The 144179-nt window shown below is 41.1% G+C and overlaps 3 protein-coding genes across 3 annotated transcripts; 1 reads left to right on the forward strand and 2 right to left on the reverse strand.

The window, feature by feature from the left end:
- Nucleotides 1-1569: 1569 nt before the first annotated feature.
- On the reverse strand, nucleotides 1570-63414 carry rspo2 (R-spondin 2). Its single transcript, XM_072394784.1, has 5 exons — nucleotides 62412-63414; nucleotides 33472-33660; nucleotides 24190-24333; nucleotides 23725-23913; nucleotides 1570-2665 (listed from the first exon to the last, which is right to left on the reverse strand). The coding sequence occupies exons 1-5, from the start codon at nucleotides 62509-62511 to the stop codon at nucleotides 2550-2552; spliced, it is 738 nt and encodes a 245-aa protein (XP_072250885.1). The 5' UTR covers nucleotides 62512-63414; the 3' UTR covers nucleotides 1570-2549.
- A 4687-nt stretch (nucleotides 63415-68101) lies between these two features.
- eif3ea (eukaryotic translation initiation factor 3, subunit E, a) lies at nucleotides 68102-92740 on the reverse strand. Its single transcript, XM_072394802.1, has 13 exons — nucleotides 92632-92740; nucleotides 91310-91427; nucleotides 90947-91064; nucleotides 89186-89228; nucleotides 88120-88224; nucleotides 83260-83385; nucleotides 82828-82952; nucleotides 80698-80824; nucleotides 80003-80104; nucleotides 75627-75736; nucleotides 69991-70093; nucleotides 69456-69590; nucleotides 68102-68264 (listed from the first exon to the last, which is right to left on the reverse strand). Exons 1-13 carry the CDS (start codon nucleotides 92719-92721, stop codon nucleotides 68229-68231), a joined length of 1338 nt encoding a protein of 445 aa, XP_072250903.1. The 5' UTR covers nucleotides 92722-92740; the 3' UTR covers nucleotides 68102-68228.
- An 8275-nt stretch (nucleotides 92741-101015) lies between these two features.
- On the forward strand, nucleotides 101016-121533 carry emc2 (ER membrane protein complex subunit 2). The gene is made up of 11 exons (XM_072394804.1): nucleotides 101016-101088; nucleotides 101766-101879; nucleotides 103689-103753; nucleotides 104799-104884; nucleotides 106411-106468; nucleotides 110649-110734; nucleotides 110970-111029; nucleotides 114172-114253; nucleotides 114481-114591; nucleotides 116248-116352; nucleotides 121334-121533. Exons 1-11 carry the CDS (start codon nucleotides 101049-101051, stop codon nucleotides 121418-121420), a joined length of 894 nt encoding a protein of 297 aa, XP_072250905.1. The 5' UTR covers nucleotides 101016-101048; the 3' UTR covers nucleotides 121421-121533.
- The last annotated feature ends 22646 nt before the right edge of the window (nucleotides 121534-144179 follow it).

Consider the following 144179-nt stretch of genomic DNA (forward strand, 5'->3'; position numbering starts at 1 on the left):
TCTTTCCATTTTTGTGTTTTAATAGGAGAGTTATTTTATATAGTTTTATCAGTTCATTGATTTCTGGCTTTATGGAATGTTTCATTGCTCTTGATTTATCAAACTTTTACTGTTCAGTAATTTGTCTCAACTTGTGTTTGTGCAAAATGTGCTTAGAAATGATGCTGACATTGACATACTGACATTAAATGTAATGCTTTGTCCAGTTTAATGACAGAACTTAGCTTCAGCTGTATGATTATATATAAAAAAGAAATGTTTTCTACTTGTTTTGCAGCCTTTCACCACTCAGTTTTGTGGCTTGAATGAAATGGGACTCAGTGGAAAGTGTTTAGTTGTGAAAAGGAACATGCTGCCACAGGGAACACCTGTGAAAGGTGTTCAGGCACTTCAAACCGCTACAATATTAGTACTCAAGAAAGACTCAGGGCACATAGAGAGTAGAATATTTCCACACTGACATCGGCCCGATGGAATTATGCAGTTTGGGGAGGGGGTGCTAACCAGAGCAGGAAGACTGCGGTCTGTTTCTCCCAGGATGATATGTGACACAATGTGATTCATCTGCTACTGTGCATCTATAAGCTGTCTGGCAGATTTAGATTTTCTTCCTCTTTTGGGTGGGTGATTATACAGTGTGGATCTTGGGCTAAATTAGGCATGACTTGCATTAAAGCATTTTTCTTCTTGCCCCCATACCAGACATAAGTAGTATACAGAGAACTTTTATGTGTTTATTTGATGCTTTGAGGATCATAAAAGTAGATACATGTGCTTATCCTAACGAGAAGGGTGATCGATTAGGTGATGCATGATGAAAGACAATTGCCAAAGCTAAATACAAGTCATTAGGGAATTACACTATGATGTAGGACATGGATGAGCCACCGACGACACATGCTGGTTTTACAGCATTCACAAGGATACGTCACTGTGAATTACAAACCGTTACCAGTACCGTCATGCTGTTAAAGCCCAATCGACCATATCCAATCCTTTGGCTGGAGGTTGAAGTTGTGTCATGCAGCGCGACATAATGGATTTCCCAAATGCTTTTGAAATCACTTAATCGTACTCAGAAGTGAGACAAGGATCCAGCAGTTTCAGAGTTTAGCCACATATATTATAGCCACAGACAATAATGAGAGGCTTTATCATACAGTCACATGAAATGTAGTTTTAATAAAACACAATGTACACATATGCAGTCCAATGACCATACATTAGCTGGAGCCTAATTAATAAACCTAGAATATGTGAAAGCATAGTTTCATTAGTCTTTTTTTTCTTCTTCTTCTTTAAAGCATCAAAATCAGTAGATGAGGTCAAATGAATGTAACAGGCTACAACACTTCTAATACAGATGAAAACCTTTTCTGCATGTTACAGATATGAAATGTTATAAGGGAGTCAAAGAATATCTCAGCATATAGGAGTAACAGTATGAGGCAAAAGTTCTCACTAAACAAAAAAAAGTACAAAACTGAATTAATAAATAAATCAAATATATATATATACATATATATATATATATATATATATATATATATATATATACATATATATATATATATATAAATATATATACCATATAAATGAAATAGCTATGAGGTGGCTAAGTTTATTAATTGTTTTTAATCATTTTATTCTGTAGCTTGTATTACAACATTTTTTTTATATTTCTAAAACATTTAGAACGGTGAACGAGTCAATACTGAAAATACAGTAATAAGCTTTTATAATTAGATCAACTATGTACACAAGTCTGTTGCCATGCTAGTCGAACAACTAAATCTCATCTTTTTTTTTCTTTTATTCGACACTATACAGTTACAGCATTAAGCGGTCTGAACGTAAACGGTTTGTGCTGAGAATAGAATATTTTGCAACTACGCATGGTAATTTCTTTAATATTACTCTCAAAAATGTACATAACATAAAGGCCACACATGGGAACACTCTGTCTCCATTCCAGGGGAAGGTGAGGGTAGGTTCTGACATAAATATAGGAACAAAAAACAGTCTCTCTTAGTTCAAGATGCCATTTTCTAGTCCATCAGCATCATTTGCTTCAACTGAACCTCCTCTGCTTCTTCATCCCACAGCACATTCTCATCCTTCCCCAAGCTGTTTAGTTTGCAAACCCCCTCTCTACCTCACCTATCTGCCACCCTCTGACGAGCTCTCCCGCCTCCACGTTACCTCTGGTTGCCCCTCCATCTTTTGTCACCCTGGACGGTTAATGGCATGGATAATGACAGGAAATGAGTTCAGTTATGTCAACTATAAAGGTCCAGAAGGCAAGGGGTGGGGCAGGGGGTGGAGAGCATGTGTTTATGGTACTGAATTTGCTCATTATACAGCACATATTTTTGGAGTGATGGATTTGTGAGGCGTGGCTGCGTCCTGGTGGGCAGAGCGGAGGTGGGGGAGGGCTGGGAGGCTGGTGGGGAGGTGGTGGGGATCGTGATAGTTGTCAGTCAGAATATGGGTGCAGCAGCGGCTAGCAGCTTCGCGTTGGTTCTTTGTTCACTGGATGGTTCCAGTCCTCACTGGCTGGAGCGCACAGAGGCCAAGTGGTCGCTGTGCTGGTTCTGAGCCCGAAACCGCAGCCTCTGCTTGTTCTTCTTTTTTGGCTCTTTGGTTCGGTGCTTCCCTGAACCACCTGGGAAAATATAAAGGAAGATAGTTTTAATAATCTCTTACTGTGACTCCTCCTTCTGCTTTACAATGAAATGTGGTCTGTATTGTTAGCCTCTTGTGTCTTTGCACACTCTTTAAGGAGTCTGATGAGATGCTCTGTGGCCTTCACTAGTGGAGCAATTATTGTGTATTTCCTTTGCTTCGAAAAACAATCTGTGCAGAAAACTGAGAAAAACTCTTTCACGGTATTTGCTAAATAACCAAGCTAAATTATCAAGAAACTGTTGGCAACTACTTTATGCTGTGCTAAGCTCATTTGCTTTTAGTGCACAGTGAATACGAGTGTATAGTGAGTATAATGATTATATTTACACAGTCAGACTCAGAACCTGGATAGTTTCTCATATTTACCAACCAATGTGATGATCTAGCAAACTGTTGGGTGCAATGGACTGCTTTTTAAGCAATTGTCTGTTGACCAACAATCTTTTTTCCTCTAAAACAGTGGTATGGAAAAACACAGCCACAGCTTGTAGTCTACTTATTTTGGTCGAAGAAGTCACAATATAGGAACTGAGCCTGTATTTTACTGCACTAACCAGGAGTTTGGCAAAATTCACAAGGAAATATAAAAGTGAAATTGTATCGTAACTACAGGCTTCCTTAAATAATGTTGTACAAAACTTGAATCATTGCAACGGTCTTCTTTAGATTAAAAAAAATAACTTGAAAAGACAGAATACCGCATATCAGGTCTTAGCTCACTTTACCGTTAAGGACCAAACCTCAGTTTTAAACAAATGTCTTCTTAGCCAACACTTTTCACTGTCACAGCAATAGATGGGGGAGATAAGTGTGGGAAGTTGCGTAACTCTCTTTCCAAGTTGGAAAGGTCCGCCTGCCCAAGGTTAATCCATCCCAGGTTTCACTGGGATGGGCAAAGCATGCTGGGAACTGACTTCCTGCTCTCGTGGAAGTTTGTGTGGTGGAAGTTCTGCACCCACGGCTCTCTGTGACAGAGAAAACTTTGGCTACTGAACCACAAAGCAACAATCCAGCTGCCAAGGCCACAAATGAGATAACGAGGTGTGTGTGTGAGGTGCTCGTGTGTGAGGGGGGAATGATTGTGAGGGAATTTAAGGGAAAAGAAAATCTAATGGGGGGAAAAGTGGAGTAAAGCTTCGATGATGAGACAATATCTGGACCCTGATCTAGAACACAGAGAAACAGCCCATGCTATGGTTTGCCGAGGAGGGAGGCACAGGAGAAAAACAAAGTTTCAAATGTAGGCTTTTGCCGCCTCATTCTGGATCTTATTATTGCACTTGTTCAAGCTTTTTCTCTCACAAGAAATAGGTAACTGTGTGTGAAATGTGGCATTAGCTCTAATTGCCTTCTCAGATGTGCTAGCATTGCGGTGGCCCTTTAACCACCCCTACAAATAACCCATTTCCCATTCTCAGGACTTCACTGAGGTAAATTTGAAAAAAAAAATCAGTCTTTAAGCTGACATGCATGAGAAAGAAAGATATTGCTTTGCTAATAAGGTCTCCCAATGAATAATGCAGATGCATGCAAACCATCTTGTAGTCATTTCCTGCAATTAATCTAATCTTGGTTTTTTTGCGTTGCCAATCTGATCTATTGCAATAAAGTTTCTCGCACACAGCTCCTTGAATCACCCTTTGGGGGAAAAAAAAACAAGACTTTCACATCTCTTCCATCAAACTCTCACGCTCTTCACCCGAAAAAGATTGTCAGAGAACTTTGTACACTTGCCTAGCTGATTCCACTTTAGATTTTTTTTGCTTGACTTACTGTACAATAATGTTTGTTAAATCAAATTTGAAGCTCAAAGGCATTTGGCCTATAGATTCATTTTCCTAATTGCTCTTAAAAGAGGTAATTTTCATGTTGTTGTGTTGCTAGGTGCCTGATAAACACGGCTTTCAGTGCAATCACCTCAACCTGAATTACATTTGATGGCAATAAAGTACACGGTACAGCATTAAACTCTCTCTGTAACAGGCAAAGCCCTCGTGGGCCATTCCATGGACACAAGGCTGCATTTAAACTGAAAAGGCCTGCATTTACAGCAATTGCTTGAAACACAAATAAATATGTGGGAGTTAAGTTAAAAAGTAGTTTTCCTGGATTGCTCAAAACTGGGCAGGAGATCTTTAATCCAGAACTAACCAAACACACATACAGTACAGAAACAAATACGCATGCAGAGCAGTATGAGGGAAAAACAGACCGACTTCATAGCAACACTGGCCAGACATTTAGTCATAGTGATTTGACAACTTTTAAAGATGTGTCATTGAACAGGATAAATTATGCAGTAACTGAACGCCCTCTGTATTGCACTAACACGAGAAAAAAAAAAAAAGTTTTTCGTAATCGCCCGGGGTTTCCAGTTGAATATTTGTGGCTCTCAGTGTGAGCTACAGCTCTTACTTTTTCTTCAAATTTCAAACATCCGTTGGAACATTCAGAAACTATGAATGTCATGCAATGCTCCTGCAAATTAAAACATGTCAGTCTGTATGTGCTTTGGAACATAGGTTGTATAGACCGATGTAACAGACCATTAGAAATAGTTGTGCACTCTAGTATCAGCTTGACGTAATGCGTGCCCTGGTGACCTCTGGTTAAATGTAAACTGTTTGCTACATTGCCACAAAGATGAACGAAACTAACGAGCAAAGCCGCAAGGGAACAAACACAACATAAAATAAGCTAAGAAGCTGAATTTGGAAGTATTTTAGACTTCACACAAATTCTACAGAAGCAATGATAAACAAGGTGGTCTGTTCTGCCTCCTACTACTGCCTGTGGACTCACCTGCTAGCTTGCCATCCAAGTGAAGCAATGGAGCCACCACATAAAAACAAGTCAAAGTTGGGTGTTCAACGTTATCTGAAAGTCTGAAATTAGGCACAACTGGCCACAGCTAACCTTTTGCCAGGTGCTTGTAAAAATCACAGACAAGGTAGTGCGAGTCATGATATAAAATCCCAAGTTGTGCTACAACCCTATCATAAGTCTTACAGCTGTATGACCCAACACGGGGAAATATCAAGACGATACATACTAAAGGATACAACACGTTTTCTAACCTTAGATGGATGGAAATCGCTGGCCACACATGATTATGTGACTGTCACATAATAATCGCTGAATTTCATACACATAAGTACTTGACACATATGTCTTTTTCCAAAGAAGCTGAATGAAGCCACATTTCTGTGCATGTTGCAGAAAGCATCGACAACAATCTGGATTGTTAGGTGTGCATGGTTGTCTCTTTCTGTGTGTGCACTGTGATATATTAGCAAAATGCCCAGAGTGTAATCTGTGTTCTACCTTATGTCACCTCGGATAGGCTTCCATCATTTAAGTATACTGTACGTAATAAGAGCAGAGACATGTGGACAGGCAGAAATTTACTGAATCTAATGTTCTGAAGTCATTCTTCTATGCAACATCTGTTTATATCCATCGAGTCTTTCCTCACAACTTATAATCTTTTTGCCTTTTTATCTGATTCAATCAGACCAGGTCGTCATTCTTTGATTATTAATAGAATTCTTTGAGTATCTTTCATGCAGCCATCCACCTCAACTGAGTTCTTAAAGGTATCTTAACCATCTCGTCTCGGTCATCAACAGCGTCTAGATTCCTAAGTTCCTGTTCCTATCCCATGTGGTCATCCAAGTCTTCTTTGCTTACATGTTGTCGCTGTTCATCAGAGTCTAACCTCCTCAAATTCTTAATTATGCATGCCTACATTTTGCAATGAAAACATATTTGCTTCAACTGATCCTTCTTTAATTGAAATGACGTTTTCAGACATTTTATGTTGCAGCGTATTATCTGTATGTAACATAGACATTCATTCAGATGAAAGAATCAAGTGAGCCACGAAATTCCCTTTTTGGAAAAAAACAAACAAACAAAAAATGCTTCCTTTGTAGGGCAGCGATGATTCAGAGGCTTTTTTCCTATTCCTTGTTTTGCCTGTGGGTTGATGGCAGCTGTCAAGACAGAGTACAAGTAAAATCATCACCCCACACATGGTTTATTCTGTGCAACACAGAAAACATTATGTGAGCCTTTACAGCAGACACCAAATACACTTTGTAAGCTGATGCTTGACATCCAGTCTGTTCCAGTTTTCTTAAAAACAATCTCACTTTTTCCAAAACTTTGAAGATGACTGACTTTTATAAGCCACCACACTCTCAGGAGAGACTAATTTCTTGTTATTACACTCTTCCACAGCTGCATGATAAATAAATACCAAAGCTTAGATTGAAAGCCCTCAAACCTAACTGATGGCACTTCAGAAACTCACCTCAACAGCAATTTAGGATAATATTTACTAACCAAGTCTCAATGCTGACAGCTAGAGGGCAACCAATCCCCACATAAGCCCCTTCCCCTTGCATCAGATACAGTTGTGGTGAGATGGTCCATCATATCTACTCCCATTTAGCCTTTCCTCAGGGCACCAAACATTGTGAGAACTGAGCTTTCATCATCTCATATTTACAACCGATGTAATCACTTAAGCTGATTTCCAGGGTTCACCGAGGAAACAGTTTAATTTGCTCAATTGCCTCAAAACCAAGAGCAAATTCATAAATCTTGAGCATGTAGGGATAATTCTATGTTGGAAGACTTATGGGTTTCAAATAATATTCTGTCTTTGTTTTGTGTCGTAACTGGCGCTGAATGGATGGAATCAAAGGAGGATGGCTTTTGTAAGTAAATTCCAATCCTTCTTCATAGACTTCTTTCCGTTATGCCTGCATTTACTATCACTGCAGCAAACCACACTTTCACCAATGTTTGGTTTCCCTTCATAGATTTGGGCGGCTTGACGTTTGTGTTTGACTTACAAATGAGAAGGTAAATGAAACAAATATGTCAAGACAAACAAAGATCTTAAGAGCAAATCAAAATGTTTTGTGTGGTAGAGGCTGAGCATGTGGTGCGATGGCTGTTTACCGCTGTCAGAACTGACCTTTGTAAAAATTCTTTACAGTATGAATCTGCTTGTTTACCGGTGAGTGGACATGAGATTGAGATGTATGGCCTTTATACCTGCATGTCCATGACTGTTTCCATGGCTTCCATGTCCATGGCTTCAATATCACCTATGTGAGCTGGAGAAATACTTAGTGTCATTTCCAATCTTTTCAGGGGCCAAAACTAGAGTGCAAAGAAATATAACTCCTCTGCTCCCACTGTGGTGGACGTTCCTCAATAACTTCTCAAAGCTCGTCCTCTACTTTTTCCTTTTTCTTCCCAATCCTTTCCCTCTTCCCTCCCATGTCACAGCGATGCTGGTTGAAGCTCTCTTCAATAATTGAGATGACTGCATGGTAAAGACCCAGCTAAGATTTTAGCATTATAAGGTGTATCATATTATTAGGCTTGCACTATAGAGTGTCTCCTTGTGAAATGACATTAAGACTGCTTGCCCAACTGATGCACTGAAAGATAATCAGTCAAATCCATATCCAGGGGGAAGGAAGCCAAAACCAAAGCTCCCTTCATCTGTGTCAGAACTAATATCTTTGTTTTGGAAAAAGGGACTATATTCAAGAATATGCTTCAGTGTTGCATTCCCCTGAAATACAGTGCTATGTTTACCGTACTTTGTCACCCTACAGTTTGTGAAATTTCTCCACTCAGTAGAAGGAAAAGTATTTTTTCTTTGCTCCCCTACAGGTTACTGTACGAGCATCCTCATATTACCATATAGTAAGACAGGCAATGACCAAGTAGAAAAGAATAAAGCACAGACCGTCAGCACAGTACCTTCATCCAGTAACGCTCCGGTGGCAGCGCAGCAGTCGAAGGCCTAATCTTATCTCCACTGCTTTGCGGTTTGAGGGAAATCGATGGCTGACCTCGAGAAGGCATTAGGACATACGGTAAATGGGATTCTATGTTGCTGAAAATGCACCCTTGCTCTCCTGTTACCCCCCTCCCTCCACTGGACTCAGACTGTCAATTAATAATTTTCATGTGACATGGAGAAGATGTGTGGGGGTGGTGGGGAAAGAGCAACAACAACAAAAAAAAGCATCTAAACATTGTTGAAAAAGATTCTAGTGGGCTTAAAGAAGTAAAAGCTGGAAATTTTGGCGGCTTGTCTTTCATAAACAGGCCAAAGCGGAGGCCATTATTTGTGAGTGAAGGAGAAAACTACTGGCGCCAGTGAGATTTGATTTCAGTGGCAGAAATTGGATTAGCAGCCATTAAGGGCCTCCTCACACATACATTTATAATGCTGTGAAGGGGAAAGGATCTGCAGCCAGCCAGTGCTCCCTTTACTCACACACTGACAACTCCTCTGTCTGGGAAAAGGTTACGAACGCTGACACTGCCCTATATTACCACCGAACTTAGTTTGCAGTTGATTTATAGTTGCGACACAGCAATATGACCTCAAGTGACCCACGGTTCATTAAGACGTAGGCCAGAGGTAAGACTAAACTTATAATGGAGCTTTGTACTGCTGTCTGTCTCCAAGGAAATACTGGAGAAGGTTGATTTGACATTTGTAGCAGAGGAGAACTTGATACTTATGAATATACGTGTAAAACGACAGAAATTTCTAACAAATATGAGACTGTATGGAGAAAAATTGCCAGTATTTAAAAAGGAAACTAATGTGGCAGAGACAGACGTCAGAAGTAGGAAAAAAGAAATCAGGCTCTTGACAGAGAAGACAATCATTTACAAGAAGCTCATCTTGCCAGCCAACTGACAAGAGGCTCTCTGCACAGCGTCACTTAGCCCTAACAAGGTTATTCTGGATGACACTCTTTCATTCAGTCTTTCTTCCAGTTCCCCCGAGCTCTGCTTACTATCACTGCACCACTGGGCGAAAATGATTTAAAACATACACATTCCGATTTAAAGAGCTAATGTTGGGATTAGGTCGCTCATTATTTTCTCATTTATGACCCAGTGTAGATCTGCCCGGGGATTTAAAAAAAGCAGGTTAGCTCACGGCTCACTTCTTTGATACCTCATTTTACTGACAGTAAATCAAAGCGAAAAGCCATCTCGGAGATTAACTTCTCTGAGAGGAGAAGTCCCAGCAAAACATGCATGACTGACACAGTGATTAATACTCTCAATGGCGAGTGCAGACAGAACTTTTTTTTCCCCCCTCTGGAAATGGTCCATCACACCAGCAAGAAGCAGCCACAACCTGCTAAGGAAGGCTACAGAACAGATGATGACCCTGAGCATTAAACTGCTTCTCCATCAGTCCACACAGAGTTCAAAGTCACGCTCTGCTGCTTTTCACAATATGGTAACTGTTCCCTTGTGCTGTTTGGGTTACCACTACTGGCTCATGCTCTCATAGGGAGGTTATCAAGAAGAAACCCTCCATGGCAGATGTTAAATTAGACCAATTTCAAAAAGACTCAAGAGGGAGCTTTTGCTTTCCAATGCTATTTCCTTTACTGCACCTACACGCAAACACTCATGCTATGCTTCAGAAATGCTAGAAAGTTAGGAATTTCTTGAAATAAGGCAATTTAACAATTTCTTCGGTCAGATTTCAAAGTTGGAAACTTTGTGTGTGATTTGACACTGGCATGCCTGTATGTCACTGATATCCCTAAGGTTTAGCAGAGATCCATATAAACTCCAGGTATATAGTGAGTCTCCTTAAAGATACGTAGCACACAGTGTGCAAGTTTTACATGGACGTGAAACTGAAAAATAAGAATTAGCATCCCATTAATTCAAATAATTTTAGAGTACTTCATTAAACATAGATGCTTCTTTTGAAGTGCACTAAGTAGATGGCTCAGCCGAAGTGAACACAACAACAGAAAGATAGATTTCCCCATCCCTAGTGGTGAAACAATTCAGTCATTATTCCTAATTGTTTGGTGGGGGTACCAGACAAAGAAAAAAAAAAGGAAAGAAACTAGGTCAGCAGTGTTAGATCACATGACGTAATATGGTTTCTGGTTTATGACATCCTGCCAACTGCTACAATTTTCCCACTTCCACTTGGTTCTGCCAAAGAGGCTTGTAGTTTAGCTTTAGAGCAGAAATGCGTAAACACACTGGCGCCCCCTGCAGCAGTAAAAGGTCACCTGAATGGAGGCCTCCTGTTTATGTGACTCACTCTGTGCAAAACTTGAAAAATATGTCAGTTTGGCGGAGAACCTAACTCACCCTTTATTTGTCAGTTTCGAATTAAGACGTCATAATCATTGACTTGTTTCCAGGAAACTGAGCCTCAATGTATGCAGAGGCTTTAACATGGCCCGCTTTGTCATGAGTTTAATGTCAGCAGCCAGGCAGAGAACAGGCCTTACGACCGGCCTGCTGAGTCTGATGCGCCTTGAAACCACAGGACTCAAAGAGAAGTGAGCAACCCCCTCTGCGGTCTGCTATCTCCAAACTGACTCATCGACACATCTGGGCCTAAGTATATGGGGGCTCTCTTGCCCCACAGGGCACTTGGGAAAATTAGGGATAATTAGCTTTAGTTGACTTTAATGAATGGCTTAATGTTGTGTTTGATTTCTGATGAGAAAAATATAAAGTTAGGCACTTATCAAAATGAGTTCTCCGCGCTGATGTTCCTGAGAGCTTGCTGCTGGCGTGGGTCTGTAATGTTTTTCTATTTGTTGTGTGCAAAGGGGCAAGGCACTGCAGGGAGTGGTTTGACATGTGACCACAGAACCAAAGATCAGGAAGCATGCTGAGATATACAGTAGCAAATTTATCATTCAAGCTGGTAAGTTACAACAGATGTGAACTCTGTTTGTCTTTACTCAGAGAAGAGCCATAGAGCTCCACTTTCATTTCCATGTATTCTATGGTGAGATGAGATCTCCTCCAAGCCTTTGATCCATACTATAATCCCCACATGCTGTGATATAAAGCAGGAAGTGTCTTGCAGAGTTATGATAGTCATCCATCTCAGTTTCCGATAAGTGCACTGCGTTGAACTTATGAAATGAATCATTTTCAAAGAGACATAAGATTCAGCAAGGATTTATTTGCTCTGTTTAGTCCTTGATAACAAGATACTCTTAAGCTTGTGAGGTATGACTGTCATATACATCTCCATGGCTTCACACTAACATTCCGTACTATCACTCTACGCCATTCATTATCTTTGCTGTGCTATTATGGATAGAGATAATAAGAAGGGGACTTGGCAGTTCAGTTTGGTATAATTTTTGCAACATCTACCATCTTACTTTTTACAACAAATCAGGCTTGGCATCATCTGACTAATAGAACCAATAGGATATGTTCTCCTTAGAAGACCTCATCAACCTTCTCATCTGCAAAAAACAGCACCTCACCTGGATTAACCGTGCAATTTTTTTGGAAAATTCATTATTTCTCTGTGGAGGGGAATTTGAAATTCCAGGCTCTGTGGCATATACTGTATTTCAATTAACAGAGAGGGGGGGGGGGGGGGGTCATCTCCCCCTATGGACAGCTTTTAGATTTACCTGGATCACCTCCCATGTGCTTGTAAGTCTTGACCAAGAGACAGCACCTGAGCTCTCAAGTTTTAAAAGGAATAAAATGGTCATTAAGGAAATCGGGGTTATAAGGTGAGAGACTGGGTGACAGTTTCTACAAACTGTCTGCAGTGTAAACCATGTGCAAGCAGTGTTTCTTCCAAGCATTTGAACATAATCTGCAATCAGTGTCATTACCAGCTAATCAACACATGCCACAGCATTGCTTCTAAGACTAAGAACAGGAGGTTAATCAATACTTGTAAGGTTACTTTGTTTCATTAAAAAAAATAAAGAAATAGAGAAAGCTCTCTTCATGACTAGTATATTAAAAGCACTATTCCTCCACTGTGTGTAAACTGCTCCTAGATGCTGGGTTGGCATGTTTGCCTGGCTTTATTTTGGATGAGTGATCCCATCCATACATGTTATCCGAGACAATATTTGTCCACATCAAAAAAGCCTTTTGTGGTGTAACATAAAAATAACTACTGGAAAATATCCACAAGTATGTACACATAGCTGCCAAAAACTAATTTTGAAATGCAATAAAGTAGTGATCTGTTCTTCCCTTACGATTCTTAAAACACTGGGAATAACCACCTATGAAAACAATTTCACATAATGGGCAATATCATTACCATGCCTTCTATATTGATTGTCTTCTCTTGAGCCAGAGACATTATAAAGTAAAGACATGCCACCTAAATAATCTTGAATAAGAATCCAATGGGGGATTCTGTAATACCAAAGAGTGCACTGGTATGAAAAGCCTAAAAACACCATTCGTCTTCGATATCTAGAAACATATCTGTTGCACTGATTCAGTTTAGGTTCACAATTGTTTCAACAGCATAGTGGCAGGGACAAGAAAGACTTGTTTGCTTAAAATAAGGATGGGGGATAAGGTTAGTTGCCTACGTTAGCTGCCTGGAAGCTGTTTCAATTGGGCAGCTGAGTGGCCAGGAGGAATTTGGTTAAAATAACAGATAATATTCTCTCAGTCAGGCAGCAATCAAGAGTTGCACAACTGACTGACAGGTGTTAGGTGTTGACTACATCTTTGGCTCCAGTAAACCTTCATTAAAACAAAGTAAACTTTTCTCATGAAATGCCAAGTCAGTAAATTTTCTACAGTTTCCGACAGTCATTTTGGTCATGTTAGCTGGATTAAATTCTGCTGATAAGTGTGCTGGTGGCCCTGAAAATGATTCAATTGACCTCAAAGAAATGCTTTTTTTTTGTCCAATCAGCTTTCAATGATTAGTGTCCAACTCCACCTTCTCCAGCCTCAAAAAGGTCCAAGGTTAGAAAACTGCAGCTCACAAACATGTGGATGACATCATGGCTGCAAAGTCTACTTATAGTCTTGGTACACAAACAAAAACCATGATCGTGTGTGATTTATGCGGTTGGTATCTACAACATGAATGCTTACATCTATGTCCTACATCAGTGTTTTTGAGTATGTCTTTTCATGTGTGTGCATGCACTCTTCATTCTTTAAATCTAAGTCTGAATCTCCCTGGTCTCAGTGTGTCTGTAAGGGAAGGACGGAGGATATAAAAGAGGAAATTGTCCAGCTTGATTCCCTTTTTAAATCCTATTTCTGCATGGTTCCTTTCATGCCACTTTACCCTTACAGTGAAACTCAGGAGGAAATCCCTAAAATGCTTGGACATGGACATGGAGCACAACTGTCCCAAAGTAAGACCAGCCTCTAACCAGTGAGAAGCCAAGCTACGTCAGACAGGCTTAGACACGAAAATAGAGACAGGGGCCATCAGGATCATGCTGGAATCCCCATGCAATGGCCAATGATGAAGGAATCAAGCAGGGCAGATGCTGTTTGTTTGCTTTGAGTGTTGAACCAACTCTCAAAGGTAGCTTTTGCTAAGTCTCCCGTGATGACCGATAGTACTGCACATACTTTTTGATAAAAATAGTTGATTAGTTCACAGCAGTGGAGAAGGGAGTAGATGCGTTTGATGTGTTCGCAGAACGCCTGTTGCACAGGGACAGAGGCAAAGCCAATTCAGGAAGGGCTTGATCCTCTTTAAGGCCTGTGCTGCATCAAACACTTGTCAAACACCAGGCAGACAGACAGCTGAGTGGCTCTGACAGATATGATCACAGACAGGGGCAATAAGAGTCACCGCCTGCTCAGCTCCTCTATCAAGGCACCAGTCATACTCTTGTCAATAATCCCCTTCTATTGACCAGAACACAAACACAGGGCTTTAAAGCATATGGCACACATTTTCTTGTTGTTTTTAGCTGTGTATGATTACAGTGCAATTTCAACGGCCATTTCAGGGTCTCACCTCACCAAGGAGAGGTTTGTGTACTCCAGATGGCAGCTGCATGTCTAAGCGATGCAGTGTAGGAAGGAGAGGGGAATCAAATCAAAGGGAGACTCAAGCTCCCAATAATTCAAAAGAACTGTCTCAAGGCCTGTCGGGATCATGGTCCTGAACTATGCCACCCAGCGGGAAGGTGCATTTATGTTTGAAGGGATTTGATACAGTACTTGGAATGGGTTGGGTTTCATGACACTGACCAGTTAATCATGTCTTGAGATTTTCCTTGGAGAGCCATCATACTCTGAGTTCTCACCAGGGTTTTCTGCCATGATGGAGCGTTCAAAATCTTAAAACGCATGTTAAAAATGGTGTATATGAAAATCACAAAATAGGTAATGCTTGCCAATGTATCAGCCAATGCAACTTCAGTGACATAGCAATGTTCAGTGTTGTGTTTTTTCCCAGTAGGTTTGAAGAAGCTACTTGTGACAAAACATGTTAGGGCCACTAACATTGCAAACCTATGACATCACTTTGTGTTGTGCTTTTTTGAGTGTGTTGATGAGAGTGCTGTGCTCCATGGTGAGTTAGCCCTAGTCTCTACTTACCACTGTAATGGCAGTGCTTTTAATCTACACCTCCTGTATTTGTCACTGTTAGTGCACCAAAAACACCCAGGCAGACAAGGGCCAGCAGGCCTATACTTGCATCTTTGTTGTGTCAGTATGTCTACATGCTGGGTCCACGCTCATTGCTATGAGTAGGTCAGAAGCCACAGCTTCTCTTTGAATCACTTGCTGTAATTAAAATTCAATTCAGTGCCTTTATTGTCAACACTGTACAAAGAAACTACATTTCTCCAGTGGATCATACAAAGAGAAGATTAGAATAAGTATAAAACTAAATAAGTAAGTATAGAACTGAATACATAAGTATCAAATTACTCAGCACTATTACTCAAACCCTTTTGAATACTTATGGTTGAGAGCTAAGAGTAAACCCGTGATGTCTCTATAAAGACACAAACCAGAGATGGAGAAGTATAGGGAAGACTGGTGGAAAGTGGAGTGGAGAGGAGCTCCTGATGTCTGAACCAGTGCAACTGTTCACCAGATGTTTTCAGGCTCCCCTGTTTGACTCCACGCCTTCCTTCCTTTCTCCTCCAGCCAGACCACTGGAGAGGGAAGACTTCAGTGCCGGCAGTGCTGCTTCGAATGATGCGCGCCACGCGTACTCATCCTCCACTGTGGCACGCACATTGTTCTCCCTGCCATGCACAGTGATATGTGATACGCGAGAAAGAACGTGTCATTCGAGTGCAAGACAGGAAAAGAGAATGGAAATAGGGCTGAGGAAAAGAGTAGATGATGTGGTGACTTCTTCTGCCTGTGAGGTCTGTTTAACTATTTGTCGGTGTCTATTACACGTTTCTCACACTCAGTTTGTGTGGATGTCTGTGTGCACGTGCATCCTCATCCGTCTGGTGTGTTGTTGATGTGGAGATGAAAGAGTCTGCAGGCCCACAGGAGAGCTGGCAGCAGAAACCGACTGGAGGTCTGGCAGACAGAAAAAGGAGGTGGTGGGATTCAGCACAATCAGACAGATCCCATTTGAACCACCTCGTGTTATCTAAAGATGAGGTGAAAACCTCAGATACAAGGGCCTTCTTGAAAGTGAGGTTAGTCCAATATGGGCAATTGACAATCTAACACTGAAAAGAAATGGAGAACAGATGATACTGTATGCCTGTATTTGCTGTTGTTAAATTGATAAAATTTTCTGCCCTAAACAAACAATGAAGTACACAGCCTCATGTTTGCTGCAAATTTCAGGGTGGGAAAGTCTTGAAAAACTGCCTTCGCATCGTAAATGTACACTCCACATCTAACCTAATGACATTTGCTTTAAAAAGGTGAATAGGTTTCATTAGCAGCTTTACAGATTGCCACCCCAGAAGCGGTTCTTTTAAAACCAATCAGCCATTGAATGTAAAGATATATATATCTATATATAATATAGATATATATACATAAATAAATAAATAAATGATCAACAAATATAGTCAGAGGCAAACATCTATCATTATCAAACTTATCATTGGACATCTGGAGTCACATATTTCATAAAAACTAGAGCTCTACTTCAAAGATGTCATAACAAGCTGCTGCCATCCGTACTTGTAAAGACAGAGTGTGCAGCAACTGCTATAAAGAAATCACAGGGAGTAACTGCTTCATCTATCCGTGAAGGGTGCATTCACTGAAGGTTCGCTTTACAGCCCTGACCGTGTCAGAGGCAGTATCAGCCCACATACTGCACAGTGGGGGGAAATAGCTCCCGTTTGCGGGCATGAAAACAAGAAAACATTCCACTTCAGTGTAGTGTCTTGTGTTTGGTCTTCTTTTCTCCTTTTTGTGCCCCTTTGTTTGTTTTTGTGTACTGTCCGTTTATTTATGGTCTGCATGTATTTCCAAGACTTTAAACTTTGCAACGATTGCTTTAAGTAATCAGTGCTCAGTAGTCATCACAGATAACTACAAACATTCACACAATTCTGGTTGTCAGACAACTACTCAGCAACAAAATGTACTCGAGTTGGATTTGAGACCTGCAAAGAATAGCAATAATATCAACGTCTGTATCTAATTTGCGTACATGAGCCCTACAAACGGCAGTTCAGCGAAACTACCACACAGCCAGGCCAAAGAGTGTGAAAAAAAACATTCGCTCACACCCCTCCTCTTTCTTCCTGCTTGGAAAAGACCAGATGACAATAACGTGGAGTATGGAGCCCTGGTGAGTGCCGCTGACCCCTCCTCTTCCACCTCCCTCCACCCCATGGTCTTTGAAAGGCCTCCATATGTTTATGGCTCATGCCTGTGGTATGACGATGGATTCTCCATATAAAAGCCAGCAGGATCATGGGGTGTTTCAAATATTGCTCTCTGAAGACAGTTGCTGACAAAATGACAGCAGTCATATTTATTTTGGTCAGAGAGCAGGGGTACTTTGTGGGAAGCTAATCAGAGAACTCCCCCTTACCCCCTCCGCCCACACTCTACCCCACCTTCCAATGGCTTCCAGCATCACAAACTCCCCCCTTGCTCCCCCAAATAAGGAATGTTCCCGGGTAAGAGAAGTCTCAGAGACTACTGCTAATGACTTTCTCTTGAAATGGAAGATTGAACACTGGCAGATCACACGCGAGGCAGAAAAGCCAACCCAAAAGTTTTGTTTGAGACCATAAACAGAAAATTCAGATAAGAGAATAGATAGTCAGAGTTATGAATATTTTCAAATACTGGATAGCTGAATCAGAACTTGGGTTCATTTGTGAGTGTGGCAGCAGTGGTGGGCAGGACTGAAATTTGCAGTGAGTTGCTGAAAACTTGGCCAAGTCAATGACAGGTTGATGGGTCTATCCTTTAAATAAATACGCTTACTTTCTACAACACAGTGCAAAGCTTTCAAAATACTCTCAGTTTCACAGTCTAGTGTAGAGGACAAGGAGTTTTTTCTTTCAGATCTTCACCACCAGATTTGGGCTGGATTTAATTAAATTAATGAATAATGAAAGTTGACATTGTGGGTGATGGTAGCAGGTGGGCGTCGCCCTGTCAGACACCTACCCAGACCTTGTGCCCGGAGCCAAACCATCAATGCTGTCCAAAGGAGGCAGAGTGCTTCTGAGGCCTTCTTACCAGCTACTGTGGCAGCCCCTATGGAGCAGCCTTATTAAATGAAGATTAAGCCGTGGCTCCATCAGTCACAATAGGCTAGAGTGAGGGGCGCAAATAATCACTATGACAGGATGACTGCCAATTAGTGCTCTCCTTCTGTCCTGGGAAAGCGCTTCTTGCTCCACTCCCGCTGGCGGGAAGAACTGATCCGGATTGTCTGTGATATTAGCCAGGCCAGAGATCACCATTAATCACCACCTGCCATTCCACTGTGGCAGAAATCAGAGCAGGACTTGTTGTCTGTACACCAGCCCTCGCGTCCAAAACCCCTGAGTTCCTGTAAAGCACACTCAGCAAATTTTAATTATAATAATTCAAGGAGAACAGAACAGGAAACTCGGTTTGCAAATACACTGAGCAGGGTTTCGAGTGGTGGCTTGAGCAGAGCACTCTGAAGATGATTTCAGACAAAATAACAGCAGCCATATTCATTTTGTTCAGAGAGTAGGGATCTCCCTCTGTCACATCTGACTCATGAACAAACTGCTTCATGCTGAGATGTGAGGAACACGCTCCATCCATTAGGCTCAAATTGAAATCTTGCATCTGTTTAAAGAAGAAAGAAAAAAAGTCGACCCGACAGTAAGAGGCTACATCTGACAATGAACCATCCAGAAATGTGTTTGGATGCAGACTTTCCAACCCATACACAGGCCAGACTCTGACGTGAACATGCTGAGTGCGTAACTAAAAAGCTCAGAAACGAATGGCAGTTTTCGCCAGAGCTTAAAACCTCCTGGCTCAGTTGTAATAAACAGCTAAATTGTCTGCCACACGGTCAAACACATGCATGAGCATAAACCACATGCTCATATGCAAGGACTGCCAGAGACCAGAATTGTTTGGGGTTGCAAATGGCGTGCACCACAGACAAAGCAGTTGAGCCTCCTCCAGAGCGGATTCAGAGGCAATCACTGTTGCTCTGTGCATCGCTTTACAGGAGCAGGGACTTCAGAGCAGATGGTTTGCAGACGGTGAGGACTTGGAGGTCCACAGCACTGTGGATTCACCGCAAAAGCAGACTGGCTTCAGACAGAACCTGGCAAAAACCCCACCAGTCTACCAAATCCTCCTGGGATTTTATCTGGGTATTATTTTGGTCCCCTGCACAACACAGTAGGTGTTTGTGCAGTAATAGAAACAAACTGCCTACTTCTATGATGTCAAACAGAGTTGAATGCATACAAATTAGTTGCAGGTTTTTAGATGTCACGGAGCAGAGGAGTGATGAGGTGGCGCACTGAGTCTAGGTGTATTTTTTTTTGTCTGTTACAGCCCTGCTGCAGTGGGAATGGAACAGAGGCAAGAATCACAGTTACAGTACAAACTGCCCAGACAAGTTATGGCAAAGAGGATCAGTGGTGGCTGGATACTTGCAGTCAGATGACTGATGGGATGGAGGGCTTGGCCTCCGCTGAGCCCTACAGCAGAAAGGGTTTCTCTGGTTACACACATGAGATCAATACTTCCTCAAAGGCCTGCTAGCTCTCCCAAGCTCAGGTACATACAGTGATCCAACGGCCACGATAACCACTACATGTTTCTTCTCTTTTAGCCTTCATGTCTTCACTTCTTTCTGCTTTCCCTCTCTCTTTCCATGAGGTCAGCACATTGTCTCTGAGTCTTCCTATGTTCAGCCAAAAAGTCTTTGAGGCAATTTGAGCATAAATTGCACCACACCGCACTGGAAACCCTAATCTTCTATGAGTTTTGATTATTTTTACTGATTCGTAACTTCATATTGTAAAATTGGGTTAACTCTGGGATTGAACTCCTGCTGCACCACAAACACCTCTGAAACAAATCCACTTTTACCTACAAATCTCACAAGCAGAGTTACTCAAATGTCACTCCTGCCTGCTGCCATTAAGACCGTCGGAGAATCTGAAATCCGATTTGTAGAAACAGTTGGAAATTAAACTGTGTTGTAATGGTGCACTTGTATTTGACTTTACATCCTCTTAAATGCCAAATAGGGGATTACATTGAGAGTGGGAGTTTTCGGCACTTTAACGCTTCATGTTGTTTACACCACACCAAATATGACTGACATGGTGAAAGCAGCCTTTGCTCATAGAATATTGGTAGCAAGAGAAAAAATTAGGGAAACACGCAGCTAGAGAAGAAGTGCGAAACAGCACCACAAAGGAACATCGAACTTGTCACATACATCGTTTTGCAAACCAGTGAATCTGATGAAGGGGTTGTTGGGAAATCTCTGTAGGACGTTCCTTGAAGACATCAGTACTGAGTAGCTGGTTGCTGCAGTGTTATCGCTTTCCCCGCCTCTCCTCTCCTCCCTTCAGCTCGAGGGACAGAGAAGGGAGGAACCCAGTCTATCAATGCTGATAGTGCCGGAGCAGCTATTAATAAAGTCTCTTTATTGTTTCTAGCCTCTTCAGATAAGCACTTCAGGGATCCAGAAGATAGAAATGTGTTTAAATATCTCAGGGGTACAATGCGTATGGCTAGCACATAAACAAGTCATACAGCAACAAAGTCAGAGTGATTTTTATGGTTTTCATCTAGTACTGCTGCCTCTGCTTTGATAATTAAATGCTGTTTTCGAGTCATTTTATGTGATAAATAGCATATTTTTCTTGTAAAAGATTTACAAGAACTATCTGAGATGCTGAGATATATATGGTAGGGCTCATGCAGCCATCATATTTGCTGAGAAAAAGCCTCCCTTTTCGACATAATCTATGCTTTACTTTGAAATTTTTAAAAAAATTTTATAGCAGGACTAAATTGTTGTGGACAGAGGTAATGCATATCTCTTTGTGCCTCTTTGATGACGCTGGGAGACCGAGTTCTATTGGTGATGTTCAATATAATCTCAGTTTGTTAATGTATGAATTGAAAGCCCGGGTGATCAAATTAGCATTGCCATAAATAGTCCATAAATACTTTCAGCTTTCTCTTATTTCCTGTCTCCATTTAATCCACAGCTTCTTTACAGACTTTGTTATGCAAGCCAACAATATGCTAATCCTAAACATTTGTGTCCGGTGTCTAGAAAGATTAAAGAGATGTTAATCTTATAAACACTTTTGTTTGAAATTACTATTCAAAACCCTTTGGACAATTGCGTATTTTCATATCAATAGAGAACCCATTCAGTGAAGTTACAGTTCTCTTAAGGCAGTTTATGTCAAACTAGAAAACTCTTTATTCTGTATTGCACTGGCTCTTTTTAAAGCACCACTCCTGACAGAGCTTGCAAAGTGCTCTACGAGGCACATAATGACCAGTATGGCAGACCCTTCTATAAAGCAGGGATTCTTAGCCTGGAGGCCGTGATGCCCAGAGAGTCATGAGGTATCATTTGTAGATGGTTATGGAGAAAATAAAATTACAAAATAAAAAAACTGCAGAAAAATAGCCCATTTTAGACAAAGAAATGGTTGAAATCAGCGTTCCCCACCCACAGCGGACTGGTTGTCATAGTGACATTACTTTTTTTGCGTGAGCTGGGGTATAGCAGTCTATTAGTCTGTATAGTGTATTTAGCACATGGATAATTAGTTAATCGATACAAACACATTACTAAAACTATTTCCAACCGCTGTCATTTAAATGTCATCACACTAAATTAATAATGTTTGACAATCAACACACATCACTTTCTCTTGTAGTTGTAATTACAACTCACTAATGGCACTGAAAAAGCAGGAGCTATCAGCGTGTTGCCCTGCACCTAAGGGGTCTTATGGAGGGATCATGATAGTGTTCCAGTGAGGCTATCGTGCATTCACTGTCATTACAGCATAAAAGGCTGTGTTCAGTGTAATTCAGGAACAAGTTTAGTCTCAGGTTAGGGAGGGCGGTGTGTCACCAGCGACCTAATTATCCAGGGAGTCGTGACCCGATATGGTTCAGGACCATGCCTCCAAGTACTTGCTCCACCTCTACAGGTTTAGACCGCTTTCAATCTCCTACATTTCAGAGATTGCTTTTTGCCTCTTTTTGGACGACCCTTTGTCATCACTCACGAAGTGATTATTTTACAACTCAAGTCGGTTAGACTTCAATGTGACACGCATGCATCTACGGAGTGTTCCTTCTCCCGTTTAGCTTCAGTGGCTCACATTTTTCCCTGTATTTATTTGAACTGTAGAGTGTTGCATTTCACTGACTTGTGCCAAGTGGGGATTTTTCACTAGCAGTGGGGAATTAACAACACATGCCTGAGTCTGAAATTTGCCTTTATTAAACTGGCCACCACAGCACTTCACAAGCCCAGAGAGTCCTACGATGCGTATACATTGACACTTTTACACACAGTTTGCAGCCACCAGAGATATAACTCAGTCACTGGATAAGGAACTGTACTGAGAACTTTACAATGACCACATGACTAGGGAACAGTAGTTTTGAGTAAGACGGACATTGAGGGTCATGTGGTTGGTTTCTACAGAACTGAATATTTTTCTATGTAATTATAAATTATCCAAAACAGCATCTTCCTATCAGTGACTGACGCCTGGGAGAACTGTCGACTGTATCCATGTGCAACAATGCCAAGTTTTAATTAAAGAGGGTCATAAAGTTTCTAGGAAAAGGTCAAACAGACATGTCAAAGTCATGCAGAGGTGGGTGGGGGGATGGGGAGAATTTCCCTGACATGACTGGGCTTTAGGAACTTAATGGGCCATGGGTTCACAGTTTCCAACCAAGAGAGCAGCGACTGCCCTGGTAGTGCTGAAATATGAGAAACTATCAGGGTTTATTTCAAGTTTATTTACTCTTTCAACACTTCACTAAGTGACCCTCCCATTCAGCACACCAGGCCAAAAATGGAGAGAAATCCTCGAGGTTAGAATATTTTCCTCTATCTGTTAAACAGTGTTTTTCTTTTTTACAGACAGAATGATATCTGCCACTGTAATTGCTTCCTTATTTGGTGAATTAAATATTTACACTTGGACTATCCTAATCCAAAGTTTATGAGAGATGTAAAAGTACATTAAAGGAGAAGACATTTATTTTAAAAGCACTAACTGAGGCCCTCACCTCAAATGGTGTGTTTGGACCATCTGAGGGAAATGGTTTACTCTTTGAAAAAAATATTTCCTTTAGCTGTATTTGCGCACAGAGAAATTCCATCGACTTTTCATTTAATGGGCTGACATACATGCTATGTGCACCACAAAAATCTCTCAAGCTGACAGGAGGAAACAGAGACGGCCATTGAGGAAACCTGGAGTTCGTACTTTGAAGAATTCCACTGAGGAGATGAAGGGAGATGGAAGAGAGTGGTGGGAAATATACCTCTGGAAAAGAACTGTCTAGAACAAGGCTGCCATGGAAAAATACTGATATTTCATGCAGGGAAATGCCACTGTCAACCTTAACAACACAGACGGTGAAAAAACAAGACTGAGTGTGAGGAGCATGGGTTACACGACACAGGTGAAACTCTGAGAACGGATCTCTGTTGGGAAAAGTGGGCTGTTTTCCTTCATATCCACTTCAGCATATTGCTAAAAAAAAAATCCTTACCTCTTCTGCAATGTCTCATGGCCATTCTGCACATCCTGGACTCAGCGATGGTCGGACAGGGTATTGTGTCCTTGGGTGGTTTCTTTACAATGTGCCGCGTCCGGGTCTCCAGACCCCACTTATAGCCACAGGTTTTGTTTCTCCTGGTGCAGGCTCCCCATTCGCTCCACTGACCCACCTCACAGCCCTCTGCAAGGGGACACAGAAACATTGAGGTGCAGTGAAACCACAGTTCCATTTTGAGAAAGCTCATAGACTCCAGGTCAAGCTTTAATGCAGGTTGAGGGAGCTTTACTGGGATGTTATCACCCCTTTGTGTGTGGTCCCAGTTGAACTGCTTGTTTTTAGGTCCAAAATAAGCAGTCCAAATGAGAAGTTATAGAAAAGTGTTTACAGCTAAAGAGGGGTATGAAAGAAAAGGGGGATTCACATAATTTTTCTGTATATTTGTATCTTTCCACATACCTCCACACTCCATGGTGTCTTCCAACGGGGCAAAGCCCTCGGGGCACTTATCAAAGCAGCGCCCTTTGTGTAGGTAAAATCCCGACTTGCACTTGGTGCAGAAATCTTTGCTGAAGCAGGACTCGCAATTCTCTATCCTGCACCCTAGAGGAAGAAACAGAAGAGAATCATAAGGGTCTGAGAAACCCTCTCATCTGGAGCTGATTGAAAGCTAAAGAGTTTGGGGAAAGAGGGGGTTCTTTCAGGAATTAGTGTCTCTCCCTCAAATAAGGCCAACAATGACCTGTGAATCATTTCTCTGGGGGGCTCGTGTATTTCAGAAAAAATTGTTTTGCCTGACATCATGGTTTTATCCTTATCTTCCAGTTCTTGTTCAAAGTGAGCAAATGAAAAGGGTCAAAACTCAACAACAGGTGAGGAATTAAGCAACACTGACCTCGTCCAACAGGTTGATCCAAAAATGTGGATGGAAACAAACATCTCACGTGTTTTCAACTATAAAGAGCAGTAACAAGACAAATAGTGTCCATACTGCTATCTTGTCACCCCACACTGCTGAAGTCTGTCTTTTTCCATAACTGAACGATTGTTGCAAAGTGAGGCTTTCATTAAAATGTGAATGATGGCTAATGATCACAAAGCTGGCCAGCTGCATGGATCCTTTAGGTTTTGGCTGGGATTTAACAGAGGGAAGGTGGGTTTGTAATGGGGAGGCAGGAGGGAAACGACAACATCTTGCCAAATAAATACAGAATGGTTTAGTCAGCAAACACAGCGGCACTCTTATCCTCTCACGCCACACCCTGCTGCTGCTGCACATGACACAGCGCCGCACTTGCAAAGAAAGGCTCCTCAATGTGTCATCAAGCTCTCTGCAAATAGCACGTCAAGCAGGGCCAAATTACAACAACCACACCGACAGGGCGACGCACAGGCCCACATGATTAGAAGGAGCCTCCCAGTGCTATCTAATTTATGTTGCTTCTCAGGAACTCTATGTGGCCCTGTTGCCCAATAACCTCAGTCTACAACCTGCAGCCACCATTTTCCCCCTTGCAGGGGGCTTCCCAGGTAGGGTGTCATCTATTCCTCTGATTGTGCCTTACATGAGGGAGCAACCATGCATTAGGATGCATGCTTCTCTCAATGCTTTGATTGTGATACTGTGATTTTCCACATGTGAGAGCGTCAGAGGCTGAAGACTGCTCGTTTATCTGTGACCCTTGCAGGGCCCAGAGAAGGGAAGGTTCTCACAATCACACCCCTTAATTACGCCATCTCCAGCTAACCATCAGGCCTCCTCCTCGACATTCCTGCAAAACGAGGGGGTCCCTCCCCGCTTTACTTTGAACCCTAAAGTATGGCCTCTGCCCACTCACTCTGGTCTCACGCTTTTCCCGACCAGTCTAAACAAACCATGGACACACAGTCACACATGTGCACAAACACACACATACCAAAAAGATATGGTCAGAGATCGGCCCAATCTACAATAAAGCTGTGATCTACATTCTGAAAAATCTAAAGTGAGCATAGATCACTGATCTCTTTAGCAGTTCAATGTCATCCCTAATCATTTTGGTGTTAATTCAATCATCTGATATTATTATTTCTTCTGCATAATTTCAGGCTCCGTTGCTCCATTCATCTTTTAGTGACTGTGAATGAATTCTTTGCCATCTTTTTAAAAATCTCTGCATTTCTGTCAGGAAGAAACTGCCTCTATTTCTCATCATATAAAATCAGTAACGCTTGGGCTTGATACAAAACAAGCCCAATACCGGGAGCACGCCTGTAAATCACAAAGCGAGTTTAAAAGCACAAAACTGTCTTTTACAACTCACACTTCCCAGGCCTGTCATCACCTGAGAGACATTAAGCTCACAAACAAAAAAATAAAAGAGCAAGAGGGAGACCAAGAACATCTGGCAGCACTCTCAGCACTGGGCTTGTTGTGAAATTCTTTGTCATTGACAGTAAATATGACCAACACAGATGTACTGAATATTGCATCCTTGCACCAGCAGCAGAAGTAGCACTTGATGAGGTTTTTGATTAAAACATCACTTCTGGTTTAAGTTTCAGATGTGGTCAGGCAATTGCATGACTGTCTGGAAATCTTGTTTTCTAAATAGACGTTAAGTTATAATGTCACTCTGTGAGATGGATGAGGTGGATGACACGAGTGTGGCACCATGGGAATTAGCATGCAGGGAGCGAAAGCTGCAAGGTCAGAGGTCATCAGAGAGTGAGGTGGGTAGTAAGGGATCACCGTAACAGACATTGATCCCTCAGTCCAGCTATCAGCCAAAAGACTATCTTGGACACCGGAGGAGCTCCTACGCTAACCACTGGTTAAATCAGCAGTGAGGCAGTTTGTCCGGCAATGCCAGAAACAGATACAGGGGAGCGGGTTCATTCCACCCGTGGGATTAACCTCAGGACCACCTTTAAAGTCTTCATCTAGGTGCCTCAGGGAGACTAATATGAAATAATGAGGACATCAGATCCCATTGAAGGCCCAGTGTTCTTGGACTTAAACATATTAACATCATTATCTCTGTCTGGTTCTGGCCATGAGTTATTATATTATGAATACAGACAGGGAAGCTTTATGCCTTCTGAGAGGAACAGCAAAATATGTCATTAAAGTGGCTGAGGGTGCTCAACTGAAAGAGATGCCATCAGTGCTGCACCAGTTCCACCATTACTCCATATCGCCATTACACTTTTTTTGTTGGATTTTTGTGCTTGAGCTTTAATGTGGTTTGCATGTCAAGTGAATGTGAAGTTGAGAGATGAGTCACCAAGTGTCACATGTGATCTAATAGTGCATGCTTGGCAGAAGCTGGTCCCTCAGCTGTGGTCTGGATGGGGAGCCCACTGATTTTATCACAGACACTAAAGCCTCACGACGTCAGCTTCAGTCAACTGCTGTTCCTCCACAGGCTGACAGTGCCATGTGTAATCACGCCATTCCTTGACGTGATTGCTGACTGTGTTAAGAAAGAGTGCTAGATTGCTCTGCAAAGACAGATTAATCTTCAATGTCCCGCACAGAGCAGGAGATGGGCTGTCAGACCGTACCCAGTCCACAGAGAGAGCCTCAGCCTCCTATACAAAGCTAAACAGCCTTGATGCGGGACAGCAGGAGAGTCCACGTTGTAAAAAGGTCTGGCAGTGCAAGAGGGGAAAACAAACCCTGTTTTTCCATCTTTTGCCTCCAAGCTAAGTCGAAAAGCCCTGACCTACTCTCTAGACCCCAGGTTTGGCTGATACGGAGGCGCTGACTTGCTTGCTGTCACCCAGCCATGTCATGTGGGGCTGAGGATGGCAGGAGTTCATGGCAAAGGCTAGAGCTGCCATGTTCTTCTCAACTCTCCTTGGTGTTTTTTTTCCACATGGATGCTCCTCTGCTCGCTGGCAGAGAGATAGTTGAAGCAGAGGTGATGTTCCTGTCAATCAGCAGCTCCAAGAGAAGGATCAGGAATGACAGATGTGTCAGTGGTACTCCTGGCTTCTTCCCCCAAGGTGACACAGTCTGTGATATACCCACTTCAACTTCTGTATGTGCTCAGCCAGCCCTGACACTCACACACACTCACACAGCTCAGGTCTCAGACAGCGGGCCAAGCACAGAAAGCCCTTCTGCTTATACTACAGCATGAACAATTACACAGTATTTCAAGAAAACACCCAGTTTAACTCGGCATGCAGCTGTTACATCCCATGAGAACTTGAGGGCTTGGTTTGATGGATCCGTTGCAATGACTGGTTAATCTGAAATTGTGGTTAGTAAAGCTGTGATGGTTAGATGTCCTTGGGTACATCTTAAAGGCCAAAAGCAACTGGTCCTTTTGTTGGTTAGTATGTACAATGGAAATATCCACAAGCTCAGAATTAGAGCAAGAAATGAAGAGCTTGAATAAGAGAAAAAGTGATGAGAGGGAGAGAGTCGGCAGCACTGCCAGTTGAAGGTCGCTAAAACCCAAGATACTTCCCTTACACACGCTTAATGGCCATTTGGTCGGGGCCCATGATGCAAAGCTCTTATCCAATTCCAACCCAACAGATTACCATGTTGTATTCTAAAACTGTCTACAAAGATACAACCGGCCAGCTTCTACTTGGAGGCCTAATTTAATGTGCCAGTAAAATATAACAATTGGATTCAATAAAAGGGCTCCTCAGTCCAACAAATAAAATGTTCACAAACAAGATTACAATAAAACAAAGGCATCCAGCAAATTTGTTTCTGCAATATAGGCTGATACTGACTGGGCTCTGATGTTCAAACCGCACTTGCAGGATATGAGAAATTTTCAGGCTCTGATCAGACTGGTCCTTGGCTGGTATCAGACCTACTAAGCTTATAAAGATGCTGCAGTGGGGTAAGGAATCTAGTTGCTGGCTGGAAAATGTGTGAACATGTGTAGCAGTGGGGGGTCCAAAATACACCCAGAGGGAGGAAGCCTTGAATGCAGCCTTACACTCATGCTGACCCTCTTGGCGCTTTGTCACACATAGTAGACAGCTCTTATAGCCGTCTTTCGGCTCATAATTCTGTTAGCCAGAGAGCTCGCTCGTGATACAGAATGACAGAATGTGCTTTGGCTCGGGAATGTGTGCTAAAACTGAAGTATTATGAATTGTGACTTAGGCAAGAGCATGACTGCAGCGCATTCATGCGGATTTGGCTGTACATAAAGCAGCACACTGTGTGACCATTGCTACAAATCTTCCCTGCAGTGTGGTAGGGTGACACCCACAGACACCGGCGTGGGGCCTCCTCTGGCCAACTGATAAGACCCCCCGCGGATAACACTGGAGTTACTGCATATGGTTTATGACTCTAATCAAGCCATCCCTTAACTGTTGAAAGAGGTCACCGCAGAGTCCCACTAATGAAATATATGCTCAGGAAGAGAGATACCTTGCAACAAAAAGACATAGCTAACAAACCAGCTCCATCTCTGTAATGGTAGTTAACACTGTGGCTCCTGAGAATCGAGAATTTTTAGGAAAACAGCTTAACTGTGGCTGAAAATGGGCCTCAAGTTATATTATATTGCGGAAAGAATAGTTCCCATTGTGTATGGCTTTAATTGTGGTGTTATTTTCCCAGCTCTGACTGAGTGTCTTAAATTTAAAATTCTTTATCAAAGGCGCAATTACTCAAGTTGTTCTGAGAAAGCAGCACGTTTACAATTATTAGTTGAGATTCATTTGATTTAGATTAGTAGATTAGCCAAGATGTCAAATTTGGGTATAATAGAATAGTTATGGGCTTTTATGTAGTTTTACAAAAGCTGTATCATGTGGTTCCCCCTCAAACTAAAGACATTCAAAGCAGCAGTGAATTGGATTACAGAAGTGCTGTAAATCAGTGGCAGCATTGTAACTAACTGGGGATACTCTAGTAGACAGCAGTCAGAGTGCTTTCAGTTGGGAGAATCAGAGACAGAATCAGAAAGGCGAGCTATCAAAAAGCTTCTCAGAAGGGGTCCATCAAAAGAGCAAATTTTTCTCCACCTCAAAATATTAATAGTAGTCCAAGGGAGAGCTACGTTTTTTGTGGATTTTGCCACGTCACTTCTGCGTCAGACAATTTACTTTGTCATTACTATTTCCTTACAGAAACATGGGCTGTGTCCCACATTTCCAACTGATGCAGAAGTGACAATCCAGATGATAGCATTAGCTCAAACCACTATTACATTTTTGAGGTTTGAATTGTTTTAGATGGCAAAAAATTGCTCCTCTCACAGCCCCTTTCTAAGTAGCATTTAGCGTAGCTCGTCTGAAAGGAAACTTTCTGACTCTCCAAAATTGAGAGCGCTCTGACTGCTGTAGGTAAGACATTAACTCATAACTTCTAAACACAACCTCAATTCAGAAGAGGTAAAGGTAGGACTCAACTGTATTTCCATCAACAGTCCAAAGATAGATAAAAGCAGATAAAAGCAGATAAAAGCCAGCTGCAAGTTAACGCTGGGTAGAACGTGTGTCCCGGATGGTACTTTTGTAAAATTCTCAATGATCAGTGATTCATTTCTAGGGTAGGAGCCTCACCCATAATGACAGAAGAAAAACACCTCATCCTTGAATTTACAATATGTAAATGTGACTTTTGCCAGCCACTGAAAAAAGGAAAAAAATGCATGTATATTCACCATTGTTGTAATGGTCTTATCCTTAACAGACAAATTTCACTCATCTTTTAGTCTTTCCTTGCCTGATATTGCATCATATTGTAAGCTCGCAAAGTAAATAGTGCATTCGCTCTTTCCTTCCACCCATAGCTCTCTGAGTCACATGACTATGGATCCTTCAGAGCCCCCTCAGAAAAACTGTACGCGAGGTTTCAGCCAGCGAGTAGCTGACTGTATAAGCCTCTTGCTTGTCTAGCTCTTGTTTTCCTTTACCCAGGCAGTCCGCAAAAATATTCTTGAATGAGATAAGATCACACAGACAAACTTTGGTGTAATAATAAGCAGCTGCTCCTTAAGTGATTTCAGAGGCCGTGTTTAAAAAGCTCATGACAACAGAGAAGTAATACCAAGCTCCAGGCACGTTTGGAAACCAAGAGCACTCGGCAGCTTTGTGAACAGCAGTGGAGAAATCCACAACGTCATGTACCTACTGTGTACTTGAGCCCTTTGGGTGCCCGTTGCCTGTACCAGCTCAGAAAACGTTAACTTCTAAACCAATAAAATATCCATTTATGAAGAGTGATCATGAAATGCTTTATCAAAATGACACATGGAGCGCAGCTGACAAAGAGGGTTAAATGGGAAACTGGATTAGAGAGCAAAGACTGAAGCAGCTATCACATCAAAGTAGGTCTCGCTCTGAGATCTGATGCTATGTGACAATACAAGATGTTGTTCTAACAGCAGTGTGTATGGCAATGGATTCAAATTAACTTGTGGTTAGAATGGCAGGGTCTTTTTTTTAAACCAAAGAACAAGATGTTTTTCTCTTCCAATTATCTCAGTTATGAAAATAGGGTGAAATGACTGTGGATTCTTTAAGGTTTTGTCTCTAATGTGGGGAGATTTGACAAACTTGAATTTGCAGATGAAGATGGGCATGCAGAAAACATATGTTTTGTGTGGGGGTATCTGGTCGATACCAGAAGGTTGCTAAAAGACACTGGTGTAAAACTCAATAAGACATTAACTTTCTGCAAACCAGCAGTGATCTAGTTTGCACAAATATAGTACAGTAGGTTATGCCCGATTGTTAATCCTTGATTGGTCTTGGTAAGTGTTGGAAAGTCTCTCCAGTGCCAAAGACTCCAATGAATCAGATTTTGTGTCAGTTTTGTCTTTGTTGTATTAAGAAATCTGGAACACGGTACTTGTAAAATGCAGTTAATCTTCATAATCCACTAATAAGAACAAATGTATGCATTCTGCAGAAAGAGCAAACAATTTGGACGTATTTAAAAATCATCAACAACTGGCTTACCATTAGCATAAAGAAGTGCTGTCCCCACAGAAAAGCTGATGGGTTAAAAAGACCTCAAACTCTGTAACATAGTTCATGGCAGTATAACAGGCACATATTGCTGGACTTTTTTATGCATTATAAAATTTTAGCATTTCATTTTAAAACATGATAATAAACCTACAAAATCATAAAAAACGTATAATGATAGCATACAATATGACTGGGCGTGTTATCTGGTACTTACAATTTCTAGCTAATTTCTGAACAAAACCAGATTCCTGCACATAGGCTTGATGGTGGCTAATTTTCCATCATCAAGCTAATGACACATAATGTGTTCAGTGAATAAAGCCGTGGAAGATGGTATACGTTAATTGTCACACCTCCGGCTCTAAGTCCAAGCTGTCACTTGGCAGTTTTGGCACAGAACAGAGAAAAATTAATACAACCAAGTACCTGACTTCGAGTGAGCATGTGAAACATCAAATATTTTTTTGTGATTAATTACTTCAATTTAATTTGATATTTTATAACTGACTGAAAAATTATACACATTTAATCAACATGATCCCAATGAATTCTGCACTAGGCTGATGCAGAATCCCAACTTAACTGGGTAAAAAAGAAGATACCAGACATTGACCTTTTAGATTTTGGGGTACTGAATTTAAAATTTTCTATGAGAACAATCCAAAACTGGCAACTGTAGCTTTAACATGTTTTTCATTGTCATAATAAAGTGGAGCCAGCAGTATTTGCATTTGCAGAGACTGGTTAAGCAAACTGTATCGTGGTTCTTTTCTCTTCCTGCAGTAGTTACATGTTCATATTATTCAGCCTAAAGGTTCGGACACCCTCCTCTGGGTATTGACTTTTGTGCTTCTGTCAGGAGTTTGGCTCAGGGAACTAAAAAGCTTCAGGTTTCTCTCTGTTTTCATATGAAACACTCAGCCAACACCTCAGGCACTGTGTAAACCTATAAAGGCTCTCTCCGTCTCTCAGAGCATTTTCCATGTTCACATCAGGTTATGAGATCAGGGTGCCACATGAGGAGGAGAAAGATAGATTTCTTTAATTGTATTTGAGTGTTAGTCTTAAACGGAAATTGTTGAGAACATTTTGATTTGTCGTTGTTCTTGTTTGAAGTTTTTATTAATAGTAAACCCAAATTGAGATTGTGTCAGACCAAAAGTGTGGTCTCTCTCAAGTCTCTCAAGAGTCCAAAATCACTGCAGTCCATAAAATGTGTTACAAAGATTTAATTAAAATAAAATTAAAATCGACACCCTTCATTTATACACTACCAATTAAAAGCATAAATGCTGCTTATAATGAACTTGGTGCTGGACGATATGAACACTTCAGTTTTGGCTTGCTTTCTTTTCAAATGAAAAACATTGTTTCAACATTGTAGAAATTAAAAAAAGGCATGATTTATCTGTGTTGCTTATAATGTAACACTGGCGCATCTTGGTTCCATCACCTGGATTTCATGGCTTCAGACAACCTTGTGAGCACAGGATGTTTAGTAATTCAGGCAGGGAGTGTTAAAGGGAAAAAAAGAAAGAGAAGCAACGGGCTCATCCTTGCAGGAGTTCAACGTTAATTCCCGAGGGAAACAAGCATTCACCTATGTGAACAGACAAGCTGTTCAAATTGTGAGGTATGTGTGTTTCCTCTGGATAACTGACAATAAATCTTGGGCTGTGGGAAAAAGGGAAGTTGAAGCAGTGTGTCTGTGTGACTGGGATGGTGGGGGAAGAAAGTCTGAGTGATAAAGGTGGAGTGTGATGGAGTGTGGGTGAGTTAACCCAGGGAAGCTCTTACTGGAGCACATGTTGACTTCTGGGCTGCGCATGCCATAGTATCCGGCTGGACAGTCGTGAAGACACTCCCCGTACTGCCTCATCCTCTCCCTCCGCAGGAACAGGAAGAGTTTGGGTTGGCAATTTACACAGCCGTTATCCCTGGAGCACACAGAGCAGCCTTTACAGATGGGGTATGCTCCATAGCTAGCTGCAAGACAGAGAAAAAAAAGGTGATTCATTGTATGGAATCAAACAGAAAATGTGTAAAAGTGATGGTATCCTTCAATGGAAAAATATTCACTGGTCACACTCACAACTTTTAGCTTTGTTTATAAAATAATGTCTACATGCACCGCAATATTCAGATTAATTACTTTAATGTCAATAAGACATTATTCTTGCAGAGCAGATATTCCATTCATACTCCCAGTTACATGTTACAGAGCATTGTAGGATTAATGACTCATGCCCACATCCCGTTCACCTATACAGTTGCAATGTTTGCTCCCATTCGAAGTCTTAAGTTCATCCATAACTCCCAAACCACAGGGCATTGGCCTTTTTTCCCTCACCACAAAAGTGTGTGAAAAAGTGTCTTATCATAGCCTTTTTGTTCTGTACTAAACTCAGCCTGAGCCTGTGTTGCTGGATCTTGAGACGGTAACAAGCAACCCAGTCCATTAAAACAAGGCCAAAACAAGAGACAGTGTGTTTAAAATAAGTCTCAAATGATAAGGTGACCAGGCAACTCTGAAGTGTAAAGCATAGCTGTAAAACAGCAATGTGTGTTGCAAGATGCCATGAAATCTTTAGCAGGATTGAAGAGTGAAATTACGGTGTATGCATGTGTTGATGATGCAGCTTCACATAGCTTTGTTAGAGTATTACTTTTTTTTTTTTTTTTTAATATGGCCTTATTCAGGCTAAAGTAAACAAAAAAATGCTGTTTTCATGGCAAAGGCTGGGTTTCCATTTAGTATCGAAGCAAATCTAAAATGATCTTTTGAAAACCTGCAAAAAAAACCCATTGACTGGTTTGAAGCAAACAAATTAGGCTGTGTAGTGTTGCCAGAAAGCGGCGGTATAGTCTCTGTTGCTAGTGGTTGTAATTCAGCAGAAAAATAGTTGTCCTAAATGGAAACAAACCTCAGAGAGATAAAAAAAAAAGACAACTGCAGTGGACATTCATCAACAGGGAGGAATCTCCTCTTCAGGAGTTACTTTCATCTCTGGAAGATCACATAATATCTGCGAAAAACACCAGTCAGACACATGAGTTTAATGTTTGACCGCTTAGACCAGAAACAGCTGGGTGTCACGTAATTTCAGTCTTTACCAAGTCTGGCACAACTGGCAAAGTTGTTTCCATCCCATCCTTCTTTGAAATAAACAAGCAAACAAAAAAATGTTTTTCCATCAGTGGACATTTTCTTACATCTTCTAAATATGAATAAAAAAACATCCATAGAAATTCAGATATTCTCCCATTCAGAGTATGACCTTAATTGGGTTAATATGAGAGTATTACTGTGCATGTAAACATAGCCATTAAGTTCATAATGAGAAAGCAGTGTCAGACCATGATGTCCATAAAAGAAATCAATGATTCTCAAAAAGGTTGTAAGTTTCAATGTCCCTTATCAATCTTTAACTTAATTATCTGAATTGCCGTCAGTGCCCTCTTGTTCTTTAAGTTAACCTGCCGTTCATGCCATTGGTTTAAACATGAGGTCACTGCTGCTACAGACACATGGGAGACTGCATCTTCTATGGTTGTTCAGATGAATTTATCACTAAGTTCTTTTAGGTTTATGCTCCATTACTCATCTCTGGTTGACCCTAACCTTACCCGATGACAAGGACATGGAGAACTTGAGGCAACATTCAACTGTGGGAGGGCTGGCCAGAATAATACAACCCAAATTTAAGAACAAAACCATGATAGATATATCAGTAGGATATTCTTTATCCCATAGTAAATATGTCCAGCAGTACAATTTGTCATTCATGCAAACTCTGGTTCCCCTCTCAACATTAAAATGATGATTGGTTATAGATGTGAATATTTCATTAATTCTGGTCAGGGCTGGCTTCTTAAACGATTGTGTTGAGACAGCTGATGAAAGCCCCCACAACCGCAGTGGCTCTGGCCGAGGCTCGAGTTGCCTGTGGAAGACAAAGGAGCCAGTAAAAAGACAGTCCATTCCACAATAAGTGACTTTCACTGTAAACTCCTTAGCATCCCATTTACAGGAAAATGTCCTTGGGCGAATCCAAACGATAGACACTTGAGTTGATCCTTGCCAAGTTTTGAATATCACAAACAGGGAGCGAGTAACTGCCCTGCTCATTCTAAGGGACCTACCACAATACTAAACCCCTTGCAGCAAGCTAGACAATGCCTGAGAGAGTGAGTTGAGCATATCTGCATTACTGGCCATAGAACCTCATATTAGGTTTCTCTGAACACATTCACGAAGGCAAAAGTGAATGCTAAGTGGGCCTAGTGCAAGCATCAGTTTGCAATCAGGTGAAAATCAGTCAGTGGGTTTCAGAGCTTCCTCAGCCTCATCTTTTATTTTTTTTTCTCTTTTTGGAGTGCCTAGAGACAGTCTTTAGAGAAGTATGCCGGCTCAGCCAAACTGCATTCATCCTACTGAAGCCAGAGTGGATGGAAGTAAGATTAAGTGCTAATCAGAAGGTGTCTCTGATGGTCTTTAGGGATGAGGTTTACAGCGACACTCAATCAATCACAGCACCACCAGGATGTGCACTCCAAGTTGATTCATCACACAGTCGGGTGATGGTTCATCTCCAATCTGCACTCACTCAGTAATACATGAAAGAGGAATGGAAACCCCAAATTATAACTAGTTTTGGCTCCTCTGCTTCACAAATGGAAAATTGTGTCTCATGATCAACTGTCAATCCAGTGTGTATAACATTATTGTTTCTGATTTCAGTTTTGCTGATACATGTTTTGTCTCAATTTAATATAGCATCCTTAGAGTCAGCTACTGGTGTACAGGTGCTGTGGCGTAAAGCTCCTGCACTTGCATTAAAAGCTGCCATCAGGTTTCTCATATCTAATTCTTTCAACCCTTGAATTTTGTAAAATTAAAGTGCACCACAAGACTTAACCTAATTCCTAACCATATATTTCTGTATGATACGCAGTCTATATGTGTTTACAACAAACTGACAGTCACATTAACTTGGTCACATTTATTGCTGCTGCGCTCGCCAAACTTGAACACCACACTGAGAGAAAGTGAAAGCCAACTTGGGAAAAGAATACAACTGTGAGGCTGGAAAGCTTATTTCTCCAGCCCATTCTGAGTGGGTTTGATTCTGTTACTATTTACAATGTTCTAACAATCCCATAGCAAAACGTAGTATACTTGAAGTTAATTTTATTAAGTATGCTTGAGTATAAGTATAAGTATAGCAAGTATACTATGGACCATACACTTGTAGTATACTAGAAAGTAATTTAATACTTCTTCAGACTAAATTGGAACATTCATCCTCATGCTCATTCTGTATGTATACTAGACTGCAATCTAATTACAAAATGACAAGACAGAATGTTGAGAACAAGTTTGATACCATACAGTGTATTCACAAATACCTGCTTAAATCATTAAAGATGTGCATTTCAAAAACAAAGAGCCTCTATGAAATCAAATCCTTTTTTGCTGAGTCAACGACTTGACCTTATTCTGTACTTGGATCAAGATAAACTAAGTATTAGTACTTTGTAAAGTATAAGCATAAGTAATATAAAGTACAAGTATTATTATAAAGTACAAGCAAGCTTTAGTATTAAAGTATAAGTGTAAGTCTTAGTATTAATGTACTTAGTCTTAGACTTTTCCTTGTGCTTTTCAGTATAAGCCAAGTATACTTCGCTATACTTTTCTTAAGTATATAAAATATATAGTATATAAAAAGTAAACTTCAAGTATACTGCCTCAGTTTTAGTATAAAATAAGTATTCTTGTAGTACACTTGAATAAACGACTTTTTGCTAAGGAATACTGTCCTAACAAGAATGACAGAAAATACTTTATGGGCATGTGGTCATTAGATCACTGGTCGGTCAATCAACAGGGAAATTATAGTCATTGAAAAGCCTCACTTTTTGTTGTCAAACATTTGTTTTGGTGGTTGCTAATCTTTCAGTCCACGCTGATTGAGGACAACATAACCATACGACGTCTGAATGAAGCATATTCCACATCCTGGAATTATCCTATCACTGAGGAAAAAAAGAAGAGCAGGAATGGCTGCACACGGTAGAGAAAAACTCTTGCTGCTGATCATGGAAGATTAGCTTTTGTGTGTGTCTGTGGAAAGGTTTGGAGGTTCAGGCCACAGGTATGTCAGGAAAAAGACCACAATTCACAGTGTCTGGAGCTACGCGGTCCAACTCACATCCCACACTACCGGCATAATGTCTCGCGCACTTTACATCAATCTGTTGACTGCCACCAGCCATTCTTAAGGGGAAAAAAAAAAGAGAAAAAGAAAATCAAACAAAGAGGTGCAGAAGTCTTTTTATCGCTGTTGCATCTAAACCTAATTTGTCCAGAAAGCGGTACGGTCAGTGTGTTGTCCATTGTCGATGAGGCCTTTGTTTTGCATACTCTAACTCATCTAATCCAATGCATATGAATTCAAACTGTGTTTTGACCCACAATTGGCTTTTTTTAGGGCCCTATTGTTCCTGAAGGCATTATTATTATTACTGTTTGCAAAACTTGCTCCAAACCACGCCAATTTTGCAAGGGACGCCAGTCATGGGGAGAAACAGCACAATTTGGCGTTCTCAAACATTAGCGGCACAAAATGGCTCCGTAGTGCCACCTACAACATAGCAATAACGCCAAACAAATGGGGTCATTTTGTTGTATCCTGACAAAACTCGGTACACGCCTTCGTCATGCCCAGACGCACAAAAAAGCCTATGGACACCATGGTGCCAGGTCCACCGGAAGTCAGCCATTTTGAGTGGAACATGCGTTTTGTCGCCATTTTTGCCCGTTTCCACACCTCGCATATGATCGAACTCCTCCTACACAATGTTACAGGCTTCATACTTGGCCAGGTTATTCTTAAGCCACGGGGGATAAAAAAAACTTGCAAAGCTTTCTCAAACCTTAAAGGGTGTGGCCGTAGCGAAACCTCAAAGTTCGACGACTGGCCATTGCTCGCCATGAAAAACAAAGAAGTCTATAACTCCCACATACATTATCCAATCTACCCCAAACTTCATAGGTTGCACTTGGGCTCCACCCAGAATGTATACATATGCCCAAATTTACACATGCTTATAGCGCCACCTACTGGTGGCCAAATAAGTCACTTATAACTTCTCCATACATTGTCCGTTCTTCACCAAACTTCATGGGCTGCATTTGGGCTCCACCCAGAACGCATACATATGACCAAACTTACACAAGCTTATAGCGCCACCTGCTGGTGTCCATAAACGTCACTTTTTACGTCCGGCGGTACTACGTCTGACTGGGATTCTGACATCCTGCTCTACACTTGACGGACTGTGCTGTGCAGTGCTGTGCAGTGCTGTGCTGTGCTGTGCTGTGCTGTGCTGTGCTGTGCTGTGCTGTGCGGTGCTGTGCGGTGCGCATCGGACGGAGTCCAACGCCTACCCCGACGTGCGCAGGGGTGCGAGGGCCCGGTCAGTGCTGTTTGCAGCCCTAGTTTTTTCTTTCTTTTTTTTTTTTTACAGCAACAAATCATGAAATGTTTTCAGTCAAACACTTTGAAACCAAAGTGAGCCAGACATGTTGAAGCAATAGAAAGTATAGAAAAGTAGTCATTTTAAGATTAGGATACCCGGTTTAACATACATACGTACATACATACATACATACATACATACTTTTCAAGACAGGAGAAGAGCACACAGCATTAAAAGTGGCCCTGCTTGCTCTCTCTGTGTAGATAAACTCATGTCGTTTACAGTTTCAACCACAAAGTGCACATTACATGAAAGAAAACAAATCCACAGTTCCCACTTCTGAACGCTCCCTCTGAGCCTCAAGTATTGTATTTACAAAAAGCCAAAGTCCATATGGACATCACTGAGGAAGCCTACACAGAACGTCTTAACACAAAGACTTAATAAGTGCCTCAATGTGTCATGTCTACAAGGCAAAGCTGCTGCTTATGTGGAGGAACCACATGAAGGACCCCTCTCATATCCTCTTCCTCAGTAATTCAATGACAGCTTGACTGTGGTGATTCCAAATGAAGTGAAATAACACTTTGATAATTTGCATCTACAAAAGGACATTATGTATACCTTTAAAAGAATGAATTGGTATTTTGGAAACATGGAGGTGTAAATATGAAGCACCTGCCAGTTAAATTACTTTAACACGGGATGGTAGCTTGTCTACTTTAGCACAAAAGTAATAATAATAATAAAATAATAAATAAAATAATATAAAGCTACCAAATTTCTACTACTTTTATATAAATATGACTTGTTCACTGGAGAATTTTGGAGGCACTCACGGGGATATTTAGCTACAATTGGGTCAGGCTAACTTATGCTAGTGTACGTTAGCAGCAGCTAACTCTATTTCCATATTTATACTAAAGATGAAAGACTGCCAGCAAAGTCTTCATAAACATTTGAAAAGTTCATTTTAAAAAATCCAAAGCAAGTGATAGTTCTTTAACAAAATCCAAGATAAATCAGTTTTTCGTTGTCTCTGAAACTTCAGTTTTAAATTGTAAGGGATCAAATATTCTATCAATCCCCGAATGGAAAATAATTTTTCGCAGTATAAAAGCATCAAAATAATTATTAATCGTTAAAAAAGGGGGAGAAATGTCTATCTGAAGTAAGTCTTTTAGAAGTAACCTCTGACTGAAACTTTGATCATTGTGTTATGTTGATGATGTGTTGTACCGTACATCATGTTGACCAGCTTTTGCTAAATGTGTCTTTGCAAAATAAACTCCATCGGCTCAGAAGCCAGCCTTCTTTATTCAGTGTGTTTAGTTTGTTAGTCACTTGATCTGATGCTGCTGTCTCAACAGATGGCTGCAAAGTAGATTGCACGCTCCACCACAGGCGTACTGGGTCTTAAAAGATGTTCACTTGCTTACTGAGATGCACCAGGAACAGTGTCTCCCTAACTTTTATTATGTGGATTGTTAGGGCAACTGGTCTGTAGTCATTGAGAGTAGATATATGATAAATCTTTTAGGTACCAGAACAAGATAGAATTTCTTCCACAATACTGGTACTTTCTTCTGACTAAGGTTCTGTGCAGACCACCAGGACACTGCTGCTGACACCATCTGGACTTACAGCCTTGTTCTAAGCCAGTCTCTGCAAATGCTTTACCTGACTGCTGGGGACACAGGCGGGAGGGGGAGGCAGAGGTCTCAGTGTGACCTAATGTTGGTGAGACTGTATTAAAATCCCTTACTGAGAAGCAGGATGTAACTGGAGAGGTGTGATAGGGAGGCTGTGGGTCCAGGGAGAGTGTGAGGAAAATGACAGGCATTGTTCTGAACACTACAATACAGCCCGTCTTAGTCTATACAGTGGTACAGGGTACAGAGTGCTTGTTTTTCTATCACACACATTCAGGCAATATGGGGTTCAGTGTCTTGCCCAAGGACACTTCGACATGTGGTTGACAAGGTGAGAATCAGACCACCAACTTTCCAATTGGCAGACAACTGCTCTCTCTCTTCCAATACCTCTGCCTTTTCTTCTACCACTATTTTTTATGTCTCGGTGAGTAGAGAGGCATTGATATCTAACATATGCTCCTGTGGCCATGTCTTGACCAAACGCTTTTCCTGTCCTCAGGAGTTCTACATGGTTGGGCATTTTAATTGCTATTGATTTCACGTTCCCCATGTGGATTGACGGATGAGATGGTTTAAACCTTCTCCACCTCTTTCTCCATCCTACTCCTGTCCAACATCCACAACTTTTCCTCTTTAACTTATTGGGGATTTGTTTTTTTTGTCTTTTTTTCACATTAGTTTAGCATTTGGAAAACTAAATCAGCTGCTTCTGTTTGTAAACAACTCTTGTATTGGCATAATAACTCATCATAACAGGTAATAAAAAGTATGAGGAGAAATCTTTGAAGCAGCACAGCATCTAAACCAGCACAGAAAAAGCTTTCAACAATCAGTGTTTTTAGGATGGGGAAAAAAAGCTCAGTAGAAAAGCTCAACAAATATAAAACATACAAAGCATGATGGGAGATCCTGCAACTCCCTGCTATTATGGTGTGGGGCATTCTAGAACAACAATTTAGCATCTAACTAATATATATAAAAAAAAAAATTAACATGAAAAAAACACAAGATCTCTTCTTAATTAACCCACTTCAGACATTCGTTGATAAGATACTATGCTCCTCTGACAACTTATTCTTCTTCCATTTGAGCACAGAGTCTCAGTTAGAGGAAAGATGGTATGTTTAGATGATAGCAGCTTTTATTCTACGACAGTGTGTTATGCTAGGGAGCATTTAGGATTGGAGTGAGATCAAGCAGAAACCCAAACTGGCTCAGGTATGATATGGTGATTCTAAAGCATGCGTGACAGATTGCACTCTTAGATTTTAACATGCTTCACAAACACACAGGCTTCCATCCACAACCGGCAAATCTCCTGCCTTTTACTCACTGACCGTTACCCATGAAATCATTCACGGTGACCCATTCCAACTTTCTGCAACCCAAAACCCTAACAAGACAAATTGCACATAATTTCGTGTTTCTTTTAGAGTCCTGAACTTAACATTGAGAACAAGAAGACATTCTTGCATAGGGTGTTACTGATGTGGTTGGTTGGCCGACCTTAACAAAAAACACTTCAGAGACTTCGCTTCTGAAAATCATTTTCAGCCTTTTAAATTCAATTATAAAGCTAAGAAAAAATGCTAGTTACAAACCTTTTTCTGTTTTTTTTCTACAATTATACCCCAACAGCACTTCTACCATTAGTGTTTAAAAAAATACTCTTGACTCTTTTACCCATAGAAAACAAAAAAAAAAATCTGTCAAATTTTAAGCATAAAATGCAAAATACCAACTCATAGTTGTTTTTGAGAATAGTTGGATAATAAATTATATTTGGCACAGAGGCATAGAACAGGGAGTCATTGGGTAATTGTTTTGATTAGACTAGTCTATTTTGTCAGTTGTAATATTGACTCAGTACTAAATAAAAATTATACCAAGTATGTATCCATTAACTGCTATGAGGACTTAATGGGAGCAGCCTTGAACCAATTTCATAATTCACCAGCAATTTTCAAACTCAGCTAATGGAAGAAACAAGCTTATGATAAGATACAACTGTTCCTATTCTCACAGTTCTCTGTCACTCCCTAATTACCTCTGGTATTCAAATCTAATAACACAGACAATGAATGCAACCATCCAGCAGGCATGCTGTCCATTGTTTTAAAAAAAGGCAGAAAAGGGCTCTTACAGTATAGCCCATTGAATAAAGTTTTAAATAATCAAGTAAGACAAATAACCCTTTCTCCTCATTCACTGCGTCTATATTATCCATAATTATCATATGGTGAGGAGGCAGCCATGGAGAGGTTCAAGTTTTGGAGGTTAAGATGACTTGTGCTCTCATGTGGAAAGCATCACATTCAGCAACAGAATTATATGCTTTCCTTGTGGCACTGAGACATATATTGTTTATTGTCCAGCTCACTTGTTCCTCTTAAGTGATGGTGTAAGCTTACTCCTGCTCCACTTAAATGGAAAAAAGAGAAAGCTTGGGAGAGGGAAAGGGCAGATACAGGACAGCGCAATGCTGCACCAAAACAGCTGCTTTCTGGGTCTCTTCAAACCACCAAACGATCCAGGCTTACACTCTGTAGCTGTGACACTGTGAGCACTCTCCCCCCAGAGTTCACCAGCCGTTCTAAATTCTCTACAATGTTAAAGCTTGTACGTGGAAAATTACATTTGAGTGCCTACTTTTTAGGCCCTTGACTTTATTTGTCATAGATTTGAAAGTCTCACTTAGCTGAAAAAATGTGGAGAAAAAGCAGAAGATGTTAAGGAAAGGGGGACATCCGGGCTAAAGGCACATGTATGTTCAAATTTAGTATAAAATATGATGGACTAGCCTCAGACTGTTTTCCAGCTGGAAATTGTCAAATATTGGGATCTAGGTTTTTTCCTGCACTTTATGTTAACGGATCAAACAATAAGCACATGTTTATAATCAAGGGCAGTCCTGCTCCTTATAATGACTTTGGAGCATGAGACTGAGCAAACACATTTACTGTCAGACATATAAGCTCAGCCAAAGGCTTCCTGCGACAGACATCTACCAGTCCAGACTGGAAACACAGGGAATTGAACTATCACTTGAAAGGATGGTGATTAATGTAGTTTAGAATGGGTAAAACAGGCCGCCATGGTTCATTCAGGCTACTGGAAAACTGGAAAAGGGGGGGCTTTTTGTTGCACAATAAAACAATAAGTAATTTGGCATGACTCAGAAGGTTAAGCAATGGTCACATGCGGGTGAGAAAACTAGATTTGACTCATTAGTTGACCACAGAACATTTGTATGAGGCAAATTTCATGGAATCAGTTACTGACATTTTAGCAGTTTCACAGATTTTTGTATTTATTTACGAAGTTAAATTAGAAGTTTGAAAGCACTCTCACATCTGTAGAGGAAATGTTAGGTGCACTAACTTCCACTCCAGCTATTGCCTGGGAATTGCCACCAACTACCCAAATGATGCCAAAATGATCTTTTACATGTTTCTGTATTAATCATATAAAACTAAACAAGATATGATATGTTAAATGAGCTCTAATGGTGTGAGCTGTCCCTAATTAAAATTAGACATTTAAATGTTGTTTTTCCCTTTAAAAAAATCCTTAGCTTATGGTTCAACTTGACCACGTTAGCAAGCAACTAATAATATGTTGGTAATGTAATAATCAGAGTTAATGTATACGGTGACACTTCATGGTACAAATATGACACTTAAAAAAAAAGTAATGTCCTAACACAGACTTTCCTTTAGCATTACATACCTCACCCAAGTTTCAGGGATTGTTAAGGTAGTTTCACTTCCACTAATCTTCAATAAGACAGAGTATATAAAGTGAAAAATGTGCTCCACCAAATGGTTGGGCAGGATGTTATAGTGAAGAAAACTTTTGGTAAAAGTTGCCTGTTACTCTCTTAGCCGTCATATTAGAACGTTTATTTATTACAAAGAGTTCTGAAAGTCATTGTTCTGTCCACTGCTCTGGTCAGATAAAGACATTGACAGTTTACAGGGTTTATCTGGAAAAACACTCAGCATCTTTAACCTGTCCATCCACCTGAAGTCGGCCTGGCACGGCACACTTTCCATGTCTACAAGACCCCCGGTTAGTTCACTTTTATATCAATTCCTTTATGATGGATTATGACTTAATTCCCATGTCACGGGTCAAATCACACATCTGGAATCCCTGATGTAAAGGAGAGACCATGGAAATCCTGTTTGGAAATTCGTAATAAAAAGTTGACCCAGCTGACCTGATCTCATTGAGAAAGCTGCAGTGTTTTAATGCTTTCTGCCACACTGATGGACACTCATTAAACCCTTGATCCTTAACAGCCAAGTGACTGCAATGGAAAGCTCCATGATCATGAAAGAAGGAAAAAACAGAGACCTTGATGTGGCGGTCAAGTAAGCCTTTTAATTTTGTAATGAGGCTCCATAAAGTTTTTTATAGCTCAGTCGAGCTTTGAAAACAACAGAATCTGTGTTTGCAGTTCGTGTCAACATACTTTAAACAATGTACTCCAAACAATACGAACCTATAATAACGTTAAACTGTCATAAACCTAAAGATTTATGACAGTTTAATAAATATCAGTAGTGGAGGTTGTATTTATAGGTCCATTTTATTGTTGGTGGTATATTTTATATATTCACAGCACACCTTTCATGTGGTTTCAACAGAAAAAAAACTGTAAATTGTAGAAGCATCTCAAATTGAACAGGAACTTCTATTTGTGAGACAGCCATTATATATACTGAAAGGCTTAAAACTAAAACATGTCTCTCTTGTATTTTAGGGGATCTAACTGGAACTTCCTGCTGCTGAGTGGCACTGGTCACCACTCGACATCTGCCTTTTATTCTTGGTCGCACTACTCGCTTTATGGTTGGTCAGTGCAGGTGCAAAAGGTCTTATGGCACTTAAGTGTGGAATCACCACAGGAGTTTATCTATGACTCACAAGGATGGACTTTATCGCTCTCTACGGGCACCAGAAGATGAACATGTGGTTCATGTTTCTTGCCAGCTCTTCTTCACATCCATCTTAATTCACTGTTTCAGAGAAGACGCTGGATGTTCCTGTGAAATCCCCCTGAATTTTCAACCAGTTCTCTGCACTCACACGGAGCTCACAGTGTTACTAAATGCATGATCTAAGCTGTATATCCAACACAAAACTAGCAGGGTATTATAAATTACGCACTTTGACTTTGTAGATTTAGCTGATATGAAGAAAAAAAATGTTCTCAAGTAACAAAAGGGTGGAAATCGTACATTTGTATGATTTTTGAAAAAAGACCTGGATAGATCATGGCTGAAATTTGTGGCAAAACACACTGAACTTTTGCTGCATTACCGCATGGAGTATGATAAATCACGTTAGAGCTTTTATTCGTGAGAGTCTAAAGGTGGAGCACACCACATTTGGAAATGATTAGTTCAACTGTCTAAGAGGTGGTTCCAAGATTCCATAGGTTCCGCAACTTTTTGGTGATAATTAATATTATCGGAGAAATTCAGACTTCCAGTGAATTCTTAATGAAAGGCCATGGAAATAATGGAGCTTATCTGAATGAGGAGAAAGAAGTTTTCTACACTGACAAGGAATCAAAATGCAAGATTTACAGTAAATATTATAACAGGGAAAAAAAACATAAGATCAAGAGAAGTTCTTTTACACAAGAAAAAAGAAACACGAACTATAGGTGAAGTGCACAAAGTAAAGAGTCTGCTGCAAAAGAAAAAGAACCGAGCAGAAAGGGAGTATTTCAATATTTACACTCCTTCAAATTCACTCAAGCTGTGGGAGAAATGTGTTTTGCCGTCTGAAGGGAGGGAAGAAATAGCTAAGAGGAAAAAGGTGGAGTGGCTTCTATTAGCCCACATGTTGGTAATTTATCACACATAAACCTCACACCTAATTTTCACACCTGTAGCTCAACGTGCAGTGAGTCTAGTAATTCACTCACTCGCTCAGTCATGCACTTGCACAAACACGTGTGGGTTTTTTCCTTCGGGGCGGGAGGGGGCCTACGCCCCAGCTGAGGATCAGTCAAATCGGCGGGCATGCCTGGCATATTTGCACCCCATGAAGCATTGCTACATCTTTCCCACCCAAACCCGTGTTCACCCTGCCTCTCCATTTGTCATCACCTTGACTAAACCCATCTCTGCTTCCAGCTCACAAATATGAAAAACAAAAGAGTGGACGTGGATTTTTCCATACTTGCCTGGAAGCACAAACGTGTCTGGAGATCCAGATGGGGGAGCCTAATTTTGTGTTTTTTCTGGTAAATACAAACTTTAAGAGAACTTATAAGACATCGTTCTGGTACTCCTTATCGCTGTCTATGCAGCCAACAGAAAGAAAAGTGAAGAACAGAAAAAGCTGGATGGATCACTGAATTGTGAGCTGACGAAAAAAAGAAGTTTGCAAAAACAATAAAAATGCCATTTGCAAAAGGAATGAAGAGAGAAATGCAGGGAATGCTGAGCCAAAGACAAATACTTTTTGTTGTTGCTGTAGTCTGGGATGGTACACTATCCTCAATAGTTATTAGCAAGGTATTAGCACCCTTGAAATTCTTAAAGATTTAAGAAAGTTGCCGTAATTACTTACTCAGTCCTGCCGATAATGATGGATAAAGAATTCAGATTAGTGGAGGTGTTGGTTTTCAGACTCTAGAGCTCACCCAGACCTCACAATTATCGTTAAGGATTTTCTTTAAAGAATAGACATACATCTCATATCCCAATTGTTCAAGATCTTATATCTTATTTTATAGAAAATACTTTTGTAAGTCATTACAAACACAAGTTTGTGCTTTCTGTGTCACATCAACTGCTAAGTTTTCACTTGGTTCGGGTGGAATTTGTGCCAAATATCCACTGAATCAACTTAAAATATTTGGCCGAATGTGTTATAGTAATCAAATTAATAACAATATATAATTTCTGAACGGAACTACAAATCTATCCCTCTCAATTTGAAATCTCATTTAGATTTCACTTTCATTAAACCAAATTTACTTCTGTGTCGTACTAATCTAGTCGATATAATCCTCACATATCTGTAATTACCATGGTTCTCATGGGTGTTCCTGTCTTTTCTTGCTATTCATTACAAAAACTTGTACAAGCCTAGATAGTAGCATAACCATCATAATCATTGTTCTCATAGTGTGCTTGACTGTTTGAATGTAGATGTAATAATAATTTGCTTACTTTACAATGAATTATATGAACCGGGGTACAGATACCTGAAGTTATCATCATGTCCACAGAATACAGCAAATGGAGATAATAATGGAGATAATAATGTGTTTGCAAGAGGTGGGGGGATGGAGAAGAACAAAAGAGGAAAATCTCACCAATCAGGAATTCAGGGGTTGGTGCCTTTGTGATCACAAACATATGGCCCCTTGACATTAATCTAAACATCATTATCATCCAACACAACTCTCCTGTCATCTTTGAACTGATATGAACAGTGATTGTGTTTTAGGGTACTTAAAAATCAGTTTGTTCAACTTTTTTGAAAATTAACTCGGTTTATCAGTGATTATAGGGTCTTGTACTATTTACCTGTACATTTATATGTCATTTAAAGATGACTAGTTTGAAATTACCCTGCAATGTTGGTATATTGCTAACTACATAATCCACAAGCTCTCAAGATTCTTTTCATTGCCTTTCAAGGCAATAATTCCATGAAATTAATGTTTTAAATATGTCTTATTTACATGCTCAAGCAAGGCTTGATTATTGATTTTGATCCATTATATTCACCAAGGAACAGAGTCTCTTAATTCCGGATTGGTGCCATTTTTATCTTTTAATCTTTATTTTTTATTTATTCATTTGTTCTGAAAATGATCACTTCACTTTAAGGGTTTTGTACAAGAAAAAAATAAGTAAGTTGCTATGGAATAGCTTTCAGATAAAGAAAAAAGCTATATCAGTAAAGTATACTTTAAAAGTACAAATGGTGTAATTATGTATTATGATCTTATTACTGGTACATAAATGTATTGTAAGTGAATAGTCTTAGAACTAAATCTAACTGTTGAAAACAATGGAATATACTGTAGTCGAAGACTGTGTTTCACATTTGAGACATTTGAGACAGCTACTTGCAACAGTTTTTCATGATTTTACAGTGCGGAAAAAATATGGATTGTTCTGATTAAGCATAAGTATTTAGTAACTGGCAGGAACAAAAGGATGCAACCTAAGCATAGTTAGATTTCTCTGAATTAGATAAAGAGAAGCTTGTGGGCTTTTAAAGTGAAGACAAAACATAAAGTAGAAGAAAACATGAATTTGATGGCATCCTTTTCTTTTTTTGTTTTTAATTAACTTTTCTCACCTGATATCCATCAACCTGAACATTTGTTACCAAGTTCTGCCTCATTAACCCTTTAACATGCAAACAAAACCTTACACCCCTTACTGACCCACTGAGACCAAAAGGGAGATCTGTGGTGATCACCAGGGTCAAAAGTGGAGCACACCACAGGGGACAGACCTCTCACTTTCAATTCGGGTGCTTGAAATTAAAGAAAGAAAAAACATTCTGAAACATCAAAGCCTTACTCTCTGAAAAAAAACGGCTGGATCCAATATTGACACAAGCTCATTAATGAGAAAAATAAAACACCTTTGCTTGTTTCTTTGCCTAACTGAAAGTCTGTTTCCCAGTGGAGATTTTTTAACACCATCATTTGATCATTTAAATGTTTTTGTAGGCTGCCGCCAGCCTTTACATAGCAATGCTGTCTTTAAATGTGCTAAAGTTTTGGGTCATAACTTAAGTGCAGGCCCACAGAAACGAGAAAAGTTCTTCTGAGGTATTTCTGCAAGCCTATGATAAACAGTTTGTTGAGACGTGGTGGTATCCAGCTTCCTTCTGCTGGAGCAGGTGCCTGGGTTACATCTGGCATCGTGCTCTCACAACACAGAGCTGCACGTCAATGGCTGGCACTGCCCCAACTTTTTAAGAGGAGAACGGTTGTAAAATATAAAGTGTAAGTATATTTTAGGCTGACATGACGTGGAATAAGTAAAAGAAAAAGTGCAACTACATTTCCTGTAGTCACGAACCACAGCATGAAAATATGAAGCATATATAAGTAACCATACATATAGAAAAGAGGCTTCCAAAGTCCTCCAGATGGGACTGGAAGAATGACCAGATTTCTGTGAATTATTTTTTCTTTTTTTTATTTGACAATTCCTGCAGCACCTGCTCCAATTAAATTAAGTCTGCTGACCCGACCGATAAACAGTCCAGCGAGTCTAATAGGAATATGACAGATAATATGAAATATGACCGATCTATCCATTGTACTGAGTCAGAGTCATTGATTTGTTTCATGGATCCGGGCAACTTCTTTATTGATAACTTGGGTGGGCTGGCTTTTGGATGTCCCTGAAAAGTGAGCTACCGATGAAGGTGTTAGATGTTACAATAAAACTTGCAGTTTGCATCCAAAACATCTGGGTGGCATTAGGTCCACAAGAGTATCATTATAATGGAGGCAATGGAGTCAGATGCATGGAGCCATATCTGTCTTGTACATACACGCCACAGAGTTTGCCGCTACGAATGAGCATCAAATTGGGTTGCCATGCCTTGGATGCTGTTACAACAATGATCCAAGGTGCTGGATGTGCCAATAACTCAACAATAGGAGGTGTTTCTTCTTGCCTTGTTAGAAAAAAGAAGTCCTAAAAGAACAATCTGGCCTTACAAAAAAAAAAAACACTGATATTTTGTCAGCTCTTTAAAAATATATTGCTTTGGGTGCTTATAAGCATGCATAAACCCATGCTCATTGCTGATGCTAACCAGCCACATACTGTCAGTTACACTTCACTAGCGTTCATTACAGCACTAAGGCAGTGCCATCTCTAAAGCCATTAGCTAGTAAACATGTAAACTACATGTGACCTCTGTCTACAGATACCTATTACTTATGAATCTTGCTGGTGACAGCTGTTTACACAGCTAAGGCCGCTGTGAGACCTGGCGCGAGTCCAAATAAAATAATATCCAGTTAAGGAGAAGTCAGCCAAGTTGTAACACAAGAGTGTAACCAGAGGAGAAAAAAGAGCGGAATCTGAGAAATGTTAATGGAGTTCTTTGTCTTTATACTTTTCTGCCTTGCATTTGTCTTTGCCACAGTCTTGTTTCATTACCCTAAACAAGATTAGTGAGAAATGCTAATGGAGAAAAAAAAAGTTTCTCCCACAATTTACTCTCTCTTCTTCCCAAACGTGTGTGGGGAACTCCGAAGAGTGTGTGTCGTGCAGGCAGAAGAAATTTAAAAAAATATACACGGGTTTTTGTGAGCGTAGACAACAACAAGTAAAAAGACCACAACCACAGTACATTAAAACAATCCAATGACCTAAAGTGAACAGAGCCCAGAGTGCATCAATGGCGAAACTTCTTGCTATAAAAGAGAAAACTGTGTTTCACTCAGTATGCAGATTTTAATTGTTTCAAACGTGAAACTGGAAGGACACTTTTAGCGTGCAGTCCTCCACCAAAGTCAATTATCTATCTTGCCGCTTTAAAGAGAGTGACCTGTACCCACACAAAAATTTAAGGGTTTCTTTCTTTGCAAAAGCTCCTGATGCACTGAGGCTGTCGTAAAATTCAACTATGTAGTTTTATGTGAAATCTTGCTGATGGACAAACAAAAAGGCAAAGACTAGAGCCACTTCCACACATGAACACCAGAGATGTTTGGCAGAATGTCCAGACCATACATTCCACTTTTTCTGCTTAAATGCTGTTCACACAAGCATTTCACAGCAGGAGATTTTTTTTTTGCAGGAGAAGCACTCTCACAGCAGGAGATGCCAGGGAGAGGTTGCAGACGATTGTCTGCATAGAGCACAGATAAGGCAAAATGTTAGGCAAAAAAGTAAACACTGGAAATATTTACAACATGTTGAAAACAGCAAGAGAGGCTCCCTGATGACCATTGCTGACAAAAGTAGAAAACCGGTCAGCAGAAGGTAAAATGAAACAAAAAGTCTCACCAGCAGACATGCTCACTCATCTTGTCTAATAAGGAAAATTTGCTGCCACGTTCACATGTCTCTCACCCGCTGACGTTCTTGAGATTTTCACAAGACGAAGTAGAAAGTCCAAAGCAAATGTTGCAAACAATCACATTTTCACCCTTCAAGACTTCAGTGCATGTGTGGAAATAGCTTAACGTTTTAATATTTAGCAATTAAGATATTTGTTTGGGAATGGTAGTTTATTCATGTATTCATTCATTTTTTAATAAAGTGAAAAAATATACTGAAACAGCCTGGACACTTGGCATCCATTTCACTCAAAGCAGTAAGCATCATGCTTCAGCGTGCCTCAAAGTTGCAAATCAGGCAACTTTACCTCTGGATTTACAGATATTTCAAAACCTCTAAATAAGCTGTTTATTAAAAGCAAAATAAATTTGAATTCAGGAAAGTGTTAAAAACCGCTGTAATGCATTAGCACCAAATCTTCAGCTGAGCCAGTAAACTTTAACCCAGGAAGAAAGTTAGGGTAACCAATCATACCTGAGAGTCACAACTATCATGGTAATGAAGAGACTATCCAACACTTCAAAATCGTACATACCATAGGTACTCAGCTAGGTTCTGCTGAGGGAAAGCACTCAACTGAAAGCATCATTTTAAAGGACCTACGGATCCTTTGATGACATTTGATTAATTGAATTAGATTCTAATTGGTTCCAAATGAATGAGACTCTAAGATTTATTTGATTTTTTTGTAAACCCATGCTGTAAACTGACACTTTACCAATGCCAAAATAAGCTAAACTTAGATCAATTTAGCTGAACATGCTATAACATTAGCATAGCATTAGCAACTAAAAGGCCATATTTTTCCCTGCAGTGAATGAAAACCAGAGTTTAAAAGTCAATGAAATTCTAAACCTGTATTTTCACTGTGCCAGAGACATAAAGGTCATTGCTAATGCTGCTCTCTATCAGCTGTTTGTGTAAATTAGCAACCATGTGCCAGCTTGTCCCCCGCATTAACTTCCTGAGTTAATAATGTCGTTGTTACAGCTTGTTGTGCTGCCCTTAAGTGGCACAAAAATCAGTTAATATTAAATAAAGATTTATGACAGAAAGCTTTGTCATCTGGGAGTCTGGGGGACAGCTCAAGACAAAGAGGACATGGACAAAGCTGGTTGTGAGTGTTGAAGTAAAGTTCGGGGGAGTCACACAAGCAACAGCAGAACAATTCAGTGAGAGAAAAATAAACTAGAAAGCTATATATAATTCATGTTCTCAAACATTGAAAAATGTACCGAGGCAGAACCATTATACTTACAGTATGATCACTCAGTTACTTGTCAGCAAGCAAAAAGTTGTTCAAATACCAACACAGGTGATCCGATATTTCAGAAGTGACCACCCAGCTCATCAAAAAAATTTGTGTGAAAACTAAAAAACTATTCTGTTGGCTTGATGCAAAATGTTACGCACTTTTCATTAACTAGGATAACAGACAGATGCATGTCCCATTCAATCACTCCTCTATTTATCACTGCCTTCTCTTTGCTTTCCTCCTCACTGTGTTCCTCCTCTTCTCTCTGCCATCTCCTCCCTTCACAGAAGGAGTCAGAGGGACAATGAGCTAAGCATCAAGGCCCAGTAATGACTCCCAGCCTTGTTGATGATTAAAAACACACCGGGTGCTTCTGCACTCTGCAGGAAGCCATGAGGCCATTGCCTCCTTATAGGACAACGCCTGAGAGCAGAGTAACCAAAAAGTATCCTGTATAAGCCTTACATAACAGTCACGTGAAAAAAAAGCACACCATCTTTTAATTCTAAGCTTCTACATCTTAGGAGACTATAAAAAGGCAGAAGCACTCTGTGAAGACTAAGCAGACCCTTACGGTTTCCGTAGGAATAAAGAGGGGGTAGTAACAGCCATGTGTTGCTAATCAAATGTACTTAATTCATTCATTATTCATCAGCAAGTGTGTGCATCTCCAGAAAAGCAGAAGTTTGGGCAGTTTGCTGGTCTGGAGCATTCAGGGATGTGTTAACACAATGCTAAGGAGGAAAGACATCAGCACTGATCTTAGAGAAGCAATTGTTTCTGCCCATCAATCTGGGAACAATTACAAGGTCATTTCCAAACCACTCTGAGTCCATCATTCTACAGTGAGAAAGAATATTCACGAGTGGAAAATATTCAAGATAGCTACCAATCTTCCAGGGAGTGGAAGCCCCACCAAGTTCACCTCAAAGTTAGGCTGTGCAATGCTCAGAGAAAATGCAAAAACCCCAAAATCTAAATCTCTTCAGGCTGCAATTAGCATTTTTAGTATTAAAGTTCATGCAAGCATTATTAGAAATAGACTGAAAAATATGATCTGTTTGGAGGAGTTAAAAAGAAAAAAGCTTTTCTCTTTTGAAAAGAGCGTGGCAGCATGGCTTAGTTTTGCAAAGTTCCATCTGAACAAACCACAAGACTTCTGGAACAATGTCCTTTGGACAGGCGAGACTAAAGTGGGGATGTTTGGTCATATTGCACAGCACCACATTTGGAGAATACCAAACACACCATATCACCACAAACACCTCATACCAACTGTCAAACATAATGATTGAGGGGTGATGATTTGGGCTTGTTTTGCACCCTTGCAGTCATCGGGTCAACCATGACTCCTCTGCACACCAAAGTATTCTAAAGTCAAATGTGAGGCCATCTGTAAGACAGTTAAACTTTGGTTGAATGTGGATCATGCAGCAGTACAACGATCCCAAGCACACCAGCAAGTCTACAACTGAAAGTCTGAAAAAGAAAAGAATCAATGTTTTTGCAATGACTCATTCAAAGTCCAAAGCTGGTGCTGTCTAAATGCTGTCTAAGACATTGTAAGGACCAAAAAGATTTCTGATGTCTTGATATGTAAAACCTTAGAACTGAATAAGAATGCATTTTTGTTATTGATGTATGCAATGTATCATTCAAAGCTCTTTTACCCATCAGTCTGCTAATTTCTTGGGCAAATCTTCTGTTTGGCAAAGAGTAACTAGTCATCAACATTAACCGAAAATTTAGACAAAACCACACAAAAGGCTGCATAAAGTCCCTGATGGTACATCAAGGGTAGGGCTTAAAGATTCTGCCACAAGTGTGTATCATTTTCTAAACTTGTTTGCTTTATCTTTCTCCTCGTATGATCATACAAAACATTCATTATGTATACTAGGAGTATTTTTACTCTAACATGAATACATCAATGCTACTGTAACTCCACAGATGGGTGGAGTCCATCACAGTGATCAGTGGGGGCTGCAGCACCTTTACCTCTTCATGACCATGCTTGGGCAACCAAATTATAAGGGAGCTCTGCAGAGACTCTTTTTTTGCATCTGACTAGCTTACTTCCTTGTCATACCAAAGGCATTGTATGCTTAGCTTTATTTTGATGTGGCATGTAAGCATAATTAGAGGTCCTATAAAAGCAGGGAGAGGGGGAAAAAGGAGTCGTGTCCATCTGTAGAGTGTTAAGAGGCGAGCATGGGGGTAGTGATCACAGCCCCATGCCTCCCTGTTGTTGGAGACATTTGAACAGGCACTAATGCAGACAGCCCTTAGCACCAAATCTGAGTCACTGTGTTTGTTTCTGCAAATGTTGGTGTATTTTCTCAAGGGGCCGCCTTGAGTTTCAGATTTCCAGGCTTTGCAGATCAATACAGTGTAGGTACTAGTTAACACGCACACTGAAGAACACACTGACATGGCAAACAAGAGCAGATAACATGAGTGGGGCCTTTTTGGGAAACACTGGACAGTAAAGGCTTGTCAACTAGCGCATGAATAATCCCCAAAATTCAAATTTTTTCACATGTTTTGGCCTTTTATCCACTCACAAAAGCAGTTTTAGCTTTTGTTCCCAGGGTGCCGATATTCAGTAACTCTGCGGCAGCATTGAGGAATAAACAAGAAAAAATGTGTTTTTTGCCTGCAATGTCAGATTATGTATCATTATTTCCTGTCTTTACATGAGTAAGTTACTCTGGTGTGGTAGGTAGCGCTATGCACTGGAGTTAGTAGCAAAATTTGCCATTTAACACAAAGAAAAATATTATGAAAGTGCCTGTCAGAGAGATTGTGTGGTTGGGATTTTGTGTGTGTGTGTGTGTGTGTTTTGAAAATGATTGGGGGTGAATCCTCTAGAACATACCAATGTTTGGATGAACTACTCCTGAGCATCATTCTGGGGGCTCTGGGATGGCTACGGAGATATTTGGGGGGGTTTGTGAAGTATTTATGAGCAGTCAGTGTTTTACATGAAGTCGAAAGCAGTAGAGGGTGCTCTCAGTTTGGAATGTGAGCCAAGACAACGCCTAATCAAAATGGGCCTACCAGAGAGACAATTTTTTTGTCATGTAAAACATCTCAAAAGTGCCATATTGAGCATTTTTATACTCACACATATAATTTTTGTATCAGACAGTTATATGGACTTGATCTTGGATCTTGGATTAACACTCAGTACATTCAAACGCGCAGTTAAATCAAGCTACGGTGAAAGTTCTACCTGACCATTTACCTGGACCACTGTCTTTGTCATGTATACATGCACAGGAAGGGAAGGGAAGGAAACACTGTGGACTGTGTGAATAAATGTTAAAAACATTTTACCGCTTCCAACTTTCTCTGTGAGAGATGCAAACATCACTGTGAGGATGTTTTCTTTAAGTTGACTGAAAGGTGATTTAATCAGATGACGTTGGTGTTATAATATAGGGATTTTATGAAACAGTCTTGAAAAAGCTTTAAGAGACATGAGCTGGCACATAGTCCTAATGGGATGCTCTTTAGTCACAGCTTTAGCAGAGTTTAGCATTCTGCCAAATAAAACAGAGAAACATCTGAACGAGAGCAGCTTTATTGGAAATTTAAACCTATTAATATACCCATTCTGCAGTTGGTGATCAGAAGCGAATAACTGTCTGATGCAAGAGTGAAATGTAAAAATATACACTATAGCTCAGACCGCTTTGAAAATGTCGAGGTTTGAGTTGTGTTAGATAAAAAAATACATGCTCCTCTGAAGGACCCATTCTGACTGGCTGTTAGCTTGGGCAGACTGTCAGTTCCCCACCCTGCCTCTCCAAACCGCTATTTACTGCAAGTAACACACAAACTATTCAGAAGAACTTCACACAAACCCACTGAGACCCATTTTTGGATTATTTCAAATTTACATCAATTTACATTTATGAAGAGAAACCTTATGTCTGTGTTCTTTAGTGTGATTCACAAGTTCACTGTACAGATCAAATCCAGCGAGAAATAAGGGTAAACATGGGTAATCTGCAAAATGGACAATTATTGTTTTCCACTTAATTTTGTGTCAATTTGACAGTTAAGATGGAATACAATGTAAAAGAACAGCGAAACATTTTGCTTCTTCCTTTCTTATCTTGAGTCGGGTAAGAGTATTAACAGTGATGTAATGTGTGTAGAAATATAAGGACACAGCCAGCGGGCAGTTGTAAACATAAACTGGAACTGTTATAAACATCAACTATAACTTTTCATCTTTATGGAGGCCCAAGCTCATTGGTTGCATGCTAGCTGTTTTCAGTGGCTAAACTAAACTTTGCTAGCGGGCAGCTAGCTTCAGAAAATTAGCATGTTTCTTAAAATATCCACCGATTTAAAGTTATTTCAGCTGATTTAGTTTGTAATCAGCAAAGTGGAAATGGCTCAGTTTAACTGTTCCCACGACTAGATTAATTGAGGACGAAAACACAATGAATGCCTATTGTGTTCATATCATTACTTCTAAACTGCTCTTCCCTGGATTATTTTAGAGGTGTATTAGTAATGTGAGAGGTAAGCAGGCATTTCGGTGTGAGCCTGAGGGGCTCCATCTCCGGCTCTGGGCAGCTCTCCTACCTGTGAAGCCCTGTTATGAGTCATTTTTTTAAGAAGAAAAAAATGCTCCTTTTGTGTTGTTGTTTTATGTGTGGCACCTCGAAATGATTCCCAACATTAGAATCTTTACGGCCCAATAAACTTGAGAGAATCAGACCAAATTGCCTGGTCATATTTAGTAGCTTTATAAGGAAACATATTATGGGGTAATTGCTGCGGGGGAGTGCGCGATGGAGGAAACGGGCATAGGTGAGAGTTGCAAAATTGCGCTCACACTCTGGAGGGACACTGACGTTTTTGTCTGGAGTTTCCAATCATCATGAGGAAATAGGGAGCGTGTTATAAGATTTTATATTGTAACTTTATTTTATTTCACATTTCCGAAAAAATTAATTTTTACAGTGTGGTGAAACGTAGCCTGAAATAAAAAACATCTGTTTGGCATTTAGCTTTGCCAGCATAAGGGATCCTCTGATGACAATGATTGAGGGTGGAAGAGAGAATCCCCTCGAGTAATGAAGAAGAAATCCAGGCAACAATGAATGTTCTCTTGCTATATGTGAAAGATGTGCTGAAGTGTTACAAAACAAGCTCTCCCGTCTATGTGAAATAGATTTTTTGCAACACCCAAGGAGTTGATAGATGACAACGAATACATCTCCCACCTCCCTGTCCTTCCAATCCGACATAGAAAAAACAAGACTCATCCAAATAAATTAGTCAGATTAATGGAGATTTCACTATGTTTTTCCAGAAGGAAAACAAGAAAAGAGCAAGACCTGAAATAATCCGCCTCTTTCTCTCCCACTCAAGAAGAAAGTTCATGCCACTGCATGTTTTTTTCCCCCTTGCTGGGGTTTTCAGCGGTGTAGCGTGGTACAGGCGCACTGAGGAGCCATACTCAGGCTTCATCTGATACCGCTGGTACTCGGAGCGGCAGCTGCGCTACAGGCCAGGATCGACACGCAGGTCAAACAAGAAGCAGGTCTTTCCATAGAGTCTGGAGGTTGGGACAGACTAACATAATTATCAAATACAGAACATAATCAATTAATTGTCCTAAATGGCAACAAAGATCCCCAACGTAGATACTGGATGTGACTGGGCAAGAAGTTGGGGCTGTGTAAAAGAGGAGGAAGAGCATCCATTGTTGAGGACTTGATGTCTTTATCATTAATAACACGCACCTGTCCCTGCGCTTTTTTTCTCCTCATTCTGTCTTTCTCTGTCACACACACACACTTATGGAAGCTCAACTGATGGGGCCTGGGAGAGTAAAGACAGAGTTCTGTTCCTTGACGCCAGGCTCAGGTCAAGACTCAGCTCACTGTAATCCCTCTCAGGTGATGCTGTTCACATTCAGACGGTCCCAGCTGATCTGCTTAAATATGCCTTCCTCATCCCTCTAAAAAGCCCCCACACCTCCTCAACCAGCACAACACTGAGGACAGTGAGAGGGAGGGAGGGCTTCTGCCATTCTGCCCTGTCAAAATCAGATCAGATGATGCTTCAGCATTTCCATGAGGTGACCAATCTTGGACCCCAAATGAGCAATTTGCCAGTTTTATAGAAGGAATGAGAAGAAAGGGTCAGGATGCAGAGCTAAAATCACCTGGATTAGACTGGCATCATGTGAGAAGGCCTTGTTAAGAGACGTGCCATCGGCAGGGCTTTTTCACTTTTTCCAAAGGCAAGAATGGCAAAGCTGGTATTAAAACAGCTTCTTGGAGCATTCCTTCTCGTCCCCCCTTAGGCACCTAATTAACGTATAATATTGCATCGAAGTACCGGGTTCCAACATTAACACTTACACCCACAAACCTGGGACTTGGGAGCTCTCAGCACACAGAGGCCTGATTTCCAGGACTTAGAAGGAGATGGCATTGCGTTTGAGTAACTGCCTCCGAAGATTTTATACTCTTTTCACCACCACAAAACTGCATTTGATTAAAAAAGAATTTAAAATTGGAACCACAGAGTCAGTACGCACCAGCCAAACACCTGAAAGTGTCACATTTCTGCACACTCTTTATGTAATTTCTTTTTTTTAAACGAGGGCTTAATCAGACACATATCCTGACTATTTACTGTGGGTTTTTGGCATTAAAAACACACCACAGACACCCTTGGTGCTGACTATCACCAGTGCAAAATGTCATGTATCTGTGACCTCACTCCCTCCACCCTCCAATGCTGCACTGGTTTAATCTAATCACTTTTGTCCCTCACAAACATCTGGGAACGCAGCTGAGTAACAGATTACACAGCTGAATATGATCTGCAACATGCTGGGGCCTGCTGGGAATTCAGATTTGGGATTTCTGGCGGGATGTGGAAGGGTTAACGGTATCACATGGCAACTTTTCACCACTCGTTACTGCTATTACCTATTCATTACCTGTTTAAACATATTAGGGGCCCATTGTGCATCTCTGTTCCTTCAGGCAGTGCTGGTACTCAGCCTGATTTTATGTAGTCAGCAGGTGGCATCATTAGCCTGAGAATAAAAATGAAAAGCAATACCCTTGTGTCTCGCTATGATATCATAGCAGGGCTCATTGGCATCATTTTCCTGTTTCTAGTGGGCAGGATACGGAGTAAGGAGGTGTAAATTTAATATGTTTCGGCATCTGTTTTGCATTTTGAAAAACAAATACGTACAATTACCACAGACAAATGGGTTGTTGGGTCAAGCAAGCCATGCAGTATGTGAGCAGGACAAGATCAGCCCTGAAACCACACAATGGCTGTTTCACGCCTTGACATCCCCTCATTACGCTGCCATCCCTCATTCTTGTGGCTGCGCGGGCGCAGCAGATCAATGACAAAACCCTCTCTTCCATGCAAATTAAAAATACATTTGTAAAGCAATGCAGGATGTGTTTTGTTACGCTTGAAACAGTCACGCTTAGGGAGCGAAGTGTGGCCAAACTGTGTTTCAAACGTGTCTGGGTCTCAACACTCCTGAGCGGTTTGGATAGCTCCCCGTGCATGCCAGACAGGCTGTATATAAAGCTGTCAAAGGAACCTTGCGGGCTTGAAAAAATATTCAAGCGTCTCTGGCCCTGCTGGACAGTGATCTCTTATACATGCTTCTTTCAATATAACCGTGATAAATAAAGGAAGGAAACAAATACCGAGACTTGGCCGCCTGCCACAGCTTGCTTGAAGGGCACTTTTGGCCCAAAGTGCTGTTCCTCCCTTCGAAACACACACACGCACGCACACATAGGCACTTTCTACATTTCTGTAAAGGTAAAACATGCACATATTTGCACTGGATTAGTTTGACAAGTGTAACATCCGTTTTGAGAGTTGGCAGCAACAATGTGCAGCTTATATTGCTCAGCCTAAAGCTGTTCTTGAGGTCAAATGTGCAAGTTAACCTCTTGATCTCATCTCCACCACCACCTCTCCCTCTTCTCCCTCACGCACAAACAAACACGCAGGGCCTAAAGAGCCACCCGAAGACAAATGTGCATTCTGGGTTTGCTGCTTGACCCGCAGACGTGAGCAGGTCGTTTAAATAAGAATGATCAGACCGTGACATCCAGTCTCCTACACGCCATCTAAGATCACACAGTGCACAGAGGGAGAAACACGCGGAGGAGCTGAAAAACGTGTGTGTGCCAGTACCCCGTAGTGGTTGCCTGATTATTTGCAGATGGGCAGCGGAGGGCTTGCAGAGTGTGGAGGTCCCCCCCTGGCACACAGGCAGCGCATATGATTAAATCTGTGATTGTGAATTTACAAGACCCCTTCTGCTGCGACTTTTAACGACTTTTTCTACTAGACTGCCCCGCGCGCAGTTCTGACCAAAACCTCCTCGCACGGTCACCCCGAGGATCTCGGGGTTGTGTTATGTCACAGGTTTGAGGAGGGCTCTGCGGGGGCCACTTTCCTAATCCCACTGTCTCCTCATTCATTCAGAGAAGAGAGGAGTATTTACAAAGAGGCTGATCCCCCTTCTCGACTCCTGCGCCTCCGCTGAGCGATTGTTATGCGGGTTTCCGACCAACCGTTCAAAGTGGTTATGAGATCAATTAAAACCAGCTTAGGGGGTTGGAGGGGAGATGTGCAATTCATAAGACGGGTCGGGGATTCTGTATCTATTCATCAAATATCACCCCTCTCCTCCTTTATAATCTACCTCGCGCCAGTAGCTTTTTTTTTTAGAAGTTTCACTTGTAAATAATGTTAAAGACATACAATGTTCAAATACTAATTTGGAACAGACGCGCGCGTCTGACTCTGAGCACATTTTACGCACCGAGTACTGGCTGATATCGTTCTATGAAGTTGGAAATCTTTTGTAAAAAGTGTTGATAAGTTACATCAGATGCTGACAGAATGTTTTATGGCTGATTTGTGCGTGTGAATTTCTGGAGAGTTCCTCCTGAACGCGCGGGATCTCCTGTTCTCACCTGCGGGTTGAACACATCTGATGTATTTTTGCAAACTTTTCCGCCTGCGTCTACACTCAGATGGCGGGCGAACTTTCACAGAATGTGTAAGCGACCTCTATTAGGACTGTTGCCACTGTTTCCCTCTCTCTTTCTCTCTCTCTCTCACTCACACACACAAACGCGCGCGCGCTCACACACACCGACACACACAAACTTGAAATGTCAACTCCGCGGATGCTGCTCTATTTAAAAACTGACGGTTGTAACCTCCCGTTACCTCTTTTATTTCTCCTCCAGCGATGCGACGGCGCCTGACAGTTGCTGTACTCCATACAGTTCAATACGATCAGGGCAAATGAGAAGAGTCGAAACTGCATCTGGACGGCGGTCTGTTGTTCGGACTCCCGACAGAAAAGAAAAACGCACCAGCTGGGCTTGGGTTGAATTCTCAGACTTGGTAATGTCCTCCTCCAGCTTCTTTTGTGGATCCTCAGATGTGTCAAACATCAGACGAGATGCGACACGGCATCACGTCGCCGGCTGGAATCATTTTAAGGAGCCCACTGATCCTCCTATCAATAAAAAAAAAGGAGAAAAAAAGGACTGTGTCCGTTTCGGTGCGCTCCTTAACAAAGGAGGTGATAAGGGCGTAACGAAATCAACACCTTCTTAAGTACTTTCGTTGAGATGAAAGAAGGAGTTGTTCTGTGTGGTAATGTGCTAGAACAATCTCAGATGCAAACGCAGTACGTGCTGCTCAAAAGTTTCCCCCGTTTCCCAAAAAATAATAAATGCGCGCAAGCGGAGCGTAATAGTAGCCAAAAAAAAAAAAAAGACGCTCCGCGATGTAACTTGATGTTTGACACCTCTCAGACGATTCAGCGTAATTCCGCTCCGGTTCACGTTTAGGTTCCCTCTGAGTGCAAGTGCGGCTCGGGGACGTGCAGCATCCCTCTCTGTGGGAGAAACTTGCGTCTTCAGAGGTCCGAGGAGTAGGGGGGAAAAAAGGTGAAGGAGGTGGGTTTTCCCTCTTCCTTCCAGTTGTGTTAAAAGCTCGAGTTACCTGCGTTTCCACCCTCTCACGCGTGTCCCGTTTGTGTCTCGTAGCTCAACAGAAACAAACTCACATGTGCTGCCTGCTTTAAAGCGAGAAAACGAGAGCCGGTGAGTGAGTCTGCGTCCTGAGCGCTGCTGAGGTTTCGGTGCTGACTGACTGACTCCTGACTGGTCCTGATGCTTGCTGCCTTTTTCCTCATATAGCGTGTCGTTGTCACGTGCGAAGATTTCTAGTTTTGTGTTTCCCCTTATTTAAGATGTTGGCATTTCGTAGAGTGCCCCCCTCTCTCCCATGCGCACACACACACACACGCACACACGCGCACACACTCATCCACCACGGTCCGGTTCGAGGCTGCTTCTGGGTCCTAGTGTGCGTAAAAAAGTTGGGATATCATGAAAGGAAAAAGTTCATGTTTTTTTTTCTTTTTTTTTTTTTAAACGGATATGAAATGTCAGACAGTCTGTGGTGGGAAACTGCGATTTTAGGTAATATCAACATCCTGAATATCTTCAAATTAGGATCCAAATCCATCAACTTTTGATTGCCCCCCCCCCCCCCCTCCCCCCTCCATCCATGTCTTTACTTAAGTTTCAAATCGAAGTTTTCAGCTGACGATCAAAAGATGAGCTGATATACAGATCCCCCCCCTCACGTCTCCATCCCCTCAGAAATGAATGATCATTGTTGCAGGGGTTGTAATTATGCAGCATGAATAAATCCTTCAGTACATTCTGGGGTTTTCCATCCCGAGGCCTCTCGGGCCGACCCGTGTGACCTCAACAGATCCTTCTCTCAGAACCACCTCACCTTGTCGGAGGGAGACACGCGCGGACTGGCACTGGTCCCACTCCTCTGTGACATTCAAAGTCTGGCTGCTCGTCAACGCAGGCGACGATTACAGATCAGAGGTGGAAGCTGACGGTGGTGTCGTGGAAATCAGAGGGACAAAGAGGAGAGTACAAACAATTATCGGGATGAGGGGGGTATTTGTAAGAATGTTTTCTCACCCTCTGGTTCCAAGCCTCCACACTAGGAATGCTCTACCACCTTCAGCCACTAGGTGTGGCACTTAATCTTTTATTTATTTGAGGAAAATATTTTCATGTGAGAGCAACTCCAGGGATCCTACACGTGTGAGGTCAAGACAAAGTACACAGCTTTTCTGAAGGTAAATTGTACAATAAGACTCAGACGTGTTAAAGTTTCCTGTGTAAAACCTCACAAAGACCTACTATCATTGCAAAATGTCACTTAAATGCTGGTTTTACAGTTTGAACAGCTGAGAAACTTATAAAAAAAATGCCTCTGGTTGTAAAACAAAGTCTGAGATGTGTGGGGTGGGATCTAAAAGGTTTGCTAAAGTCTGTCTTGACCTTTGTCCTGGCTTTGTTTATTTATTTCTTCAGAGAGCAGTGACAGACATTGTGGGCTTTTAGCCGCAGGCAGTGTTGCTGGTTTGGATTCCTCTCTAGAACAACATCTGAGAGTGCACAGTTAAGGTGAATGTGATAATTTAGGCCTCTGGCACTTTTATTTTCATGATGTGTCATGGAGAAAGGGGGCCGGTAAACCAATCACTTCACTCTCTCCATCCCTCCCTCCAGAGCACAGAAGTGGAGGTGACGTCAGCATTCGGATGGTCTGGCTCAGAGCCCTCAATGCCATAACAGCAATGAGGGGAGCTGCTGTGCTCTCCGGTCATCAAAGATCCAGACTGGATGGTCTTCACTGTGGGTTTCGTCACATTTGACTTGACTGGAAGAAAAGGAAACAAACAGATACAAAAACAAAAAAAAAAAAAAAAAAGGAAAAGAAAAAAAGCCACTAAACAGTCGATGCTTAAAAGTCAGAACATCTGAAATGTCAAGGATCCAGAAATATCCTCCACGCTTTGTCTGAGGTCCATTTACAGGCAACTCTTCATCAGCTTCACAGCTGCCATGACACGGACCTTCAGGTGAGATTGTCCTGATGAATCCAGCATCATTTAAAAAAAATAAAATAAAAAGCACTGAAGTTTCACCATGAATCTCACTTTCAATCAGGAACTATTTTAAGGAGATCCCAAACATCCAATCTCAGTCTGGAGGCTTGAAATGTGACCGTGTTTGTTTCATGTCTCATCTGTTCACTGTTTTCAGAGAACAGGGGCTGTGTGCTAATGAATGAGTCAGATCCATCAGACCAGTCAACCTGTAGGATGTATTGACTACTTTAGAAGTCCTAAAAAAAATTCCTTTCTCTCCTTTCAACTGGTTCTTGAAATAATTGGGCGACACACATTTGGTGATGTTTTTGCCATTTACTCAAACATATCAGTCCTAAAGAGCTTTAAAGGGAACGCGTCCCAACAGATAAAGGCTTCCGGAATTACAGCTCCTTTAAACATTGAAAATGTTGGATATGAACCGATTCTGGACCACAATAAAAGTTAGTTTTGATTTATTCTTGGTTGGCAAGCGTCTTTGCTTTGGTTTGTTGCACTGATCAGATCGGACCAACCGAGTCATTCCGTTAAGCACGAGTCTATCTGGCTTTAAGTTTTACCTTCCCATTAAAATGCAGCTCCACTAGGCCCAGATCAGACAACTCAAGCCACTGAAGGTTATTCCACTTCTTCCCCCTCAGAGATGAACACATGTTGGGTCGGTGCCCGTCAGCACTGTGGATCTCAGTCATTTAAGCCATTGTTGCATATGGATGAGTTGAGGCAGATTCGATATACGCTTGCAAATACATTCAGAAACTTCTGCCACATCATCAGCAGCCATAAGCGATTCAGCACCATCACACGGTGTCCAGGTTTTTCACAGATCGTTGTATCCTTTCAACCGCAAGCAGCTCCAAGTCGTCTCTGTGCTCTTCTCTTGCGTCTCGCCATCCTGGCACACGCTGATGTTAGTTTCATCTGTCCAAAGAATGCTGTTCTATTTTTGAGGCTTCTGTCTGGTTTGCACCTTGTGGTGAACCCTCTGTATGTGTTCTTGTGAAATCTTCTCTTAATGGCAGACTTGGATAATAATACGTTTACCTGCTGGAGAGTATTCATCTTTTGGCTGGATGTTATAAAGGTTTTCCTTTTCTTTACCATGAAAAGAATCCTGCAATCAGTGCCCTCCTCCGTGGTGTTTTTTCCACTTACACTATGAATAAATCAGTTCATATTGTTTTTTAATTAAAATATCTACATTTGTTAAATGCAGAACCTGTTTTGTGCTTCAACACAGCCTGATCCCTCTTCAGGAATAGTTCTCGAGGCTCCTTGAAGGACATTCCAAAGCTCTTCTTTGGATGGTGGCTGCCTTTTGTTCTGTTCTCCACCACGATGATCCCACACCGCTTCAGTGACGTTGAGCTCCGGATTCATCCCTCCATAACACCTGTTCAGCTGCCACTGATTTTCAGGCCAGTCTTTGTATCATTTGGCACAACGTCAGCCTTTTCCCCTTCCCTTGACAACGGGTTCTTGACAGCCATCCTTCCATGGAGACCATTTGTGACGAGGCTTCAGCGAGCAGCGGATCAATCAAACGAAGGGTCAGTTGCATCTTTCAGATCCTGTGTCAGATCTTTGCTTGATCGTTTTTGCTCCTTCACTTTCACCATCAGGGCACTTTCAGATACTGTTCCTCTGCTGTAGGTAGTTTTTTTTTTTGTCAGGGTCTGCCACTTCTCCTTTTGTCCTCCCACTTGTCAGATTTCCTAACCTTCTATAAGGACACACTGCTGAGATATGCCAAGTTTTTAGCCAATACTTTGAGAATCAAACTACTATTTTGCTTCTGTCAAACTGGATAAAATTGTAAAGTTGTAAAGTCGTCCGTTTTGTGTCGACGGCACATCTCACGGCCCTGAAAAGAGTTAGGGGTGGCTCAAGACTTTTGCACATAGCTGCTCGTATGACAGAGAGGGAGCCGCATGTGGAAAAATGATCTCTTCTTAGACTTTTAAATCCAGTTTCCTAGTAATTTCCTTTTTTTTTTCCTTCTGGAAAAAGTGTCACAATATTGTGTCACTAACTCTATTTAAAACAAACAAAAAAAAAAAAAAACACACACTGAACAAATAAGTTGGGAAATACTGTTTACCTGGAAAAATGACCGAAAAAGCATGTTTTCGTATTTCACCTCTATTGTCCACTGTGCACTTCTGTTTATCAACCGAGCAGCTCTGTGACGCATTATGGAAAAGCATAAAAGAAGGAAAGCACCAATTATCGGTCTGTCCGGCTTCTCCTCGGGACAGAACAAAGTCAGACCTCTGTTGAGGAGTCTGTTTGTGGGTAAGGGCACGTAGAGGCGATGCGACGCTCTGCTCTTCCCAGACTTTTGGTTTAATCTAACAAAGCAGGTGTATATTACATAAAAAACCCTGTTTAGTTGTTAAATGACACGTAAGAAGAAAATTACAAGCACATGAAGGAATGACAGCCTGTTGTGAGCAATAAAGGAGGAGGGAGGGGGAGTCAAAGCACTGAGTTATGAGAAGGTTAAAAGCAGAGAAAAGCGGGGGTTGGATGGGACATTAAAAAGATTGTGTCTGCCTGGCTAATGGTTCTTTATGGCTCCCTCGTGTCCTCAGATGGGCAGGATGACTGGCAGAGAGTGTGACCACGGGTAACTGTCCATCACCTCTGTTTGCCCCCTTCGGCTGACGTCCCACTCAGCGAGGCCGCCTGCCACGGTGAAGTGAACCACTAAAACACCATAAAACCAACAGACTAAACAGCCATTCATCATTACTGTGCACTCACGAGCCGCATCACACACAGCAGTCTTAACTGTCCCACTCGGTGACTCAATGTGCACATTAAAACTTCATCAAGTATTACTGATACAAAAGTCTGACCACTCAAACCTCAACCACCGCTGGTGATGTCCAGAAATAAGGCAATCGTGGGGCGAAAATGGTTTTCTTGGCCACTTTTATTGAACTGGTGATGACTTGAACCAAGTGTAAAACAGTGCTGTGCTCCTTGACAGACGTGTGGAAAAAAAGATGTCACACGATGAATGATCCATCTTCACCGTGGAGCTAAAATCCACTTTCCTGACCGGCCCAGCTTGGTGTCTGCAAAAAAAACAAAAAAAAAAAAACAAATGTGTAGAAAGCATTGAATTAGAGCCTTAACTGTGACCCATCAAAACCCATTTTTGTTGTTGACTGTGGGAAATGTGAAAAAGTAACATACATGTGCAAGCAGTTAAATGCTGTCGGGAAATGTGTGTTCTGCTGGTGAGCGCTGGGTGGCTGTGAGAGCTGACAGGGACCCAAAGCAGCCGCCCAGATGGAAGGCAGTAAATGTTCTCTATATGCAAGTGATTTGTAGCCTTGAGGACAGCAGGATGTAGTGGTGCTCTGTGAGTTGTTTGCAGCCTCTTTTGTCTAATTACAAAAACTCCTTAATGAGGGAGTTCGCTTTTGCTTTTCTTTTCTTTTCTACAGCACAAGGTTATGGCAGCACTCCTGCTGCAGATATTCAAACAATAGGAAGGAGGGTAATTGTGCACATCAAAAGAGCTGCAGTTAAAAAGCGACTGCTGAAACACTACGGCCTTGGTGCTGTCAAGTGTGGAATCCAACTCCTCAATCCGCTTTAAGGGATGTCGAGTCTATGAGTGGGGAGCTGTATGAATGTGCATTATCGTGACATTCTGAGAAGCTGTGGTGTCTGAGCAGTCTACAGACGATGAAACGCACGAGGTCAACATCAAAAACAGACTTAAATGGGATGACTGGACCCTGAGCCCAACATCTGCAGCAGGTCCTAAGTGCAGGGAACTCCAGGCTTTGAGTAATGTTCACCAAAAGCAAGTGTGAGCGTCCACCTTATTTACATTGCTGAGCTGAGTCACTGAGCTCAGGCTGCGTTTTATGGTCGTTTGGAATCTACCTTGTCATTAGGCCTTTGAAGAGCAATGGAGAGATGAAAGCATTAGCTCTGTTAAACTTGCTCTTACTGGCTTATTCCGTGTAAAGAGAGCTTTTGTTGACGGTTGTTCATCAACATTCTTTAACCTTGTTCCTTTGAGCCGATCATTTGAGGTGCTTTGAACTGTCCCGAGTTCATGCTGACCTTCAGTCTGACCACAGATAGATAGATAGATTATTTTATTCATCTCCAAAAGGAAATTAAGTCGTCATAGCAGTTCAATACAATAAAATAAAACCAAAGTTGAGAGAGTTGCGTGTGTCACCGAACGATGAGCTGAACGTGGAAGTTTGGGTGGACTTTGAGTGCACAGCATGTGCATTACTCACCTCGTTTCTGTTGCTGTGGGCCTGCTTTTTCTCAATGTTCATGGCCAACATTTGGCTGCGGAATGAGAGGCTCTTGGTCTTCTCAATCACCTGTTGGTAAGGCGATACGGCGTTGTTCCCCATGACAACATGGCCCTGGAAATACGGATTAAAAAAACGGACAATATGCTCACAAAAAATGCAAATAAGCCAATCACGTTCGGTTTTGCACACACACCATTCTACAAACGCCAGACAGAAGTCGCATGGGTCTCATACATTTCTACTGTAGGCATATCTAGATAATTCCATGTCATTCTGGAGGACTGGGCTATGATTTGCTGATTACAGACAACCTTTGTTACGTGTATGCCAAAACATGCAGGTTCAGCCGGGCTCCTCAAACGGAGAATGTAACAAAGCATAGATATTGTGGATGCTCGGGCCCTTAGAAGTTCGAAAAGGGGCCTAAACTGGAAAAGGTGTGTTTAAAAAGGTCCGATTTGTTCGTTTAGCCATGACAATACGGACTGCGGAAGAAGACAGAAAGTCTCACCAGTTTGGAGTCTATCTTGGCATCCAGCCTGGCGTTGCGGATGAGGTTGACGATCCATCTCTCAGCTTCCTCGGGAGTCATGTTCAGCTTGTCTGCCAGCATGCTGTTGAGGGAACAGAGACAAGGAGCTCCAGCTTGATTTGGTCAGGAGGGAAATCTTTTAAATCCGTGATACAGATTGATTAAGATTTTTGGAAAAAAGAAGGATTTCCTGTGTTTTTAGTAAGTTCTCAGGTTAGAATTTCAATTCGGTAATTATTTGGTTTAGAAGTGCAAGTGCATCGGCTATTCAAGAGCATTCGTGCATGTGCTCTAAGATGCTGAACAACTGACATTCATGTTTAGCTTAAAGTCTCACATAACTGCTAGCCCTGTGTAGCATAGTCTGGAAAAAAAAAAGCATGTCTTAAAGTTACTTTTTTTTTTATATATAAACAAAGTGCACCTGAAATTACAACCACAACATCGCCCGCTTCCTTGCCAAAATATGCAGGGAATCTGCAGAAGACTTAATAAAATCAGACATTCTCTGCAGTTGCTACAAATCCGCAAGATTAAACCTTCGCACATGATGACTTCGGCTGGACCAAGTTGTCTGAGCTGTACTGATTCATGCACGAAATATGCAACGGCACCAAATAACTAATTTGAGTTAATATCACTCCACATTATGATGGATGCTGCACACTGAGTGCCAAATAAATAGTTACCATTTTCCATTTGATGATGTTAATAAATGGGCTATGCTTGAGGCTGAGTTTCTAACACAAAGCACATCCAAATAACACTTATAATGGTGCTCTACTAATGAGAGCTTGATTTACAGACTTGCCCATATGACTCAATTAGAGCTAAAGGGACTACCCCATGTTGTGAGTCTCTGTGGTTACTTGTCCTTTCATTTCTTTTTGTACCCATGTTCAAGGAACACATTCTCCACCTGTCTGCTGAAACTCATCATGATTCACTTTTTTAACCAGCGACTGTCCCCCGAAATAAAAACCAGGTTAGACCCTGGCCTGCTCTTTGATACAGCGAGACGTCGATGTGTCACAGCAGAGGAGGGGAGACAGAGGGTGGCTGGCACTCTTTGATCCAAAGCTCTCCCCTCTGCAGCTGGCCTCCCTTGTGGCTTTAGAAATAACTAGACCCCCTTGATACCCCCGATCTAAACCCCCTTCCCCCCCAACGTTTCCTGCCCCTTTCCTCTTGTCCGACCCCCACCATCCTCCACGCCTACCACATTTCATATAAGGGACCCAATAAATATCCTTAACCGCTTTGTGCATGGCTCACAATTTCTACAGCAACCTCAAATCTCCAAAACCAAACACCAACTCCTCCTGCTGCTGCTGGAAAGCCCGACACAAACTGTAGGTACGTGTTCATCACCGTGTCTCATCTGTGTGACTTTTCATTTAAAAAATAGGGGTTATAAGGCCAATATAAAAACAATTTACTCCACTAATTTTCACTTCCTGGTCCATTAATCACACTTTGTGAGACTTTCGCAGTGAGAGCTCAAATCTTCCCAGACTGCAACACTTCTCACGTCATGGCTCTGCAAACAGACCCCACCACCATTACAGATCTCAACTGTCGCTCTGAGGGACTTATCCGAGACATTCTTTTAGTGGGAAGTAATCTTATTTGGGATTTACTATATGTCTGTCTTACCTCAAGGCTGAAAAAGAAGAGCAACAAAAAAAAAAGAAAAGACTATCATTTTCTAACCCATGAATGTTGGACAAATGGTGGCAAAACCACATGAAGGGGTGGGAGCGGAGTGACATCAGTGTCTGGAACGGGCATAAAAAAAAAAGCATAAACAACAAATAAGAAGCATTACCTCAGCATAATGAGGAAAGTAGGGTTTGGTCTCCAGCTGACAGAGCACATCTCAACACTTCCACCACAGTGAAGTGATGGAGAAGGTGGATAACAAGTCAGAAAAGCACCAGCTGCAAGGAGATTTATGACCATCTCAGCTGCCCAGAGGACGGAAAAAGATGCAAGGAGACGGATGAACCTGCCACTCACGCCAACAAACTTTGTTACATTAGCTCTGCTAGAAAGCTGATTACACTTCAGCTCATCAAACCTGTGGAAAATGATGCATGACAGGAAAATTGCGCCTATGTATCATTGTTGGGAACCTGACAAGTTGAGAATAGTGCTGGCTGTGTAAGATGCAAATTCAGGCTGTGGCAGATAATACCAACAGCAATGTTTTTGGTCTCCAGGCTTGAATATTGTTAACTGGTACATTATTTATGTTCTGTAGCTGATTTTGGTGGTTAAATTAAAAAGAGTATAAACTGTAAAATATTTTCACAAAAAAGGGATCGTCATTTAACTTTTTCCTGACAGAAAACATAGCCTTTAATATTTCAACGTTCTGGCCACATTCAGTGAAAAGTTTGGACATGCCTACTCATTCATTTAGACTTTTGACTGGAACGGCGAATCACTTAGTGGATATATGGACGATGAACTTGGGAAACCGTTTGTTCCTTTGTACAGGAAAGAGAAATTTATTTCCTAATTTTTATTTAATTTCCTAATTTATTAAATTTAAACGCGTTGTTTATGCTGACAAAATGTATTCTTACAACTCAGTTAAATCCTGCACTTCATCACAAAGTCCTTCAAAGGATTGAAGCAGTGCCCCTGCAGGTAACTACAATGACAAAACAATCCCTTCTGATGTCAATAAGACCTGATTTAATGCACTTAACCTTTAAAAGTCCTCTTTGACTGCAGAGTACGCCGATGACGCAACATACAACATGACGCAGCGATACTTTCTGGAACATCTGCACAATACTACACGAACAGCACTCCAGCATATCTACTGACATTCAGAAACACCCTGCTGTTGTTTACCCAACAATCAAGTGACCCAAGGAATCTTTGAAAGAAATCAGTTATTGGTTCCTACTTTACCACAACGTTTAAGCGATTGCTTACTGTGGGTGTTTTGTTTGACAATTCAGGGAAGTGGGGGCACATGCCAGTCAAGTCCAGGTCAGAAATGGTGATCAAAACAAACATGTTCTGGTGTCCTCAGCGGGGACTTAAGCTAACCCCTAACCTCTGTCAACATGCGCAGTGCTGAATAATACAGGATCACAGAGCGCCCCAAAAGGCCTTGGCCTTTACCAGTCAAAGTCCTCTAATCTAATTTATAAAATAAAGTCTAGCAATGTTTTCCTCCCAGGAAGCACATTTGTATACAAGATCATGGATACTTTATCTTATTGTCCTTACTAGACTTCTTTAACAATCCACCCTACTTAGACCCCAAAGAGAGTAAAGAAAAACAAAAACAAAAGAGAAAAGGTGGAAGATGTGAGCGTAAACAGGGTTTGGGTTGGACTTACTTAACCTATGCTATTGACATCCTTTGGCCCTTGAGCCAAGCAGACAGCCTCTATGACTGGTTTTATTTTACCCACCATGATCCTGTTCCCTGGAGGACAGGGATCACTTTCATTTCGACCCCTTACTCTATCTGGATCCTGAGCTTTCCACTTCAGGCTAGGGGGACTCCTGTGAGTCTCAATACCAACCTCGCACTTGAAGAGAGGGGTCAGGATTGGGGTCTAACTTAGTTAGGGGAGAGAGGAGGATGGGGGATTCGTCTGTAAAGTAGCCCCTTTCTTAGCAGAGTTGGTCTAAAATGAATGCATTGTTAAACAGCAACATATGATAGGGTTTGGGGGACTATAAGACATTAGGAACAGCCTGGCTTTCAGCTTGGGGGCAAAATAGATTTTTTGGAAGAACCAAAATGATTGTGGTCTTTTTAATGACTCAATTGTGAGGTGGAAAGATCTTCGGTGTTGCGTCCAAATGCACAAGACACTGCTTCCAACAACCATTGAGCTGCTGTGTACAAATACATAGAGTGACAAAGAGCGGGAAAGAATAACCCAAATGATCATGCGTTTACTCAAAATGCAAAAGGACAAATGAGCATTTGAGGTCAAAGCAGGGTCTTGCCACTGTAACATTCATGGAAGGACTATGAAAATCAGGCCTGTAAATCGAACCAGGAAAACAAAGCTAAATTGGAAACACAGACTTGGGACACTGAAAAGTCTAGACAAAACGATGTGTGTGTAGGCAATTACGAGAGCAGACTGCCTACAATACTTTTCACATAAGCCTTTACTGCATAAAATAACCGAATTACGCCAACTTCGTGTCTACTTTTTTGTCCCAAGCTGTGGGCAAAAAGCGAGTTAAGTATCTGCGAAACCATCATGGCCAACAGCTGTAAAAATGTCCTCATTAAAGCTGGCCATCAAATTCATATGAATCCACGCTTGGGTGCAGAGGGCTTCTGGGTAGAGGACTAATGACTTGGAATTTGGGTGTCTTTCAAAAATAGACACATTCTGTCCATCGTCATAACACCCACCAAAATAAACACAGAAATCCCGAAAATTGCTCCTAATTTGTGTTCCTGCACCAGAAAACCTCAACAAACGGAGAGCAGGGGACACAAAACAAAATCACCGTTCAACTTCCTCTTTCAGTGTTACCACTAACCTTTGTGGTCCTTAACAAGAAAATGGATCCAATTGCAGTCAGTCTGCCAAAAAGAACCAGGACTCCTAATCAATTCCAGACAATCTGCAACTGGAGATTTTGACAGGGCCTGATCACGTTCCATGGTTCAACCTTGACTACAGACCTCCGTAGCTCTATATAACAGGCAATCACTTTTGTGTCAACAGAAGTAATTAATTCCCTCTTTCTACTGTAGGTGTCTTTTAAATTTTTTAGCATTTGTAACATGCCCAAGAGGCAGCATCCCGTTTTCTAAGAGCAGAGGGAAATTTGTACGGCCATGAACCGGATAAACAATACAACCACATATGCACCGCCTAACATAAGAGACTAGATACCCTTACAAAGATGAGGATTAATGGCTGAGAAGGGAGAAAGCTGTCTTTATCTTTGTCACTCTCTAAAATTGATGTAAGGAGGCAGCCAAATCTTATAATCTCTCTTAATTGTAGACAATTAAAATAATCTTTTTACTTCCCTCTCCGCTAATGCTATAATTAGCATGAACTAAATTTCTTGGTTTTGGGGAAGCGTCCAAGGTCAATTGTATTTCACTCCAACTGAACTGCATTTCAAACTTGTACTCAATTGAGACCTACAGAACCCTTTAACCTCCATTTACCCGACAAATACGAGCTGGAATTACTGTGCACTGGAGCAGCTGGGAACGTCTCAAGCCGTCTAAACCTTGACCTCTTCCTGGAGGAAAACTGTCTGCGAGCTGGCCTCGGACAGGTGGTCTTAAAAGCCAAGAAATCAGAGCAACCTGAGGAGACCTGGAAGCAGTTAAACCTCAAAATGCTTAATCCCCAAGATGGTGTGGGGTCAGCATGTTTGTGTGTGGACGCAGCAATAAAAACTTATCAGTGAGAAAAATTCCACTTATCACAAAGCAGACTTTCTTGCTTCCTGTTTGCTGACCACTTATAACGTTCAGCTACAGGAAGAGGAGCAGACTGTTGGTCTAAAGGGATCCATGTCGGAGTTCTGCCGTCCAACACGTGCGTGTCCCCATACATCTGCGCTAATGAGAGGTTCAGTGATAAAGAGTGACTAACCTGATGCTAATACACTGGTGAATTCTGCAGAAGGTCTCAAAGATGAAGAGCCGGGCATTCTCGATAAAGTCCTCCAGGCAAGCAACCAGGAAGAAGTCATTCACGAGAACCTAAGAGACAGAAAGACGTTAAAGAAGCGTATTTTACAGTAGATACTGGAACATTGGTTATTTCTGTGAGAGTACGGGGTTTTCTGAGAGTATTCTGATTCCACCACTACATGAGCAGCACAATAAGAACAGAGTCAGCCACGAACATAACCACGCTGTCAGCGGCTTATCATCGGTCCTCTTAGTTGGTGGTTCAGTGTCAGTTCCCCAAAGCTGGAACACCAATCTGACAATGACCATCGTCCAAAACTGCGGCATCCTAATAAACTCAGATGCCAGCAGGACTCTCCAGTCCTTCATGTCTATCATCAACCGAGCCGAGTTACAGTGAGAAGTACAGCCTTGCCTGGACTCCCTGACACTTCTGCACATTTAATTCATGTGCTTCATCGTGACCCAGCTATGGCCCCAGAGGTACCACTGTGTGAAATGCTCACATTTCTCACTGCTTGCTGCATTCCAACTCTTCAGTGAGAGCGATTTCACATCACAGACCTCCATCTTCAAATGTTCTTGAAGAATTACCAAGTCTTTGTTTGCTTAAGCTCAGAAACCTGCTATCTACTCCGAGTTCTGGTTGAATAAATCTAGACTACTATCAGGCAACACACATTTCAGCTGCTACAATGCTTATCTAAGGCTGATAAACTTTGAACAGCAAAGTGCCCTAATTATTGTCATCTGGGATTTAAACCACAAAGCTTAAACAAATTCTGAAAGGGAATGGAAGAGCTCTTTAATGTGCAATCTGAGGGCCTCACTATAGGTAGGCCTATACTTTTCTTTCACAAGCATGCATCTCACATCTGACAGTGATTCTAGATGTGGATAAAGTGGGAAAGGAACAAAAAAAGAACCTGCACAGCCCGAACAGAACAATTTAACCCAAGCTAAACTCCCCATTTGAAAGCCCTTGGTTCAAACTATTTCACAACATACAGTAAAGTGAAGACAGGAGAGCTGAAAACAAAACCCATATCTTGCTATTACAGCAATCAGCAAATAGATGGGTGCCACTCCTCTCAATGACTCACAATTGATGCATTACAAATGCTCATCAAGATGAGAGCCCATCCCAGCGGCGTATCCACTTACCTCAACCGCTCCATGGTCTATGAAACTTCCCTTTACCACTATTTTTCTTTTCTTTTTAAAAAAAAAAAAAACGCCTGCATGTGCATTTCTGCAGGTGGACGAGCTGCTTTAACAGCTTCAGAGGAAACCGTTCTGGGGAAATGTTAATGTTTGCAAGCCATCACAGGTAACGCATTAAAGGTTCCGTTAAACATTTTCAGAACCACCCACCTGGCTTGACCTGCTTGTGAACTGGACAAGGTCAATTGAGGGTTTTTGGGGATGACTGGATGTGCCCCGATGGGACCGACAGGTAGGGCTGTCACCCTTTTAGGCACCTGGAAAATCTCGGGCTCTGATCTGAGACTGAGCAGCTGTAGACAAAACTGCACGAGGTGAGGTCAAGACCAACCCAAGTGTTTAACAAGGTCTGTGACTGAAGGCGGGTGTCGTGTCTTAGCAGAAATAGGACACTGCTATAATATTGTGGGCTGTAAATGTCATGAATAAGAGCTTGCAGAGGGGAAAAAAAAAATCTAATTTTCTCTTGGAACATGCTTTGGATTTTTCTCTGACCACTTATTTTTATGAGGGCATAAGGTCTAAATAAATCTTGGGGAAAATCTCCTCATTTGTACAATAGTGATACACCGATGACTTTCTCTATTGGCAAAACAAAACAAAAAAAAAAAGAGGCTACAATGAAACGGACTCTTCAGGAACAGCTGACACGAGTTATATACACAACATTTACTCCTGGGAAAGAGTCATTTGATCAGGCCAGATGTTTTTCATTTTCAAGGTTTATCAGCAAGAGGCAAAAGATGAAAAGGCAACTAAATAACCAAAATATCAACTCATCTAGTAAAGCCAAATTACAGCGCGCACGCAGAGAATGATGGAGGTACACAAAATGTATTTATAGCACAACATCCTGCTGAGACACCTGCTGCCATGGAGCATAGACCAAGACATGCTTTTAAACTTGAACGTGTAATGATAGGTTAAGTAAAACTCTAATCTCCATGACTGTATGTACTGATAAAAATCGGCAAGAACTGATCAAATTTATGAATACAAATCAAATCTGAAAGTCGGAAAATAAAACTCATTAACTTGATTTGCTTCTGACTGGCAGCCAGATGGCTATAGTGCTTCTTTTCCACAGAATATAAAGTCTGGTTGCAGGCACAGAGGGCTTTGCCCCCTTTTCTCTTACTGGTGAGTCAAACTGAATATCTCTGTTGGTTATTCACTTATGGGTGTAAAAAGCAAGCAGACAAGTAAGAAGCAGAGATTTTCTTTGTGGCACCAGCAGCAGGAACGTGTCAGGAATGACGGTAAAGCGCCACACAGGTCGGAACTCTATTAGCCTCTTCACGCCATGACTTTCAGAACGTGCTTGAGCTGTTTGCAGACGAGTGCAAAGTAGGCGGGATAAAAGTCAGTCCCTCCAAACCCAAAAGGGTGGAGTGCTCCCTCTGGCTTGGGGACGGGTCTTAGCCTCAAGCCGAGGTGTTAAGTATCTCTGGCTCTTGTTCGAAAAAATGATGGAAGGATGGAGCGAGGGAGGAACAGAAGGATGGTAGCTTCATCAGCAGTAATGAGGGCATTGCACTAGTTTGTGGTAATGAAGAGGCAGCTAAGCAAAAAGGCAAAGCTTTTAAATTCACTGGTCCATCTTTGTTCCATACGCTCAACTACTGTGATGAAATTTGGGCAGCTGAAATGAGTTTCCTTCAGAGGGTGGCTGAGCTCAGCCTTAGCGATAAGGTGAGTGCAAACAGAGGCAGCTCAGAGTAGAGCCGCTGCTCGTCAGCATCAAAAGGACTAAGCTGAGGTGGTTCAAGCATCTGATTAGGATACCTCCTGGTCAACCCACTTCGGATGTTTTTCGGGCACATCCAGCTGGAGGCCCTGTGGCAGACCCAGAACGTTTTGGAGGGCTTGTTTTGCTCCTCTGGCCTGGGAATGCCGTGGGATTCACTAAGAGGAGCTGCAAAGAGTGGCTGGGCAGAGGGATTTCTGGGTTTCCCTTCTGGACCTGTTGCCTCTGCAACCAGACCTCAGATAATCAGAAGAAAATTGATGGATGGATGTTACATGAAAAGAACCAAAGACGACACATAATGTAGACGGTTTAGAGTGTGAGAGTAGACAGATTAACCTCATCTGCCATCATTGACATTTTAGTTTGCTGTGCTGTACTAAAGCTCTGTTTGTGGGAGGTGTTGGTTTAATGTTGTTACATTTCGTAAGCTGCTCATTAACTATGAAATGTTTTAAGCAACAACAGTTTGCACGTAGTCTTAATGAGCTGCTGTTAAGTTACAATTTCTGAAACGGTTAGCTGAAGACAAACAAAACATGTCAATGAGAGTTGTTACATCGGACGATCGGCTGCACTTTATGTTTCTTACAAAAAGATTTGAGTCGAGCTGAACGTGCACGTGTGGGAGAGATTCGACCACCTGTCGTATTATCCACATGTGCGAATACGAGAGTATTGATTCCATCCTGGTTTTGGTCCAACAGGAATTTTTTTTCTAATGTCATGTTCATACATACATGTAGCAAAATCTGTATTTTAATGTCAAAATTAAAATATCCAAATTAGAACACATGATACTGGACCTGTTTCCACCCACACACACAGTGATGTAAATCAGCTCGATGTCGCACTACTCTCAGTTTGTTCAGCTTTGTAGTCCACACACAAAAAGAACCTTTGTTTTGTACTCCTGTTCTAATTTTACATCAGGGATCATAGTTAGATTTGCCCTTTACAAACCAAAACTGAAATAAACACTCTAAATAGAGATGCTATGACAGATCTCCTACTTGAAACAAGTGTCTGCACGCCTCTGCGGAGACTTTTGCTTATAAAGCCTTTACTGTTAACAACCCGCCTGATGGGTCAATTACAGGCCATAGTAAAATCTGACTGAAGCCTGACTCATACGGCACCCTGAGAGACCTCTATATCTGACAGTGTGATACAAGGCACAGACTATTACTGTTCTGTGTGACCCTCTGCCTGTATTCTGCACAGTTCCAGTAAAGACAGATCACGTGTTTACCAACCATGTTTATTACAATGTTCTGTGTAAAAGATCAGAAGCATGACCCAGAAATCAGATCTCCTCAGAGGACCTTCACAATGTCACAGACACTACTGAAGCGGTTACTCACCGACTCGCACTCCCTGAGTTTCTTCTGGGCACTGTCGAAATCAAAGTTCACATACAGGCACTCCACAAACTCTGTGATTGGATCTTTGTAGGTGTAAGACTCCTGAGGAAATAAAAACAGATTATTAATTCCATAAAAAGCTGTATAGCCATAGCATTATCTATTTTAATATAATTTTATGTAAAAGAGATACCTTTTTGTTTTTTTCCCCAAATACAACACGCACAAAAACACATAAACTTGCTAAAATGTAAAATTGCTGACAATAATAACTATGTAGGCAAAATGACCACCAGCTGGGCACAATAGCTGAATAAACATTTCAGGAAGAGCTTGAGTGAAGACATTTTCTGGACTCCAAACAGTTCTAAATCATACTTAGAGAAAGACTCCAAACCTGACCCAAGGCCACAAAGACGAGAGAACTGAACACATCTTTCAGTAATTACCAACAACCCACCAAGATGATGCTTAGATCTCTGAAGTAGCTACTGTCACTGGTGGAGAAGATATGGGTGTAGAACAGCCAGCTTACTGCCATTCATCGGAAAAAATGGTTATACGGCTTATCCAGCTGGGCCAAAACCCTAACGGACCCCCCCAAGTGCTGAAGAGGAAAGCCCTCAAAGCTTAATAAAAGGGTGAACTTTGTGAGCAAGTCTGCTTGAAAATGTATTTATTTATTTTTTCTTTACCTGCTGTATGACCTTCACCAAATCCTTCAGAACCTGCCGACGCTTACGGACATCCTTGTTTGTAATGACCGCCGTGGTTAGGTAACGCAGGATGTGGGGACACATGGTCTGGATAGCATTGAGGTACCTGGAATCAGGGAGGGTAAAAGTAATCTCTTATAAGAATGATGTAAGCAAAGGCACGATCTTTACAAAGACACATAATGTAACATTCTGGCTGCCTATCAGGCCCCTGGAGAAAAAGGCTTTGCAGCTATACAGATAAATGTCCCTTCATTGCAACACAAACGTTCCAGCGTTAAGCCGCCTCTTTCATTAGAGCCCTGTGAGGGGAGGAAACCCCGCAAGAAGATATAGATCAGTGAGCAGGGACCTGCCCAGTAGCTGAAACTCAATCCATGAGGGAATGATGCTCCAACCACAGGTCAACTTGCAAAGGGCTGAACACAAGAGACACAATGCTGTTACAGGCTAATTCTAATCCCACACCAGCTCTGAAAAAAGCAAGCAAGCTCTGCACATAAGCACCATTTTCCTTGTCAAAATGGTCACAATCTGACATTACCTGCATCTATCTTTGAATTCAGTCCCTCACTGACCACATCAAATCTGAAAAGAGGAAGCAGGCTGGGCCCCTCTCGGTCTCCTGTAGCTATGGCCAGAGGAACACATGTTGCTCAAAGAAACAGTGCTGACAACAGTTTAATTAGCTGAATCAATTAAAGGGACAGGGGTCCTGTGGCAGCTGTGATGTCGAGTCTAAAAACAGCAGTGGGCCACTTGGCAAAGCAAGTTGCTGGCCTGGTTTTAGAAGAGCTCCCTCCCTCTCTTTGTAGTTGTTTGACTCCTGTGGAAGACCGCAACGCTTCACGCTGTGCTACTGATTAACTCACACCTACTCACTCTCCTAGGGGCTCCAACAACAAGCAATCTCGCATAAGTCACCGCACCATATATTTCTCAGGGCGTTCACCTAGCCCACTTTAGGGATGACAAGTTTTTAAGGCACGATGCTACTGCGGCATTCTGGGAAAGAACGACGAGAAAGTACAGGGAGACAAGGTCTTATTTCCACCTTGTGAGGGAAAGAAAGTCATTCTGAAAAAGAGAATTAGTGATTTTGACTAAAACGTTACTCTGCGTGTACTACCTACTACTCTTCACCTGTGTTATATTCCATTACTGAACATCATTTCTCAGGCAGCCTGTGCAGTCTGTCAAAAGTATATAAGCAAGGCTTTGGAAGAACATCTGCTGACTGCAGGGGTAAAGGAGGTCAAATGTAGAGCTGAAGGCCAGCCACTGGTCACCAACTTCAGCCAAAGGAAGTACTGGTCAAGAGATGGGAAACAAGAGCCAAGCCAAGCCTCAGTGGGGAAAACATGAGGTTTCTACACTATGAAAATGCAAAGCACACAAAACTACCTCAGTTTGTCCAAACAGATGGTTGGGTGAGCTTTTCATGAGTAATTATTGGGCAGGCCTCCTTAATCATCCGCAATAAAATTAAAAAATTCAGGGAACCAGACATTTGAGTGTGCTGTGTTGTGGTTGCCTGTCATACTGTCGGTGGAGCCCAATCATCAGTACAATTATACAGGCCTGCAATCAGAACAGGGGGAGGGAGCTAAGACATCAAAATAGGTGGTGTGCAAATTTTAACACAGTGTATAAAGTTTCCGATCTGCGATACACATTGCTCGGTTCTCCACTTGGAGAGTAAACAGACCACACGAAAAACACACACTTCTGAAACCACTTTAGAAATACCAGCAGGGTTCACGCAGAAGCCCACCACCCAAAAGCGTCTTAAAGCAAATAGTTTACTCTAAATCAACTGTGTGCCGTAAAAGAGGAACTCTTATTTTGATACAACACAATTTTATAAAATCAAACCACACCCAATTAAAAAGAAAAAAACAGCAACAGCTTTTTTTTCCCCCACAATGCACAAACCAGAGTTGCTGTACACTGATGCAAAGCCACTGGATTCACTTTCACTGTACCTTTAATGGCCAAGAGCACCGAAGTTACATATTCTTTCAACAGCTTTCAGTTCCCTGGGAGTAAAATAATGACTCACTTTTTTAAGTGATTAAAAAGAATCGTTGTAAAATACAATGTACTTACTGTGGCTGATACAAAAAGAGCTCGATGATGTTGTCTCTCCCTTTGGGGTGGTTGAAGAACACAAAAAGAGACCAGTGAATGAGCCATGTCCTCTGCTGGAGAGACTGGAGAGGGGAGCTGACAGACTGGACAGGAGCATGTTAGAAATCCAGTCAAGCAGGAGGACGGGGGGGAGAGAGTCAAAAACACACATAAAACTGTGTTATTCTTTGTTAAGGTTCAAGAACCATCACACGTGCTTGCCCTCTTAATGGCAATCAAACACCAACAGCTCCTTTTTACTCAGATCCAAGTTCTTAAGTAGTCAGATGAGTGCATGTGGTAAGAAATCAAATGCCACAGCAAAGCTGTACTGCAAGTGAAATGTCAATATGGCAGTCTATGTAAGGGAATCTAAATGTGGTATCAAATTCTGAGAAGTGGGGCATTTACGTTGTTATCAATAGTCTCTCTCAGGCGGGTGAGATCCTCCATGGCTGCTTCCCAGTTCTGCATCAGGATCTCAGAGGCCAGCTTTCCCCACAGCGAGTTCAGGGCATTCCTGTCCGTAGCTGGGACCTTAGGAACAGACGACATGGTTCACGTGTTAAATCGGAATAGTCACACACATATATGAAAGAAATAATATGTTAATCCACTTGACTTGACACCTGTGTTCATTCATCTACAGACAAAGTATTTGTCATTTCTTATCTTGGCTTCAGTAGCACAGCTGAATGTTGCATTGACTTTTCTCATTTCTGATGCAGAAATAGGTTAAATGACACCATGCTGCCAGGACAGATCTCAACAGACAGGAGGAAAGGACGGTGACAGACTGCGTCGTTTTTTTTTTTAAACAAATCGTAGTAAGTGAATTAACATTTAGAGCAAGTGTCACATGTACCGTTTTCTGAACAAATATCTTAAAAATCAAATGTTCCGGTTGCATTCGAGTTCATACCCGTTCATACTCATACCCATACAAACCTTCTGATATCTTTGTTTTACACTAAAGAGTAATTACGAGACTTATTGTTCTGGAGCCATAAAATTTGTTTAGTTACTTCAATTCATATCATCAAACACAGTTACATGCACAATTGAGTCGGGCCATTCAACTGGACCAACGCCCTTGCCACATTATACATGCAGAGTAGCATAATCAAGCTACCACCTGAGGGATGTCTGAGGACTGTACGAGAAAATGTTAAAGACTTTGGGCTGCTTCTCACTGTCTCATACATATAAGCAAAGCTGAATTCACCGCACGCACATCTTCAAGTTACTTTTAAGGTGATCTTGTTATCCGGATGTCTTTTACTAGAGCAGAGCGGCAGCCTGGAAATGCCATTTTAAAAGGGCTAATTTTCAACCACAATTTAGACTAGTTTATCTGTCCAAGAAATAAAAATGCAACTGTGAATGAAATCAGCATTACTGACAATTTTACTTTATCAATATATACGTACGTTTTACTGTTTTTACAGTTTGTGAAATGCTTACGCCCACTGGAGTTCAGCTGAAATAATACATGCACTACAGGTTGTGCTGGACTAACTTTTAGAAGCTAGACTTTGTAGATTGTCAGATGCTAACATGTTTGCATACTTCTTAAAGTTAGTAATGCTTTTTTTTGGTGTCTAAATGCAAACCGACCACATCTAGACCGTTGCAACACATTAACAACTTAATATGAGCAGCAAAAAACATTTTGGAACATGATGAAATTGTAAATATTTCTTTTGTTTATCTAATTTGCAAAATTATTTTTTACAAAAATGATTCAATACTTTGATTACAACTGAAACTAAAGCTTTAAGACAGAGGTGTTGGACTAGTTGTCAGGAACTTAAAACACAAAATGAAGTAACCTCCAAAATGTCAATGTGCAACATATACAAAAACAATCTTTGCAAACTACGTTCTGGTTCCGATAGGCAAATGATAATTGCATTCAATTCCTATGACCCTCACTAAATCTAGACAACTTTCATTATCACAGGATAAATCTGAACTGATGGTAACAAGAGACATCTCTGAGGGGATAATTACTCTTTAACATGGTGCAGGCTACTGTTTCTGATTTCCAGAACAGCCTAAAACAAACAAAGAAGAATAAGGTAATGAAAGGCAGGTTGAGAGCGCCTCTGAACCTCAGCAGCGCAATCACTCGGGAGTGGACACTGGACTACACCCAAGGGCTCATGGGAAACTCTGCGCCACGGTAATTCACGATAACACCAAACACCAGACACAGTGACATGAGTCAAGCAGGAAGTCAGGGTGGGCGTCTGCTGAGCGTCCAGAGAAACCTAGATGCTGACCACACACCCCTGTGCACCAAGGGACGGCTGCCGTAGTCGACTGTGAAGCACGACAGATGTTCAAGTGGAGGAAACACTAAAAAAAGAGCAGGTTTCCACTGGTGCCACAAAAATCGGTTGAGTTAGTCAGATCTATTTTTTTGCTTGGCAAAAGCTAGGTGTGGTGTGATAATTGTTCAATAAGCTGCTATACGCTATGTGATGATGAGAAATAAGAAAAATAAATAGAATCTCTTGTGAGAGTCAGTTTGATGGTAGGTTCCTCCATCCAGTCGGAGCGCAACTCAGATCTTTAGAGAACGATTTGATGAAGTGAAGAAATCACAAGAAAGGTCAGCATTGTAACTCAGAGACGAAACTGGCTTTGCAGCCGGTGTAAAGGTCAGCGTTTCATCTGTTCGAGTGTTTTGTTTTGTTTCCTATTTTTTTCTCTCTTGGAAGTCCCTGACTGCTACATTTGGCTGACCTCCAGGTCATTATGGCAGCTTTCTCTCCACACACACAGTCTGGCTTTCACTAGTGGCCACGCTAGAAAAGTTTCAATACCTGGGTTTTTCCAGCAGTTACCTTAAGTTTCCACTGGTTTGTGAAATGGGCACATTTTCGCTGACTGACCAGCAACAATAAATTTACTGTGCTGGGGATCAGTCGGGATACTCTATCTTTATTCTTAACATTCAATCCCTGCATTAAGTGATGATATGAATAAGTTGCTCTTTTCGGGCTCGGCCACACTGTAACAAGACCTGAGGCATGGATTTTGCAAGGCTCGCTTCCTTCGTTTAATTGACTGGGTTTCCCACGTTAAATGACTTTATGGAGCCTCACCTCTCCCATATGGGGGAGGGAGAGACAGACAAGGGGCTTGTGAGTATGGGAGGTCCACCAAAAGGAGGTGGAGAGCGGTACACAGGCTCCAACGAATGAAATCCATTTCTACCTTTTTCCCCCCGTTCTAAAAAGCCTCTTGCATTGTCGAGAGTAAACAAAAAATCTTTAGGTTACAGAGTCTGATCTGGCCTGAACTTCACACGAGGGATCTAAAAATCTGAGAGGTAAAAGAAAAAAACAACTGAAAAATCTACGCTGAACTTTAAACAACTCAGAGCAATTTTGGTTTATTTAGAATGAGTCGCAAAGCAAGACTGTTGTTGGAAAAGTGAGACGTATTCCTTGTAAGGTTTATGAAGATTTTTTCTTTCATGCCTGCTTCTCCCTTGCACAAATTACTTGTCACCATGGATGCATCTCCCATACTCACATGGTTTGGGTTAAGAGGGTTGTTTGTAGAGAAAAGAGTTCATCACTGTTCTAAGTCACTGCCAAGTTTTTCAGAATGGGACACTTCAGCAATGCACATGATTAGCCAGAATCCCAGACATCAGAGAGACAGTGCCGTATCAAATGCTTACTAAAATAGAAACAAATGATCATCTTCATGTTTTTTTATAATCATACATAGAAAAAATGTTGATCTTATTGTTGCCCATTCTCTCAGTGCTGGCTTTGGCATGAGCGCTCGCTTCACCACGAAGCTAAATCCTGAATCAAAGTCAAACCAAAGCCAGCGGACAAGTGATTGACACTTGGAAACCACCGACTATGTGGTGCTGGTCCCACTGGTCATGGAAGAACTTTAAGCCGAGTTGAACTTACTAACACTTGATGTGAGATAACATCGAAGGGGTCATAACAGAGCTCTATTTTTGCTGGAAGAGAAGCAATAACTCAAGTCAGCAAGAACTTAGCTCCACTCATGGAAATCCCAATAAACAAAGACCTTAAAGCCAGCTTCGGAGGAGGAAACAACTCCTTAGATACAATTGCCATAGTGACTAAAAAGGTCAATCAGCACTTTAACCTTAAAGTACTGTATGACTATGAGTAGGTTATGGTCGCGTTTCTCAAACCAAATGGAAGCATAGAGAATATGTACAAGAATAATAGCATGTAAGCTATGTTCAGTAAAAATGATGTATGGGGGGAAAAAAACGATATTGCTCAGATGTTTGTGTCATTTTATCATACTTCTTTTTTTCTTTTTTTTTTTTTAAATCCTTCCTTATTATTGTGTAATAATTATGGAGCGGGCAGCCGTGCACTATTTTCAAGTTCTACATAGAGTAAGAGTGTGACAGCCACTGGTATCTTTCCCAGGGTGCTTCTCTGCCCTTTTCATTGTTTAACCAATACTTACATTGTGTTTCATGTGTACTTATTTTTCTTCTAATTGCCAAGAAAAAATAAATCTCACAAACTTATCACTTATTGAATCGTAATCTCTATATACTGTAAAAAAACAAACAAACATTGTAATTATATGTTCAGTTCCATTCAAATTTCTGCTCAGGATTTTTAGAGCAGGTATAAAAATCACATTAAACCGCATCGGGATGGCTAGCATCGGTGCACAGAAATTAGGGGGGGCTGCACATATTCAGAAAACCAAAGGTTTAGGAGAGATGACAGTCAGTGGACTCTCTGACTCAGTGAATTGATTTTGAGCCAAGAGTTGAGGATCAGAGAGAGAGAGTTGAGCCGAGAGTTGAGGATCACTGCCAAAGTTCCCTTCACTTTTCACCTGGTTGCTGTCTGTACCAGGTGAGGATTTACTGGATTTTAATGAATACACCAACATGCCACTTTGAATGTCAGTCCGAGTATCTCCTTCCCCAGAAATTGTGCTCACAGTACGTGTATTTTTTTCAGCTGAATCCTCAGGTAGACCCACCTCCCATGATGACATACATTTGAACTGGCGAGGAAGTAGTCACAGATCTGAATTGTCACGTGTGCATGTGTAAAGGCAAGCTGGTATGACAAAACACTCCATTTTCAAGCAAAATCTGCAATGCCAGCTTGCTGTGTGTAAGCACACACTGATGATGTAGCACTGAGGTCCTACTTTCTCCGTGCGAATTACCAAATTAGTTTCAACTCAAATATAATTGCGTTTAATATGTGTGACAAAAGCAGGAAAGCTTACCAAGACACGGAAGAAGTAGAGGTATTCTGCAGCACCAGAGTAGTTTCCACACTCATACTGGAACTTGGCATATCGGTACAGTGTGTCCAAATATTCCTGCCGAAACTTCCAAGAGAAATAACAACATTTTCAATATCAGACAGAACATATGAATCATGGTTAGATCAGGTCAAACAATACCATATTTTCCAATTTAAACACTGTGCTTGCTCTGATCAAATGCAGCTGTGGGGCCAAAGGCAACTGGTTTGAAGTGTTTTATCACAGAAAGTTATATTAATTAAACAGCCTTTTATTAAAATAAATTTATTTTGTTTTTTAACAGAATTTTTGTCAAAGCAGAATATTCTTGTTGGTGTGGTGGCACAGCACTCTCATATTCACAAGAATGATTGTGGTGTCTGTGAGCTGCATTATATTTCATCAGTGGCATTTTTCCCCGAACGGCAAGAGAATGTTTAGCTTCTGTAACAAAAATCTGCCCAGCAGATATACACATATATCTATATATATGTGTATATTTGCTGGGCAGATATTAAGGTCATTTTAAGGCTACTTGTCTTCCTATATTCAATTGTTCTTCTTGATGTCCAATATGTAAGATCAGTGCGCAATGACGTCATGCCATCTACGCAGCTTTCCGAAAACCAAAAATAAAGCCTTTCCGATAGGATTCTCAGGGGCCCAGCGCCTTGGCTGTGTGGAGGTACACTGAGGACAACATGCAGGTCAGCAGGATACTGGAGTGGGAGGGGACCAATGAAGGGGAGGGTAAGAAGCCAAACATCATGGTAAATATAGAACCTCCGGCATTCTTGCGGCTCTATCCACGAGTCCCGAGCTATTCCGTTTATTCTTAACAATTCACCACAGAATGTAAATGTCCACAGAATTTGTGCAAGCCATACAAACCCCGAAAATGAGTTAAGGGTTTTGGGAAGTAACTCTGCTTTTCCATACTTGGCCCGTCCCTCCCACTTTGCCCCCTGAAACAGCCATGGGTTCACTCATAAGGCATGGGAAACACACTGCTGAAGCGAGATGTCAGCAAATCAGGCCAACTTACGTTGTGCTTTTCTGCCAAATAGTCAAACAGCATCCGTCCATCTCTGAAAAAAAAAAAAAAGAAAGTAGACAGTTCTGGTAGTTAGAGAGCATTTAGCATGAGTCTGGATGTGTTTAAAGCCTCTCTCAGGTGTACTTTTCCACTTCCGGTCTAAAACTAGAGCCACACATAAATGAAGGCCGTATCACTTGAAAAACAATGTGATGGGCTGTTTCTTACATTTGGTTTGGCTACTACAAAATCTATGCAAGCCATGTCTAACAAATTATGCCTGGATAATAAAGGGAAGACTGATTTCTCAGCACAGCCTCTGTGTCTCTATGGGTTTGTCGAAATAAAGGAATGCACTGGCTCCTCTAAACTGTTGTATCCCAAATGCATTTTACTACTTTGCCTGTGACCAAAAATCTATTTAAGTGGACACCACATTGAAACTATGCGTGTTTCTATGTTAAATTCAGTTTTATAAATGGAATGAGCGAGTGCGCGTTCACTGGCACGTATGCGTTGTGTGTTAAACAAATTTCACTGAGGCTCAGGCAGGATTCTCTCCTGCTTAAAGTCAGGTCGTCTCAGCTTGGAGGCTAAAGACGGGTGGTTTCTGTAAGCTTCGCATTGCTTTCCACAAAGACTGGAATTTCACCCTGCTGCGTATTACAGGAACGCAGATTGTGAAAATTTATTAGAGTCAACAGACACTGCACATATCTCTTTGCAGAGATCTGCAATGTCTTAACAAAAATACAAATAAGATCAGCATAAGTTTTGCTTTGGCTGTATTTTGACATTTCAACACGAATAAGCACTGAATAAGTCACAGAAGCAACTTTATTCAAAACTGGAAAATAAGTTTTTTTTTTTTTAATTGCTTTAACTAATCAAACCAAATAGAATGTTTATGACAATTTATTCTAATGGACACCATGATCCATGTGATCAAATAATAAAGATTAACTATAGATAACAAGGTTTACAGTGACGTCTGAACTTGAAAATTCCGAGACGAGACAGGTTTTTATCATTAAGTAAAATTCTTGCTGTGTGGTTAGGATAGTGTATGGCTCAATTAATCCCAACGGACAAGCCTGCTGCGTTCAAATGTCAGCATTTTGCTCATTTCCAGAAATGGATGCAACTGTAATTTAGAAATAATGATACAAACAAGCGACTGCATCAAGCATAATTTAGACAATAATGGCAGAATAAAACTGCATAATGTCTTTTGGCTTGAGAGAGACATCTTCATTGACACCAGATGAGTTTTCTATTGTGTTACAAATCCAGTGGTATGAAGAATGTGACTGACTGACAGATGAACCCTCATCCAAAAGGATGTGTCTTTTTTTCTATTCTCCACACAGACAAAAACCTAACATCAAAATAAAGAAAAGCTGGGTCGATGTTGCCTTGTAAGGCTTCTGAGGCGAAAACAATCAAATGTATTCATCTCCTGTACCAAATGAAAGGGTATAATAATGGAAAGCACTTAACCGTAAAGACTCTCCGCAAAAACATAACTATTTTCATCAGAGCAGTTAACTAAACACTCTTAATACGGATAACTTTCTTTTCCTGTCTTTGCTGAGTAAAAGCCCAAAATAGACTGAGTACATTTTTCATTTAACATGCAGTTCCATTATGCAATGCTGCTGTGCTGTCCCTTGTATCAAGTAACAGGTTTTACCAACCCCAGAGTCGACACAAGACATGCAAAATAAAGAAATAAAATCCTTATTTTGCTTATAAAATAACAGGCTTTACCTAGTGGACTGCATCTGCCTTGTTGTCTCTGGGTCTTCAAACATCTTCACAATGGGTTCAGTCTCTGACTGCAGCTGCTTGAGTTGGGCCACAACCTCAGTCCTCTTCTCCCTGAGAGCTGCCGCAGGGAGGATAAAGAGCGATATAAGTTACGGCAACATCATAAACCAGCATGTACACAGTCTGGACCACTGTAAAAGAAGGTTCACTGCTAAATCGATGCTGAGAGGGGTGAGCTGTGTGTAGCAGTAGCTCTTCATGATGTCTATTAAGCTATATTAACCGTACTGCTTGATTTTGTGCAAGTCCCGTTTGGAGAGAAAAAGTTGAAGCAGTGTGTATCTAAAAAGTGTCACCACTTACTCTGGGGAATTTCCTTGTCAGAAAAAAGGCTTCTGTACACATCCATGGCAAAGTCCACCATGTTTGTGTCACTGAGGAGGTCCAGTTTTCCATGAAGCAGTTCCTCTTCATTGTAGATCTAAAACAGAGCAAATAATAAGAAAAGGGGCTATGGGGATGTTTTAGCGCATTATCATTTAACCACAAGACTACGTTACAAAGGCTTGTACATTAATTAGTGTTTCTGATTCTAAAATTTGACTTAAACATTATTGGAGTTCCAGTACTGATGTTGCATGTATATCAAAAACTTTGATCATACTTTGGGTCACATTTTACTAAGTGTCCCAAAAGCAAGAAAAAATGCAGTTCTGTGGTGTATAGATATAACTCTTAAGTGGCCAAATACTCTGAATGGCTCATAGACTATACGGATGGTACAGACAGGGATACACATTTTGGTAGCTATAAGTTCATGACTGTGCGGGGTTTTTTTTACAGGCAAGACGTTTTGTCAAATATAGGACTAGTTTCATTATCTAGGAAATACTTTGGGCCTAAACACATTCCTTTACTCAGAAAGACGAAACGGATGTCTGAACCTGTGCGTTTCCTAAAACAAAACTGCCCCCAATAGTTCTGTTAGGTTAGTAAACTATTATCCGAGGAGCTAAGCTAAGCATTCAAATGCGACTTGACCTAAACAAAACTCTCTAATTTCACATGCAACTATGGGAAATGAAACACCTTTTTTAAAATTATCTAATCCTTTTTATTTTAGCGTGAGAGGTATTTTATTGGTGTACGTTGGCCAACAGATCCCCACTGGCGGCAACATCACGTTAATGCTGAATGCTAATCTGTACGGAAGCACAGCCCAACGACTGTACCTGCCGTACCGAGTTAAGGAAACGCGCACTATTGTAATCACCAGCACAACCCTGCATTAGCAATGGTTAAGCTTATTTGAACAAGAAGGAATATTTCCGATATTGTCTCTTCAAATGTAAAGTCAAACAAGAGCTTTGGGTTTCTACTATTTAAGAATGACTTAGCTATTTTTGGGGAATGTAATATATAATCATTTAGTTGTTAAATACTTTGTTTCATAATTCTGTTTTCTCCCACGGTTTCGTACTTATTGTTAAAGGCTCGAGTCTCGCTACTTTTATTTTGAACTCAGGTTACCCCATTTCCGGCTAAAGTTGTTTTACACTTGGGCAGACAATGTGGCCAATTTTTAGCGTGCTTCGGCTTGTACAACAGCTCAAAAACCCCAATACTGTTCGTTTAAAACAACGAAATAACGTAAAGAAGTGTTTATGCGTTAAAACATTTCTTACCTCTTTGACAGACAGGAACTCCAGCAGGGGAAAAACGAGGTGACGGTCTAAAAAGTGAGCTATTCTCGTGGTGAGGTCGTACTCCGCCATCTTTGCTCCGGGAAAAGGGAAGTGCTCGTATGATGCAGCAATGTACACAGGAACTAACCAATCGGCGACAGTCTCAGCATCCCCCAATAAGAAACATTGAGAGAGAAACACTTTTCGTGGGAGTCTTACAGTGTGCCTCCAAAAATAGGAATCTGTCACGTCTTTTGCTGACAGACTCGACTTTATGGCTTTATTTCATGATGACTTGTAACAATAGCTACAATTCTACTTCAACATTAATTTTGTGTATATACACACGCACATATATATGCATATGTATATATATACACACACATATATACATACATGTATATACTGTATGTGCATTTTACATATATATATATATATATATATATATATATGACAACCATTTTATCCTGTCTAATGTGTAGTTGCTCATATAAGGGAGTGTGTAGGCTTTTTGTTCTCTACTTCACTGTTTTTTCTAACTTGTAAACCTTTTAGGATTTATGTAATTTCCTTGTGGTCTAGATGCAGAGGAACATTTCATTTATAAAGACACATCCAAGCGAACATTTTGTTGAATGTAAAAACATAGGCTTTCCTCCAGACACCACCGATATTTCTCTTTAGAAGCCTGTGTGTGACTTCTTTATGAGGCTGAAACCATTTGAGGGAAAATATAGATACAATGAAGCCCCACTCATGAGCCTGCTAAATTTGAATGAAAATATCCAGATAATTTCCAGTCATGTGACTTTTCCGAAAGGCTTCAATAGCTTCACTATGCATCTGAGCCATCCCTCTTTGTCCTCCCTCGATTCAGGAGCTGCCACATAAAGGCGCCCATGTGTTGAGCGTACCCTGCCGACGACAGCCAATATCAGCGACTAAATGGCCCATCTCTAATAGCTTTAACTGCTACCTTGTTTTCTTGACAGGCACACTGCACTGTCTTGTGTCCTAAAACAATTCTTTCCTTGTTTGTGCTGGCCTCCCGCTCTTCCACTCTAACTGCTCTCTCCTGGCTGACGGCAGGTTGAAGTGAGTCATAAACAGACACCACTCACCGTGGCCTGTTCCCATTTTACTGGGTGCTTTTGACACAGCCGCCTTAACTCAACGGCAGCCCGCTTCCAAATGAAAAAGAAAAAATACAGCTTTTACTCAGCTGAAACCCCTTTTGTGTTGCCTGCTTAATTTCAGGAAAGGTTATGCGGTGCAATCATTGGGTCGTTTTGGCAAGTATAGTTTGTCATTGTGTCTATTAGATCATTCATAGATTTAATTTAAAGGATTAAACACCAGCAGCCAGTTTGTCTGACTCTAAGTTGGCTTTTTTGTATCGCAGTAAAATGCATTCTGTATTGCACTTATCTCAATCAGCACTACTTTTTTTCATCCTGTATTTCTTTACACTTCCACATTGCTGTCCAGCCATTTCTGGTGGTCAAATACATTTGATTCAATATGCTGGTCCTTATTTAGTCCTAAGAGTGTGGTTCCTCTGACTTATTCTTGCTGAAACAGCAGTACTGAAGCAGCAAAAGTTGTATGGCTTCTGGAGCTGGAGGAGGTTTGAACTACTTTGCAGTACTCGCAGTACAGTATAATAACGTTTTAGCCACCCTTCACTTCTTTATACATTTCCAGGGAAGTGGGAAATATGTAGAGCAGTCTATTGAAACCTATGCAAAGATAAACAAAAAGTCAAAAACAGAGTTTGGAAGTCAGTATTTGGTATGGTCATCTCTAATTTTCAACTCAGCCTGAGCCCTCTTACACAAGCTTTCTGTCAGTTCTTTAAGTAGTTTTCAGGAATAGTTCTCCAGGCTTCTTGAAGGACATTTCAAAGCTCGTCTTTGGACGTTGGCTGCCTTTTTCAACGTTCTCTGTCAAGATGATCCCACACTGCTTCAATAATGTTGAGGTCCGGGCTCTGGAGAAGATTCATCACTCCAAGATCTGTTGCCACTGGTTCTCAGTCCAGTTGTTGAGTCATTTGGCATACCTCAGCCTTTTCTCCCAGTTTCCCTTTGGTAGGAACGACTACTTGACAGCCACCCTTCCATGGAGACCATTTCTGATGAGGCTTCAGTGAACAGTGAACAGTAGATGGATCAACTGAAGGACCAGATTCATCTCTCTGGTCCTCTGTCAGGTCTTTACTAATTTTTTTCTTCTATTTATTAAGGACATTACTTTCAAATATTGTTTATCTGCAGTAGTTGTCCAGTTTGCTCTTTTTTAAGGACACACTCCTGCAGAAATATGCCAAGCTTTTGGCTAATAGCTCTTTAGGAATCAACTTGTTGGTAGAAACTTGTTGGTTAATAATGTGTATTTTTTGACAGGCTGTAACAAAGTACGGACTATTTGACAAACACATTACTCTGAAAATGATCAGGTACAAGAACTGGACTGAAAAGTACTGAAAAAAACGTACAATGTACCAGGAGAACCTCTGAAAAACCTTCAGAATGCCTGGATAACTACTACTTAATACCGCTGTGAAAGATTGCAAGAAAGTCTTGCTCATTAGAAGCAAAATTCAAAGAAATGAGGTGTGGATTTTTGCACAATACTGTGTATAGCGTGAGGGGTTGTCAGAGGAAATAAAGATGAAACAGAGTTCTGATAAACAAATTTGTTTTCAGTTTTTTTTCGATATTTGGAAGAGAAACTATATTAGAAGTTACATTATAGACCAGAACAGATTGAAAACTGCTGGTTTAGTCTTCAGTGTGTTGTTTTATGAATGACTTTTATATCATTGTTCAAAATGGTGAAAAATCTTTATCCTAAAAGGAACTGAAGCTACTTAGATAAACACTGTGCAGTTGAGAATAATACCTTTGAAGTTTCCTTTGAAGTCATTCTTAATCTTAAATAGCATAAAGTGGAAATACTGAAGTACATGTTTCTCAAAACTCCTATTCAAGAGGGATGAAGCTTGTTATTTGGGTTTGGAATATAGAATAGAGTGTAACAGTTTTCATGAATTATATAAATTAAATGCTGTGTACTGATCACAAAAAAATCATTACACTAATATTGTTCTTACACGTAATAGAGCTTGCCTTTGTACATCAGTTAAGTTCTCCTCATGACCACAACAGTTTTCACATAGAATTAAACCTCCATGCTCCTCCAAACTAAATTTACTGCGAAATGACCATGATACATAAACATGCATATCATGTTGTCCACTTACTGTGTAATGTGCACCACGCATTAATGCTTATTATGAAATAACTGAATTAGGACGCAGTAGGAAGCATCCCTTCTGGTGCTGTTGAGGACAGTAAGTTCACTCAGATAGGCTAAATACAAAAAAAAAAAAAGCTGTATCAAAACTAACAAGAAATGATATATTTTAAACACTGATATGATGGCCAATTTGTATTGTTTTCCATATATTCAAACAGCCTATCCTCAATAAAAAAAATGTGTTTGGGTGGAAAATATATGCGGCAGAATTCTTTAATTTCTTCTGATTTTGTCTCAGTTTTCTCTCCCAAAGCCAGGCCAAGTTATTTTGCCGATAAGGTGTGGACCCTGCCAAAATATGCCAAACTAGCTTGCGCAATCCAGACAGCAGAGTTTTTAAAAGCTCACATAGGACATGTAAAAAAAACCTTTCAATTGCTTTAATCTTACTGCTAGTTTATACCAGCGATTTTCTTGAAGATATTCGTGCAAAAACATTGTTTATTATTGTGGTTGTGAGCTGGTGGTAGAGTACTAGAAGTGTATTACTTCTAAAGCTGTCCATTGCATTAACAATAACAAATTCAATATTAATATCATATAGAACCTTTTGGAAAATGTCATGAAAAAATAAGCATCTCCAGGCTACACAAAAAAAGATTTTAGGGCAGAGCCATTGTATTTGATTGCATTAGATTTCCAGATTTCCCAGGTGTACCGCTTAAGTTTCAGACAAAAATAAAAAACATTCAAATTAATAAAAACACCTACATATGAAATAAAACCAAATGTAATAAAGAGCCTGTGAAAATATTCCTGTTTTATTTTTAAACAAAATGATGGCCATGAAGAAGTAATATCTTCATGTATTTGCAATGAAAAAGTGTTATTTTATATTATTCTGAAATTAACCCGTTTAGTTTGCCACATACCCATACTTGTGTATAACAAGTATTTTCAGTCACCCCTTTATTCATACCCCACACGACATCCAAATCGGAGTTGTATAAAGATCGCAAAGTTAAGCCATAGACCGTAAATAAATTATGGCCAGAGCCTTCTCGACATCACAAACTCACACAAGCAAGGGCAAAGAAACAGATCCAGAATTCCATATGACAGGTCATAATGTCATCTCATTAAAAGTGAAAGAGAAACATGAATGTTGATGCCTCGAGCACCAACAAGGGATTTTAGCAGATTAGCTCAGATTAGCTTTGCATTAAGGCTAGAAACAGTTACATAATGTGTTTTTAACACTGAAATAAAAAGAGGACATTAAAACCATCAAGGTGTAGAGGCTTTGCACCTGACATTTGCTCCAAAGAGAAACAAGCTGTCTTATAAAGTGATACTGGGTGAAGAGGTTTAGGCTAAAGGCTTTTAAAAACTTTAAACAAAGCCAGTACAAGTAGAATAAATATAAACAGTTATCCATTTCTATTCCATTTTTAAGTCTGTAAATCAAAGCGTGTGTTTTTTATAAGATGATGCAGTTGCCAGTTGTGAGGGCTTGGACCACACATTACATCCAGGTTCAATACTGGGATGCTGTCAGGAACAGCAATGCATTTCTGCATGCACAACAGTTATCCATCATTCTACATGTTTGCCTTGTAGAAAATACTCCTCAGCCTTAATGGGATAAACTCAAAGGGCGCTGAAGTGATGGGCCAAATATTCCATGAAAAACCTCAGCTCTCCCATTCCCTGAAAGCTTTCTTGGTCAACAAATGAATCCAAGAGAGGGAGAGGAGATGACACTGCCAAAGACACACAACATTGGCCTCGTACTAATATCTGTCAAAATATAAATCAATAGGATCTGAAGACAAATGACTGGGCACTGAATGCTGCAAAGCCCGGCATCCCTCCTCTGAGTTGGAATTCCAGCATCTCATATGAATTTCAATGATTCTTCTGTAAACTTTTTAGATATGCATCACCTCACTCTGAGTGCATGGTAGGTTATAAATCAGCAGCCCACAGCCCTGATTCAGAGCCCAGTGCTGACTTAAGCACTGTCCCACTCAATGGCAATGGGTTGGAGGTTATCGACTGGGTCTATGGGCCTGAAAACAATGCAAATTCCTTTCGAGCATCCAGGGCAGAGCATGTGTGCAACATATGTCCACTGCACAAACAAGGGGTGACTTGTGCTCACCCACATCAGCATTACCATAAAAGGCACGCAGGGAAGTTGATCAATATTTGACCCCTCTAATCATTCTTCAACAAGCTCTTCTCCCAAGTTTTCTCTTCATGTTATGCACAATTTCAATTTCCTGTGTAATTCACATTGGAATCACAACATTAGAGAGAACATTGTGCTATCTCCAAATTTGCGGCCATGGCTATTCTTACCAGAAGAGAAATCTGATGACTCCAGAATACGCTCTGTAGATTTTGTCTTCCGCGCCATGGGGGATTTCGTGTGAATACTCCTTCTTAATTTTCAGTTTCTCTAATAACTGGTGTTAAGTGGATTTGTCTATCTAAATGGAGGTCTTTGAATAAATCCTGTTTTGAAAAAATGAAGAGAAAGTGAGACTAGTTAACAATAGCACTCCCCTCAACTCATATTCCAAAAGGAGTTATTGAGGTGAGTTATATACCACCAAAGCAAAAAGTATTGCAGGAATGAATGAACTCTACCAACTGCCACATCTTAGGATAAAAATCATGTGATTCTTGGATAGAACTGAGAAAAAAAACGTTCAATATTTGACTCTGAGTTGTCAAAATTGTGGTGTCACTGCCAAATCCTCTCTTAGAAATCAAACCCTCTATTTAATAACGCTGCATGTTGGTTATGTAAGCTTCGGCTCAAATGTAAATTCTTCTGATATGACTTTTTTTTGGTCTTTTTATTATACATTCCAGGAGAAGGAGATCATTCTGTTTATGGGGAAATCTATTTATTGAAGCATTAAGAGCTTGTGGAGATCTCTGCTTATGAATGCGACACGTGACCTGCAGTTTGCACAGCAGTTTTTCAGAGGCAATCTCTTGAATTGCACTGCTTCATCATTGTTCAAATTAATTGGGGGGGGGGGGTACTGCCCATTAAACTCAATCAAGGAAGACATAAGATAGTACATGTGGTAATATTCCAATCCACACTAAGCAATCAGACTACTACACAAGGTGTCAGGGGAACAATGCATCCTAAGCTTTGAGTTGTGCGAGTGAGGTCTATTACCAGCGGGGTGCTCCCCTGATATGGGTCTATACATTGTTCTTGGCAACAGACCACTACAGTGTATAGCAACAAAGTAAGGAAGCCTCATTGTGATGTGCCATAATTTCCCACTCAGGGCCTCTCTGTCAGGATATGGGTGAGGTCAAAGGTGTAGTAAAGGGAGTCCATCAGAGGCAAAGCGTGCTGAAGTCATCTGTACAGAGTTATTCGCGGTGAGGTGAAAGCAACTTGCACAGACAGGAGACCTAATCAGATTTCAAAGTAAACACACTGCTGCCGACTCCAGAAGGCTGAGTCCAAACATCGTTGCTAATTACATCTGTCTTCATTTTCCGCAACTCACCGTACAACACCAGTGAAACAGAAATCTAGATGGAACAAGAACTATTTCAAAACCACAGCGAGCACCTCAGCGTTACCTCAATTTTTGGTCTGTAGCTGTTCATTTTAGAGATTGCCAACTCTGATTGCTTCTGTCAGAAATCAAAATATAATTTCCTTGAAGTGTTTCTGCTGGAATATATATTTTTTTATTCATACATGGAGACCGAAAAGGAAAATATATACATGTGCTTGTCCTGTGTGCCATATGTGGGGGCTTCCAGAGCATGGAAACCTTCATAAGCACCAGTCAAGTTGCACAATTTGGGTTTTCAAATGGCTGAAATTGATCTGCCATATTGTGACATTTCTGTGCAAGAGAGCTGCTCCAAGTTAAACAGGCGCCTTATGTCAAGGGACTTTTTTTCACTGCCACAACATCCAGCTGCATCTTAAAGTTATGGACATTGCGTTCACAGAGGGCTTTCACCCTCTTGCTCTGAAGTCCCAGGAGTCACACTGGCTGCATGGTGTTTATGGCAGGTCATTATTAGGGGCCTGGCCCTCAGTGGCACCTTGGCAGCCAAGTGAAGCCCTCTACCCCAGAGAACAGTGTGTGATTGTGTTAATGTGGTTGCTTTGGTATTTTGTCTTCCAGCAAAAACCAACCGCATATCAACTGACTGCCATGTGCAGACTTGAAAATTACAAGTGAATAGATCGCCAGACCTGAGTGTAACCTAAACTGAACACGGTGTTGTCATTTGTATCCCTTAGAGGGATGATGACATTTCATCATTCTCTTTTATAACGTGCACTTGCCCATTATTGATGATGCCAGTCTGTTTTAGCATATCAGTGTACCTCAGAAATTCGTCCTGTTGCACTTTCACAACAGAATAGCAACAAAATATGCAATGGTAGGATATGACATTACATCTCTGGAACGTCTCTGTAGGCAAGTTTGTACAATGTCCACATCAACAAGTTTGTGATGTGGTAAGAAAGAAGTGTGAGAGCAAGCATTTACAGTAATGAGATGAGAATCGCATAGAATCCTGTGGGAAATCAGGATTAAATGGTATATGTTCTTGGACTGTATGATTTACATTTTCTCAGAAAATATATCATAAGCTCTACAGACCGTGTCATTTCATACTTTGATGGCGAATCATATAAAAATTGAGGTAGAGTACAAAGCACAGCAGCCCACTCGTTGTCATGCTATATGTTGCTGATTAATGTCATTGTTGTGGGTTTGCAAGTGTAGTTTTACAGTACACTGGAATTAAATTAGTTAAGTGTTTAAATCAGAAAGTACAATATTAGTCATAATGACATAATCAGTATTAACTCAGTCTGAATGCAAATCATGACTAAAATGTTCGTAAAATGATAATATAAGATAAAATATACGATTTGTTTTTGTGAATCATAGATTTATAGAACAAAAGAAGATGAATCCACCATGATAACACTTCTATTAGAACTATAAATATTGCCATTTTTATGACTATCTTGCTCTCAATGATGACAAAAATAATTGTAATAATGATGGAAATAATATGTCCAACACGCCAAAAACTGGCATATCTGTGACGTAGGCATTACGTATGTTGTCGTATGAAAAAAAATGGCGTCTGTGTCAGAAATGTACGACGTGGGTTGGGAAGGTAAAACGATATATTTATTCTCCTCATCTGTCACTGTGGAATTGTTTCATATTCTTTTTATACATTGAGAGTTTTCTCGCGCAAGAGCACGGTGCAGAGTCCTCACTGTTTCTGAGTTAAAGTTGGAGCGCTGAAGTCAGCGTTTGAACTACTTAGCTAATGCTAACTAGCTTGATGTGCTAACCTGTCAGTTTCATGAAGTGGCTAATACCAGCTTAATTACGCTCGAGTTTAACCTAACTGATTAAGTTGTCTGAAGAAGCAGTGGGTGTACAGTGTATAGAGTCATTTTTTTGTGACTGAGGAAGACACACAACGTCCGTTAGCATGTCGTCATGTAGCGACAGTCCGCAATGAATACGGCTAACGACAGTTACTATTGCTTAAGTTACGTTTTGGTCCTTTGAAAAACCAGTAACAGTAATATCAGCATGAGACCGTAATGGTATTGTGGCTACTTGTGCAAAATACGCACCCATAACGGTTGCACACATAAATACGTTTATATTCTGTAGCATTTAATGCGAGTTTGAAAAGCTTTAGCAGCTTTTAGCTCTCGTGTAATTGAACACTGCCTTGCTAAATAGTACATTACACACCCATAGAAACAAGTGTATTTTAAGTGTTATTTGTGATGCGAACAGTGTGTCCTTATAGTTGAATGTCTTTGTCTGCAGAGATGAGAGACAAGCTACGTAAATGGAGAGAAGACAACAGCAGAAATAGTGAACAAATAGTGGATGTTGGTGAAGAGCTCATCAGTGAGCATGCATCGAAACTTGGAGATGACGGTAAGTTTGTTCAAACCATATTAATCAGTACACCATTTTAATTCTCTCTGAATCTTTTATCTTTTTGTAGCAAACGTTCGGGCTATGAGAGGAGACTAGAGAATGAGATTTTTCCTTTAGCTGTCATTGTGAAAATAGGCCAGGAAGGACATGATGGTCTTTGTGATCAACTTACTGACACAATTAAATTCTTTATTACAAATTTGCCAGTTAATTAGAATAAAGATATTAAATGTTAACCAAGATTAATGTTTTTGCCTTGCAAATTTTTTCCTTTACCCCTCCAATCCTGCCATCCTGTATTTCTAAATGTGTATTTTAAGCAACAAAGTTGTCTACCCATGTTCACCTCATCACAAGAATCCTAAGATCGCATTCAGATCTGTTTGTTTAACAGCGCTGGCCAGGGTCTTCAATGGATTTGGATTTGACATTTATAAAAATGTCTGCATTCTGAACATTAACTTTAACAACACTCATCTCAGTATTGTAACATGGAACCAGCCACAATACAACTTTGATCATCTCTATGTCTTCTTCCTGTGTTTTCTCCAGCATTTTCCTTCATATAGTAAGAGAAGAGAAATGTATTCCAAATACTTAATTTGGCAGGAGCACAGCGCTGGACTTTAACTTAAAAGATGTGAACTGTGCAATTGGCATGGTCATGGTTTCCTTTGTAGCATAATTGTTTTGCTGCATTACACCATAGAACTCTTCCTTTCCCCCCAAGTCATAATGATTCATACAGTCCTTTTAGGAGGCGCATAAACACTTAACGTGGCATGCTTTTATTGAAACTAGCTTTTAAATTGGCTGTGAAATGAGATGGCAATTATGAGAGCAAGAGCTGGAACCATTGAAGCCAAAAAAAGCTCTGAAACATTTGTTTGTTTTGGACTAATCTGTCAGTTTTAGATTTAGTTTTTATTTTTCTCTCCAGTCAACAGGGGGTGTTCATTTGGCTGAGCACATCCAGTTCGCTTGTCAAAGCTGACTGTTTAACATGTTGAACTGATTCCATTAATTGGCTACTGTAGCCAGGCTATTAGTCAGTATGTTATAATGTCACAGTCGACTGAAAGAATAAACAGTTCATTGTGTCGTAGCTAACCACAGAGTTAAACATTAAAGGACTGGTTGTGCTCGCTCTGTCCTTCTAAGTGCCTGCTGTGGAAGGATATGAAAGTGATTTCCAGGTCAAGACTTGTCATAACTTGTCATACATCTTGTCATATCATTGTGTCGGTCCAACCAAAACTGAACTTTTGAAACGTGTGCAAACATCTTAGTCCGAAAAAAAATTTCACTTCTCAAAGCCAGACTGACACGCAGGTAATGTGGTTGGAGCTGAATTTTTCCTGCATGTATACAGTCAAGTAGACTCAAACTGGTCTCAGCGCTCCACTCTTCCCAAAGAAGAAGAAGCTCATGACTACAAAGAAAGAAACCGCAAGGATTTGCATCCTGTTCTCTTGGAAAACAGTCAAGCTTCTATTTGTACAGCCAAATTGTCATTAAAGCTCTCATTCACATATTTTGCTGTTTCCTTCGTCAGACGGCTACGTACATTAGAAACTGATTGGAAATTGGTCCATTAAGAGCCCACGTCGACTCGCTTTCACTTAAAGCATTTCCAGTCACCTTTCTTTGACAAAATCCTGATTTTGTAACCACAGCGTCATAAGACAAAATCGCCATACAAATCAATTAAAAATGTCTCTGCTGTGATGTTGGTGCGTGTTACACCAGACAGTGGAAAAGAAGGGCATTAACACTGTCTCCTTTGTCTGTGTCTCTTCTGGCCAGTTTGGATTATTTATGAGCAGGTGATGATTGCAGCGCTGGACTGCAGTCGGGACGACTTGGCGCTGGTAAGTTTTTGCCACACTTCCTCACACGCCCAAGAGCTTCAGAAGTAATCGTTCATTCTGACTCAGCCAGTCCCGCTTTGTGGCACCCGCGCTGCCAAATGTGAAATTCAAATTTTTTATTTGGCCAAGTAATATTACTCTGTCTGTACTTTGGAAAAACAGTTTACAGAGAGCTGGAATTAGAGGGTGTTAGAAAGGAGTTGAGAAGCATGCTTCAAGTGTTTGCTGAACTTGGAGTTAAACACTTTTTCCCTTCAAATTAATTTGCCATCGTAAAGCTTTATGCGATTTTTATGAGTTTATGATTTAAAATATTCATATCTGTGAAATAAAAAAAATAAAAAACAAAAAAAAACCTCAACTGCCGCAGAAGGAAAAAAAGATAAAAGTAATAGACATTGTTAATGTCCAGTCAGCATGAGTAACAGTGATGGCTTCTCCTGGCACAGCGAATTACTCGTTGAGTACAGAGAATGCAGAACTATTAGTTATTAGAATGGGTTGCCTTTTGGCTGTTGTTTAAACACAGCTCCCAGATGTCAAAACAAAAGAAAATGAACAAAGAAGCAAAACAAACGAAAGAAAAGAAGACCAGACTTGAGCTGAAGGACAGCGAAAAGCATCCAAGTCACCCTGCAGACGTTTCCATAGTTCAGGATGATGCTGAATGTGTTTGAAACCATTCCTCCCCCCTTTTCATTATGATGTGAGCTTACAAATTCCAGCTCTATGTAGCGGAGGCAGAAAAAGTGGCCGGGTGAAAATCCGCATACTCCTTTTTATAGTTATAAGTGTGGTCGCCCAAATGAGTAACAGAAGAACAGCAGAATCTCGTAAGACTGGCCTAATGACGGTCTGTTGCATGAGTGAATTATGTTTGTTTAGCTAAAACATTAAACAAATAGTTATTCATTCTTTTTTTTTTTTGAAGACTATCACTTTTTATTGGAAAATCTTGGCCATCTGCATGAAAAGAGAAAATTTCACATCAAGTCAAACGCCGCCTTCTATAATTGGTCTCTCTCCTCTGCCCACATCCTTGCAGACCTGTCTACAGGAACTGAGGAAGCAGTTTCCAGATAGCCACAGAGTGAAGCGATTAACGGGCATGAGGCTGGAAGCTTTGGAAAGGTAAGCATCGGGTGCTAAACGCTCCAGAGAGAGAAAAAAAAGGCACTGCCTCACTGTTATGTGTGCTACTTTGAGAGGTTTTGGGGGAGAGAAAGTGTTCGCAGATCCTAAGTGGCTCAACGTCAATGGGTGTGTTTAAGTAGTGTGTGCGTGGGGTATGGTTTGTTTATGTTGGATCCCCCAGCATTCGTTTTGGGGAAGAGGTGACTGGAGAGAGCAAAGATTCGGTGCTGGGTAGTCCTGTGGCCCCTTAGCTTGAGTCAGGGATTCCCGGGAAGGAAGTGGTCGGATCCCACTGTTATTCTGAGGGTCCTCGAGTAGTTTCTGGTTTCTGCTCCTCTATTCTTTTCTTATTTTGTTGCTGTTTTTTGTTCCCCCTTCTGTTCCCTACCCCTATTTTTATCCTTTACCATCTTGTTTTGGTTTCTGTGCTACGAGTATGTCCCGGCCCTGTAAATATTGACATGTCGCCACAATCAGAATATAGAGCTTGTGGGAGAAAGATAAACAGCAGATATTTTAGGATGAACTGTGCTGAAGTAAGCGGGAATTCAATCTGTTCATTAACCCCGCCCGATTCACCTTTGCTAGTTTATCAGTTATGTCGGAGTTTATGTGATAATTGAGAGTGATTGCTCCGGCACTGTCAGATTAAATAAACTGCACACTGGGGTCAAGCTTGAATGATACAACTTCAAACAGTAAGGCCCTTCCCCTCTATACACACGCACACACACCAAACACACACACTTGGTTCTTGAATAAATAAAGCAAATCAAAGTGGCTCGTGAGTGGTTGCCTGGTGCCATCTGAAATCTCCCAAAGTGTGGCTGAGTAATAAAGTGAATGTGAGGGAAGCATCAGTGCTGGAAATGGGGCTGCTCATTGCTAATGGGAACCAGAGTTGCTCCTGTCTGTTGTCGGCTGTGGGCTGGACGCTCTCTGATCACAGAGCTGCTCTTTCTACTAAAACATCAGCATTACAGATCGGCCTTTTATCGAAACTAAATATTCAAGATTCATGCATCAGTGACTGATTTGACAAGTGCAGCACAAACACCTCCCGTTTCCTGATACGATTTGATGTTTACAGCTTATAGATGTCCCCTCGAAACACAATCACATGGCCTCTATGCAAACATTTGAGCCGAAAGAATAAGTTACCTGCAGATCTCAACTGATGTAAATGTAGCAAATTAGTTTTGTTTATAGGTTAATCAAACGGAATACATTCAAATGAAGAAATCTTGAAAACGGTGTCCTTTGTTTATGTCGGTTTCATGACTCATTGTGAAGGGATATAAACCTCTCACAATGGGAGCTGTGTGACCGGCAACATAAACTGGAATGAGTTTATTTATTGGTTTTGATCGCCGCCGATGTCTGCTCAGCCTCACTTTAAACACAAACTTGTCATGTTGTATACACAAACTTGATTACCTTGAGCTCTGTTTAATTTTCCAACTACCTAATTTTACACACGAACAAAAACCAATTTGTATTCTTTTGTTTTTGTCTTTGGGCAGATACGACGAGGCCAACAAGCACTATGATGCCATTCTCCAGGATGACCCCACCAATACGGTAAGGGGCAAAGAGAAAAGTCCCTCTGCTTAGCGTCACACTTTGTCTCACATTGTGGTCTCAGCTCTTTGGAGGGCTTTAAATCTGTCAAGGCGCTTTGGTGTTAGCAGTAGGGGGTTTGCAACGTTAAACTCCCGTTGGCCTTTGTGGCCTCAACCACAGTGCTGATCAGCCTATCACCCACTCAACTGAGAACTCGTGGAGGGAGGGGCTGGGGGTGATTCATGGTGTTAGTCAGTGTTAGATATGTTTAGTAGAGGTAAAACATAAATAAAGGGTCTGGTCTTTGAAGGCGGTTATTTATTGGACCTTTCAGACGGCCTAAACTCCTGTCCCTCCTTCTCCTTTGTCATCCATCGGTTTCAGGTGTAAAATCCGTTGGGCACTAAGCTGGGAACACGGAAAAGCCTGCAGTAAGCCTGACGTCTCTGAAGTTGTAGCTATATTCTCCGTCTCGATTTTCTATTTATCACTGTGAAATAATCTTGCACGCGTAGCGTTTTTTCCAATCCCACATCCATAAACACAGTGTACCTGCTGTTAATCGTTTCCACATGGACACGTCGCTGTGCAAGAAATTGGTTTCAAAGGGTTTTAAAAAGAAGCCTTTACTTTATTTACTCTGGCTACATCCCTCCCCCCCAAAAAAAGATGTTGTACAAGTTTCCTGTGCCATGCTGCCATATGGATCTGTTTAGATTTGTTAATTTTTTTTTTTTCCCGAGCCTGTGCTGAGTGAGACACACTTTGCAGGCATTTGTACTTCGTAGATTCTTCACATTGTCGGCTAATAAAAAACAAACAAAAAGAGACTTTACTGAGACGTTAGAAATGACGTGCACAGCGCCTCACTTGTTCGTGTGGTGACAGAGAAATGGGCTTCTGTTGCTGTTGAAAGTCGAACTGGCACGTCAACATTAAAAGCAGGTTTCCACGGGCAGTAAACGCTAGTGAATATGCTCTTTTGTAAAGCAGGGGATAAGATTTGTGTAAGTCGCATGAAAAAAAAAAACACGAATGAGCCATGGTGAAATGTTATTTTCAATGAAATTTGGTTTTTAGTTCTCCACAATAATTTTAACACCCATTGCAGCTGTTGCCTAAAAAAATGGTCTTGAATTTGGGTTTTAATGCTTTTTAAGAAGTCCAGCATGAAGTCATAATGCACTATTACATTTTAAATACCACATCCAATGGCATCGTGTTTAGTTTTCCGCATGGAACAGTCTATTGTAGGCTAGAAGCCAGAAATACTTACTGGTCTCATCAGTGTTAACACGGTAAGATAACCAGGAAAGTGAGATAAGAAGAAGAATTCTGTAAATTCTTTTTCCAGCCAGGAACCAGTTCCAACATTGATGAAGGTATTAGAGCCAACACTGTCCCTGAAGAAGAAGGGTGGGATTGTAAGAGGCCTATGAAGGACTGTTAACCAACATCATTTTGATTTCTAATCTCATTATCGTTGGTCTGCGTTCCTGTATTAGCTTCTCTTTGCAACAACGTTTTGTAACTGCTGAAAATTGCTCCGCATCCATCTCGTGTTTTGACAATGGGAGGAGTAACTTCAGTGACTCCCAGGGCACCTCCCCAACATGGCACACACCTAATGAAGACTACAGGGACATCCTCGGAAAGGGAACGGCCCGTTTCCTGGTCTCTGCACGCAGGAGACTGCCACCCTTGTGAGCTTGAAGTGTCAATCAAACCTGGGACTGGGAATGGAACAAAACACACAAATACGTCCCCTGTTCCTGGGATGTCGACCATGAACCTTTTTCCCACAATCCTTGTTGGAATATTGACGGTGGGTGGTGAGGAGACATGGTGACATCATTTAGGTCACCTGTCTTGGGGCGAGGAGAGTCTCCTAACATGATCTTTACAAGAACTGGGCTGAAGATGGGCCTTAGAAATGGCGGAAAATTGGCGACCACAAGGAAGACTTGCGAGGCATCCCAGAATGCGAAGCAGAGATTGGAAACTGAGCTGTTGTAATTACAGGCTGTGGAATAGATGTGGTACCCATTAACCAAAATTGTTGAATCAACAAAAATTGCTCAAGGTTTTTTTTTTTTTTTTTTTTTTGCCATGGCGCTTTCCAAAAAATGCTTCAATCTCTTACCCCTTCCATCGCTTAGTATGTTCCAGTACCTACAGCAATGGGTTGGCAAAATTCTTGCCTGCTTACATGAATGCACCCCCCCCCCACTTTTCATTATTGCTTCTTGTGAGCATTTTTAGAACGTCCTCAACACTTGTATACGGGCTTGTACAAGTTTAACATTGAGTGGACTCAACGATTACATGAATATTTGATTACACTGCTCCCACTTTATCCTAAATGTTCACGAGAAAGAATTAGCCCATTGTAGCCACTCCTCAGAAGCTTATTCTGAGGTTGAGCCACAGTAACATTTACAAATATTATGGAATCTTGAAAAGAAGTATGTGCTCTGAAATGCAAAGCTTTTTTTTTTTAGCAGTTTCACATATGTGTCGTGTGCTCGGTGAGCCACTCTTGTTCTGATGTTTCTTATTATAAAGGCAGGTTGCGGTAGGTCGCAGCCCAGAGCCAGGAGTGATGTTAATTATCCAGTCCTCACTCCTGAAGTCTCCTCAGAGCGCTAATTAAAAAAACGAAAATCACAACAACAGAGGGCTCAGACCCGGTGCCAGTTTTTTTTCTGGATCATTAGTTAGAGAAAGAGGAGTGGTTTTGAATTGCCGCTCGTTTAATAAAGTGCCGGGCGACTCTTCTGGACTACCAACTTCCATATGTTCCTTTGAGCACCGAGTGGCTCTTTATCTGGGAAAGAAGGAACCCCAGGGGAGGGACAAATCTTAAGTGTGGCAATGGCACAAGTGCAGAAAATAATTGTTTTATTTATTCATTTTCCTTTACTGCTTTACCTGTTTTATTTTTTGCTAGTAGAAGAGGAAAACAACAACTCACAAGCTTGTACTTTAGGCTGAAGTGAGTAGAAATTCCTGAAATCCACATGGCATCAAGTCCTGCTGAAGTTGATTAAATGAAATGGTGGGATCTTTGTCTTATAGCCAGAAGACACCACTCTTTGTTGCTTGATTACTTCAGAAGATATTTTACTACTTTTCTCTCATGTTGCCTTTCCACTTGCCTCATATTCAGCGCTATCGTTTCTCAGCAGTCGGGTACAATGTGTTTGGAAAAAGAACAGGAAAAAAACATTCTTTTCTTGTTTTATGAAGATGTTCTCTTGTTGCCTTTTTGCCTTTTTTCTCTTAGAGGTTAAAATATTGCTTGTCAGTTGAGGCTGCAGTATCTCAGCAGGTCTCTGTCCCAGCTTGATGGATAAGTGGATTTCTTGTGATGGAAGTGTCAAAGGAGGCCCAAATTTACAGCCCCTTAGACATGACTCATACACAGCCCTCAATGGCTTTGGTTATGAGTATATGAGAGGAAGCCCCACTCAATCAAGTGCCAGTCCATAAATAAAATGGACTGTGGCTCCTAATGGAGCAGCAGCCTCCTGTTAAGGTTTTCACTTACTATCAAAAGGAGGAGGATGAGGAGGAGGGTAGTGAGGAGTGAAGCATTTGGAAAAGTCAGAGCAGCAGGGGAAATACTTTTTAATTCAGATTGATGAGAATCTAATCCACTTTAAGGTCAGTTCAACATCAAAAACAACAAAGCGGAAAGCAATTTTTTAGCTGATGTAAGTCAGGCTTGTGCAGCGCTATATGCGTGCTGTGCCGGCAGGAGGACAGGCGTTGGGGATTGGGGGAGTGTGCCATTTTCCCCACTTGGTAAGGGGATGACTCACCACTTTATCTCAGCCACTGAGCTCGTTCCAGCTCCCAAACATTGACTCATAATGTGTGCCCATCTCGTGCCAGACATGACCACTAACCATCTCCAATTATGTCTCAATGTACGTTTAAATCCCACGCTGATGACATTCATAAACTTGAAAAAGTTAACGTTATCTTCTGAAGTGTCTTTTATCTTCATGGCTGCTGTAGTGCACCACACTTCTGACTACCCTTACGAAAAGTGATTCTGCGTCTCAGCGGAAGTCTGGAAGGGGCCGTGGTGCTCTGCAAAGACATAACTCTTAGCCTCACTCGGGCTATTCACCTCCTCACACAAACACTTGAGCAGCGGAGTTCCTAATCCTGTTTACTCTCTTTTCTACAGGCAGCAAGGAAGCGCAAGATCTCTATACTGAAAGCCCAGGGGAAGAGCGCTGAAGCCATAAGGGAGCTCAATGAGTATCTGGAGCAGTAAGTGTTCTGTCAGTGGGGGAGAGGGCCAGCCACCCCCTCCACTTCATCTCCTCTGGCTTTTATTTTAATTAAAAATGAGTCCACTTCCAATAGTGCTGGCACATCCAGGCTGTCATTAGTGCTATTGTAATAAGCAACGGCATCCTTCCATTTTTTTGCTTTTAATATGTTTGAAATGCACATGCTGTTTTGCAGGGTTTGAGGAGGAGAACTTAATGTAATGTGTTTACAGGTTTGTCGGGGACCAGGAAGCGTGGCACGAGTTATCAGAGCTCTACATCAACGAACACGAGTAAATATATTTCTGTAAATGAAGTTGTTCCTCACCATGAGCAACTCCAGCTTGAGTGTCTGAGCTGCATCAGAATGTGGTTCATGTAGCTTTAGGTTGACTGACTTTTTTTTTGCATCTATTCATCCATTCAGGCTTGCTGCTCGATGTCACTGCAAAACCAGATTTCCCCCATTATCCACTTTTCTGTCTGTTAAATCAGTATACACCTATTAATAGCTTGCTTTCTTTATTTTGAGGTGTCACTCACCTTCAGTCAAACTCATTTTAGCTTTTAGACAATTTAAGGGAGACATTTCATCCACCTGTAATAGTTCATTTGAAACTTTAGAGACCGCATCTAATGAAGTTATGTGACAGGTATTTGGCAGTTTTCAGTTCAAAACAGCACCTGGAAACAATGACCAAACCAATGCATAGACTCCTCCAAGCTGAATAACAAATTAATAATGTCAAGAGCCAGACTCCCGTGAGTTCAGACATTCCCAGAATGCTGTTTATTGTGAATATACCGTGTGTGAAGTGGTTATTTAAGTGTCAGCTGCTTCTTCAGGGACAAGCACTTGTCTTATAAAACATATGCTGTAGTAAGGCAGCCGCATGTTCACGTTGTTTCTGCCAGTTTAACAGGACCTCAGATCAGACTGATGGCTTGATCACTTGAGGGCCATTGGATGGCCACAATGGAAGAAGTTGAGATTCCTAACTCAGCCAGGGGTCTCAATGGAGCTCTGTCCATGTTTGTCACATAAGAGTAGTTTAATAGGATTTCAGTCCTAAGCCTCCTCTCTTGTGTATGAGAGCTGAAAGACTCGCTGGCCTCCCACTGATATCTCAGTTGCCAAGGAGCATTGTGAGACAGACAAGAGCATCGTAACAAAAAAGATAATATTGTTTGTGTCACCTTTTATTGTCCGGGGCTCAGACGTTAGTGAAGCAGCGTCTGCAGTTTGACTGCATTTTTCGTTGTACGTATGCATATATATATATATATATATATATACATACATACATATGTGTGTGTGTGTGTGTGGGCACACTTTACTCTGGTTGCTCCGGTAGGAAGACAGTGGCAGCAGGAATGTGTAGCACAGTAAGAAGGCTACTTATTGGATATTTCATGCTTTTGTCTGGGAGGCTTTACTGCTGTAGTAGCCAGAGGAAATCCAAGGGTGAGAGGATTATCTCCCAGCTTATCCCAACACTTCTAATATCACACCATTCACTCCCACAGCCCCTTATCTGCAGGCGTGTCAATTTCTTTGCTTTCTTTTCTTTATTTTGGGTTACAAACTCCCTGTTTCCCCTCCTCCTTCTCTTCCGGATAGCCAGGCATTATCGTCACTCTTTTCCAGGGGGGGCAGAACGGGACGCAGAGAGAGAGAGAAAACACTTGCTGTGAAATTCCCAGGAGAAGGTGGTGGCGCTCATCCCCCTCCGAACCAGAGAAAACAGTTTGATGGTGAAGCACGCAAGAGAAATAAACTGTCCTCAACTTGCTGCACAACACCCTGGAGGCTTGTAGTAGATGTGTGTATCTGGCTTGCTGTTGATGGAGTTGTTAGACGCACCAGTATCAGCACATTAAGAGCAGAGTTAATAGGCTCTGAGTGAGAACTGTTAAACAGTCCTCATGTCTGTGACGTTGAGACAGGAGATTTTTTTGCCCGTTAACAGTAATTGCACAGAGCCACTGTTTGGACCGTCTGCTGGCTTCGATTCTGACCCAAAATATGTGACTGGTCATCCAAAATCATATTACTAAATAGTAATAATTTTTCAGGACATACTCCCAGGTCTAAATCCATTTTTGTCTTCTACACAGTCAGAATGTTGTATTAAAGTGGGGCAAAGCCACTGCTGATGGTTTTACTAACCTCCAAAAGAAAAAAAATACATTTCTTACACTCTCACACATCATAACGGCTGCAATCTTCCTCAAGCTGTGCGGTTAAGAGCGAGCTTAGGATCCGTCCTACCGAGCAGCTTGGTGATTGTGGGGTTAGATGACTTAGAGGAAGAGTAGAGGAGGTAAGGTTCTGGCTCTGGTACAAGATCCTGGTTGATGGCTGATGGAGCGGCTCTGTTGCAGGCCGCGGCCACTGCACGAGCACATCTGAAAGTCTTTATGGAGAGGAAGTGGTAATTGTAAGCAGCCCCCAACCCTTCGAGCCCTCTGATCTCCCCCTCTGCTCGGCTCCTTCCCACTGTTTATTTCTTTCCTTCTGTGTCCCCACCTTCCTTTCCTGGCTATGCTGTTAATCTTTCAACTAGTTACTGAGGCAAGATGAGTTCTTTATGTTGTGGTGTGCAACATTTGGCTTATTTTCCTACACACAACTCTTAACATAGCATTTCCATTATTTTCTCAACAGCAGTGTAAAACACGGCTTGTTTAGAAACATTTAAGATCTCGCAAAGCAAATTGGAAAAAGCTTTGCAGAATCACTCGCTTTGTCTACAAAGCTCCGCTCATGCTGTTGTTGTCTGCATGCATAAGCCAGTCCGGCTCTCTGTTGGTGGGTGTGCATCGGCCTGCGTGCGCTCGCCTGTATTTTGTTAGGTGTACAGACGTTTTATTGCTTTGTGTTTAATGATATACTGTATCATAGCTCCTCGTTTTGGCCAAGTCTTGGGATGGGAAAAGTGTGTATTAGAAGTGGAATTGCTGCAGATTAGTGTGAGGTCAACAGCTCAGCAGCGTGCTGCTGAGAAGTGATCTCATCTGAGTACAGACACAGTGTGCCAGCTCTTACTGTAGTGCTGACCTCAGGAAGGTAGTTAACCACACATTTAAGGCAGAAAAAACACACAGATGCATGAGATTGATCTTCAGTGTCCTCAAAGGAGGAAGAATCGCTACACCAGACTAGGCTCACCTTTGCCAGCAGCCCGCACTAAGTACCCTTTACTGTCAGCCTGTAAATAAACATGGCCATCCGTTGGATCTTTCCACATTTCTGTAATGTACCTCGTAAGTCTGCTCCTTGTAAACTGACATGAACCCCATGTCGTTTCTATTCAGATTTATACCTGTAAATTTATTGGCCGTAGATGTTGTGCGTCACAGTCGAGCAGGCTAAAGGATGACGCGTCCGCAGCTGTATCAATCGCCTTACTGTTTGCCTTGTCATCTCCACAGCTATGGAAAAGCCGCGTTTTGTCTGGAGGAGCTGATGATGACCAATCCTCACAATCACTTGTACTGTGAGCAGTACGCTGAGGTAGGTACGCGCCTGGATGTCCATCATCAAAATGTGTGTGATGGGGGGGGGGGGGGGGGGGGCCAGACCCTCTGAGAGACACTTAACGTCACTGGGAATACATGCTCATGAAAGAAGATGTGTTTACTCTGGGTGGTCATGTATTGCTTATCCAGATGGCATGCTGTCATTGCTTGAGTTGCCCTTTAGCACAGCTTATTGGCCGTGTTTAATGCCTCCTCACACAGGTGAAGTACACTCAGGGGGGTCTGGAAAACCTGGAGCTGTCCAGAAAATATTTTGCCCAGGCACTGAGGCTGAACAACCGAAACATGAGGGCATTGTTTGGTCTGTATATGGTGAGTACTGCTTTGCATGAAGAAAAAGACAGAATAAAAAAGAGAGGAAAAAAAAAATCGGCAGTCTTTTTTTTTTTTTTTTTAACCCTGTGGTTTATCAAGGTTGAGGTTGACCACAGTGTGAGTTCAGACTGCACTCTGTGTGTGTGTTTTGGGGGTAGAAAGGAGTGGCTCTCAAACAGGTTAGCTCACTGCTGACTCAGTGAACCCCAGCATCAGAAAAGTCAGCTCCTCTGGAGGGCTTTATTTTAGCAATAACCCTGCTTTAGAGAGACTTTACGCTTGACTTAGATAAATAAAGAACCGACAGATGAAGCAAAAGACACCGGAGCAGTCCAAGCTCAGCAGGTATTTTGCTGCAAATTATCCAATCAAGTGCCAGTTTGATTGTGGCACTTGGCAATATTTGTTTTAACAGGGTGTTGTCCGCTCGTGCCAGTGCATTATATGTAGGGGAAACCTGACATAAAAACACAAACAAAGCATTGCAGGGAATAAAAGGTACAGAGGGGACTCAGTGTTCCCCCCCATTAGGCACTGGGATTCCTCAGGTAGTTCAAACACCACATAAGCAGCCCAGACCCTCTGAAACCACACAAAGATGGAGGCGGCGAGTACACAAGGAGTGGCGCGGGGTCACATCTCAGACACTCACCTCTGTTAACTCTCAAGCTGGGCTGGAGACAGATCAGCAGTTTTATTACAAGTCATCCGCTGATATTGAGGTCTTAAACGAATACCTGAGGTGGGAGTTCTTTTTTAATCGGTCACAGATCAGCCTTAAGAGTGCAGTTTGCAGGTTGTCAGCTAGCCGCTGTGGTTCAAATCTTGACAGGTGCAAGAAGTTCAGTGAAAGGGCAGAAAACATTCACCATCTCAAAGCATCTGAGTCAGTGTGACAGTGGACTTGGTAGCACTGACCACAGTCGGGTTGTGGGTTGGTTCCTAACAACACATGCGTGGGGATTCCCCTCCATAATGGTGCACACTGTTATTCAGGGATAGCCTGTCAGGGTTGACATCATCTAAACTGAGGTTTTCTTGAGTTAAAAAAAGAATAGAAATCATAATAAAATAAAATGCTTACTAAAAAAAAAATACAGATGCCAAACCATTTTCTTGGGGGCCAGGTTGATTGGTGTGTAGTTAAAGTTTCAGCACACTGGTAGGGAGGGCTTTGAAGTGCAGGCAGGGTAAGCCCTCTGGGGTTTTCAGTGTGGAGATGATGGCAGGAACATGGGAAAGACATGGGATTTGTGGTTCAGAAGGGAGCTGTCGGGGCAGGCAGAGGCAGTGATTCACAAGGCGCTCCTTTCCCTGAGCTTTGGGCCTTTTACGAAACATACAAGGTCCTTCCATCACCAGGAATCGATGGTGTTGGAGAAATTAGGCCCCGTTAAGTGACAATTTACGTATGAAGCATTAAAACACTCACTTTTTCCTCCCCATAAATGATTTCCCCTGTGTCATCAGGCCAAGGTCTGTTTTTTCTCTTCACTCTGCCACAATGACTGGTGGAGTGGTGGATGGTAAGAGTGGTTGCACATTCATCTCAATTACGCTTTTATTGCTGTTTCACCAAGTTTTGATATAAGAACACTCCTTCCTCTGTTCTCTCCTTTGCTTCTTCTTCCTTTTTCTATCTTTTTCCTTTAGTCTGCAAGTCACATCGCTGCCAGCCCTAAAGTCAGTGCCAAGGTGAAGAAGGACAATATAAAGTATGCTGCTTGGGCTGCCACTCAAATAAATAAAGCCTATAAGGTGAGTCACAAGTTGATTCTCACCTGCGTTGTTCTCTCTCTTTTGCGCCTCCGTCCTCTACTACTTTGATTTCTTCAATCGCCAGACACCGAAAACCACCAATCAGAGTTATTCACACACAGTATCCAGACACTCTGAAAACCCCCCCATTTTCATAAAATGTGAGAAGTATTCGCCACTAAATTACCCCTAAATGCACAACGGTCCTCATGGCTGTTTTTGATTTCCAATATTTTAATAATAACAACCCTCGTGTATTTCAGTGTGTCTGGGTACATTTACTGCTAATGTGTTGATTTGAGGCTGTAACATCTGCAAGGGCTTTAAACTACAAACTAGAAATGGGCTTCCTGACAAGCCAAATCTCAGAGAACATCACTAAACTGGAACAAATAGTTGGGTCTCTTATTCTCTTCTTTCTCAGAATGGGGTATCCTGACCGTTTGATTGACATAAAAACAATTAAGGAAGTCTATTTATACCTTTAAGTCTTATTTTTGACCTTTTGTTGTTTAAGTGGCTGTTCAACAGATTTAGTCTTCTTGAAGAAACTGAATTTGAGCCCGTTTGCTGCTCCAATTTCCAAAAGTTTAAAATCTTCTATTTGACTGTCTTAAGTCTGCAGAAATGCACAAATACTCATTCTTTGCATCTATTACAGAACAAAGCTTATTGAAATGTTAATCGAAAAGCAGCCACAGTGACTTTTGATAATGTCAAAGTAATTTTGGATATTGCAGAAGCATCAATAACTCCGACTGGAGTTGTTTGAAAATGATTTAACACAGTTGGGAGCCAAACTACTCCTGCATGCACGCGATCAATCGGACTCACCTGGGGTCACAGAGCAAAGAACCGTTTACATCTGGGGGTTGGGGGACGTGACCACGGCGCCCTCACATTTTGACCGCCATGTTTAAAAAGCCAGAGCCAGTGCAGCATTTAGCCTTCAAACTGCAACAAGGAGGTGAAGTCGAAGCAGCGTTGCAGGCACATGACTTTTATTTCACCTGCAACCTCGTGTGGCATAGAGAGACGTTCACAGCAGCTTGATTTTCAATCCGTGTTTGGAGCTACTTTTATTAATGGCGTTGGGTGTTTCAATTAAGCCAGCTTGGGTTGAGAGATCCCACTTGACACAGAACATATTACTCCTGGCATCGCAGGGAGCTTTAAGAAACACAAACTGTTGTTTAAAAAAGCCTTTAAAAACTTGACTGTTGATATCAAGACATCTGTTTTATAGGAAAATGGACAAACGCTAATAAGCTGTTGTTTTTGTGAAGATAAACTGTGGTCCTCCACAGAGACTCTGAACACACTGGAGGGAGGGTGAAACGCGTATTGAAGAGTTTAAAGTGATGTAATGTCGTGGCTCTTTGGCTGTGGAAAACCAAACCGGTTCTTAACTAGAACCAACTGGCTCTAGCACCAGCCCTGAACCAGGACTGGAACTGCTCTGGTCAAAAAGCGGTAAACTGGCCTTCAACACTGTGTGATGCAGACTTGGTGGGTGTTTTTAGATAGAATGCGGCAATGACATCCGATCAAAAGTTGTCACTCAAGACACATTCTAATAACCAGGTGTAAAACAAGCTCGAGCAGTCAGATATGTAGTAAGTGGCTCGTTGCTCAACATGTGTGGGAGCTGTTGAGTGTGAGGCTCCCCGCTGAGCCTCTAAAGGCCTTGTCGCACCACACTTGACTCTACTTGCCCTGTAGGCGCATTTCACAGCGGAGCCCTCAGACAAGTCTGTCGGAAATAGTGAGCCAAGAATCGTGGTGGTTAACGCCGGCAGCTCCTACAGTCATTGAAGAGATCTGAGCTCCTTTAGGTTCGAGTTAAAATGAAATGAAGCGTCATCAATCATGTACAGCTTGTTTTGCTCACAGTGTGCACTCGATAGGTTCACATGTAGTCTTAGATCTTTTTTTGTGAGGAGAAAGAAGTGGAACGGGTTTGGTCATCAATATTATTTAAACAAATGTCTCCACACAAATTATCACTCAGATCAGTGTTCCTCCTGGCCTCACCTCTTTCCTGTAGAAAAGCTTTGAGCCCACTGGGGGACGAGATGAATATCTCGGACTGCTACGTTTTAATCGTAAATCAAAGTCCCAAAAGAGATATTTTGAGAACAACTATTAAGGGATTTCATCTGAAAGCGGTTACAGGAATTAGACAGTAGCATAACCAGTAATGTAGCACACGTTTCCTTGCTTAAATATTTTCTTTCCTGCTACGAGTGTTTGGGAGAAGGTTTACCCACAGACAGGGAACACATCTGTGTTCAGGGATCTTGGCTGTTTGGAACCAAACGCTGTCTTCCATGCATCTGAAGCAGTATGACCATTTAACTGAGAGTATAAAAATGTATACTGTTTTTGTCATTATGCTTCAGTTTGATTCTTCTTGTAGTAATTAAAGCTGTTTTATGTGCTGCTGGTGTAGTCTGACCCCGTGTTGACAATAATGAGAACCCTCAGTCAGTCACACCTTTGTGCTTCAGGGAGCATTTGAGCTTCATCCCTCTCCTCCAACTTCTTTAAGCTGCCTCATGTACATTTCAGATCTGGTGTGTGTGTCCACATCACACACACACACGGCGGGGGGGGGGGTTACTCTGTGACAAGTTAAATGACAAGGTGGAAGGTTGCCTCCATTTTTTCTTTGCTCCCACATCCAGTTAAATGACTTCTGAGGTCTTTTAAAAGGTACCATCAGTGCGGGCCTCAGACAGCTGCAAGCCGCTCGTGTCAGTCGTCCAGTTTTATTAGACTTCAGTACCTGGTGATTGTCATACCTCAGTGTTAGGAAAAGGTGGGCAGGTGAGCACAAGTGGGAGCAGACGTCGGCGAGAGGTCACGACTCACTGGAGCTCATTTCGAAAAAATGTAATTACTTGTGTGGGGCCAGTTGACGTGCAAAGGATGTGTGGTTTGTAGGTGCAGGGGCTTTGACGCAGGGCTACATAACTCGCCCTCCTGCCCTTACTCCCTAAACAAATTCTCTGATTAGCTCCTCTGTCACGGACGACAGGCTTCCGCTGCCTCATGACTCTATTATCAGATGCTCTAAATAGATGTGGAACTCTCTGGTCTGCTCCTCCTGTTGTGGAGAAGGGCAGGAGTTAATGTGATGGTCTCACCTCAGGCTGAAGAGATAATTGACTACTTGGCCCAGAGTAATGGCGCATTAGGCACCAAAGCAATTAAATGCACTGATCATTACAGCTACACTACACCATCTCACTCACACACACACACACACACACACACACAAAATCTAGACGAATGAGTCATCCTTGGAAATTACATGGCCAATTGTATACCTTAGCCAACTGCCCTCTCTAAGCTGGAGTTTGGCAAAAGAGGAAGGAAAAAACTTTTGCTGTGGAAATGGCGTACGGGCGGGGTTAAGGATACACTTAGATCCTGTTTGTAGAAGTCTGGGCAGGGCCAAAGGTGAATGAATAAATGTGTCAAACTAAACAAACAGTTTGTTCTTTTTTTTGTTGTGAATAAAGGATTCAGCGTCATCTGTTTTGTTACGTGAGGCCACAAACAGGTTGAGGATGAACTTCCAAAACAACAAGTTTTCAGAGAGTGTGTGTATGCAAAGTGAGAATCGGTGCTCAAAATTATGCCAACAACACGTTTCCGAACAGTTGGGTCAGAAGGCGTGTGATGAAAATCAGATGCCCACTGTCAGGAGAATATCATGAGGATATAAGATAAGGAAAGAAGAACTGTGTGCAAGAATGTTTTACAGTGTTGGAAGATTAAAGGACACTGGGGGAGGCCTCCAATCTTTGCTAGTTCTATCCTCTGTATGAACCTTGATCTACTGCACAAAGAAGTCTTGCATGACGTTATGATGTTAACTACATTGTACTTCAGTCAGCAGAGAAACACTTCAGATTTCTGCTGTCAGTGAACAGTTTGTTTTTACATCTTACAGATGTAAGAAATAATTCAAGCATGAAAAGAAAAAGCTGGTTCGGAGGAGCTGCCACATTCTCTGGCCTAAGCTGATTTAAGATGGGCTGAAACAACAGTAAAAAAACAAAACAAAAATTGTGTGGGATGACCAATTTAAATCTAAAAATTCTGTTTTGGAAGTGCTGCTCGTAATCCCCTCCGGGTTAAACAGGAGAGGGGCCGCGCTGCCTGTTATCAGCTTACAGCTCAAAAGCCAGTACGTTGGTGTGCGTGTTGGCTTACTTGGCGTGTGTAACATCTGTATTCACCTTTAATGTCCCGACCTGAATTATTTTGGAAAGACGTTTCGTAACGACAGAGTTCTGTCTGAGGCGAGGTGATGTGTAACTGGAAGAATCCTTTGTTCTAGTCCAGTCTCTGTGCCCGGAGTTAAGGACATCGTCTTTCCTTTTTGTGTTTTTTGAGGGGATGCCTCGCCCGTTGCTAAATTAAATTGGGTAGAAAAAAGCGTGTGCATATGCGCGAGTATTCTCGTCCATGTTTGTGGGTTATGATTTGCGGCCCTTCCTGTGAAACTAACTGGACACAGAGTGGGGTGTTATGGACTCTTTTCCCAGAGGCCATGGAAGTGGCCTAATATGGGCATCCTGTTACTGAGCACACTCTAATCAAAAATGGCATTTATGCAACATCTGAGGAAAAACCCTTTGATGAGAGGTATTATTTTACTTAGCGTGACCTATTTGCAGACTTGATCTAATGACCACGCTTGTCTCAGATTATTTCGGCTTCTAGCTTCTTGCCCTCCAGTTTTCAAACGGGGACAAGGATGTTTTTGCTCAGTCGGTGAAGCGTACCACAGAGTGAATGAAGCATCGCTGCCTCTGTGAGGCCGTGTTCAAGTGTGTTTCGTTCTCCATTACTTCACTTGGCCGAGAGATCTAATGAGTTTATCTTTTTTCTTTTTTTTTTTCCCCTTTTTCTCCCTCTTTCTCCCCTGGCGCCTCTCTGCCTTTCACCTTCCTCATCTGACATGCAGCTGGCCGGTCGTGGGACCAAGGAGAACAAATGCTCCACGAAGGCAGTTGAGGAGATGTTGGAGTCCATGCAGATCACCATGTCTTAAACGTGCTTGGCCACACCTGTCTTCTTTACCCGTTCCTGTTCCATCGGAGCAACATGGCAGCTCAGACAGCCTTGTGATTAGACCAGAGCTGGAACTTAAATTTAAAAAAATAATGTTTTCATCCCATCTAGTTTTGTTCTATAACTGTTTGAATTTGACAGAAACCTCATTAAAATGAGCTCTACGTAGTATTGACCCAACCACACTGGACCGTACCTTCACCTCATCCCACGTTCTTCTAGGTTTGGCCTGAGCTGTTGCCACTTGTGGCCGCGTTCACATGAAAGCTAACACCATGTGACCAGGAAAGATAACAAACTGTACAGTAAAATGCTATTTATAAAAACACAGTGGAGACCCCACCTGTCTGCACTGACTTTGTCTTCTGTTTCCATACTGTCTGTAAATTAAACGAATAAACCTTTTTTTCAAATCTGACATGTTTTTGTAGCGGTAGAACTCATTTCTGGGTGCAGTGTGCATTTTTCTTTCTTGAATGAACATGTAGGCTATCAGTTAATATTTGTTCTTCTACTGTCTGCCAAATTTCAAATCTGACGATTACACAGGACGTGTTTTTAAAAAAAAATAAAAAATTCTTTGTCACCAACTGCAGCAAACTGAAAAATCCTGTCTGCATTTCACTGTTCATGGCATGTTAACCTGGGATGGCCTGTCAAGCTGGGATGGCCTGTTAACCTGGGTTGGAATGTTAACCTGGGCTGGCATGTTAACCTGGGATGGCCTGTTAACCTGGGATGGAATGTTAACCTGGGCTGGCATGTTAACCTGGGATGGCCTGTTAACCTGGGATGGAATGTTAACCTGGGCTGGAATGTTAACCTGGGATGGAATGTTAACCTGGGCTGGCATGTTAACCTGGGCTGGCATGTTAACCTGGGATGGCCTGTTAACCTGGGCTGGCATGTTAACCTGGGCTGGCATGTTAACCTGGGATGGAATGTTAACCTGGGCTGGCATGTTAACCTGGGATGGAATGTTAACCTGGGCTGGCATGTTAACCTGGGATGGCTTGTTAACCTGGGATGGAATGTTAACCTGGGCTGGCATGTTAACCTGGGATGGCTTGTTAACCTGGGATGGCTTGTTAACCTGGGATCGCCTGTTAACCTGGGAGCAGAGACGTGTAAATCCCGTCAGAGGCAGGTCTGAGCGGTACACTGGATCACTCGTATTGTACAATCATTTGATGCTCAGCTGTTCTGCTTCCATTTCTTTTGTTTATTAAGAGTTGTCTCATGATTTGACTCTCAGGCTGATGGACAAGTTGAGTGTTGAGTTTATGGTCTTTTTTTGGGGACGGCTTTTAAATTTAAAGAGGTCAGAAGCTCAGAGCTAAGCGGGGAAACTCGTTCCGCTCAGTTTTTAAACTTCTCTCTGGCCTCGGGCAGTGCGTGAGTGTCTGCATTTGATTTTCCTTACCAATCTGGCGGAACCAATGAAAGCTGGGGGTTCGATCATTAACTGACTCGAGTTATTTTCACAGGAAATGGGCTGAGGCTAAATAATGTTCTTTTTGAAGAGTTACAGTGTGAAATCTGTTTGATTTTCTTTTTTTTTTCCTGGTTGTTGCTGCAACTCTTGTAAATATTGCTGTTCTTCAATCAACATCATCATGTGTCAACTTGTCAAACAGGAATAAAGGTTGTCAGTCAGTTTGATGGGAGTCCCGATCATCATTGTGAGATACTGGTTTGCGGTGCCAGTCATACTGAGGCAACAGTGCCATCTGTAGTTTGGATGAAGAACTCTGATGACTTGTCAGTGTGCAGCTGGAAGTGGGCCATAGCCACCACGAACAAAGTTTAACCTGCGTGTGATGTTATTTCTATCCTGTCTGCAAATCTGATTTGTTGAGAAAGGGGGAAAAAAAAAAGGGGGTTATGTATAATTTAAAAGTCATGAGTCTGATAGTCTTTTTCCTTGTGTTCAGCTCTGCTATCCAAACATATCCTTGTATAGTCAAGAAAAATAGCATCTTGGCCCCTGCATGTATTGTACATTCAAAACTGAACCGCAGCATCACTTCTCACCTCACTGCTCCCACTCCTGACAGACTTCTCAACCTTTGTCCCAGTGGTCCAGAACAGGAACATATTCTTAGTCCATACCTTGCCAGACAAAAAGAAAGAATAAAACGGAGAGAATCCTCTCACCCTACAAAGCCAACGGCTCAGCTTAGTGCGTTTATAGAGGATTCACTATTAGTGCTGCTTTTTAATCCAGGATTCCCTGGGAGATTAGCTCCTGGGGGAATGCGATGAGCCCAGGGATGATGAGCCCAGGGATGATGAGCTTACGGTGAAGCAGAGCTGTACCTGCTCAGCCGCTTCATCGGTGATGACGGTGATTTGCAACTGTTTTTTACAAACTCATTTTTTTAGCCTGAACTGTTCACCGTGTTCCAGGGTAAGAGGTGAGAGATTTGTGCTGTGGTTTCCTCTAACTGTCTCTTGTCATGTTCACAAAAGAATTACTTGACCTGAGGGGTTGAAACACAAAAAAAATATTGAGTTACCATCTAATCTGAATTTCTAAAACGAATGCCTGCAAAGTTCTAAATATGCAAATTGGTACGCTATTAAAAGAGAGAGTTTGCTGACCTTAACAAGCTGCTGCACCTGGCTGATTGACAGGAAACAAGAGAGCGGTCAGTTCAAGCAGTGGAAAAGATAATAAAACTCCTTCAAAAGGGTCATTCATCAGAGTTTGGCAAGAGATGTTGATTGTTCCCAGTCGGCTTCGTCTTAAATTTGGAACGAGTACAAACAAAATGTTAAGTTTATAAAAAGGGAAACATAAGGCATCAGGACAGAGAACTCAAAGCGATATGCCTTGAAAATTGAAAATGCAGATCAAACAAAAAAAAAAAGATGCAGAAACATGAGTCAGTTTTTGTGACTGAATTGCAAGCAGCTGAAGGAAATGGGATTTACATTCAGAAAAGTCTAAAGTAAACCATCACCAACACCTCAACAGATGGAAACAAGGTTACAGATGGATAAAGAGAAGCTGTCATGAACTGCTGTTTGATTGGATGAAAGCGATGAAATCACCAATCTGTACTGGGCAAAGGGATGATGCGGGGACTTCTGTTTGGTGCAGGTCCAGTCACATATATAAAGATGTCTGCCTGAATAAAAACAAGCAAATTGTTCATGAAATGGGGCTGATGTCAGGTAAAGGAGCAGGGGAGATAGCAGTCATTCCACTTCTCCCATTCCATCAATGCAAAGAGCATCACAGAGCAAAGAGCGTTCAAACTTTTCTCCAGGAAAGACATTTCAACTCCATGACATGGCCAGCAAGTAGTCGGGATCTCAATCAATACAAATATTTTTAAAATATTAAAATAAAACAAAAATTTAAAACTTTGGAAATGTTGCTGGGAATGAAAAATGTCCATGACAAGACTCCATCCTGCTGAGCTGATCTATAATCAGCCATACAAGAAAGTTGGAACTGGATTAATGTAGCCTCACTTCAAATAGTCCAAGCTGTCATAAAAGCCAGTGGAGATGCACCAAAGTACCAACTGTGATTCATGATTTATATTTAAATTATACTTAATTTTTTTTTTTGAACCAGGGGTTGTACTTACTTTACAAGTGCTTGGTGGGTCCCATATAAATTCTTTTTAAAATATCCTCTAGGCTTATGTTGGTGATTCCTTTCTTCTGTTGTGCTACTAACAGTGAAAAATCTCAACATCTAACTACTGCCACAAAATACTGCATATACAGATGCACTGAGTTTCCATGGGATGAAACTGAGTGACATGAGGGATTTGTTGAGTTTTCCTGTTGTGTGATGCATGAGGTTGATGTTTTTGGTCTTGCTCTGGCTGTCATTTTATAGAAGCAACACTGTCACCAGCTTTGCAGTGAATGGGCAGAGCAGATAGGTGGAAAACACAATGGAACTGGTGTTTATGCAAGATCAAAATGAGAGAAAGAGACCAAGAATGAGAGCAGTTTTTTTTTTTTTTTTTTTGCTGGACAATCCTTATTCAGACAGAGAGGGGAGAGACATCTCAGTTTAAAAGGAGTGTCTGCGCACAACAATATGCTTCAGTCAAAGAGAAAATCGTGCAGCAAGTGTGTACCTCAAACAATACGGTTGTTGAATATTAACTCTAATCCACTCCCTCTGTCACTCAGCACATCCTTAAAAATCTCATCAGACACTGCAAAACTCATTCCGCTATGATCACATTGTAAAGAACAAATTCTTACTCAGTGAGCACCAAAACGATGGACATTCCACATAAAATGCAGCACTCGGTTCATATTCAGCAACACATCTATACAGCTGCGCAGGTCTGTCTGCCCATGGAAGAGAGACAGTCTGCCCAGGACTCATCAAGGGAGAGGGGGCTGGGTTAAACGTCTAACACGGTGTTCAGCCACCTCCCTGCGGAAAGCCTGCTTCTCCATAAGCTTTTTGAACTGGTTGTTTTCTTAAAGAAACTGCAGACACAGCTTGGAAACGCAGGCAGTTTTGTAGTCAGGTTGTTGCCAGCATTGTTCACGGTGAAAGAGAGTGGAACGGAGAGAAATCACATTACAGAAAGGGAACTTACCTACCTGCTCTCTCATGCTTGCAGTATCCCCCAGATAAATGGCTCAGAATTTGTGGCAAACCCAAAATCCGGGTCAAATTCCTGATAGCCACTACCTCCCCCAGAGTCGTTTTTCCCAAGGGAAGACACCTCAATAAGTCTGCCTCAATATGCTTGGGTCAGCAAGAACCATCGCTGGCAGAGGGCTATCTGCCCCGGCGCCTTGCGAGAAAACACATGAATAGAAATGTACTCATTTGATATTCTTTTGTCTTTCAGATAAACAGTTTTGGCACAGTTTTTCCACTCTTTCTAAGTATTTTATTAGCCAAACCAAGCTATTTATTGGTCATATCTGTAAACTGGCTTTGTAAAAAAATGAGACAGCAGACCTGCGTCCCTCTGGCATTTTTAATGGGACACTGCAGTGTCTCCAGATAAACTGACTTGACATCTGTGGATAAGACACAGAGGCTTACAGATTCAGATATCATGCTGATGCACAGATTGGTTTGCACTGGTTTTCCCATGTTATCTACGTTTGCGCTGTCAGACCTCATCTTTATGAAGCTAAGGACAGTCCTCTGCATATTCAAAGCAGAACTCCTCAGCCATAGTGTTGATATCTGGTTTTGATTGTGGTATGTCTTGCCTGTTTAATGAAGCACACCCATTACAACATACGAATGTAACAACATAGTCTCTTCAGACAGAGGCTTCTTCAGCTCCACTGCAATTAAAGATCAGAACATCTTGCTGATATTTAATTGTTATTTTTCACTTCATTCTTCTGACAAATAAAACTCTTTGGGATAACTGAAATAGTTTTCAATTCAATTCATTTCACTAATAGCTGGGATCCAAGATTTATTTTAATTTTTGTCCAGCAGACTGCAACAAAACTGTACTGACTGCAAAGGCATGCAGGATGTTTTCAGCTCCTCAACTACAAAATGGTACCTTAGACCAAAATGCCCCTTGGTGTTACATTTGGTCATGCTTTGACATCCCATTTGTTACTAATCAATAACTGGATCCCCAGACTTGAAGATGGAAATCAACGGGGGTTTCTCTTACCTCAGATGTCATGAGCCCAAGTCAACAATATTTGTGTAATTCCATTAATTGCCGGTAGGTGGAGACAAAAGTTCCACACTTTGGAAAAATCTGTTCTGAAGTTTCTTTTTAACAATAATTTTCTCATGGCTACTATCCATGGTAACATCCCTTCCCCAAGGTGAGGAAACGAATGAAAAGAGGGATCAGGACTTCAGCAAGCTCATCCATCTCTGTCTGTTTTATGAGGAGAGGCTTGGAGTGCTAAAGATGGATGAGGCATGCAGTGCTAAATCCTGTCCTGTCCAGTCACACAAACAGGCCTGGTGATGAGATAGTGTTTTGGCTGCAGACACGAATAGCCTGACCCACTCCCTTTTTTCTGGGAATGGAGATGCAGGAGAAGCAGAATTGGACCAGTGAGGATGGATCAGTCAAATAACACCTGACATGTAGAGGAAAGCTACAAGAAAATAATTGTTTCAGTCGCCATGCAACCGGCCATCCGGAACCCACTTAGCAAACTACAATAATCTGCAACAGAGAGGGCTTCCAGGCTTTTGATCTGTTTCAAATAACTTTGAATATTAACATATGTGTGTTGCAATAAAATGTGTACTCTTTCATTTTGGGATATTTACATAGATTTGCTTTGCTTGTCATGTCAAATTAAGGTTGTTTCCATTAAAATTGTACTTTGTAGGAAAAAGGGTTGACAAATTAAAGCAGGGTTCTGTTGTTGTTCTTTGTTTTCTTTTGCCTTGGATAGATTACAAAGAGCTGAACAGATCTTATTTAGCTATTCTACACAGCACAGTCAGAGCATCTAAATTGCTTCAGTACATACTGATATAGAGGTATGGTGGGTTAAGTGGAAGATGTGGACTGCAATTTCAAATCAAATGCAAGGACTGCACATAAAGCAATGTGGTCATCTGGCAAAGTAGCTTTTTTCTTTCTTGTTTTTTTTTTGCTCATTGTGAAATATGTCCTCGTTCACTCTGCCTTACTTTTCCTTCTACGCAATTGCCCCAGCATGAATGCAAACTTAATTTTTTCTCCAAGGGCACCGATGCTAGGAAATAATTTCCTCTCAAGGCAGGAGAACATCCCCTCAGAAAAGCATGAGAGTGCGTTTCAGGGGGAGAGAGAATATGTGGTTATGAAAGTGTGATTATGAATGTGCCGACAATGTGCAGGCATGCCTTTGTGTCAGCTTGAATTTGTGTGCACATGTGAGTGAGATTCTGTGGTAATTTCAACAATATGAATAGCTTTTGCCTGTGGAATTAAAGCTATTGGCCTCCGGCAGTGCTTGTACTCCTAAGCCTCTTGACCAGGAGGCTCCAGACTGCTGCGATCTTCTTCCAGAGGATATTCTGTGGCCCCTCACAGTCTTTTCTGGTTGTTGTTGTAGTTTCTCAGCTTCAGGCTGTCCAGCAGAGGCCTTGACTTGCACGTGTCAAGGCTTTGTCCTGTCTGCAAACTCTGTCACAGTAAAGGGCATGTGTCAGATCAGAGAAGGGGCAAGTTGCACACAGTTGTTCCTTCCAGCTCAAGCTTCTCAAACCGCAAATCCCTTCTCAGAGCGTCCTCTCAGCCAGAAAGCACAGGCCTATTCCACAAAAAGCCTGGGGCCTAATTACACAAAGGAGGGAAAACCAGAATTGGTTACTGATTGAGCTTCCTGGGTGAATGTTAATGGCAACCACAGCAGGATATTTTATACTCCAAGAGGGATGTAAAGGAGACCGAGAGTAAGCAGAAGATGTAGAGACACGGGGTCGTAAAGACAAAGCTTTAGATGGGATTATGAACACAAACTAGCTATAACATATCTCTTTATGCTGAATAGGTTGTAAGACATACAATGCCAACTATTTTACTACAGTGCTGGGCTCAGGGGAGATCCTTGGCATTGTTCTGTTCCTCATTTGAGGTTGGAACAACGGTATTTGTATTCCTCCACATTTCATCTTTGACAGTATGTGAGCGCTTACTCTTTTAGTTTGATTACCCACATAAAATATTCCATTTGAAAGCAAGCATTCGAAAGATTGGAACTTGTTCTTTGATATTTTCAACTGATCCAACTTTAAAGAATCTACTTTGTCACATTTGATAGGAAAACAATGACATTTTCGCACCATCAGATTGATTTTTACCCTTCGAGTAAAGACTGGAAAGAAAGGGAACCTCAGTTTTGCCTGGTTAAAATGAGTTTACAGGTTACATTTGGGAGTAGGTTCAGAAACAGACAATTTCGGTCTTTCCCTTAGTCTCTAGACTTTATGCTTGAGTAAGCTAACTTAACATTGTTTGGCAATAGCTTCACATCTGATGAAAAGATTAACATTCCGAAAAATGAAGCTAATAGTGAGATAATGAGACCTTGTGAATGTGCAGCAGTAGGCAATGGTTCCCAGTCAGATAAAATACTGTCTAATTGACATGAAAACAATCAAATGTCTTTCCCATAAATGTTAAATGATCTTAAATCTAAAATAAATTAAGAATGCTCTGACCTTGCATATAAAGCCTCTAATATCAATATACATTTGTATTGCTGTGCATAATATTGTTACGCATAAATATTTTTTCATTTATGTATTTACATCACACATAAATACTTGTGTATATTGTGTTTATTGTGAATTTTGATGGTGTGTGACCACTGCTAAGTGTTGTGTCGTAGCCACAACAAGAAAACAAAAAATCCCAAGGTTTGTTGATTAAAAAAATAAAGTATGAATAGTAATTATTCAGCAATGTAAATACTTCACATACATCTTGAATGAAATACTATGCACCTTACAGCAACTTGTAAATTGTTACTTTTGGATTTTCGAAAACTAACACGTCTATGCAAAAGAAACAAAGAGATTTTCAAAAACAAGAATGTCCAGTGAAAAAGGCATGCCAGCTTTGTGTTTTTTGATATGTGTAAATTATAGCATCAGTACGAGATTCAAGACTCAGTCTTGAGGACATACTGACATGCAATGTGATCTGCTGACTCACACTGACTGCATTGTTCACTTCCCACTGATTTCCTGCTTTCTCATTTTGCTTCATAGTAAGGCTGAAGTTGTTCTTTTACATCCTCCTTTCACTTAAATCCAGTCAAGAACCATCATTCATTTGCTTGTTGACATAATCTGTAATAGACACAAAATCACACTGCACTCGCTGTTGTGGGTCATATGGAAGAATTTTTGTGGAGCTTTTCAGTGCGGATGAGAATGAACTCTACCATGTGATTGCCACATACAATTTTATGCGCAGTCACGAACACACACATACACCAGTGGCTATTTGTGTCTCACATACTCATTCTCATCCGAGTTAACTTGGCAGACCAACAGTCCTACCGTCTGCTTGTGGCGAGAGGGATATGGCAAGCAGACGAGCACAAACAGCCAAGGTAATAGTGATGGGTTTCATTCAGTCTCTATCTCCCAGACAGCATAAAACTCCTCATTTCACAATTTTGGACTTCTTACAACACAAGTACGGCACAATGACAAAGTGCTTCTCCAGTTCACTGGCAGCTACTGTAACATTTCTCTCACATTCATGTAGCTTGCGTAAACCTGACGGAATTTCTTATTCATGCATTTTATTACCCATGTAGATCTTGGAGCCAGGCTCCTGCAATACTTCCTGGTACATACTTTTTAATTATGCTAAGTGAAAGGGAGTTCTCCTTTTGAAGGATTCTTTCTTCTTGGAGGAACAAAGTGAGGAAAAAGACACAGAGAGAAAACTTGAGACAGTAAGGTATAGCCAGAGACTATACATTTCTGACTATACCTTATTATACTCAGTCTATGAGTCAGGTCCTCGACCAAATAAATAGTTAAAGTTCCTGCCAGAGCATAAAAGGCTACAGATCCATTATCTATTTTATATCTAGAGTACACAAACCTTTTAATAATGCAATTTTCTATTTAAAGAACACAAACATACAGATAATGAGCCACAAATGATACTTGTTAAATCCAGTTGTCATCGATTATATTTATGTTAGAGGCATTGACCTCAACTTCGGTTTTTCAGTTTTATATATAGCAGGCATAAATGTTCACATTTCACATCATTACAGTTTCTATTTTTAATGACACATTGATCAGCTAAGATGTGGTTTCCCTTTTTTCTTCTCAGTATGTATTTACTAGAGTTTAAAAGGCTTATCAGTTTTCCTTCAGCGCCAAACCACCGCGCTTGATTTCAACACATATTCCTTCTACCCTCAATCCAAAAGTTATGGGTTGCTGTGAAACTAGTTGCTGGACTTTCGGAAGAGGAATGTTCTCCATTCTTGTATAATGTATGATACTTGCCAGTCAAGAGTCCCGGGTCTTCTTTGTCATATTACATATACGAAGCCATGCTGTTGTCATAGATGCAGTGTGTTGTTTAGCATTGTTTCACTGGAATATACAAGGCCTTCCCTGAAAAGACATTATCTGGATGATACAGGCTGGGTAATATGAACTGAATTACATACCCTTATTATATTTACAGAATTACACCACCCTACAAGCAGGCAGCCAGCTGCAGTAGCTCTGGACAGGACCAGAATGGAGAGCAGGAACAAAATGGAGAAAAAGATGAAAGACCTTTAAACCATTTCTTCCTTTGATCATCATGAGAAATGTGAGTTAACTGGCAGATAAAATGGACAAGCTTGGACGTCTGATGAGGACACAGCAGGAATATCAGGAAGGCAATCATTTTTTCATTGAGACTCTAACACGTCTCTTCTCAGCTTTAAGACTATATGGGCAGACAGAGATAATATGGAAGAAGCACAGTACTTGTATAGAACAGAAAGTGTAATCTTGGACATGTCACTGAGAAGAAGTGTCTCTTGACCCCAGATGTTGAACTGTTGTTGGCTGTGAGTTCCTTTCCATGTTGTCTACTGATAGAATACACATATGTTACCTAGCAATGCTGCATGTCCACTCACAAACTAAGTTGTTGCTAAGCTACAGAAACAACAACCCAGCCCATTAATGGTGGCCTCTACATGTTTGTCATCTGAAATCTATCTGCCTTCTATTTATGTATTTATCTTTTATCTATTTTGAATGGCAGTATACACCATGTACACAAAGGTATTACATATGAATTAGGCTTACTTGTCCAGGGTGCACTGTGCCTCTACCTCCAAAGGCAGCTGGGATAGGTTCCAGGCCAGCACACCCGTGACCCTAAATTGGATTAAGTAGATATAGAAAATAGATGGATAGGTGGGGTTATGTACGGTTTAAACTCTATGCCACATGTATGATGTCACAAGCATTTCAAATTCAGTCATTACAGTTGTTTATGATAGTTAGTGAAATAAAAACGCCACCAGGTTTTCCTCTCCTGTCCAGCAAAACACAGCTGTGCAAATAAATAAGTAAACGAGTCAGACAGCCCCCCCCATTTCACATTGCACAATTTATAGTATATTTCAAAGCAACACTAGAATAATCTGTGAACCCTAAAACTATGTGCGTCCGACTTGTTTTGATGCAATACAGACCTTTGTTATGCACATTCCTGGGCCTAAACTGCTCTAGATTGCCAGGGGGGGCTGAGATACTGCCATTCACAAATTTGGTTTCCAGCTTTGAACCCCAACAGTTTGCTTTAAGGTACCATGTTAGACACTGTCACCATTACATTACAATGGGGGTGAAATACAATGGGGGTGAAATACTTCTGTCACTACAAATAAAGTTTGAACAAAACAAAACACAGTGGTAACAGCTGCGAAGAGACCCAAGAAATTTCAGACATCAGAATATGTTTTACTGCCGGAGATAGCACTTGGACCAAAAACAGGATGCTAAATGAATGCAGAGTTAGCTTGTTATTAGAAATGATTAACTCTCTTGTTCAGTCATGGCTGATATGCATGGCTCTGTCTGTGAAGTTGTCGATGTATGAGTTCCAATTCATGAAAGAAAACAATCATGATCATTTCTTCCTCTGTTCTGTGTGGGCTGTAAATCAGAGGGGATTAAAGTTGTTATTGATTCCAATGAAAAAAAAAAGAACCGACTATGTGTTTATCTACTTCAGACTTTTACTTGAATGATTTGTATTATGAGTAATATGAGATTAATTTAGAACAGCAAACTATTCATCGGTGTAAAGTTATTTATTAGAAATTAAAATGAAGGCTTTAACCTTATTGTTATCATCTCAGCTAGCCATCTCACTTCCACAGGGAAGGGGACACAGATGACATATCGTTATATCGTTATAAAGGCTATTATGAATTTACATTTTCAAGTGTACATTAATCGTTTCAGTGGCACAGTTCTCAAATTGCGATAAACAACAATACTGAATAAATAAAGTTGAAAGTCTAGAGTTGCAAAAAAAAAAAAAGAAAGGAAAAAAGAAAAATTGTTTCTACTCCCAACCACTTGATGACACTCATTATTTAAATCATATCCCCAAATCAAGGTATCTTTCCATTTAGTCTGACAACTGAATGGTTTTCCAGTTTTGCTCAGCCCATTTTGAATGAGAAAAAAGCCACATCTCTGGATGATGTTCACATGTGGCTTTTTCTTCGCATGAGAGAGCATTTGTGGAAGGCGCAGCAAATTGTGCTCACATACAATGATTTCTTGAAGTGTTCCTGAGCCCGTGCAGGCATTTCAACTGCAGAATGTTTGTTTTTAATGCAGTACTGCCTGAGATCTCCATTGTTAATTTTTGCTGTGTGCCTTACATACAAAGATGTCTAACGATTCTCTGAATCTATTAATGATACTTGAATATTTATGAACCTTTACTTCTGAGAGACTCTGCTTCTCTGAGGTGCTTTTTAAAATGTTTACACCCCATCATCACACTGACTTATTGCCAGCTAACCTAATTAGTTGTTCTTTCCGGTGCCACTTACTTTTTCAGCCTTTTTTGCCACCATCTCAGTCTTGAGACACGTTGCTACCACAAAAGGCAAAATGAGTGAATATTTCTCATGAAATAGTAGAATGTCTCACTTCCCATATTTTATGTTTTCTACGTTCTATTATGAATAAAAATTCATTTACATTGATTTCCGCATATTCATTTGCAAGTCACTGAATTCCTTTATGTTTTTAGACAGCATCCCAACCTTTTTTAAATTGGTGTAGTTCTAAGTGGAATCTTTGACACACCATATTATAGAAGTGCTGCATGAAGGAGTTCCTCCTTTTTTCCTGCTGGTGGTAATCATAAACACATTTGATGGTGTTGATTTATTTGCTCTGTGCATAGACAATGATGCTTTACCATCAACGATGGCAGTGATCCATTTTGTCCATTACTAATTGTTAGTCAGTTTCAGTATACATTAAAAGCAATTGAGCAGGGTGATATCTGATTAAATTTGCTTTGGACACAGTGAACGGACATACTCCCCCCTGTGTCCACGACTGAAAATGATTCATAGGGTGGTGTGACCATTCCATGATGATTTGAAGTGTTCTTGTAAATATCAACAATACAACCATATTTTCTGAAAAGTTAGAATCATGTGTAAATTATAAATTTAAAACGTAAATCAGTGATTTGAGAATGACCGTGATGTTGTAATACATGCAGGATTATGATTCAATTAGATTAAATTAAATTCAATTTTATTTATATGGCCCCAGATTACAACAATTGTCATCTCAAGGCACTTAAATAATATAGTCCAATTCAAGCCAATTTGAATTCAATTCATTGTAATCATAATCCAATTAATTCATATAGAGCCAATTAAAAAAAAAATATCCTAGCTAAGGAAACCAACAGATTGCACCAAAACTTGTCTTCAGTCCAATCTCCCATCCTGAGCGTGCCTGTGGCGACTGTAGAAAGGAACGACTCCCTTTTAAAAGGAAGAAACCTCTGGCAGAACCAGACTCAGGAAGGGTGGCCATCCGCCTCGACCAGCTGGGGTTTGAGAAGACAGAAAAGAGGGAAAAAACACCATAACACCATTCAAAGGAGACCTGTTGGAACAGGGAAACACAAGTTAATAACCACAATAATGTCACATGTACATAAAATCATTTGAGAAATTAAACAGGTGGAAAAAGAGAGCAAAGTGAGGAAAGGTGTGACAGATGAGGTCCCCCAGCAGTCTAAGCCTATAGCAGCTTAACTATGGGATGTTTCAGGATTACCTGAGCCATCCCTAACTATAAGCTTTATCAAAAAGGAAAGTTTTAAGCCTAATCTTAAAAGTGGAAAGGGTGTCTGCTTCCCGGATATTTACTGGCAGTTTATTCCACAAGAGAGGGGCCTGATAACTGAAGGCTCTACCTCCCATTCTACTTTTAGAAACTCTGGGAACAACAAGTAAACCTGCAGTTTCGGAGTGAAGTGCTCTGTTAGGAAAATATCTTACAATGAGATCTTTAAGATATGATGGAGCTCGGTCATTAAGAGCTTTATATGTGAGGAGAAGAATCTTAAATTCTATTCTGAATTTAACAGGGAGCCAATGAAGAGAAGCTAAAACTGGAGAAACATGATCTCTCCTGTTAGTTCTCATCAGAACTCTGGCTGCAGCATTTTGGATCAACTGGAGGCTTTTCAGAGAATATGTGGGACAGCCCAATAATAAGGAATTACAGTAGTCCAATCTTGAAGTAACAAATGCATGAACTAGTTTCTCTGCATCACCCTGAGACAGGATGTTCCTGATTTTAGCAATGTTACGAAGGTGAAAGAAGACAGTCCTAGACACCAGTTTTATATGTGCGTCAAATGATAAATTCTGGTAAAAAATAACTCCAAGGTTCCTCACTGTAGAACTAGAAGGCAAGGAAATTCTAGACAATTTCTCCCTGAAGCGCTCAGGTCCAAAGAGAACAACTTCAGTTTTGTCTGAATTTAAAAGCAGACAGTTCTGAGTCATCCAGGTCTTTATGTCTTTAAGAAAGGCTTGTAGTCTGACCAACCTATTGGTTTCATCTGGTTTCATAGATAAGTACAGCTGAGTATCATCAGCATAACAATGGAAATTTATGCCATGCTGTCTAATAATGTTACCTAATAGAAGCATGTACAAAGGAAAAAGAATTGGTCCAAGCACAGAACCCTGAGGAACTCCATGACTTACTCCAATGTGTGAGGAAGATTCTTCATTTACAAGAATAAACTGGAATCTATCAGATAAATATGACTTAAACCAGCCTAATGCAGTTCCTTTAATCCCAATAACATGTTCAAGTCTCTGTAACAGAATGCTGTGATCGATCGTATCAAATGCAGCACTGAGATCCAACAGGACAAGCACAGAAACAAGTCCGCTATTAGAGGCTAAGACGAGATCATTGGTAACTTTCACCAGTGCTGTTTCTGAGCTATGATGCACTCTGAATCCTGACTGAAACTCTTCAAACAGATTATTTCTATGTAAATGATCACAAAGTTGAAATGCAACTATTTTTTCAAGAACTTTAGACAAAAAAGGTAGATTGGATATAGGTCGATAATTAGCCAACACTTTTGAATCAAGAATAGGTTTTTTAAGTAAAGCTTTAATTACAGCAACCTTAAAAGTCTGAGGTACATATCCTGTCAACAAAGACCGATTGATCAAATCCAATATGGAAGTGTCAATTAAGGGGAAAACCTCCTTGAACAGTCTGGTTGGGATTGGGTCTAACATACAAGTTGATGGTTTAGAAGAGACTATTGCTGTTGTTAGCTCAGAAAGATCAACTGGGCACCGTCTAAATACAAATCAGGTTCTAAAGATACTTCTAAAGCTGTTCTACTTGATGATACATCAGTGATAATAGTGGGAAGGATTCCATTAATCTTCTCTCTGATAGAAACAATTTTATTGATAAAGAATCTCATGAAATCATCACTGCTGAGAGTTAAAGGAATACATGGCTCAACAGAGCTTGGACTCTTTGTCAGCCTGGCAACAGTGCTGAAAAGAAACTTGGGATTATTCTTATTCTCTTCTATCAATAATGAATAATAAGCAGTTCTAGCTTTACGAAGTGCTTTCTTAGACGTTATTAAACTTCGGCATCTTTCCAGACTAATTGAGACTCTTCTAAATTAGAGGAACACCATTGTCTCTCCAGCTTTCTTGCAGTCTGCTATAACGCACGCAGCTGTGAATTATATCAAGGAGCCAACCTCTTCTGACTGATTACCTTCCTTTTCAGAGGGGCAACATTGTCCAGTGTTGTACGCATTGAAGCTATAGTGCTGTCAACAAGAGAGTCAAGTTCTACTGGAGTAAAATTTAGGTAGCCGTCCTCTGTCATATCTGCACATGGCAGTGAAGAAAAGGATGATGAAATCAAACTCTTTAAATCTGGTTACAGCATTCTCTGATAGACACCTTCTATATGTAAAATTCTTCTCAGAAGCCGTATAGTCAAGTAATGTAAATTCAAAAGTTATTAAAAGTTATTATCAGACAAGACAGAGTTATGAGGGAACACTGTGAACTGTTCACTCTCAATGCCATAAGTCAGCACAAGGTCAAGGGTGTGATTAAGGCAGTGAGTAGGTCTGTGAACACTTTGAGAAAATCCAATAGTCTAATATAGAATTAAAGTTAATATTTAGGCTGTCATTTTCAACATCTACATGAATATTAAAGTCACCCACTACAATGACTTTATCTGTACTCAGCACTAACTGTGATAAAAACTCTGAGAATTCAGGCAGAAACTCAGAATAAGGGCCAGGTGGACGAGACACAACAACAAACACAAGAGGTTTTTGTGATTTCCACTTTGGGTGGGAAAAACTGAGAATTAGAGATTCAAAAGAGCTAAAACTAATCTTGGGTCTAGGACTGATTAGTAACCCTGATCTGAAGATAGTTGCCACTCCTCCTCCTCTACCTGTGGTTCGAGGAACGTGAACATTTAAATAGTCAGAGGGAGTTGATTCATTAATGCTAACATGATCCTCCTGCTGCAGCCAGGTTTCTGTAAGACAAAATATATCAATATGATGATCACAGATCAAATCATTCACTAACAGAGACTTCGAAAGGAAAGATCTAATATTCAGCAAACCCCATTTAATAATTTGATGTTTTTGTTCAGTTAAAGTTTTTGTTTTAAATTTTTTTGCACAAGAGGATTTGCTCCTTTTCATCAGGTGGGAAGCCGCAGAGAAGTGTGTAAGACGACAATTCTGCATCCCGGTCTCAACTCTGGGTTGTCCTGTTTTTGGATGACTAATAAATTCGTCCATATTTCTAGAAATGAGAGCCGCTCCTTCCAAAGTGGGATGGATGCCGTCTCTCCTCATCAGACCAGGTTTTCTCCAGAAAGATTGCCAATTATCTATGTAGCCCACGTTGTTTGCTGGACACCATCGAGACAACCAGCGATTGAATGAGGACATACGGCTAAACATGTCATCATGGGAAAAACAGTTCTATGATTTGGCATAGTCTTGCCGAAAACAGGACAATTTTCCACTTTGCCTCTGTCCAACTTAAATCGATTCTGGCCCTGAGAGGGGAACTTCTGGATCTTGTTCATATGGCTTTTCCTTTGAATGGCAGAATTTTAATTTATGAATACAGTGACAAACTGTTGAGCAGTTTTCTGAAGTGCTTCTGTGGCGTCAATGTGATCTCCGACACAGAGTTATGTCTCATTTAATGTAGTGTTGCCTGAGGACTGAAAAAAATATTTCTATTCTTTCCTATCTCTTACTCTTTTTTCAAATGTTTTGAATGTTTCAACAAGACAGCAGATTATCAAGTCCTGGGATTCTTCAATTGATGTAGAGAAAGATGAGATCTTTAATTGCTTCAGTTGTTAAACAACTTGCCCTGGGCTGCCAATTAAAGGGGAAAAGTTTAATTAAAATCCAAGCCATGCTGTATTTTGTATGAGATTTTTTATTTCATATTAAAGCGTCACCTAATTCTGTAGTCTCAAGGTTGCAAGATGTTGGCTTTCTTATGCTGATTTTCCCTCAAAACTTGGCCAATGGCTTAATTGTAGAGTCCGAGTCCTGAAGAGGTAAACATTATTTAAAAAAAATTAAAGTACCACCTTAACCAGTCCCAACTTTATAATGCTGCCCGCATGACAGAAAGTGTTGATACAGTTGGCCATGGTCTGGTAGTGGCTCTGGCCCATTTCGCTTGGTCTGGGGTGAGTGGTTTCGGGCCAGTTTTGGTTAAAAACTGGCACATTTAGCCACACTTGGACCTAATATAGACCATGTGTGGTGACCTCAATTTGAGCAAAATACAGACGTGGTCCTGATTCAGCACTCCAGTACTGGCCTAAGTACTAGTAACTTATTCTGGTGCATCATTCCTTCCATTCATGGATTGAATTATTTCCTTTTGTCTGCCAGAACTGACCCACAATGGTGCCAAACCATTTTCATCAGACCTTTGTCTTAGAAATCCAGAGATACACAGTCATGTGAAAAGAAAGTACACCCTTTTTTTTATTCTAGGGTTTCATGTCTCAGGACATTTTAAAATTCCTTTGGTCCTTATGAAGTCTTCAAATTGGTTCAACACAACCTCAAAGAAACACAGCAGAAGACATATTGCACGGTGTCATTGTTTAACAAAAACTAAGCCACAATACAGAAGCAGTGTGTGCAAAACAAAGTAAACCCCAGGTTTCAATAGCTTGTAAAACCATGATCAGCAGCAGTAATAATTTCTGTATGATTTTATCAGTCTCTCTCATTGTGGAGGAATTTAGACCCACATACACTTAATTTCGCTTCAGCTCATTGAGGTTTGGAGACATTTGTTTATACACAGATCTCTTAAGGTCCTGTCAATGCATCTCAACAATGTTTAGGTATGGATTTGCTATGCATCTTTTCTTTTGGCCATGATAGATTTATGACCCAGTTTCAGTCAAACTTTAGCTGTCAGCCAGATGGCCAAACATTTGATTTCAGAATGCTTTGGTGCAAAGAGGAGTTTGTGGTCAACTCAATAACTGTAAGGTGTCCAGATCCTGTGGCTGCAAAACAATCCTGTGGCTGCAAAACAATCCCAAATCGTCACCCCTCCACCACCGTGCTTGACAGTATCAATGAGGCATTTAATGATATGCTGTGCTGGGTTTTTACCAAACATGATGCTGTGCTTAATGACCAAATACCTCCACTCTGGTCTTCTCTTTACAAAATAATTGTTCTAAAATTCTTGTGGTTTGTTCAAATGCAACTTTGCAAACCTAAGCTGTGATGCTATGTTATTTTTAGAGAGGAGATACTTTCTCCTGCTATCCTTTCAAACAAGACACACTTGTCATGTTCTTTTCTTTTGTACCATCATGAACTCTAACATTTCACATGCTAACTGAGGCCATGTAGCTGTTGAGCATTGCATTGATCTTGGGGTGAACTTGCAGTTTTTCACTTGTTAATATTCTCTCAGTATAAATGACTCCAAATTGTTTGAAAACAACCTGATAACCCTTCCCAGATTGACGGGGCAGCAACAATTGCTACCGCACGATCCTTGCTGATATTTTCTTCTACAGCATTGTCGCAACTTGCCCCCTTAGTTTCAATGGAAGCAGTAAGGATGGACTTGACATACACTCTTTCTGCATTTGGCTTAGTAAATAAGTTCAGTAAATAATGAGATGGTATAATTTCTCATATTGTCCTTCAGCTGAAGTTGTATTTATATGATTTCATGACCTGGGAAGGGAAAATATTATAATTACATTTTCACATGACTAAACTGTAAGTATACCTATGATTTTTACTTTATCCAGTTATTTATAAATAGTATTTAGAATGCATGATCATTATTCACCATGTATAATTCCTACATTGCTTCTACTTATATAATTATTCTTTTAACATTCCACTTATAGACATTCAAAATATGTATTTTCAAATAATAACATTATCACACTGATTTTACCGGTGACACCGGTGTGGATGATGTAGCAATCAGTACATCCAGAGGAGCATCAACAATATCACAGCAAACAGAGAAAAGAGATCAAGTTATTCTTTGTGCTATCAAATTCTGCATGACCCAACAAAGTTTTCCCCCTCTTGGGGGACTGAGATACCCAAGTCCAGCTCAATAATCTCAGTTGCCACTGCCTGCTCACTTTAAACCCACTGTTTCATGCAGCAATGTAAAGATCTGGATAAGTAATAGGCACTGCATGCTGAACAATGCATTCAGGAAAGCAAAGTTATCTTTCTGGTGACTGTAGATAGTTTTGCATTGTTGGAGACTGTCTGCAAGAATAATCACTCCGTCCCTCTTAGAATTGATTGATGCAAATTTGTTTCATTGTAAGAACTTTGGTTCAGTCCACAGTCGAGAAATTGCCGGTTCCCTTGCAGCTCAAATTAGATTATTTTTCCTTAAGATGGTGAGTGATAGCCAGCGTGACAGTGTGCATCAATGCTTTAATGTTTTTTTTTCTTTGATACATTTGTTGAGTTGCTATGAAGTTCTTTTTGGAGTATGCAAGTCTGTGTGAATATGCATTCTTGCAACAACAGAAAAAAAAGACCTTCTCCGTTCTGGAATTTGCATAAACATCAACTGTGGTATTTCAACATTAGAGAACTCGAATCTGACTGAGTGGGAATAGGCTGAATAGAACTGGTGCAATGAGGGAGAATTTGGTGTATGGTTGATCATGTTCTCTAATAGACAAACCAAACTCCTGTGCAAGGGCTATAATGGCACATTTTCAGTTACCTGAAGCCGAGGGTTGGTCCCTGGAGATTAAAGGACCTGGCTCAGATACATTAAACCGAAGATACCATCATTCGCAAACTGGGGAGTGTTTATAGCCGCTGTTGTCAGAGAGGATTCTACTGTGGACTTAGAGGAGTATTCTTCAGCTGTAAGAGGCTACATCAGCGCCTGCACTGACAGCTTCATTCCAACAAAGCACTACAGGTCCTACCCAAATAGCAAACCATGGTTCAACTGGGGGGTGCAGTCCATGCTATGCGCCCGCTCCACTGTATTTATGACAGGTGGTGCAGAGTAATAGACTGTTAAAAAAAATGAAGGGAACACTAAAATAACACTTCTTAGATCTCCATGAATGAAATATTCCAGTCGTTATTCATTACATAGTGGAATGCGTTGAAAACAAAATAACATAAAAATGATCAGTGTAAATCAAAATTATTATCCCATAAAGGTCTGGATTTGGAATCATACTCAAAATAAAAGTGGAAAATCACATTACAGGCTGATCCAACTTCAGTGGAAATTCCTCAAGACAAGTCAAAATGAGGCTCAGTTGTGTGTGTGGCCTCCACGTGCCTGTATGACTTCCCTACAATGCCCGGGATCTCCTCCCAGAACTGGATTAAAGCATCAGTCAACTCCTGGACAGTCTGTGGTGCAATGTGGCGTTGGTGGATGGAACGAGACATGATGTCCCAGATGTGCTCGATTGGATTCAGGTCTGGGGAACGTGCAGGCCAGTATCATAGCATCAGTGCCTTCATCATACAGGCACTGCTGACACCCTTCAGCCACATGAGGCCTAGCATTGTCATGCATCAGAAGGAACCCAGGACCAATGCACAATAACAGTGGGTCTGAGGATCTCATCCTAGTAACTAATGGTAATCAGGGTACCTCTGGCTAGCACATGGAGGGCTGTGTGGCCCTCCAAAGAAATGGTTCCCATACCATTACTGACCCACTGCCAAACCGGTCATACTGGAGGATGTTGCAGGCAGCAGAACGTTCTCCACGGCGTCTCCAGACTCTTGTCACGTCTGTCACATGTGCTCAGTGTGAACCTGCTCTCATCTGTGAAGAGCACAGGGCACCAATGGCGAATCTCCCAATCTCGGTGTTCTCTGGCCAATGCCAAACGCCCCAGACGGTGTTGGGTTGTAAGCACAAGCCCCACTTAGGGTGACCAGATGTCCCGCTTTGTGTGGGACAGTAACACCTGTCACCTTTCACATGTCCCACAAGTTGAGACGTTGTCCCACATTGTTATTGGCAGTCACACTCCAGTTTTGAAATGCGTGTTTTATGACGGGGAACGAGGTTGCATTGTTTCTTTGCCCACCAACAAAAAAACAATGCAAATCAGGTCAGAAATGCACGGCATGCAGCACGAGACATGGTTGGAAAGGGAGACAAACATGGCTCGTACAACTAAGGAAAGAAAATGCAGCTATAACAAAGACTATCTAAAAACTATCTACCCCTGGGTAAAACCAGTGCAAGGCGAGTCTGGTAAAGTTTTGTGTGAAGTTTGCTTGAGTCATTTCTCCGTTTCACACAGAGGGGAATACGATGTGAAATGACAAAGATAATGCAAGTCTCACAAAAAGCACTATAATTGAAAGAACAATTGTAGTCCTGACTGTCTATTCTGTTTAATTGTACACAGTCAGGTGTGTTAACTTGAGAGGCACTGTGAAATAGTTTGAAAGCTCCATGTTTACTGTGTTTTCTTACATGAAAGAACTTGGGAAAGTTGCATTTAAATAAGATATATTTGTTAAGTTTTTATTTGCAGTCTGTTATGTGCTACTGAATTAACTAGATGGCAAAGCATAGTATTGTACAAGCTAAGGGGCAGAATAGAGAGGTTTATTTTTTTTAACTTATTTTAGACTACCTCAACTGCATACAAACAGTCTTTGTCACACTTCTGGTGAATTGGAATCTGGTCACCCTAGCCCCACTTGTTAACTAGTGATAGGAATTTCGGCTCTTTTTAGTCAGCCGGATCATTTGACTCAGCTCACTAAGAAGAGCCGGCTCTTTCGGCTCCCAAACGGTTCTCCATTTTACCACTTATACTTTTTAGAATTCAGCCAAATTTAGCGCTGTTTTAACTTGTGATTTGTATTTGAACACATATATCACTTAAATTTCAATAACTTGCTGTAGCCAATTGCATTTACAGTTGTAAAATCCCTTGTAACTCTCTAACTTGCTTGAAGAACCACTCTGCTACACAAAGCAGATACAAAATGACGATAAAAACCTAAACATAGAAATGAAAATAGGACAGCTATTGACACAACTGTCAAAATGCATCCAAATACTCCTTTTTCTGTTTTCACTCATCTTTGCACCTCATTCCTCTCTCGTCTTCAACGTGTTTCTCCCTCCCCCTCCTCCTGTCTCCA

Source organism: Leuresthes tenuis, unplaced genomic scaffold (assembly GCF_036924035.1).
Source record: "Leuresthes tenuis unplaced genomic scaffold, fLeuTen1.0.hap1 SCAF_10, whole genome shotgun sequence".
NCBI lineage: Eukaryota > Metazoa > Chordata > Actinopteri > Atheriniformes > Atherinopsidae > Leuresthes > Leuresthes tenuis.

Coding starts and splice junctions, on each gene's coding strand:
- emc2 (XM_072394804.1), top strand. CDS start 101,049: ATGGCGTCTGTGTCAGAAATGTACGACGTGGGTTGGGAAG. Junction 103,754..104,798: donor GTCGGGACGACTTGGCGCTG/GTAAGTTTTTGC, acceptor ACATCCTTGCAG/ACCTGTCTACAGGAACTGAG. Junction 111,030..114,171: donor CTCTACATCAACGAACACGA/GTAAATATATTT, acceptor TCATCTCCACAG/CTATGGAAAAGCCGCGTTTT.
- rspo2 (XM_072394784.1), bottom strand. CDS start 62,511: ATGCAGTTTCGACTCTTCTCATTTGCCCTGATCGTATTGAACTGTATG. Junction 33,661..62,411: donor CTGGAGGAGAAATAAAAGAG/GTAACGGGAGGT, acceptor TCTGTCTTGCAG/CTAGCTATGGAGCATACCCC. Junction 24,334..33,471: donor AGAAGTCAACATGTGCTCCA/GTAAGAGCTTCC, acceptor TTCTTCCTCTAG/GGTGCAGGATAGAGAATTGC.
- eif3ea (XM_072394802.1), bottom strand. CDS start 92,721: ATGGCGGAGTACGACCTCACCACGAGAATAGCTCACTTTTTAGACCGT. Junction 91,428..92,631: donor AGTTCCTGTCTGTCAAAGAG/GTAAGAAATGTT, acceptor GCTCTGTTTTAG/ATCTACAATGAAGAGGAACT. Junction 88,225..89,185: donor ATTTGGCAGAAAAGCACAAC/GTAAGTTGGCCT, acceptor TTCTCTTGGAAG/TTTCGGCAGGAATATTTGGA.